Source organism: Betta splendens, chromosome 16, assembly GCF_900634795.4.
Source record: "Betta splendens chromosome 16, fBetSpl5.4, whole genome shotgun sequence".
NCBI lineage: Eukaryota > Metazoa > Chordata > Actinopteri > Anabantiformes > Osphronemidae > Betta > Betta splendens.
In genome coordinates, this window is record NC_040896.2 from 10,799,745 (window position 1) to 10,940,900 (window position 141,156).

The window sequence follows — 141,156 nt, forward strand, 5'->3', positions numbered from 1 at the left end:
AACTACATTAGCTTGTAAATATATGAAATCACAGGTTCCATCCAAGTTGAAGTACATTTCCTGTGTATTTAAGACGGTGCCTGTATCCCGACGAGTTGGCAGCTGGTGGTCTGATGGATGCCATCCCAGACCAGGCTCAGCGCATCACTGAGCTCCTGGACAGAACAGTGGGTGGTGACTTTGGCTGGTCATTAGGCAAAAGGAACATGAGGGTCAAGTCACTGGCATCAGTACCGTCATGCTCAATGTCACAGGCAGCATAATATTCACCACCGCGTCTCCAGACTCTGGTGCCAGTCACATGCTCAGTGTGAAGCCGTCACTGACGGCAGACCTGCTGATTCTGGTGTCGGAGCACCAGCTGAGCTGCGCCGTGCGAGGCTGACAGCAATGGTCGCTTTAGAGGATGTCCACCCTCACAGAGCCCGTTTGACACTGTTACTCCTCGCAGGAGCGAGATGCTTTTCTGCAGCACCGCTCTGTCTTCCGACGAGCTCATGGAACCTAGTCCATGCTCTTCAGACAGAGCTGGTGAAACAACCTGCATAATCAGGTTGAACCGTCTCATGCTGCCATTAGACACCAGCAAAACACTAAACTTGCATTAAAGCAGTTGAAACGACTCACAATCACTCAAAAGAAGTTGAATTGTTTTACTTGGATAGTTAAGTCACTATTTATGAGCAGTGTATTATTTACAACCTTATAAACACATTTAGCAGGTGCACGTCCAATCTGACTCACTGCGTTAGGTTGAGACAGGTGTAGTCGTGCTGTACAGTCAAACTGGGAACCTGGCAGCGGCTGTGAAATAATTAGCCTCGCCTCCATCAGACTGTGAGCAGCCTGGTGCCTGTCCTAATGGACTCTGGTAATGAGAACAGATTCTAAATATGATTTACAGACATTAGATTTACTCCTCTGGACACATGCCCTTGTCGAACCGGCCAACAAACACTTGTCCATTAACACAGGAGCCAAATAACGCGCACACCCAACCAAGGTGTCTAATAAAAACATTTTTTTATTATTTTGGCAAAAAGTGTATATGTACAGCATATTTAGAATTGTTATTTGACACCATTAAATGCATTAGAAGAGTTCTTCAGTGATGTGCTCTTAACCAGGTCGCTCTGAGTAGCCTGAAAGCTGTGCTGTTTTCTGTCATGCATACATAATCTCCTTTCTGCGAGTTCTCTCCTCGGGCCTGTAATTGAATGTCAATATACACAAGGATGAAGTATTGATACAGCGCGGAGGAATCCTGTCTGTCAGTCAAGTCATGGCAACTATAGCAGGAAACGGCAGACAAAATGGCAGACATGCCAAATATAACCAGTCACAATGAGGAATAACGATAAGTACTCTTAGTTCAAGTATTGTGTTTCACAGACTAATTACACTTCTGACTACACTTATAAGTTAAACACCACTGTCCCAACATCGTAAAGTCTCCTTTACAGTGAGACTGCCACTGGCGGAGGACCAGAAATAAATGTTCAGGATAGAGCTGCTCAGTTTATTACTGTCCTCTCCGTCATTTGTAGGAAGCTGGTGGTAAACTCCATTTCGATGGCAACAGTAATAGAACCATGAACGGCGACTATTTAATGTTAGGTCGACGAAGCACGACGCGGCCGCTGACGTTTTCAGGCTGTATTTACAGGTGAGTGTGTCTGGAGTATGCGGGTTTCAAAGCAGTCCTATAACGTGACATCACAAATAATCAGACTAAGACCAGGAACATTAAAGTGCTCCATGCAGGACAGACAAAATGCACAGTTGTGTCGCTGTTTTCACAGTTCATCTACAAGGCTCCGTGTCGGGGGAACGGAAGGACTCCGGGCTTCGTTCTGCTTCTTTTACGGGTCAAACCTTTGGGTTTTAAAAGCAGGCAAATAAAACAATCCAATTACTCGTCTGGGATTGTTCCAGTATTATGAAAATCGCCCGTGTCCTTGTGCTGTAATTGTTTCAGTACATTCACCAACGTCTACATACACAAACATATGAGCAGGCATGTTCTGCGCTCCAGAGAGAAGCTGTCGCATTGTGTGACTGACGACGGCGAGAGGGTTTCGGATCGGAACAACAATTAATAGAGTTCATCCGGACAGAAATAAACTAAAGCCTATTGTATGTATTTACACACGTACAGATCTGAATACACACAATAAGCGGTTACTGTAGCATCACATGGCGTACGTACTGGATCAGCGTTTTGAATGGGAGGTACGACACAAACATGCGTGTTACAAGTTCCTAGAAGTGCCCACAGTAAAGGTGACGTTTACATTTACACACCAGTACATCAATCCAGAGTAACCAGCTGCAACCAAGGCAGAGAATACAAACTATCACTCCACAAAGTCCACACGCAGCAAACCTCTGCGTTATAAAAACGAGTCCCATCCGTGTGTTCTTTTAGCTTTATACACGTATGGGGCGTCGCATGAGATTTGATGGTCACAGCTGTCACCACTGTGGATTATGAGAAAAGGAAAAGCCAACCCTCCTTTGACATGAAGTGATATAGAACGACAGCCTTCTCCAGTTTGAGCTATTTACAAAGTCTTCCAGGCACGCCATCGATGCCTCATGAATTTTTGAACAAAAGTATTTCAGGAATTTTGTTCATTTCCGCGCGGTGCACTGCTACGCACCATCACTCTATTGCTCTGGCTACATCCACTTTGTCATTTTCCTCCCCGTGTGCCTTTTACTGGTCAACATCAAATATTTATTGCTTCTTTATTCTTTAACAAGCTCAGCACTCCTGTCTCACAGCCATTTAGCCCTCACTTCTTCATTCAGGACGTTTCCATTAACAGGTGAAAAGGGACCGCTAGAGATATTACTTTTCTGATGATTTCCCTCTGTCCTTCCAAACCTCTTTAATCTGGCTCTTCCTTTACTTTGTATTATCGCCGTGTCCGCTTCCTCCACCTCTCCGCTCGCCCTCGTCCATCCCGTCTCTCTCTCTCTCCCTCTTATGCCTTGGTCCCGTACCCGGCTCCCCCTCCGCTCTGCATGCTGAAGTACTCTGTGAATGAGGGGAGCCGCGGCGGAGGAGGCGGCGAGCGCGCGGCTGGACGCGGGGGTATCGGAGGGGGAGGAGGGGGGAGGATGGAGGTCAGATCAGCGGCGGTGGTGATGATCTTCTGCTCGCTGTTCCTCGGCACCGCCGGGCCTTTGCGGGCCACCGTCTCCTCCACCGTCTTCACCTGGTCCTGGACAGAAGAGGATGTGTACACAATATATAGGTCATGCTGTGGCAGCGTAGTCGTAGTAGTAGTAGTCGTAGTAGTCGTAGTAGTAGTACTACACTCGATAAGCAGTCTATAGCAGAGCTTTTCTGCAGGTTTTTAATGGCAGCATTTCTATACAGTGTGTCAAATATCATAAGGCTGAAAGTGATGGCGTTCTTGACTATTCCATCATCTGTCTCATCTGCAGAACAGCAGATTTGTTTGCGCAAACAGTGTTGAACCTAAATGTCCATGCGCGGCATTCCAATGAGTCTGCTCCAGCGAGAGCGTCATTAATTGTGTTCCACCACTGTGCATGACGAACGCCTCATATTCCGCCTGTCTGTTGCTTTTACAGATTGCCTCGAATCCTTCTTATGAGTGGCTAAAAACACCATCTGATTTAATGCAGTGCGATTTGGCAGAAATGTGATATATAAATTTAATTAGCCTCTAGCTGTGTCTGTTCTGTGGCAACATCAATAAACACGTTCCACTACTTGACTCAACTCTTCACTGTATATTGTCATGATTCATTTCTAGGGTTTGTGTGCGTTTGCTTCATTTGCTTTGCATTTAACGTTCTGCAAACAATGGACGTCACCGCCTCATAGTGTTGAAAGCTACAGTAGTGACAAACCACATCAGCGCTTTGTTGCCGTAGCAACCTCAGACGCTTTGCTCGCGGTTCTGGCAGCCTTTCAGGTTGTTGCTCCTTTGTGGATGTTGTACCAGCATAAGCGCGGGCCCAGATCTCGTGTAGCTCATTTACACATGAAGTTCGTCCGAGCCGGACGGTTCGGCAGCAGACGCGCCGCCCTCCTTCTGCTCTTGTTAACTGTCTTCATTGTGCTGGAGTGTTTTCAGATCAGTGCGTACGCCGTGCTCACTGTCACTCACCCAACGCCCACAGGAAGACGTGGTGGATTCTGACAAGAAATAATCCCTACAAACGTATCCCCGTACAAACTGCTTTGTTGAACTGACGCCTCATGTTTTTCGGCATCTTTATTACATGAGACACCAGTTATTTTAGGATAGTTTGACACAGGGAGTCTTAGATGTATAATAGCATAAGCAGGCAAACAAAATGAATAAGAGAAGCTTCAAAAAAACATAAACAGAGGCGCTCAAGTTAGTTACTCACTGATTGGATGGAGAAGAGTTCAGTGAAATTAGGCTGGGAGTCTCCGAGGAAGGAGCTGTTTCCATAAGCGTGATGGGGGAAACTCTCGCCCCCCTCCCCTCCCTTTGGACTGGACAGCAGGATCCCAATCTGGGACGTCCGGACGTGATACGGGAAATTCTTATTGGCTGCTGAAGGTCGTGTGATAATCTGAAGAGACACGGGGACAGGATACGGCCTCAGATGATCCTTGCATTTAAACGTGGGAGGAAATGCAGCGCGCGGAAATATAAAAGCACAGCTATGCGCCGAGTACGGCCCATTAGTGAAGAACAACATGTCGAAGGTGAAGAAGAGGTAGATAATGATGTGTGGAGGGAACCATCAACACGAGGCAGTCATGACTCAAGCGCGGTGAATAATGTATGAGTGACAGCAGCAGTAATTCTGCTCTCGGAGAATGTCAACGATGCGGAGGTGCAGGCGTGCGCGTTTGTGTGCCACCAACGAGGAAGACGATGTGCGCGTAGAGGTGGATGCCGAGCTGAATGCCGTTGACGATTTTCTCTCGAGCCCAGCGAGGAATCCCGAAGTTGGCGATCAGAGCCATCACAGGCACCGCGAAAAACCTGAAAGAGACGAGCCAAAGATTGGGGATAATGATGTGCAGGAAACGCGGAGGAGAGCGCGGAGGCAGAGGTGGGGATGTGAGGAGAGGCGGAGATAATGAGGCGGGAGAGAGGGGCGACAGAGGGGGAGAGAGATATTATTAGTCTGTGTAACCTGCTCTTCATCTCAAGCTCATGCTATTACACAGAGAGGGAAGTGCAGAAAAGCCCAGCACCGTCTGTAGAAGGGTTCAAATCTGACTCCTCATTCCACAAACTTCACATTAGAGCAGAAGAAATCATGTCTAAAAATGTGATTACCTTTTATTTAATTATTTATTTTATTCTTGACATAATAAAACTGGGTGCATTTAATTTCACATACCACCACAGCTCAAGCCTCAGCTAATTTCTTTAATAAATTATGATTAATTTTTCAAACTGAGGAGACATCAAACATAGAAACCTGTGTTTTTCTGGCTCAGGTGCCGTGTGTTCTCTTTGCTCACCAAAGCGTGTAGGTGGTGAAGAACGGGACGTAGAAGGGCTGCTTCTCAGGGTAGTGCTTGAGAGACACCAGCACGGCGTAGCAGAACCACACGTAGGCCAGCAGCTGCAGGCCCATCAGCCCGTAGCCCGCGGGGCTGTCGTAGGCGTACAGCACCTCGCCCGGGTCGAAGAACTGCAACACACGCACGCACGCGCAAACAAACACGCACACGCACGCACGCACGCAAGCAAACAAACACGCACGCACGCACGCAAACGCGCACGCACGCAAGCAAACACGCACACACACACATGCACACACGCACACACGCACACACGCACACTAAACTCCAGCACGTGACAGTCTTGTTCTAATTATACAGGTGGACTGTAACGGTTCAGTGGACGAACTGACGACGAGCTCAGGTTGACGCTGGCGAGTCATCGACACCTTTTATCGCCAACTGGGTCGTCAGCACGTGCACCGTGGACGCGGACGTTCGATTCCATTTCACGGTCCAACGGCTCGACGGCGCTGGCCGCGCAGGGTTCCTCCTGCTGCATATTGCAACGGCCCTGGATCCACGCACCCCCAGCTGAGCGCCCGCTACCAGAACACCGGTCGAGCCTTCACTCCAGCTCAAGTTGTAACCCAGTTCGGCTTATTTTTAGACAAACTCTCTGGAGTTCCCAGCTCTTTAATAACAGGAACCATGTAAGAGGGCAGGCGGCAGATGAATTACACTGCCTCACATCCACGCTGCAGTGTGAGGAATGGCTATAGGCGCCAGCATTAAATCATTAAATATAGCACAGATACCTCCTCTGCACTTTTCCCACTGGGTCATTACCACGTTGTATTGAAAGAGTGTAATCCTCTGTCCCTAAATGTGCCATCATCGCTTCCTACCGCGCCGAGGCCTTTGCAGAGATGTAAATGCAACGCTCCTGAGTGTCTGATTAAATTTTAAACGCGCACGCTCAACGCAGGCGGCGAAGTCTGTCTTCACACGCAGAATGTGGAACATGTAATTAATAAGGGATCTCTCAGTATGTTGATCAGTCAGTCTTACTTTCCAGTCCCAGGGAGGCTCAGTAACACGCGCTGCTCTAACATTCATTATCCACCAACTGCTCGTCTCCTCTGTTTGTCTCCTGGCTGCTGCCGACAGGATCCATAGCTCGTCGCTCAGCGGGGAATTCATGAAGACTCCTCACAATCGTCTTGGTTTATGTTCCCATTAGCAGGATAAGTAAGTGTAATGAGTGACTTGCCAGAAAGCCACTACAGCCCACGCGGATACGTTGGCCCAGCTCATCACTTCACATTCACCAGGTTGCTTTAAAGCAACGCGGCTCGGATACTGGGCCACACAATCACAGGAATTCTAGGTATAATTCAAGCGCATTCAAAGAACATGAAGGTTTTTCCATGTTATGTGACAAAGAATAAAGCAAACTATAATGAACAGCCTTGAATAATACGCCAATCCACCTTATCAGGCCATAAACCTCTCCAGTACTATAACGCTGGTAATAGAGAGAGTAGCTAATTGCAGTGTTGTCGGTGAGCACCTCTGCCTCGTAGATGAAGAGGATGATGTAGGTGATGGTGTAGACCGTCATGTAGATGCTCAGCTTCACCGAGCCGCTGTGGCTGATCCTTGCCCTGACAATCAGAGGAAGCAGGAGTTAGGACCGAGGGCGCACACACGGACACACAAACATGCACGTGGAGCTCAGGAACGGTTAGAGACACGCGGACGTGCAGCTCTGTGAGGAGCCGCCCGCCTTCGTTTGTTTAACGGGACGCCTCCAGCAGCGTTTCAAGCGTCTGGCTCGGGCTAATTCATCACCACAAACACGGTCGCTGGGTGGTCGTCTCCAAACCGTCAGTCACCGCAGATGAGCAGCCGACGCAGTTTAACGTTGACTCACTGGGGTTTTAGGACGGTTTAATAAGTCCTACAGATCACAGGCACGACTGAACCCACGCACGGAGGACGTCAAAACGCCACCGCCATCCTTGTGTGCTCAGGTTTCACAGCAGGGAAACGCGGAATGAACAGAGTCGGAGCCAGGCTTCAGACGAACGCTTAACAAACAGCTTGAAAAAAAAAAAAGGCAAAATGACACTGACACCGGTTTAAGGCTGTGCCGCATTGAACCCACTCACAGCAACGTCATGACAAGAGGCTGACACTGGAAAACTAAACAGACGAGTGACGGCTGGGAGCGCGTGCAGGCAGGTGGACGCATGGTGACATTCAACTTAGAGACGGCGCTCGTACGGTCTCTCTGAAATGAAGCCTGTCCCAAAGAAGCGTCCACTAAACCTGGCCATGAAAGAGAGAGCAGCACAACAACAACAAGAAGCAGCAATCACACAACGTGCAAACACAGAGTGAAGGTCCCAGCAGAGCAGCATCCATCTGTCACCCACACACACACACACACACACACACACACACACACACATCAGGTGTTCATCTGCATAATAAACACATTAACAGGCTCTTTGACGGAAGCCTAACGCTGTCACGTCAGCTGATGGTGTTATGATTGTGACAGCCAGGCCCGACAGTGAGAGACAGCAACATAAACACGCTCACCAGATAAACCACATGCACAAACATTTAAAGAGGGTGACAGACAGAAATCCACACAAACGGAGGCAGCGAGAAAAAAAAAACCAAGGCGCAAACCCCACCTGGTGACAGTGAAACCTTTGCCCAACAATATGAGCATCAGGAGGAACACCAGGAAACTGACAGAGAACAGTAATTTCCCTGCAGACAGATGTTGAGAGAGAGAGAGAGAGGATAATTAGGTTGTGGCTTCCAAATCTGTAATATCAGAGGCAAGCGATACAATCAGGTCACCGCACACACAGTCACGAAACAACACACGAGCCCACATGCAGTCGCTCACTCTGCAGTGCAGAGCAGCGTCTGCGTGTCTGTCTGTCAGTCTGTCAGGCAGTGGAGCGGGAGAGCGACTCACCCAGTATTTTCAGGCTGCCATTGCCAACTCCATCTCTAGCGTACAGGCCCCAGTAGACACAATGGAACAACAGGCTGAGCACTGCCAAATGGGAAAGATGAGGGGAAATAAGAGGGGGGGGGGGTGACAAAAAGGCAGAGAAAGGTAGGAACGAGGCGGCGACGAGCAAAAAACACAAGGAAGGAGAAAAGGTGGAGGGGAGAGAAGCGAGACAGAAAATTAGAAACGGATAAAGGGAGATGAATAAAGCGGAGACGGCGCGAGAGGAGAGAATCAAGAAGGGATTTACAGAAGGGACAAGCAAGCAAGATAAGGGGGGGGGGGGGGGGGGGGGGGGGGGGGGGGGGGTGAGAGGAGCAAAAGGGGCGTTCGTCAGTAACAGCTCGCTCCATCAGCGGCTGTTTGCACCAGTCCCCATTCAAAGGCTAATAAGGCGATAATATCGGCGCTCTTCAAGGCGCGAGATGCTGCAGGAGACTCGTCGTGTGGAGCGAGCGGTGCGTGTGGGACAGATGCTCACCCTCCACACCTGCCGCCGTCATGAACATTTTGTAAGTTGTGTGAAGGAGCTGCCTTCCCTTCAGGTTGTCTGCAGATGAGAAAGAAAAAGAAGAGAAGCAGAACTGAGACTGAGGTAATCGAGGGCGCTGTGTGTGTGTGTGTGTGTGTGTGGGGACAGAGATAAAAAGCATGGAGATATGCTAACAGATGGCGAAATTGAATCAGAAACGTACAGAGAATGGAGAAGCAGAGACACACACACACGCACACACGCACACACGCACACACACACACACGCACACACGCACACACACAAGCAAATGGCCCAGATAAACTGGGGGTGGCTGCATTAGTATGCATCCATCTTTTGCAATTCCAGCCTCTAAATGAGGCCCCTTGCATTTTTTCTTTAATTCTCTCTCCTTTATCTGGGAGGGAATATTTTAAATCCGCTTTTAAGCAGGCAATTTTACAGCAAAAACACTTGTACAGCGGCAGAGGCCCGGAGGATTTACAGGGACAGGAGGCGTCGTAAAGGTTCCGACACTCACTCCGCTCTGCAGAACCCGAGGCTCGGCCACACACGCGCCTGTGGAGGAGACGCTGAAGGAACACGCCGATTCTGTCGCCTCCTTCCAATAACACTGTGCGCGCAGTGAGTCCAGGCTGCACAGATGCATTTGTAAAATAGATTTTCATGTCCTCCACTCGACAGGAAATCACCGCCATTCAAGACTCGAAAATATGTAAATGGGCCTCAGTCTCATTATTCTTTTGCAGTTTGGAAAAAAACATCTGACTACAAGCGGCGATTCCTCGCCACCAGAACCATTTCACCACAAGTGGGCACTTCCATCTCCCGTGGACGACTGCGAGACCTCGTTAAGAGCTGCCACCTGAAACCATCAGCCGCCGGCGCCGGCGTTCACACACCCCGGGCTGGGCGGAAAAGCTGTTTCACGCCACATATTTAAACTCCACTGACAAGAAAGACAAATGAGCTTCAGCGCCCAGATGTTTGAATATATGCAGCGTGCAGCATCTGCAGAGGCCGAGCGCGGCCGGCCTCACGCTGGGAGTGAGCTTTCATTTAATGCCAAGTCACTCCTTGAGGCTCTCAGGTTATTTGAGCCGTGGACCCGGTGCGACACACTCGCTTCGCTGCCTTCTCCATCCAAGCGTTCACCGCTACATGAAAACCGGGCCCTGCTCTCGCCGTCCTCCGGCTCCAGCGTCAGCGCTGCCCTTGAATAGGGGATAGGTACACGCTCCACCTTTACCTCTCTGTGGAGACACGAGAACGTACTCCCGCCCCATCAAGAAAACATGCCGATTTTATAATAGATATGAAGAACGGAGGAGAGAGGCCACGGAATGACAGCTGCAGCCTTGGATTCGAGCTGAAGAAGCTGGCGTGGGAAAAAAAAGGAGCACTTACAGGCGAAGTAGCAGGAGAGGAGGAAAACCGCGGAGAAGATGACCAGGAAGGTGATGTCTGTCTCCAAGATTCCTGTGAGGAGCCGAGACAAAAAGAATAATTAGGTGCACGGCGGAAACATTCGAAAACAGGGGGTGGAATCAAAAGCAGAAGTTAAAAAGGGCTGAGCGGGATTGTGGCGCTAACGCGGTGAGCAAGAAAAAGAAAGAGGAGACGAGGGAGGGATGGAAACGACAGAGAAGCAGGATATCGGATTAGGCAGGAAACAGAGTTAGTGAAGAAGCTGAGGAGGACAGAGAGAAAATGTGTGAGAATAATTCATTTAGAAACTACTTGGGTCTCTTCTTCATTTCATCCCTTCCTCTCACTTCATCTATCATCATTAATTCAGTCAGCCGTCCCTTCATTATTGTAATTTGTTCAGTTCGCTGTGCTTTATTGGCCGTGCTAAGTGGTGTAGGCCTGTGCCATCAGCGATTCCGTCCATAATCTCTCTTTTTTCCGTCTAATCACTCTTACCAAACTCGTCTGCGGAGAAATGCTGCGTCCAGAAGGACTGGCCGTTGGTCAGCTTCATCTCGTACTCCAGCTGCAGGCCATCGCCCTGCGAGAGAGGATCGGAGTTAGCCGTGAGCGCTCGGCTATCGCTGCCGCAGGCGGTGGGAGCTGCACAAAGCTGGTGAATCAGGTACAGTATTTTAAAGTGAAATCTAATTTAAAGGTGGTAACATTTAATATATGAAATAAAAACCTTTATAACACAAGGAGCAACAGCTATAAAAACAATCTTAAACCATCCAGACCCATTAATACTGTGGGAACAAGGACTGAAAAAAATGACTTGATTTATTTCACCATTTCTTTTCAGTGGAGGAAAACCCCAAATCCTCATGTGGAAGGTGCATCGTGTTGATTGCACCATTCAGCCAGTCAGTCAGCTCACTAACTGGCCTGGAAGCGCCTCAGGGTCCCCCAGGTGTGTGGAGATGGACGGCAGAGAAAGAGAAACAGATGCCGGCCGCTCTGCGCACGCAGCCGTTAAAGTAAATGACCCATATTAACAGAAAGGATGGATCATTTCCACGGCAACCGCTTCCTCTTATTGGAGGAAGAGCCCAGTCATTGTGTTCAGCGGTTGATGAGAAGTGTGACTCACTTATCAGTTACCTGTCAGGTTATTACTTTAAGGTTCTGACGCGCAGTCAGGTTTGGAAACAATCAATGCTGATGTAGGAAGGAAAGCGAAAATGTTAGATGGAGATTTTCAGCTTTAATTCATGGATCTGACAAACGTGTGCATAAAGCATTCAGGAGTTACAGCCCCACAGCCCGTTTTAATCAACAAGGCTCTCAGGACTGATGAGAGCAACATTAACCTGGGATGACGAGTGAGAATCTAACACTGCCTAAGAAACGCATATCCCTCACCGGCCGGATGCCAAGGACACGCGGAGAAAAAGCAGCGGCAGCCGTGCGTTATTTACGAACCTGGCACCACAAGTTCTGCATTTGAGCGTAATGGAGGACAGCGCAGAGAAATAAACATACCTGCGCCGCGAAGCCGCCGCAGGAGTGATGCTAATCTGTGACAGTCACACGAGCGATAAGTGTCAGAGTGAAGTGAATTTGGGAGGCGAGGGGGGGGGGCGGGTTCGGGAACAAAAGAGAGGGGACCAAGATGGGCTGACAATCAGAGCAGAGAGAGCTCATTTCACACACACCAGTTCAAAGCCAATGAAGTTCGCGCCTGTTGCGGTGGAACCGGGGAGAAGACTTTGATTCCATTTGGCAGGCTGAGACTTCATCTCACTCCCTCCATCAAAAAAGGGAGAGGAGCGCCGAGCGTGCGCTGCCACAAAATCAATACAGACACAAAGAAAGGAGGCCGAGATAAGGAGAGTGATAGATGTGTGTGCGTGGGGGGGGGGGGGGGGGGGGGGGGGGGGGGGTGCAGGTCAGGATGAGCAGAGGAGCAGAGATGGATGCGGAGGAGGCGGCAGCGACGGTGGAACACACGCGGCGGCGGCGCCACAGGGTTTGACAGCACTCGTTAGCGCCGACGCGTCGCCTAAAGCGGTGGACTGCGTCAGACGGAAGGCGCTGCTCAAGGGAACGTCGGCAGCCGTTCTGCTCCCCGCGGCGGCCTGTGCAGTCGTGTGATGGGAGCAGCTACGCACACCGTCCTGCAGCTTCCTGTCCGTCCGAGCTCAGACTCGGAGGCCGTCGGTGACTTGGACCCTTATTTCATTGCTTCACAGTGTGAGCAGCACAATCAGCTAATCCTAATGTGTTAATTTCCCATGCAGCATAATACGTTCAGGGAACGAGTCCCAGCATTGACGAATACTCGTGCTATCATTCTTATTATTTGTTCGTTTTTTATTTTTCTGGCTCCCCGTCTGGCGCATGATTAAGGCTCATCCTCTGTTCGAGCCACCGAGAGACAGAGAGTGTGTGTTTTGAAAGACAAAATACTGTTTGCGTGTGGGTGTTCCTCCCAAAGACGGGCTCTCGGCCAATTTTGGCCATTTTATTGGCCCATTAACGGCCCGTCTAATTTCAGCTCTCCCTTGGTTCTCTACAGAGGTAATTTTGTTTCATTACCGCACTTCTGCTCAGAATAATAAAGCAATAGTTGATTGCAGCCATTCAGATCTGTCCATTTCCCCACTTCAGTTTGAAAGACACCCCAAAAAAACCCTCAACACCGATTGCTGGGGTCAACGCTGCGAAGCCGTTTGACTAAGTTTTATTTCTAATTATCAGTTCGACGCAAACGAGCTTTTCACTGTGTGACGAACGCAGGACAAGCAAAAAAAGCACTAGCAAATGAATCACAGTGAAAAAAGTGAAAGCTTGATCATGTCTACAATTTATTCCTCTGGCTTCACTTATCAGAAAACCTTCCTTCTCGCTGCCAGAGGTCCCGCTGCTCCGTAATTCATGATGACCTGAATTTTATTTATAATGTCTGTCTGTCACTGATGAAATAATCATTATTTGCAGCCTTGAGGTTTTCTTCCGATAATTAATCAAGTCAAATGTGTGAAAGTGTTAAATAAAGAGTCTCACATTGCTCCACTTCAAGCAGGCAAGTATAGATCTGCAGACTGAACAGACTTCCTCTGGTTTTACAGACTTTCAAGATGATATAGATTTGGATCCACTTCAGCTCAAGTAAAGATTGAGATGGAAAGGACATGAAGGGAGAGACGGATAAGATGAAGAGAGAACAAAGATAGGGAAATATGAAGAAGCAGATAAAAGTGAAGGTGCTGAGGAGAAAAAAAAAATCAATCAGAGGAGCTAAAAGCAAAGAATGAATGTGACCTGAGAGACGACGAGAGGAAAAACAATTAGAGACGAGCTGACGGGAGAAGCAGGAGACGGCGAGGTAAATAGATATGAGACGGCGTGGAGACGTCACAGATTGATGACAGAGGGTCGAAAGGGAGCGCGACGCCGCCAGAGATTGAGAGTGACAGCGATAAGAACGACAGAGGTGTGAAAGCGAACGGGAAGCGAGAAGGCGAGCGGCAAGAGGTGGAAATTGGCCGCGGGGCGCCTCGCGGCGCGCGTACGTCCCCGCGAGCGGAGACGAGCGCTCACACGTCCCGCGACATCACGTCACGTCAGCGTCCGTCAGCGGACGCTGGCGTGACGGAATCCACACATCGCAGGAAGCGTCCACTCAGATCTCATCCCTCCTCAGCCAGAATGAACACACACACACACACACACACACACACACACACACACACACACACACACACACACACACACACACACACACACACACACACACACACACACACACACACACACACACACACACACACACACACACACACACACACAGCAGAAGGCATGTGGTGATACATATTCAGCGCATTCATCCTCATTCTCTCCAACCTCAAACACCAAACACTCGCGCACTCCGAGCAGTCGTCCTCGACGTATCATCGCAGAGCACAGCTATCATTACACAGCTCATGGCTCCTTCTGCGAGCGGCCCGGTCCAGATCGGCGCCGCTCCGCACACGCCTCTCTGACACAACGCGGTGCCGGTCGTCCCCGGAGCCGCCTCGTCGGCAGCAGAGACGTGTTGGGCTGTTTAGACCCACGGAAGAGGCCACAGCACATTCAGAGCCGCTGCGCTGCGATGCACCAATGGCGGTGGTTTGATAAACGGTTCATGGAGTCCAGCAGCATTTCAGCGACAAATGTGTGACCAGCACTTCATCCGCGACATCATATTACTGTATTTACTGCAGAACAGAGGTGTGATTAACTTCAGACTTGAACTCTCCTGCCTCTTCTTCTGCAGACTTTTCTGAAACTGCTCACATGGGAAAAATTAAAATACTGGGACAAAAATATCGCTGTAGTTGAATTGTTGAATAGAAATTTTGCCGTGAGCCGGCATAAAAAAAGCCTTAAAACATTCAGGTTTGATGAATCATTTCTCAGTGAGCGTTTGCTTTTTAATCATAACATCAGAAATCGGTTCAAAGCTCGACTACAAAATTCTTACTTAAAATCGAATTGTGTTCATCTTTATTCCAACACGTTGCTGTCATGTGTCACACACTGTGACTAATATAACTTCATTGCACCTCTAAAGACTGCTGTGTTGGTGTTTGAGCCCTACACGACTGTCCTTGTCATAACAATGGTCTGTTGCCACGGTAACCGCCTGCTTTTACGTGTGCGGCAGCAGGAAAACAAAGGCGCCGGGGTCGGAGGTCAGCGCTTACCCCACATTTGCTCAGAGCGATGTACCACCATCTCTCCCGCACCGAGCGAAAGCTGCGACCTCCCACGCAGCTCAGCACCTCGTCGCTGCCGTCTTCCTCCACCTGAGAGAGGAAACCAGAGGGGGGGTTGTTATCCACATCGCTAGCACCACCTAAGGCCACGCTGCATTGTCAGAGTACAACGCAAGTGACTGCCACATCGAGATATAAACATATTTCACACCCCAGTGTAACCTGGAGTGTGGCAACAACACCCGCCAACCGTCACAACAACACAATCACGCTGGCAATCACACTCTACGATGTGATCAAAAAAAAAAAAAAAAAAAAAAAACACGGCTTACAGCAAGACAGACGACGCAATACGACAAAAACAAGTGTTACAGCAGAGAAGCGTATTATGAATCTGCGGTTGGCTGCGAGGCATCAACAGAGGAAGTGTGTGCATCAGTAAGACGCTACAAAAACACATTACGGTCCATTAGCTCTCCTCCTCTGCCTGACTCTGCGTCTGGGCTCCCTCGTCTACACGCGCCCGAGAATATCTGCACAACAACAATACGAAGCCGGAAAGATGGAAATAGGTGACGATGAAAGGAATAATGTGACATCCTGCAATAAGCACATAGTCTGTCACAGCACACGGTTACACGCAGTTAATGCAGCCACGTGTGCACTGGATGCTGCTTTTAATGCTTTACGAAGCTGGAGCTCAGCGCGCGTGTGTGTGTGTGTGTGTGTGTGTGTGTGTGTGTGTGTGTGTGTGTGTGTGTGTGTGTGTGTGTGTGTGTGTGTGTGTGTGTGTGTGTGTGTGTGTGTTCTTACCACACAGCCGGACCACGTGTACTGCTTGGTGAGGTTGATGACCTGGTTGTTCTCGGGTCTCAGCACCGCCTCCTTTTGGTAGCAGTTCTGACCGAACAGAAGCCCAACATGCACCATGTGAAACCGACCGCACACACCTCAGCTTGTACATTTTAAGGCAACGCTCGAAGGGGCCCCGAACCCGAAGCAGTCGTGCGTTAGTCCGTTTATGTAAAAGGACAGTTTTCCGGCCAAAGAAATGAAAAGTGTGTTCAATACAAAACATCACAATTGAATTTGTGTCTGCTCGCCGCCTGGTCTATTGAAACAGCTGGAATTAAAATGGATGCTTTCTGCTGTGCGCACTGATGGATTTCTTTGTGCTCGACTGTTGAACGCTGAAGCCAAATGGCGAGCCGACATCGAAAATCACTATTTGCATCCAGGAAATTAACATCTGAATCTGTCAGACAAGAAACCGTCCACGGTTCGTAGCTGAGACGGTTTGTGCCACAAGTTATTAGCAAGAAAAACAGTGATATGAGCTACAGGAAAATACTTTACTGTGACCAAAATATAATAATACTTCACAATCTTAATAACCGTTCCAACCATTTTCCTGAAACACAGCAACTTGAACAGCACAGGCCAGGGTTGCATGAGAAGCTCTGCAGCTTCAAAAGGAGAAGAGTGAAGTGTGCTAATGCCTCTTTATAATAAGAGGTTGCATCGATACATTATTCATTAGCTGGGAAAGCAAATTAAGTGTTGCTTCATAATATATCTGACGGCACATGTTTCTCGCTCCATCGCTGAGGTCAAACGAAGCAACTAAAAGCCTGTTTTCAAAGACAAATACTCAAACAGATGTTAAATGTGCATCTACGCGCATTCTGCGCTTTTAGCGGGTGTGAAAAACACTTGTCTGCTGAAATTCCTCTCTTTGCTGTCGTTATGGATAATTGCATATAGCAACAGTAACACATCATCGCCTGTGAGTGGAGGAAGCTTTGTTATATCCTGAGCGCCGTGAACGTTTAGCTCAACAACGCTAACGTGCTAATTAGCAAACAGGGAGGTATTTACCTGTTTTAATGGTGCGGCCTAACGATACAAGAGCGATCATCTCACCTTCTCAGGCCTCTTGTACACAGCTGGCCACTGAGAACTGTCATCAAAGTAGAGCAATATGTTCTGACAGCAGCGAGACTGCACAGAGGAGGGAGGGAGAGGAGGGAGATTAGGAGAGAGGCAGGGCTGGGATGTGCACAGATCATAGAACAGCCTGAGATTTATACAACAAAGATGGTTTCCAAAGTCTAAAAATGCAAAGCGGGGTGCGGGCAGAGGAGGACAGGGCGGAGGAACAAAACGGAGCGAAGGCGAGAGGAGGGAGAAGTGGGACGAGAGGAGGAGGAGTGGACTGAGGAGCAACTGCATCATTTTGGGGAAGTATAAAGTCAGAGGATGGAAGGAAAGAATATGGGGAACAAATGAAGCATCCGCTGGCGTGACAGTGTGGGCAGACCGGGCCACTGTGGAGAAGAGGTATGCAAATTAGACATAAAAAACACACATAATGACTCATCCTACCTTCGGGTAGCGAAAGCGGAAATCCAGGTGCCCAAAGTCTGTGAGAAAGCAGAAGCGTGTGAGGAAAACCCAGTCCTGCAACGAAGAGGGGAAACATCTTAACGGGATTCAGCAAAAGAAAAAAAGACAGCCACTTACTGTCTTAGCTTTGCAGCCAATATGAGCTAATTAGAAACAAAACCTGGAGCGGAAATGAAGGAGAGCAATAACGAAGCGAAGGAAAGTTGGAGCTAAAAGGAGGAGAATTTTTTTTTTTTTAGATGAAATACATGTAGCGGGTGCCAAGAGGGTAAACAGAGGACATTAAGCGGCTGCTGAGTGCCTTAATGAGCAGGCAAGGTGGAGAGGAGCAAAACACAAAGTTCCCATTCCTAATATTATTCAGCCATACGCTTGGCAGCATGCGATCAGATAATAATGCTGATGGTGTGCTTCACGGCGCTTACATAAGGCACTGCAGCAGGGCACAGTCAGCGGTGGTCTCTATATATATTCTACACAGCTGTGGGCAGACGCTGTGCAGATATGGATCACAGCGCTAACACCACATCACTTAAACGTGGCTTAGAGACACTTATCGCTAACCGGACTGCACAGCGCGAGCAATTCAGATGCAGCGCGCGTCGCTTCCACTGGTGCAACTAGGACGGAGCCGATACCAAGTCGACCATCGCGGGAGAAGCGACCCAGAACCTCGACGTACGGGGAAACGCGTCTCAATGAGCTCACAGGCGGCACCGAGAAGCGGCTGGAAATTATGAAGGAGTGAACCTGGAATTGTTTTTCTGATAGTCTGAATGTGGTTTTATTCAGCGTCAGCTCTCAGTTTGTCTGTTGGAGCTCACTTTTAAACTGGGGCACAAGCAGAACACCTGCATCCGCGAGCCAAGACCACCATTAAATTCTCATTAGTTTAGTTGAAAGAGCAAATGTGGGCTGAAACGAAACTCTTAATGTAACAAAACACAATCAGCTTTAATGTTGAACTCACAAGCAGCCAAAAAAAAAAACACACACACAGAGCATAAATAAAAACAGCCCAAAATAGGCCTGATGTGATTTGGCTTGAAACCAGAGAGTTCCGAGCCAAATCAAACAGAGCACCTCCTGAGCTAAGCTGCTGTAGCTGCTGTGGGTGTAGGTGCTGGTTTCCTCCAACATCACACTGTTGCAGTGTGTCATTAAAGCCTTTCTGCAGAATGACCTGCACGCTGTTTATCAGACAAACCGGTGGAGGCCGATGGACGCTCACCTCATCGATCATCGTCATTAAAGCCTCATCGTCTCATAAAAGAGGAAAGAAACTATTGGCTCTGTTTCTACAGAAAACTGATAAAAAAGATGAAGACGACTCAGAATGTGATAACGTACTAACTAATCTCAATCTATGGCATTTAATCGTTTTATTTTATATGCATTGTTTTTAAAACGCCTGGAAGGTTCTACTGCAGCAGAGCTTTTTAAGATCAGGAACTAGTGTCAAGCTGCAGTTAATCTAAATAACAACGAGGAGGCGTCTCTTATGGCGATATGTTCTAAATGTCATTTACTTCCTGTAAAATATTTCCCACATTCACTACATTGTTCCTTGCGCAACCAAACACACACAGACGCACACTTCCAGCTCCTCCGGGGACGAGGCCGCAGTTTTTATTAAAGCCGGCCTTAAGGTTGCTTGGTTGAACCTCTGATCTGCAACCGCCCGGCAGAACTCCCCGCGCGCCATTATTCCGTAATTACCTCTGCCCTGTGTTCCCGCTACATAAACAAGCACAGTAATTTCTGTGCCGAGGAATAAAGTGCAACCGGAGCAGCGCAGCGCGGCCAGCGCCGCTGCCTCCATATATCACAGCAAACAACGCCGCTCCCATATTTCTGCCGCTGCCAGGGCCGTGATTCACGGCGAACCCCCGGGAGTCAGGAACGCGCTCCCACCTCGGCCCGTCGTCCCGGGCGACGCTTCGGGCCGTTACCATGACAACGCGGGCGGCCGAGCGGGAGCGCTGACCCGCGGAGGGATCCCGGGAGCGAGGAGGCAGAGGAGGTCCGGCCGCTCGCTGTGAAAGCGCCCCTTGTTCGCACGGCCACGGCCGCGGCGTGCCACGACCCCCCCCCCAACGTCAGCCCCCCCCCATCCCGTTTACTGCCATAGCAACGGCAGCATGCCTTGGTCCGCAGCTGCCGTGGAAACATCAAAAGGCCAAAACGCTCATTCACAACACTCACACCTATTGTTTGTCAGATTAGCTACTCAATAACACTCCATGCACATAATTAGACGTCTCTGCAGCGTGAGCGGCTCTCACACACTTACACAGCGTTAACTACTGACAGCTTAAGCAGCTATGAGTCAGATACTGAACCCGTTTCCTGTAAAAACAGCCAATGAGCTGCCATGAAGCCACAACAGCAACAGCTGTAAACAGCATCCTCTGATCCACAGGCTCTCCAGGAGCCGGATGCAGGATTTGCTGCCTTGCAGCCGCGGGGGCAGCGGTGAGGTCAGGCGCTGATGCCGGGCGATAAAGCCCGGATCACAGCCGGAGGTCCGGTTCATCCACAAGTGTTTGATGGGCTTACGGCGCGGGCTCCTTCCCACCGAGGCGCGTGTGCGTGGACACGCTCAAACAGGAGTAAAGGTCTTCCTCTGTGGAGCTGGGCGCACGTTTGCACCGGATCAATCGGACATTCTAGCGTTCGGAGGCCAAGGTGTGGCCGACGCGTCACCTGAGCTGCCCCCGCGTTAGCGCCGTTAGCGCAGCATCACTGATGCTGCTTCACAGACGTGGGCCTCAGTTAGTGTAGCTTTGTGTGTGTGTGTGTGTGTGTGTGTGTGTGTGTGTCAGGGCAGGTGATGAGGTGTCTACCTTAATCCCCTTTTAGTCTTCTTATTTCCCCACGGCCACTGCATTGTGATGCAGTCACTCAGCCACCCCACTAAGTGCGTGTGTGTATATATACACACCCCATTAATCAAGTGCTGCGCCTTGATGCAGTATACAATCACTTCAGTGCCTCAAAGTCTCTTTACTTCTCTTTCTTCCTCCCTCTCACTCTCCCTTCTTTCATCTCCATCAGTTTCCGTCTTTTCCCCCCCATTTTCTCTCCAGATCCCTGTTTGCCTGCTAAGCCTCATTAACAATTAATTACCAATCAGCTAGTCAAGTCACCCCTGGACCGCTGGGCTTCTCAATGATTCATTAGTCAGGGTTACACAACGCCGCCACTCGTAAACACACTCGCACCGAGCTGCCGTCCTCCACGGGCGACTCACGTGACACACAAGCACCGCGCACGCGTTACACACACACGAAATGTTCACATTAGACCGACGGGAATGCGAGCGCGAGGCCCCGGGCGCTCAGACGTCCCAGACCCTGAACGCCTCTTCAATGACTTTCAGACTTGAAGGATTCTCCGCCTTCGCACTCGAGGCTCAGAAATCCTTCAGTGAAGCAGCGCTGCTTCATCGAGCCCAGCATCCACCAGAGGTTTTCCTCAGGATGTACGAGGTGTGGGTTTTAGGATGGCGCCGTCAGACAGCGGCGGCATGCTGATGAACACGGGCGCCAGGCGTTTAAATTAGCCAACGAACGTTCAAGGGCGTCCGTTCGTTTTCATTCATTTTTAAAAGACAAAACTTTCGGGTCAAATTTTCGTGGGACCCAAAGGCAGCTTGAGCCGCGTGACGAGAGGCAGACAAGCAAAGGAAGCTACACATTAAAAGCAGCTGTTAGTCACTTGTATAGAGCTGCATTCATATGGAAACATGGTGTACAGAGCAGAGCAGAACCTGCAGCCTGGGTGTGATGTCAGAACATAATCGAGTCTGGGTTGAACCCAAGGTCAGACAAGAACTTGCTTCAGTAAATGCTCAACATCAGACCACCGCTGGGGACGCTGCCGGAGCACAGGCTGGATTTACTGCCTTGCTCGAGGGTCCGGCGCCGCTGGCCGTTGCAGCAGGCTCCATATTTTCCCAGCTGGACTAAAGGGCAACCTTCCCCTGACCTCAGAGCTGCTGGGGCGTTTTATCAGAGCCGCCACATACGCGACGAGGAGCCGCTCATGCACATGTGGACCAAGCCGCGTGCTGCAGCAAAGCTCGGACCGCTCCTGTTTTTCACATTAATCCTTCTCGGAGCCGCAAACTGCATTCGTCAGCAGCTCCTGCCTTCACCTTGTTCACAGACACGGCGACAGCCACAGCGTCAGACGTTATTGTGTGTTTGAAGAGGGACTTGGAGTGGAGTTAGTGGGTGACCTTGGGACAGGACACACACACACACACACACACACACACACACACACACACACACACACACACACACACACACACACACACACACACACACACACACACACACACACACACACACACACACACACATCAGTCTGATGCAGCCCGGAGCACCCAGTTGTGTCACACACGGCACAAGAGGAACAAACCATGCGTCGCAATTTTTGAAATTTTTATTTAGACCAATAAAACAATAACGCAGCAAATTCATCTACAAGTTGTTCGGACATTCAGGTGAAAACACGAACAGCCCAGAGAGCCGCACACTCTATAAACACCTCCTGATTCAGACGAGTCCCAAAACAAGCAGGTCGAGGATGACGTCTAAAATTATGATTGACACTTTCCATTGTTGCTTGTCATTTTACCGATCGCATGATTTATGGATTAATCAAGATCTAAAAACATTCTGCAGAGTAGCTGGTGCAGAAAATAATGACTTGATGCTGCTCTGCTCCGCACTGTTGTACGTAAAAGCCCAGATAACTCAACACTTTGACTTGCTCGCCTCTTATTTACTGCAGAGCACTAGAACAGTAGAAGCCATTCTCTCGCACGCGCTCACGTGCACAGGCTTGGAATTTGCCCAGTGCTCCCCTGCTGCTCCACTGGAGCAGGTGCCGATTCAGCGCCGTATTCAAGGGCATCTTAACAGGCGTGATGGATGGATGAGTGCCTCTTGTTCAATTTTTCCATTCAGAGCCCCATCGTGATCCCGGGGATTTAAACCGGTGACATCACACCCTCAGCTCGTGATGCAGTTTATAGTGAACTGTAACAAAAGTTGGGGAATGTGAGCCGATATGCAGAATTTATTTATTTATTTTATTTATTTATTTTGGAAGACAGGTAAGGTGAAACTCAGGAAAGGTAGCCAAGCTTTTCAACATCTGCTTCTGCCCAGCAGCATTTTGGCAAGACATGAAAATCCTCAGCCAAAAATAAATAAATAAATAACCTAAATTTGATGATTCCTGCTACTCAAATGTGACAGTATTCACCGTCTGTGTAATTTGAATTATCAGGCATACACACAAAGCACATCTGTGGATCATCTGTTTGCTGAAAAACTCTGTTCTGTTGCTCAGTTTGGACGACAATTACATTGATTGACCAAATTAGAGCTCTACATAATAACACCAGGCTGACGTGTAATAGAAGCTGCGCTGTCTGGATACATATATACACTGCCGTGACCTCTGTTGTTGAACCCGCAACAAAATGGAAGAGAGCCCTTCTGCTCCTCGAGTATCTCAAACTTGATCCACAAACTCGTGAGAACACGCAGCAGAGACGTGGAACAGCAGGTGGTGAATGCTGAATTACAAACACCCCGGAGCGCAGCCGCACGCTCACTGTGCGGCTTTATGTGGCGGAACCAGACTCCGAACCCTGACCGTCCGGACCGGACGATCGCACGACCACCGGCGCGCCGAGAGGCGTATGACGCACACCTGTAACGGCCCCCTCCGTTACGCAGACGCGCCGCTGCCCGTTCCCACGTCGGCGCAGCTGGATCGGCGGCGTTCACCGCAAAGACGGGGAAGAGAAGCCGCCGGGGCGCCGCTTACCGGGGCGGCGATGCTGCCAGGCACCGGGATAACGAGGGCGAGATATACGCCACGGCCGACACGCACGCAAATGGCGCGCAACTGCAAGACGGAGCAGCGGCGAGCGCGTGTCGCACGGCGGCGGCCAACGAGCGAGCGCAAGTTGACAGTGAACGGGACGGAGCCTCCGCGTCCACGGCGGAACGGTCCGGCGCGCCGTACGCAGCCGAGTCCGACCCAGACTCCCGTCAGTTGGTGCCGATGTCGTCAACAGTGGAAACTAATTAAAGGGGTAAACGGAGCAGCAGCGCTCACCTCTTTGGTGTTGACGACGCCTTTGACGTATTTCCCACGGACCGGATCCACGCACAGGACGCCGCACAGCACGGCCAGAGACAAGAGTCTCTCCCCGACCCTCACCTCCATCTTTCTCTCTCCCCCGCTGTCGCTCGTCTGCTCTCCGGGCTCCCCGAAGCCCTATCTCTGCGCGGCGGCGCGCGCGGAGGAACCGGGCTCAGGCGGAGGAAGGCGAGAGAGCGGCCGGGCGCGTGCACGCGAGCACCCCCACCCCCCCTTGCGATGCATGCGCCGGCGCGCCCGCGCGCTCGCCCTCCTCCAGCAGCCGATGCTGGATGGAGTGCGCGCGCCCAATTCCGCTCGTGCTTCGAGAATGCGACACGTCCGCGCATTAAAAATTCAACAGCTGATTGCAATCATGTTTTCATTAGAGGTCACACACCTCTAATGAAGGAGCGGCGAGACAGATGATGCCTGGCCTCCAGGCTCAAATGATTATCATCACTAATCAGCCGGATATGGATCAACACAAAGCTTACAGCCCGATGGATGTAAGCCGTTACTACTGAACTCACCCGGGGAAATACAGTTACACTGCAGCAGCGCTGCAATTACTTTTAAATCAGCTGTGGAAGATGCACTCAGGTGATTTCATTAGGTAAAAGAACTAGATTGTTGTATCCAAAGCGCTGCCTGTGTACAGAAGTGAGTAACACTAAATTCATTGAGGTCTACTTGATCGGTGACTGATGGGGCGTTAATGATAGGCACACGATACTGTACATTGTTAAAATGTTGGTATTAAGGGCGTTTTCATGAATGAAACCCTACTGTAAATCATAATTATATAAAAATCCAAAGACATTTAAATGCCAAGACTATTTTTTATAGATTAATTATTATCTGCGTCTCATTCGCATCGGCTTTTAGTTAACCTTTTGTTTTGATCAATGGAAACTAAAGGTTAATTCATAAGCTTCAAGACAACAGCTGATTTATGGGAGAATATATATTTATTCAGATAAAAATGAACAGGAAGAACCAGTTTATTTGCAGCATGTCAGAAAACGCTAGAGCTGAACCTGCAACGAAAATGCAGACACATCAATCTGCAATTTGATTGAACACCAAAATAAAAAAAAATATCTACATGGCTCATATAATGTTTAATATACAGTCTTTTATTCAGTTTGCACTTGTGGTGTTTTTAATAAAAGTGAAAACAAAAAACAACTTTGTTTCCAGTCTGTGAATTGGAGGAAACAAAAGGTTTTAAATCCTCTTCTACATGAGAACTGCATTTTAGAGTGGAGTCATTTGCATATCGATTGCAGACAGTCTGTAACACTGACTAGCACTTGCATATTAAACAATAGCAGGCAAAACAAGCAGGTCACCACATCGGTTAGTGCGGCTGCAGTCTTTGGGTGTGCTTGAAGTGGAAGTGATGCACAGCTGAATGAGTGCCTCTCATTAGGAAATACTGCAGAGGTGAGGTCAGTCTGAGGTAAATGCACGGATGCATTTGTAAAATACGACGCTTCTGTCTGCAACTCGGCGCATGTAACAAAAGCCGTTTCTGAAGCAGAAACAAATGGAGTGTGAATTATGGGATGCTGGTTGCTGTGGCGCTTCACTGTGAATGTCATCTTAATTGTCAAAGCAGATAGTTAATGTTTGCAGCTGGGCTGCGGATTGAAATACACTCCACCCGACTCTGCCTAAGGCAAAGAAAACGTCTAGTTAGGAGCTCGAACGTGCTGACGTCTGGTTTGCTCTCCAAACTGACTCCATTTGCACCGAGAGCTACAACTAGTTTGGACACACAAAAATAACTTATGATTATAAAGCTGCTCTGTGGACGGTTAAGAGTTTATGAAACGGAACGTGAAGCAAAGCAGATTGGAATATTACGACCTCTGGTTGCAGGCAGCTTCAGTGGAGCCAAAGGAACCGCTCACCTCGGTCAGTCGGACTCTTCAACTGAACACAGTCACAAACAAACAAAACAAAAACGTGTTTCCCGCTCCACGTCAACATGCACACACTGGAGCTACACAGGTAGGCAGCAACACAAGTGGCAAGTAGTTTAAAAAAAGTTAAAAAAAAAAGTGACTTGTATGTAAGCTCAATACATTTGCACGGATTGACAAAACAACTACTAAAAGTGCAGCGTGAGCATAAACAGCAGCTAGTCAGGCAACTGCAGCCTAGCATCCGGGAGGATGAGCGCATCACTGTCTTCCTCTTCAGGGCTCCGGTTCTCTCCAACAATCTGACTAAAAATATTGCGGTAAGTACTGGGAGCTGACAGAACGAAGCATAGCTTAATCCTATAGCATGACTTTGCTGCTGGAAATCCTGCTCGTCGACGGCAGGGAGGATTTTGCACTTGGAGCTTCAGCTAAATCCTATTCATCACACAGCATCCCTCTCTACAGACCTGGCAACCCCAGCCCTTTTACCAGGCAAGGGCAGGACAGTGCCAGCATTGTTGGCATCTATATTTAGACGGAGGAACTGACCCTCCAAAGGACACTTTTCACTCCTCTGTTTTGCTTTGGTAGCGTTAGGCTACGAAAGAAGTCTTCGTAGGTCAAAGGGAAACCAGTTCAGTCAGTGAATTTTAAAAGATCCAACTACTGGGCTTTCTGGTTTGCCCTTTATCTATTTCCAGTACAGAACGTCCCACAACTGCTTCCACATCGTTAATTTTGCCCCTTTCAGACATCTGAGCCAAGACTGCTCCTGAAAAATGGGGCCACGTTTCCAAGCAAGTAATAGTTATGAGACAATAAAGCATCTTAAAGCAAGTTCACATATTTCACTGCAGAAATCATAATGTTTGCATTAGTAATATCAACACTACTAAAAGCACCTGGCAGTATGTGTACAGGGCCCGTTGTCCCTGTGTAATGTTCTACATTTGCTCTCATATTAGGTTGCATTAGTGAAAGCAAAATTGAGTGTGATCAGAAATGGCAGGGATGTCAGAGCAGCTGTGGCTAAGGAACACGAAATAGATAAATATTCAGCTTAAAAATATACACCGCATTTGATTAAACAAGTGGGATAGTGTACAAATCAAACTAAAAGCACAATGATCCTGGGAGTAAAGAGCAGCCCAGGTATGAGGCAATATTACAGCTACACAGGCCTAAAGCTCAAGAAACAGGTGAATAAATTCATCCAGTCTCCAGCCGTTGCCTCCGCTGTGTTTTTGGTTGGTTATTGTATATTGGAGAATCAACAGAGTTATTACGCACAAAATGAGCTGTATAGACTGATGGAGAACACAATATGGAGTTATTAAGTGTGATTTAGAGTCGCTTCCAAAAGGACAAGTGGCCATTTTGATGGAGGTGACTCTATATGGAAGCATATAGTGAGCCTAGCACTATCTGATTAGTGTCCAAATGACTGCCTTTGCTGAGATGAATCACCCAATCAGGCTCTGTCTCAAGAATCGTGTTTGCTTAATGTCCAGTCCTCCACTGCCTAATGTGTGCTGCGTGTGTGGGTGAGTGCTGGTCTTTGATCTAGGTAGGCGCTAAATTATCATTTTGTTCATTAAATCGTACTGTTTTTTTTGTGGGTATGTTCATGGGACAAGTGGTTAAAACTGTAAAGTACAGGAAGCTATACTAATGAACATCTTCACGCCTTCTCTTCTTACCTGAGCCTTTCAGTCTTTAGGGCACATTCTCTCTCCCATTAAGGCATTAAACTGCCTAAACGTGTCTGACTTTCATGTACTCCCTCCCTTCACTCCTTGTGTACTCTCAAGTCCTTTTCTTCTTTAATCTAACCTTACTTAAGCCCCAATCCCACCAGCGTCCGTGTTATTTTGGGCTGCCACAGCAACTAAGCCCTCCCCATCAGCAATTTTTGGCATGCTCTCCACCGCAAGCTCTGATCCCTCCATAGGGTCGACGTAGAGAGACGGGCCTTCCCCAGAAGACACTCCCCTATCGGTTCGTTCCAGCTTGCGGTGCTTGCGTGGCTCCGGAGGCGTGTCTTCCTGGGTGAAGACGGCGCGAATGCGCTCCCCGCAGACGCCGGCGGCCTCCCTCGTCTCCTTTGAGAGCTGCGATAGGCTGAGGAAGCCATGGGGGAGGTCGTCCACGATGCACAGAGTGACGGGCTGGCCTATGTTCCTCAGACGCTTGGCAAACATCACAGAGTCATCCAGTATGGGGTCTAATGCACAAGCCTGAGTGGGGGAGAGGGGACAAGAGGCGAGAGGAAGGGAAGGGTAGGAGTGGTGAAAAGCAATTTAGGATTCCCTTCAGACATGTCAAGAATCTTAATTAAGGGATGAAGAAAAGGAAGCCAAGCATCCCAGCCTCTTTTGTCCTAGCTTTCTTTTACATTCTCGCTGACTCACTCTAGTCACTTTAAAATAAATTAACATAATTCTCACAAGAGAGGCCAGGCTTCTGCCACATCCATCTCCTCCACCACCTAATATCACTGATAAAACAATGTATGCTTTATGTGGGGCTGGATATTCAGCTCCTGCTAACATTTTGATGTTGTCTTTCTGCTCCTGTCCAACACTTATACTCGTCCCTTCTCAGCTAGACTATAAACCAACAATCCAATCAACAGCAGAGTTAATGCATTCGGTTTATGCGCCGTTGCTTCTTACCACTATGTGCACAGGTGGCAGCCCTTTCAGCATGCTATCAGGAGCCAGCAGTGGGGAGCAGAAAGGATCCTTGACCACAGGAGAGCTCTGCACCCTCATCTCCGCCAGCTGCTCTGAACGCAGTGGCTCAAACCCAAGAGGAAACTCCCTCCCTTTCACCACAGATCCCTCCTGGCCAACAGGGGGCGGTATAGCCACTGAAGACAGGTCAGTGGCAATAGAGGGATCAGTATCCCTGGACAGGAAAAAGCTCACATCTTCTGGCTACATTAAGGAAAAAAAATGGGAGTGTTATACAGCAAAGAAGAAGAAAAAACAAGAACAAAAGCATAAAATACTTGACACTTTAACTTGGCTTTATGCACACGCACAACTCCTTGTGAGAATCTAAAAACCTTGGCTCAGTGCTGGACATCCCCATTTTAGCCAGGAAAAGCATATTTAAAATCTTACGTCACCTCTGCTCTATTTTTCCCCCAAGCCAGCCACTAATCCAGCGCGCTTTTGTGAAAAATCATGGGAGGATAATCTGCAAAACCTTGCCAGTACTTACACAACCCTAAGGTTTTTGATATTCTGTCAGCATTTTAAATCCAAATCTGTTCATAACGGGTGAGATAATTTTTCAAGAATTTTAAAAATGCACACTGCAAGAACGCAGAAGACGAAGAATTTCTTACTTTTAGATTATAGAACAACTTCTAATTACAGGCTCAAATCCTAATTACAGACCATTATTGGTTTAATTTAGCTGTTGGAGGCTCTTAACATTTTCGGGTCAAGGGCACACGAATCTCATTGTAAACATGCTAACGTGTGACGTACTATGCCTTCAGAAGGTAGTGCTGTGCTGTCTGAAGTTGAACTGTTGTGGGATCCCAAGTCCTGGCAAGTCTGGCTCTTGACAGATAATTTCCTGGTGGAAAATTCTGAGGCATCCGAGGGTACAGGTGGGTCAGCATGGGGAGAGGAGATGGATGCCTCTGAAATGCTCTTTCTTACTGCATCTATGAGGAAGTTTAGAGTTTATTCAAGTTGTAGATTATCCATGTAAATTTTATGTACAAAGAATTAGGCTCTCCTGATTCACTCTGGACCAATACCAGGTGAAGGACACAATAAAAAAAGAATAAACCCATAATAGTACACAATTACTTTCACTTCTCATCATCATATGTCCTCTGGTTGACAGCCAACAGTTAAAAGCTAGGAATGCAAATTAGGATATATTAGGATGAAGACAGCAGTGGGTGGAGGAAATTCAAATAGTGCTGTCACGGGGAAATCTTGCTCCAGCCCCTAGTCGTCAAAACACAGCTGTGAGAGACACCGTGGCTGGTCTCGTCACAAAGCTCAACCAGGCTCTCATCTCTTTAATAATGAACCGTCTCAGCACCGTCTTGGCCTTTTAATAATGTACACCTAACAATGACATCTCATTAGGTTGGACTTGCTGCTGTGGGGGTGTCACCTACCTAAGGGGACGCCAGGGAAATCACGATTCACTACCAGATTTACGGTGGTCGCAATTAACAATTACTGTCAAAGCCCTGCTGCTTCAGGAAGGTGAATTGATATGAATGGGGCTACAGGATTGTTGCGCAACAGGGAGAGATAAAGCAATAATTGGTTAGTTGAATGCCAAATAAAAGCAATCCATGTCGGTTACCTCCCCCATATGGAATGTAAATGAACTTTGGGGGTTGATGTTGTTGTGCTCATAACACTTAGATAAATTGCCTTTATGAACAGCCTTATGTAGGAGGTGTGAGCCCGTAGACTTTCAGCACATAAGATTTATTACAGGCAGATTGCATCTATAGGTAACTTTGAACACAATAGCTTGCAAACAACCCATTTATTCCTCCCACAATGCGTACTGTTTCTCCATGACTACACACACACACACACACACACACACACACACACACACACACACACACACACACACACACACACACACACACACACACACACACACACACACACACACACACACACACACACACACACACACACACACACACACACACACACACACACACACACACACACACACACACACACACACACACACACACACACACACACACACACACAAATATGCCCATGCATACAGCCACAGAAGGTGGTTTACCAGTGGGTCCCGGTCCTGCCTCAGCAGATGTGCTGCTGGAGGATGAGGCTCTGCTGGGATCCAGCAGAGAGTGAATCCAGTTGGAGGCTCCCTGTCGGAAATCTCGCAGCATACTCAGCGTGCTCACTTTCTCCACCTGCTTCTCAGTCTGCGGCTCAGCGCCTTAAATGAGGAGTTTTGAGGGGAGGAGGAGATAAATGTAGCAAAGAGATGAAAGTGTTTTTGTTAATCCCAAATAAGCACAGAAAGAGCAACAACAGAAGAAACAGGGAATGCAATAAAAGGGGAAAGGTATAAACATAAAGCAAGCACTGACAGAGAGTGGGCGCAATACTGCCATCGTAAACTATATTACCAACAGGAATAGATAGTGAAGACAGAAGGAGTAAATAGGAAATGAACAAGTTTTACTTCTTTTACTGGGAGAAGCCAAAAGTACTGTAAATATCTGCAATGACTTTTTTCTATAGTTCTCCTTTGAGAATTACAAAATACTTGCGAAAGTTTCCTCTGCACTTATTGGGTATTAATAGCATGAAAACAGTCTATACTCTAGTTGAGACAAATAGGAAGGTACAGTACTCTAAAGCTTACTTAATTCAAACACAAACATTTACTGTATATGATTAAGGTTTTTTTGCTGTCCTGAAACAAAAACAAAAAAAAGCTTCATGGCTCAGATAAATCACTTCTAGTATTTTCCTTGTTACAGCCTCATATTTGCAAAAAGCTGTACTCCACCATTAGGTTCACTAAAAACGTAATGGCGATATTTCTAGACATCAATAACATCAGGCTAATTCTTTTTGCTACACAAACATCTGCCATTATCATTCAACAAACTCACAACTACAGCCCAGAGATCATGTATACTGTGAAGCAGCAGATGGGAAAGATGTGCAGAAGTGCTTGAACGGAGGAAAATTAAAATCGAATTAATTCGAAAATCCACAGTAAAGAAAAACACATTATCGCTTGTTTGACTTCACTGTTATACACACAGATGCACAAATATGTACCTGCGTAGGCGCTCAGACACCTGGAGAGCACGCTGAGTGGCAGCATGGGATCCATAAGCGTTAGCAGACGGGAGGGCGACGCATAGGCAGTCAGCAGGGTAGCTGGGTAGGCTGCCACGATGCCATCTGGCATCCGCACGCCAAACGCAGCAGCGCGCATCGACGTCGTCACACACAGGTTGCCTCCTGCACTGTCACCGGCCAGACACACCTTCTCTCCGGTCCAACCTGGAGGTGACAACAGGCACAAGGGTGAGGAAACAGAGGTGAAGAAAAAAGGAACATTAAGAACAGTATTAAAAAAAAAAAGGAAGACAGATAAATATCTACAGTTGGGAGAAATCAGTCAGATGCAACTAGTCTGAGACAATCTACAAATCTACAATCCCTAAACTGGACAGAAGTCCTTGGTTTTCTTACAGAATGTTGAGCAATCTGAGTAAGACTGCAGAACAACGGGTTCAGAGAAAGACACGGTGCTGCAGAATGATTTCTTTCAAAGTGATGAATGTGTGCTCTCAAGTCAGACAGTGGATTGATAAACACCAGTGAAGCTTCGCAGAAGCAGCCAACAAGACACCTTCTCTCTGAGTGAGTTGACTTTGACCTCATCCGTTATTGTCCTGAAGTAAGTGCAATTTCTCTTACACATACTTTCCAGTTGCTATAATAAATAAAGAGTGAACTGATGCGAGGCGTGTTGGTACCCAGTAGGTGGTGGTTCCTCAGAGCCCAGCAGTAAGCATAGAAACACTCCTCAAGCGCTCTTGGGAAGGGGGCCTCGGGGGCGAGAGAGTAGTCCACAGACAGGATGGGGACACCAAGCTCCTGAGACCATCCCTTCAGGTAGGGCTGCACACAACAAAAAGAGAATATCAGTTTCAGTAAACCGATGAGATTAAGAAACAGCGACCACAACATACAGACTCACTGAGAAAAAGCTAAATATTATGTGGGAGACACACATAGGAGTGAACGTTAAGAAGCAAGGATAAAAAGTTATGAACATAACGTGTCCCTGTGATGTCACCCGTCTGCTCTCTGGCTTACTGTCTAGACAAAGAGAATGAATAGTGGCCTCAGTCACCTCCCATTCCTTTCTTTCCACGCAGTATTAAGTAACGTGCCCACTCGTCATAGTTCGGAGAGAATGAAGGTAAACAACAAGACAAAGACAGGGATGTTGTGGATTTACAGGGATTTTCTACAAAACAAACTCACTCAGAATACTGAATGTTTCTTTTGTGTGCTACAGTCAGTTTAGGTTTCTTACACCAAACTAAGGCACACCTACAATGCAGTGACCTTGAATTGCAAAGAGGGCATCAAACTTTTCATCATGAAATATTCGTTTCCACAGCCGCTCTCCTTTTCCTGCTCTGTCTTTATCTTCTGCAAACACCTTCTGACAACTTATGAAAGGACTGGCAGTGAAAGCGATGGCTTGACAACACACAAATATATATATGTATATATATAATAAAAATGTAAGTGTTTGTGGCCTCAACCCTCAACAAGCACAAAGTAGATGCTCCACCAGCTGGCCGCGCCGTCCTAGAGCCCCACCTGTCGACTATGTTTCTAATATGTGCATGTGTGTACAACTGAGGTTGTTGCAAGTCCACAGTAAATGACATTTACCCAAGTTCATTGCCAGGTCAGTTTCACCTCTGTTTGCATAAAGTGGGTAAAGCCATCCAAATAGGAGGCGCATGAGCCCGTGTTTTTATTGGGCTTAGTTCATTTCAGGCCTCACACACACCTAAACAGCTTCCCCGGATCTCTTCTCTAAACAAGAATTAATTGGAGCTGCAGTTCCGCTCATTCTGACACAGGCAGAGCAGTTAATCTATAAGCTTCTACTTTCACTGTCTAAACACCCATGCTGCCTAATGCACAGATGCCAGCACAACCGTTTGTGTGATCTCGGCTTCACTGGGCATCGAGAAGTCCAAAGACTTGCTGAAAAAAAACCTTTCCATCTCGCTCTCAGAACAGGAGAAATATGATCAAGGAGAGAATACAGGGCTATAGGAGATAAGACGTACAGATACGATAAGGGACACTGAGCTCCACCTGCACAGACAATATCTAATTTCACGGTCTTCTTAGCCTTGATTAGGAGAAACCAGCGGAACATACCCAGTAAAAGTCAAAGGAAGGCAAATGCATGTTGCCAAAATATATATCCATTTTGTAAACAAAATGGATGTATTAGAAAATAATGAGAATACTGCAATGAAAAGGAAAAGTTCAGCAGAAGAGAACGAGAAGGACAGACTGACAACTCCTCCATTAGTGCCTGTGGTAATCCTCCTCCGTGGGGTTGTACAATTCTCGGTTAATTCAACATGACAGCCCTGCTCGCCCTCTTCTGTGATTGCTCGCTCACCGTTTGGTTGCTACGCAGCTGCAGATCAAGCAGCCCTATGTCCTTAGCTACAAGGGAAGCTGGTGCCACATTAGGATTGGACACAGGAGCGGATGACCACATCCGGGCGCAGCAGGACACCCAAACACATTAAAAATAATGCTTCTAGTGAGCTAATAAGGCTGAAGGCCTCTTCTGCTACTTAAAAGGAGACGCACGAGCAAACCGTCTGTTTGAGAGTGTCCTTTTCATCATGCTGGTTTAGAAACTATATATAGGACACGGGCTCCTCTTTTAGAAAGGAAAGGAGGCTGAGGTCAGTGAAGCAGGAAGCTACGGTTTACATCAAAGATGAAAGCCAGCTTAATATGTAGGGAGGGCAAAGTTTCAAGGATTAATCACAAAATAATTAGCTTAATGGCTCATTGAATGTCACACTATTGACATAGGAGGAGAGTCACAGTGGTTACCCTCTGCTCCTTGGCTGTCAACTAGTGTCTACCTCTTCAATGCGTTAATTAACTGGGCTCAGTTACAATTAGTTTCAGAAAACAGAGCCAGAAGTTCAAGTGTGGAAAGGATAAAAAAAGGAGGACTTGATGACTACCGTGGCAGTAGTGCGAGTCAGGTGTATAAATGCAGATGTAGAGCGTGTGTAGTGTCACTATTTGGATATGTAGTCATGTTAGAATCAATCATTCCATTATTAATATTAAAAACGGGTAAAATAAAGTCACATGCAGATATATATCAAAGTAGTTCTAACATCCTGGTGTTTACATAAAAACTGAGGAAAACTGAGTTTCATCTCACCTCATGAGACTTGGAGGTCTGGGCCACAAACCCTCCACCATGGAAGTGGACGAGCAGGCAGGGAGAAGAGGGGAGGCGCTTGGTCTTCAGGCCCAAAGACAGAGAAATGGGCCCTCCCTCAGAGCGGCAGAGAGACAATAGGGTCTCACTGTCCTGAGAGAGTGGAGCAAGTATTAGTGTATTTAAAATGAATAACATAATAAAAACAGTATCTGAATGCGAGGGCCAGCCTCAAGAGGATCTACTGCAAAAATGTTGTATTGTTAATAAAAGTCGGTGCTAGGGTTAGAAGCAGGCCCCCTCTCAGGTGAGGATTAAGCAGCCCCTTCTGTGCCAGCATTAACACACACCAATTCTCATTCATTAACAGCAACAAGGAGGGAGGTATGCTGTGGCAGGAACAGTGTGTTTCTGAGATGCCAGGTTGTTCTTTGTGACATTAAAAAGGACACTTGTGTTACACGGGTGCACGATCAATAAAGCGCCTGGTTAAGTGCCAGACTGCGAAGAAAGGAGTGAGAATGAGTTTGGATGTAGAGAGCAAATCTCCTGAGAGAATTAGGGTGTGAGGCGGAGTAGAAAAAGTGAGACTGATACCTATGACAGCGAGAGCGCGCGAGAGAGAGAGAGATAATGAAATGAATTAAATCCACAGGGATGACTCAAAGCTGTTGTTTACTCAGACAGCTCAAAGAAATCTTGTTTAATATTGCTGGAATATTTCACGAATTTGTAAAACTTGCATGTGCAAAGTGGTTTAAAAAGACCCACTGCAGTAACAGTCATAAATTAGGTCACATAGTACAGAACGGCTACTGGGAGCTAAAGTAGTGGTTTTAGCAAATAAACTACCGAAGGAATGATTTATGTCTAAAACCAACAATTATACACGGTTTAACTGTACTTCATTACCTGTCCTTCCCGTAAATCGTAGGAGATGAGCCTCATCTGGATAGGAGCAGGGCCGATGTGTGCTGATGGGGGAGCTATCGTTACAGATGCTCGGTGGTTGCTCGCTAGGGGAAGGTCAAAGGAGACGGGGGGCACAGAAAGGGCCCGGTTCACCTTAACCTGAGCAGATGTCATACTGGCGAGACTCTGCAGTGAGAGACAAATTATATACAGAGAGGGAAAGAGAAGAGTGCAGGTTACTCAAGAGTAAGTCAGGTCACTGCTGAGAAGGAGAAACCATATGAATAAATCATGAACCCCATTGAATAAATTGAATTCCACTCTATTATTATTATTAACGACCTGTAGGCCAAAATGCATAATGATGGAAAGGGACTTTTACCAAAGAAAAGTAAAATATACCAGGTGGAGCTTTAAAATTAAAAACAGGGCAGTGCACGTATCTGTGTGCACGGGTTGGGTGTTACAACATGTGTCGACTACAGATGTGTGTGAATGTGCAAAGAGAAGCATTTACAGTCCACTCACCGACAGGACCTCAGTCTCTGTGATGTTCCAGTAGGTCTTCCAGAAATGGACGTCAAGGTTCTGAGTGATACGTTCAAACTCTGCCCCTCTTAGTTCTGGGTCAATGGCGTACTTCCCCGAGGTGAAGAAAGAGCTGGCTGCTACACCTGTGGAAGGAAGGCCACATGAATTAATGTTACTGAGATACTGTGGGAGGCAGACATCAGAGACCAGGCAAGGCAGAAAACGAATAAAGTAAAAAAGGGAATGAAAGGTGACATACAAACGTTCAAAGAGAGCTCTGAGACAGAACCTTAAAGTTACACCAACTGGACCACAGCACGTAATGGGAAGAAACCACTCGAATAAGACAGCAAACAGTCCTTACAGTACAATCTTATTCACACACGGACGTTTCAGGGCTACTGTGCTAGCATCGTATTCACAAGTCGGGTTGTACTGTGTGCAAAACTACTAAACGACAGTCAAACAGTTAATCAGAGTCAACTGCAATGAGCAGGATTAGGCTTCGTTACACTCACCATATGGAGCTATGCGTCCTGCATCCACTGAGGTGCAGCATAGAGCACAAGACATGATAAACCTCTAAAGACTGCATTTCGAATGTTAAATATTTACGTTGGTGTATGGTGCAAATGTGTATGTTCACGTATGGCGCTCTCCCTCTACGCCTCTAAAACTACTTTGTGCATGTTCAAAACATGCTGAAATATAGAGGAGCACACCAGTTAGCCCTTGAGATTCCAGGGGATGAAAGAGCATCTACAATCCAAACACACAACATCAAAAAGGCGCGCAGTGAGCGGGCGAGGAGGAGCGAAGATGAGGGGAGAAGATGGATGAGCACGGTCTATGAATGAGAACAAAGTGGTTGGATGAAGGCAGAGCGCAGCTGTGCAGTAGATGATACTGACCTATTCCTGAGTGATGGCGTCTGTAGTTCTCTCCAAAGGACACAAGGCCGATAGCGATGGTCTGGAGACAGGGGCGAATGGCTGGGGTGAACTAAAGGGAAACAAAAACACAAAAATAGATGTTAGAACATAAACTGCAATCCAGTTAAATTAACATGTCTGAAACTGCCTCCTCTCCTCGCTAGCATGAAGGTAGGATTTACTAAAAGGGCTGTTAAATTACATCGTATTAGTTCTAGGTGCAGTCATTGAACTGTCAGACTGTGAAAAATAGATTATGGGATCTCAGAATACGTAATGAGTCAGTACACATTAGAAATTGAAGAAAGTTCTGGGGGGGGGGCATAATTTTGTTCTCCTTTGGTTTGATTTTGACCTCTGTTCAGAGGATTCAGCCACTCTAAGCTCCCCCAAGAACACAGGCCATGGCTGTAATGAGGAGCATCCCCACCAACCACCCAGTTCCCGCCACAGTTCCAGTTGGGAAACACAGAGAACTTTTACATTCCAATGTGGAAATTCCCCCAGTATTTTAGTAACATGCGACTGTACCTACTACCTACAGCAGCTAGGATCATAGTTTTAGGCATGCATGAGCTACTTTAATTTAAACTTTTCACAAACTTTTCACAAACTTGTGTGTCAGGCAGCTTATCTCACCTGAAAGCCCAAGCAGCGGCCATAAAAACACCCCTTGTGCATGGACGAGTACTCTCGGACAAAGGTCTCGCTGAGGCCACTTTCGTCCTGAAAAAACAGGTTGCCATGGCTGTTGTCATGTAGCAGGCGCTGCGCCAGGTAGAGCAGGGCGCGCAGCTGACGAAGGGCATTGCAATATGCCTCCATCTCCCCCGCGTTGTGAGCTGCTCGGAAAAAGATGCTGCGGCGATTGGCAGTGATGTAGCGCCCCTTGTGGATGATATGGAGAAGACAGCAGCGCAGCACCTAGACGAACACGCAGGAGGACTGTGTTGACTGACTAGTTTGGTGATCATTTACAGACAGAAAATGTGTCAAGAAGTTATGTAGAGACAAGCTGTTAAGGTAATTAATAATAAAAATGTATACATATATTCAACGATAAAACAAAGCAAAGCTGTTCTTTAATTATGTAATCATTAATGACATGTCTCCTGGGTCTGCTTGTTGTTCTTAAGATTAGGGTTGAAGCTCAAAGGGAGAAAAAAGACCCACGTGTGATAGCATGCCTGAGCAGGAGCATGTGAAAAGCTCGCTGCTTCAACAGGGTGTTACAGATTAGTTTGAGTGGTGCTGTGGGGATGAGAAGGATTAGAAATGTGGAAACCAAGAGTTTGAAAAACAGCTCGGCATTCATTCGCTGCTCTGCTAGACTCATTCCTCTGTAGTGGGCTGTAGCCACCGAAGGTCATGACGTTTTATCAATAACTGTAAAAGATAAAGTACAGCGGGTACAGTAGCAGTAGATATCCTGCTGCTGGAGGAATTTAACTAACCTGATTTGCAACATAAAATCAATCCGCAAAGCAAACGGACTGACCTTGAAACTAAATGATGACAGAGGAGTGCTGAAGAGTTTCTCCCAGGAGCAGATTTTGCTCAGAATGCATTTTAGTATGTGTCGCATTATTCTCAAATCCACATAAAGAAACTTTTAGAACTTACCTTGACCAGTGAGCGATATCCATTGGCGGGGATGTGTGGGTCAAAGTCAAAATGATGGTAGACTGCAGCAAAACCAGCTACAACAGGCTCCAGACTGCGAGCGTGCTCCTGGATGTGGTTCATGGACTCCACCAGTCGCCGCGCCGCATCACCCTGAGATCCCTTGGCTCCTCCTGAGAAGAAAGCGGCATTCTCCTCGCACACGCTGTACAAAGCCGCAAACACTGCCTTGGTGTCCATCACTATGAGAGAGAAGCAAGGGAAAGGATGAATAGAGAGGTTCGGTTATTTATTAGTTCCAGTTTTATTTGTGTGGGGAAAAACATCCCTTCTATTTACACTACACTGACGTCAGAGCTCTGCCGTGGACCTATATTAGTAAATCCATTATGTAATTACCATCTTTAATATGTTATCCATTCCTACACACACCAAAGAGAGCAGTCGGATCTTTATTCAGGGCTAAGCCCGAAGCTGTAAGCAGAATCAGGACACTGTACTGGGGGATTCATTAGATATGTTCTCTGACTCCTGGTAACAAATCTCCTAATGCTCCGCATATGAAAGCGCATTGATTGAAAAGTGTTAAACAAGTCCTGAAATTAAGTGATGCAAATCCAGGCTAAGCAGCCAGAATCCACTGAGCTCTAGGCAAGCACGCATGCAACAGGGGGAGAAGGCCGAGGCTTTTGCCAACGTCAGCCTATTGGAAACCAACGCCGATTAGTCACACAAACACAGTCACATAAGAGCCCCGAAGGGAGGTTACGCCACTGACACACAGCTGAGCATGTTTATCAGGCGTGTTCATATAGCTGCCATCATGCTGCATAACACGGATCAAGCCCTTTGTCCCTGTTGGAATCCCACTGTTGGGCTGAGTTTTTCCACAGAGTCACCCGATACATCTGTTTCCACAACACCTTACTCCAGAGGCTGGATACTTAGTGCATGCTGAGCAGAGTCAACGTACAGGAGACAGACAGCTGAGCCTTCTAACAGATGGGATCATCAGAGAACTATTGAATGTTTTCATGGATGGGCTACAATTTGGTTTCACGAGAAAGATCAAAAATTACCCTGGACACACTGCTTCTTTAGATCGTCTTTAATTAAATTATACATACTTAATGAACTCCGTTCACACAGACTAACATTTGTTCAAACAAGACACACTAACACTAACACCACAGCTGTGGCGTGAAGGCTGTCTATGAAAGCTAAAAGTTTAACAGTGAAGTGAAATATTGTTTGGAGCGTTAAAGAAATAATGGAGCCCTAATCGCACAATTATTCTACTATTGCCTGCCATTCAGGAAGAGTAATAGGCGAGGCAATTTCAGTTTGCTGGAAGGAATCACAACCCCCCTGACATCTGGGAAGAGACATTTATCACCCAGACGACTTCTAGCACACGCCGAGTGAAAAATATCTTCAGTCGTTGCCCGTTGTCTCATTTCCCTGAATTGCCTTTATCTCTCACATCACGTTCTCTTTTCTGTGCCCTTAAAGTAAAAAACGCAGACACACACGTTCTGATTCTAAATTGTCAATATTGATGTATATTGATATTGCAGCTTAATCGGTGACTTTCAACTGACTACAAGTAATATGAAAGTTTGCCTCAATGTGTTGGTCCTCTGACGGACTATCCAGTGACAACTACAGTAGGATTGGGTCCAGCACCAATGCAGCCCTTAACAGGAGGACAATGGCTCATTTATGGCCCAAAGCCAAAAGCAGCGGGCATCGCGATGAAGCCCCGTGGAGAATTTCCTCGTGAAGTTACAAGGCATTCCTTCAGCCCTAGGGCAAGAAAGTTAAATGAGCAGATTACACAGAGCAGCACTGTAGTAGCAAGAACTTCACTGCAATCCCGAGTTCCATCTATCCCAGCAAAACCTAATGAGGCTGCTTGGGGCCTAATTTCATAACGATTGAACCACATGAAAGAGATCGTCTATCTTACATAAGCGCATCCTATGACTCCACACCAAAACAAAAGTTACATCGGCTACTAACGATACCGGGTAGTGAGGGTATAATCTATATATGCAGGGGGGTGGTACGTTGAATTAGGTTAATTAAAAGCCACTGTTAATTAACATCACAGCTGTGGTCTCTGCATATTGACCGTTTAAAGTCTCATCAACTTGGCTGGAATTTGGACCCTTAAAAGTGTAAATGAGTAAATATTTTCACAGTTGGGGAAATTCTCAGCTGTTATTACATTTTACTTTACAATTTGTTTCTGCATAACATTACCAAGGTGAACAGGCTCATGAAAATAATGTACTGAGTTGATTATGAAGGGTGTTTTCAATTTAGTGTTTAATAGAATCCTGAGGTGTCTAACTAATGTTGGTGTACAACAGCCAATCTAAAACAGCATTAACTCTTCAGTAGAGACATACTGTATCAGTGCAGAGGATTGGCATCAAGCAGTCCTCAAATCATGGTGCAGGACCAGCAGCCTGATTTAATGACTTCATTAGAACAAGTACAGTTCTCATAGCTGGGCAAATAGGCTTTGTTTTGTCAGAGTAAACTACATCTGAAATTCATGAACCTGAGTTTAAGCTTTGACTGCACTAAATGCTCCTTGATGATAATAAAGCTAGCACCCATTAAATGCAGCAGAGAGTTTATTATATGTTAATATGATGCAAATAAAGGCAGTTATGTGAACGAAAAGGAGCAGCTCGCTTAACACAGTACTAGGAGGTCATCTTTGTCTGATACTGGAAACTCCCTCAGACAGAACCCGTAAAGCTGGCACTATGCTTAAACCTGGTAGAGCATGAGCAGTAAAACTGACAGGGATATGCAGTTAGGGAAGCACTGACCTACAGACTCACTGACCGAGTGGTGTAAACTGTAGATAATTTACTCAATTATAAGAGCCTGACTCGGATGCTCAACTTAAAGTCATGACTTTGAAGGGTGCCATATTAAACTTATCTTAACTCAAAAACCAGTAAGACTAACAGGAGTGTGCCTTTTAATCTAGGCATGTTTAAAATGTCTGTAGTTGGAAAAGCGAGAGAAGTAAACATTGCTCTGACATCACTCCATCACCTGTTTGCAACGCTTTCTGGTCACTACAAGCTCATTGCCAGTATTATGTTGCAGCTGGTCTCTTCACATTAAAGATGGATGCAAGCAGGCATCAATAAGTCATGTACCACAACCAACCCCAATGACATGACAGGCAATAATGACTCCTGCTGGGAGCACAGACAGTGTGAATTCAGTGAATTAAACTACCTGCAGGCTGCTTTTATAATTGATAAAAGAACAAACTATTGAAAAACTGAAACTGAATAAAAAAGTGAAAAGTCTTTACCAGCGTCAGAGTTTAAGGCTCTGTCCTTGTCCGTCGCCGCTCTTTCCACGATAACGAGAGCATGGAAGAAAGAGATAAAGGGAAGGTGGCAGAAAATAAAAAGATATGCTTTGTGGCTTGGTTTCGTTCTTCGTCCCGTCTCTGTTGCTACCTCGTCTTGACAATGTGGCTCTTCTCCTGAAAGCCCATGTATCGGCCTGTCATAAGCAATTCTACACATGTGCTGTGTCTCCTCTCCTCTTTGCTCCTTTTAAAAAAAGAGGAGGAGGGCTTTGAGCAACCCCTGGTCTAGTTCACTTTCTCCCTGTGACTATGGGCTTTTCTGCTATTGGCTGTGTCCCCTGCAACTCCCTGCAACCTTCAGCCTGACTGGCAAATCACAAATACAGACACAACCGTGAAAATATGAGGTGATGACAATATTCCTGTTGTAGTTTTTTTTCCATTTGTTGCATTATGTTTTCCATTAGTTTAAAGGTCACAAACCAAATATAAACAAGATGAAAAATATCAATTAGTCATTTACTTTCTGGCCTCCGAACAAAAAAATAATAATGTAATTGTTTAATTACGATAAATGCACAGATGAATATTTCCCTGGCCAATATTCAAAAAAAGACAAATAATCTGTTAAATAAATAACAGTGCCAAAACCAACAATTGGCTATTATTAAATTAACACAGTTACCGCAAAGTTTGAGTAAGCACTTAATGAATTTATGACTACTTATTTAATCACAGACTTGCATCCGTTACTGACTTGATATAAAGAAGCTGTTTTCAGTGTGATTAACTGCTTTTAAGTTGTATCTTTAAACATATATATGTGTCTTTGTAGCTCAAAACAGAGGGTTGTCATGTAGTTCACAGATGCAGAATAGGACCTTAGTTTAGACTTGTCTGGCATGCTCATATTTCATTCTGCACGACCCCTCACCCGTTCACAGAAGTCCACATAGAAAAACATACCCAGGAAAGCTGAGTCACAGAACCCAGTACGAAACTGAAGAAAAATGTTGTCTCCGTTGCTCCACCAACAGGGTTGTGTTTTTCTAGTCCCACTTGTTTATCGACTTATAAAAAGATTTTTCCATATCACATTGGGAAAAACAAAAGGTTGCTACTGCTAATAATAAATTGAAGTAATGACGGCTAAAGTACTGTATGTAGTTGTGCATGGCCACATGTCACAACACGTCATGGTTACAGGGACCCTTGAATGTAACAGAGCTCACATTAATCTTATAAGCATGACGTGTGCTGTACTTTTCAAGGGGTGGGCTGTTGCGATAAAAACCCATTAAAAGGCTGCACGAAAAAGATGAGTTTTTTTGCCGTTAAACTAGATATAAAAACGAGAGCTTAGCCGGGGCGCGCCTTTCCTGACGACTGCCTAGACTTTATCTGAAGCAATGGACTGGTTATGTTCAATACAGACTTTTTATAGTTCCTATTACTGTCTGCTGAGTAGTGAATTGAGTGAGCGAAACACAAGCAGACTTACCTTTTCACCACACATGCCGTAAAGCTTAACTTCTGTGGAAACAACATTAAGTGCCTGGAAGAACCTGCCCGTTTACACTTGTGGCTCATGTCGGACTGGTCTGTTCCACTGAGCAACTGCTTTGAGCCCATTATTGGACGTTTATGAAGACATCTAGCTACTGAACAACTGAATGTGCTGAATTTGTCTGGGTTTATAATACCAACACAGTGTTAAAAGGATAAATTAAAGCCTTGTACAAGACCCAACACCCAGTCATATGACACTCTTAGTCAATAGGCCGCAGACTTTAAAAATAGCACACTTTGAGCAAGGCACGGGCCCGAGGAAGTGGCTGCACAGCCTCCATAATGTCACGTTAAAGCAGCTCTGACCCGTCACTCACAGAAGCTGAACAACAGGAAAGCAGCAACAATGAAGCTCCACGCCCCCTCCACATAGCAGGCGTAAGGCTTCCCTTGTGTTCTGTGAGGGAGCACACTTGTCTGAAAGGAAAGGAACCTCCGATAAGCAGATCTAATTAAACTGATGGCGCTCAGTACGAACCTCACATGAGTGAGATTATGTAAAATCTTATCTAATCTCATTATACGGGCGTATCACAAAAGGCACCATTCACAAACAGGAAGCTAAATATATATCTTGCGTTTATGATCGGTTAACGTGATAAAAATACAATGGAGGCGAGTTTGTTTAGGCGCGCCTGAAGGGAGATGCTTTAAAGTCTGACACCTTTATTCAAAGGCTGTTTATTCGCTGTCGTGCGCTCTCACAGAGCGCTGAAACGCTCACGACAGCCTCGCGGGTCACATTAACAATCCGTTTGCTTGCTTCACGCACAAAAGGTGACAACCAACACCCAGCTGTTTTGTACACTGATCTCAGAACATTGAGTTCAACTTGCACCTGCCAAGAGGACGCATATCAGACACCGAGTGGACAGGGAGCTTTGAAGGTGATGCGTGAGAAGAAGGGGAGCGTGAAGGATCAGAGTGTGTGAAGGCTCGAGGGCAGGTAGGTGTCTCCAAACAGGAGGTCAGGGGTCACGGACACCCTGTGTTCATGGTTTGAGTCAGACGCACACAGGGACTGGAGGATCTGATCCGAGACACTGCTGTAGCACAAACAGCTGAAAGCGGCCATGCTCGGTGCGCTGTGCGTTTGTACCTGTTCGGCTGAGTCCCGTCAGTGTCACCGGATGAGACTGGAGAGAGAAACTAGTTACTGAACAGAAACATCATTAGCAGGTATAACGTGAGTGTTTACTAGCTACCGTCACTGCTCCTGCTACAGCTACAGCGGCCTAAGGAACGAACGTCACGCAGCCTACGACCACCAGGAAAAGGAAGCGGAGCGGCTCTATTTGCGGTCCACACACTGACGTCTCTAGATGTCACTCTGCGACCCGGCTCCCACGCAGCTGAGGCGGCAGGAGGCTTAAATCCCCTCCGCTCGCTTCAGCTAACGCGGGTGCTAGCGCGCTAACGGGATGTGACAGTTCAGGGGGAAAGCCGGGGCGTTATTAAAGGAGAGCGCCGCGCAGGGCTATGACGGCGGTACCGGCGCTGAAGACTCACCCACTGGACCCTCGCTGAGTTTGGACGAGCGTCTTACACTCACACCTTTCTCCATTCTGCTACTCCCCCCGCTCTTTTTGCTGAACGCCATCTTCGCCCACTCTGTTTACGCACCGCCTCTTTCATCGCCGCTACATACCTACCTGCCAGCACCGGGGGCCCGCCCACACCAAAGGTCTGAGCCAATAAGAGGTTGCGCCGGTTTCCAGTAGCCAATCACGAGCGTCGGAGATCAGCCAGCGCCCGACTCGTGGCTTTGATTTTGCTAGTGATCTTTTAGTGTGTTCAGCTCAGGTTGCAATAGATTTATTTGAGATTACTTAATTAAAAAAAATATAATAAAAAACACATCACTCACATGCAAAATGCACATACAAAACTGCAAATACATTGTGACATATAATAAGAGCATTGTAATCTGGCAGCAAATCAACCTGTCCACTTCAAAGCTGGTCTATACCTTTTGTTTACATTACACCAAAATATCAGCAAGTTCTGATTAATATTAAATTGGAGATGTCTAGATTCTGAGCTAAAATTTTGAATTTCTGCCTATTTCCATGACTACAAAGAAGATTATTTGTTGTGTTACGTCTTTAGGTCCTTAGCGCTTGTACATCGTGTTAGGGACTTGCAGGCCCGAAGGTTAGTTACATAAGGTGGGTCATTAAATGAAAGGTCATTAATTGTAAAAAGAAAAAGAAGCCAAGTTGGACCACAATTAACAACAATTAACAACTGTACTAATGGTTCATAAAATATTAGAACAATTAAATGTGTTAAACAAAAATAAAACAGTACACCTTATATTAGGCCTGGAACCACCTACAACCTTTTTCTAACTTCAAGCAATGAACAATGAATGAATCAAGCTGAATAAACGAGTGAGCAAGAAGGAAAAGAATTAATTGCAAGATGTAAAAGAACTCTAAATTCCAACATGAAATTCAGATGCCACACACTTTCTTCTCTCCCATTTGCTTTAAGGTTTTTCCAGCTGGATATCTTTCTCCTCCTCAGTAATGTTGCAGACATCCTGGTAAGGGCCCTGTGCCTGGGATCGTTCAATCTGATCATACGTACTGCAACAATCATCCAGATTTAGCCCCTAGAGATGAGGAAGAAATCAAGTAAACACAGAAAAGTCAATGACCCATATTTACGTTAAACTGATTAGCAGAAAAGATAATATGTTCTCTCTTATCTGTCTTCCTAGACGTACTTGCACTTATCATGTGCCTGCTATGACTTGTGTGTGACCAAGGGAGGATGTGACTCATTTAAATCATTACCTGATATATATTTTCTTCTTCCTTCATTGCTTTCTTTTTCTCCAGTGCCTTTACTCCCCTTGACTGCAGGGGAAACAGAAGTTGGTTGCAATGAACAAATAACACACAACACTATGAGAAACATACGGGTCAATGTGGTGTAAACAGTGACACCAGAGATGTCTCACACATTGCAATCACTTCAAATGTGTTGACTCCATCCACCGTTAGGCAACGCTGGAAAGTAACCCTCACTTTGACATCAGTGCTATGGGTCAAGGGTGGCTGACAAATCGATTTGCTGTGTGTGCAGTCAGTCATAATAATGTGACCTTTCTGACCTTCAGCAGGAGGGTGGCAGTCGGCAGCACCGCACAGAGCAGCAGTAGGATCCCTTCAGCTACCAGGATCTTGTTTTTGCTCATTTCACTGATGTTTATGGTCTTGTCCAGTGGTCCTGGAGGTCAGTGGTGAAACAAATAAAATAAGTTGTGTCTTTAGATACTCACACACAACTTGTATTTGTGGCATGTGCACGTGCACAGGTCCACATCTGCAGTATTTTGTAGCATTGTGATGTTCTGTAAAATAGAATTTGAGTGTGACAAACGTTGAAACACAAGAGCTCAATTAAAATTCAATCTATCTTTGGTGCTATTTAAAGTAAATATCTGGGCAGCCGACCATAATGAGACTACCCCAGTGATGCAAAGATGGCTAATGTGCAGTGTGCAAGGATGCTTCCTCTCACACAGCTCTAGACTAAAATTAAAAGGATTTATAGCTTACGAGGTGCAAGCACACATCTTAGCGTTTGCTCTTGACTTCATTTCACAATATAAAACGGACAAAGAGACATGCACTCACGATAAACCTGCAGGTAGGTTCCATGTGTGTAGAGTTTGGGCTCAATATCTTTCAATTCACACTGGTAGAATCCAGAATCATTCACCTTCACTGACTTTAAGGTTAGTTTGCCACATGTAAAACCAGAGGAAGTGCTTGGTTCAGTTTCAGTTTTTTCTAAAATAGTGTAATCTACGTAGTTGCTTTTGTTATAAAAATGTTTAATCCAGGTTGGTGTCAGCGCCTTTCCGTTTGACGTGAAGCAGCATGTCAATTCCACCTTCTCAGAAACCTGCGCCCCCACAAAGAGCTCATCTTCGGCTAAAAGCACCTCACTGTGACTGCTTCCCACTGTGGAAGATATTAATGGCCTTATTATCATAATTTAAGACAGTGCTGTGAAATTATTCACATATTCATTTGATATGATTTAAAATTTTAAATACAGACATACATGGATTTAATTACATGCAAAGTTGCTGAATATAACTTGTATAACAAATAAAATCAGCTGTTAAAATACAGCACAAATAATCAATAGAAACAGAGCAAAGCCATCTGCTCTGACAGGAAATGTGGTTCACTGAAGTGAAAAACAGCTAAATGAAGAAAACATATAAACCCAAATCAAATACACTTTATACTATATACTTTACCAGCATAAAACCAACTAAAAGTATAGTATCTATCAACCAAACCCAAAACAAATCTCATTGAATAAAAACACTTTGAACCAAAGATTTCAGATGTTTAAGTATGTTGGAGAACCCACCTGCAGAGACGCACAGAACAAAGATGGTGGATATCATCATGACTTCTGCAAATGTTGCCATTTTTCCAATGTTCCAACGTTTCCAACTCAACAAATGTTGAATCAAACAACTACTACTGATATACTTTAGACAAAACTGAACAATGATCACGTCTTAGCAGGTGTAAAGACAAACTGCTGTCTGTTTTTTTGCTTGACAGGATTTACACTTGAATGATTTTGAACCTTTCCACATTTGCATCTGTATGTGTTTCACTTTACAAATAAAATAAATGAAAGAAGAACAAAAATATGCAGAGTCCATGGGTCTTTATTTCAGGGAAACAATTGGCATATAACAAAAATATTTACTGTATTCACACTTTAATAGAGGGCTGTGCAAATAGGGTCAGTTGTTCAGCCACACAATAATTCAAATTAATATAACAAAATAATGGACAAATATGACAAACAAGTTTTTATTTCCCCAATTTATTTAAAAAATGAAGAATTAAAAAACAGAACGTACCACAATTTTCCTTAAGTATACATCATTAAAGAGCCTCTTACACAATAGAAATCAGAATCCAAATACACAGTATAGTTCTTGCATATTTATAGATTTTACTGTCAAGACACAAGTTGGCAACGGACTGTCTGAACGGTACCAGTCTATACAGGTCACATGGTGGAAAGTTCAAATCCTACTGTAATGGAGATGGATACAAACATGGTTCACTGGAGTTAAATCGACATTTACAGCTGATCCCAAATCTTCTGAATGCTGGTCATTGTCTCCAACATGTTTGACAGCCTAGACAAACAACAGTGATTGTGTTTGCAGTCTTAGGAGCCCTTTATGAAGCAAACGCTTGATCATCAGAACAAGGCACCACTCTATAAATACATTTTTTATACATCTAGGTATCTGTGGATAGAATACATGAGGAAGAGCATCTGGGTGAGGGAGATTTAGAAGTGCCTGTAACATTCATTTGCAGGTTTGCTCATGCATCGATGAATTGCAGACACGCCCTCTGTCTCTCTCTCGTCCATACAACAAAATGCATAGCACATAATTACAAAACCTTCTTTGAAAAACACGAGACAAAAAATATCCCAGAGCCCCTAAATCAAATGCAATGCACAACATAATAACGCAGGTAAAAGTGTGTGGAAGGTAAACGTGACTATGCAATCATAAGAGGGGAGCGTGTTATCGTGAGTCGCTAATGAGGATTGGATATTTCATACTATCGCTACACTTGACTCCTCCAAGATCATATTTATGTACAGCTTTGGGACAAGATTGGTCAAGCCTGTGGCCGTGAAGTGACTACCAGCACCAGCTGCATAGCTGAGTCCCAGTGGGGTGAAGGGCTGAAGGGGAATCCATGTCAGGAAGCTGGCTTGATTACACAACAGTCAGCCTGAGACTGGAATGAAACTGCAGCTTTCCTTCCTCTAAACCTTCAGCATTCATATGCTTCATATGCTCTTTTGGCTTCACCGTCTTGTTTTCCTGTCTTTCACTGCTGCTGAACTAAGTCTTGTGTGTTTAGCACCAGAGGTGTAGTCACACGGGCTTATAGTGATGGACCCACCAAGATAATGGCATTACCTTTATTAATGTCTAGTTGCTGATGTACAGTATGTAGAGAAGTCACACATCTGTAGATTCTATTCATGGCCTATTATGAGCTCACTTGTGTGTGAGGTTCTACTGATGCTTTATGTCTTTGGTCATCTTTATAGAGCCGCAGTAAAGACTCCAATCGAGAGGCGGCTTCATCTCTGAATCAAACAAAGAGTCTTTACATTTCTTGGAGGCGCAAACTCAAACTTCCTGATTTCTACACATCTTGTCTTACGGTTCACCACCACCGACTAGACCTCTAGACCCCCCCCCAGACCACGCCTTTCCTCTCCACTTGATCTTCGTCACACGTTCTATCTTCACCGCCCTACGTTTTTCTCTTTTCTCCATGTCTTTCTTCATCTCGCCCCGGCACGGTAACAGTTTCAGCGCAGTGAGGCAACTCGAACAGGATGCAGGTGAATAAATAAAAAGCGGAGCACACGAACACGGCTCCAACGCTATCTATTGTCCCGCTAGTTCCATGTTCAAAATGTGACCTGATTACAATAAGATGACCTTAATTAAAACTTTTTTAACACTCATATCTACACTTTCTCGCATGCATGTAATAATTACAGCCAACTACGTAAAGGCCGTTAAGAAACTACTCAATACTACACAATAGAGAGTAATCAATATATATTTTGGAAAAACTGTGGGTTCAACTTGTTTGGATATAAAAAGTGCATCTCTGAGATACTTTGGCATAGACTAAAAATGATAGTATGTATCAGCAATAATATTTAAATACATCTTCCAATGCTACATTGGCTTCTTTTAGCATGTGGTAAAGCTAATTGGGCAAGCAAACGCATTACTGTACATCTTCTATTGGCGATAATTAGAAACTATTATTTTCTACCGTTTGTGTCTGTGGTGTGCATACGTGTCTTACAGCAGATTGAAACCTCTACTTTATGTCAGGCAGCATCGCTCTCACAGCAAAATATTGCTTCTTTTTTTATGGCACCGCTGGGCAAATCCAGGCGACCCGCTCAAAAGTGGGACGCCTCATTTTTGTCTTTGTATACTTCTTTTAACAGTTGCACAGCAAATCGACACACACACATACACACACGCGCACGCACACATACACCTCCTATGTTCCGTCACTCAACCACTGCGCAGTGCACTGGCTCCGCTCTCCCCTCCGTCGCACAGAACGTTTTCTGCTTGGCTGCAAACTGTTGTGACGCAAACATCCAGAAGCAGCAGCAGCAGCAGCAGCAGCAGCAGCAGCGGTCCAGGTGTGACTAATGAAGGTTTAGGTACGTCAGGGAAGCTTCTGAAAGTCACTCTTGCACTCCAGACCAGCACCAGTAAAAATCTAGAGAAATGAAAAATAGTGTTGATAATGGGGCTGTAACGCAGTCATATCTGTGTCCATCCCACTTTAAAGGCAGGACTAGAAAAGAGCATATAGGCGACCACGATTTAATGTTGGATAAAAACACATTTTATTACTGAACTTCTAAACATAAAGCCATATATTAATATTATCATAGTTACCTAGTGGCCAGCAGGTGGCAGGATGCTGTCTTTTTGGAATTTGCGACTCTGCAGGGAGAACTGGGAAAGGGCCTCCTTCAGCCTCTCGTGCTCATCCTCTACAGCCTGCAGTGCACAAAATCAGTTCAACCTTGGGAACAGATATCTGCCGTGTACACACAAAGTCCAACTGCTTCCTCTTAACATCTCTCAACATCTCCCTCGGTGCTTCTCTGACATATTGCAGGCATCGGACATAATAGCCACAATTTCACCAAGCTATTTTCAACCATGCAATAGCAGCAGTGGCCAAATGCTCTTTTACTCTGGTTTCATTTTGTTCCACTTTGGCCCCATTTTCCCCACATATACTGCAGCTTATCCACAGTAAAATCCCAGATGCCCAACTTTAATTTTCCCCCACGCTTTGTCATCCTTTTCTTACTACCTGCACAGATTTTCTCTACCCGTCCATCCATCTCTCTCCTCACCTGTAATCTCTTTAGTTTTTCCTCCAGACTGGAGAGCCTCCTGGACACTTCCTCCAACCTCTCCTGAGACAACACCAGCGGTGCACTAAAGTTCCTCTCCTCCTCCCCCTTCACCTTCGCACTCTCGTTACCCGAAGTGTTCTCGTTCCCCTCCTCCTCCTCTCCTCCGTCCGCCGCCAGGTTTTCGTCTTTGAACAAGAAGAATCGATGAGTCAGCAGGGAGACATGTTTACAGCAAACGTTAGTGAAAGAAAAAATCCTGGATTTGGGATTTGAAGTTCACAGAGATGAGCAACACTCTTGCATGTTCTATCTTGAGTAAAGAGTGAAAATTAGACATCATGGGAACATGGTAAGACGGCTTATGAACCACAAGCTTTTCACAGTAACTACAAGACACAGGTATGAGTGGAATAGTTCACCTTTACTTAAGAATCACAGGCTCACCTGTTGACTGACTACTGCTATTCAAATCGGACTTCTCTCGTTGCTCCTCTCCATTTTCCTCATCAGGCTGCGAGTCTTCTGATAAACTGATGCTGCCGACTAACAGCCTTTTCAGCAACATGACTAACAGATGAGACAGATGAGGAGCTTTGGTTAGAAACAAAAACAAAACCGGGGCGACAAGAACATTAAAAAAGCATCTATGCTTAAGAAGGAAAAGCTCCATTCACCTTCTTCCAAAGCAGGTGAGGCCAACGGCTCGTCGTTTATCAAGTCAAAGCCTTTAACCGACAGGAGGTCCATTAGCATGGTCCTCTGGTCTGAAGGCTTGTCATCCATCAAACTTTCCTTATCTGGATCTAAAACAGACACTTACGTCTTAAATCTGGATTAGGCTTTCAGACCTGTGTAATGATATGAAAACACTATTTGTTAAGAGGTGAGTGTGGGGGTTATCAGCAGTCTCACCAATGATGCTCTTCAAGCTTCCATTCTCAGTTGGGCTCAAAGTAGGATTAAACCTGATGACATGAGAATGAAAAAGAAATCTGAGCTGTGAAGCTTGAGAGGAGATGATTAAACCTCGCATTCACCTACGTTGGACTGAGCGGAGCTCCACCTCCACTTGAAAGAGGCGGCGGCAATGGCAGCTTTGTGACGGGTGCGCCGCTCTTCTTCAGATCAATAACGGCAGACGTAATGGTTTCACTCCAGCTGAAACACAGACATACGAGAGTTTGACAATTTCCCTTCGCTTTCGTTTCAGAGACATTAATCAGTTTATTTCCCCTTGACACTCACTTCTTCTTCTCGCCAATGGACTGAGCCACCAGTTCGTAGATCTGAGCCCCGCTGTCCCAGGTAAATATCACATAGAAGGCCTTTTGATCTAACGGGCAGACACGAACACTGAAGTGACACAGCTTCGGGAACGTGACCTGGACAATTCCGACCGCGGCGTGTGACTGACCTGTGGCCACGTCGCGAAGGAAAACGGAGTCCAGCTTAATAATGGGGCTCAGCATCTGCTTGCCCTCCGGCACCGTGCTGTTGCTCTTGCTCTGGCACTTGAGGACCAACTTGTCGTCCTGCTTCTGTAGAAGCACCAGCAGGTCTGCGAGCAGCACACAGTGCACCTCTGAGAAACGACAGGGAGGAAGAGAAGAAGGAAGCAGATTAGAGGACAAGACACCTGAAATGTTTTACATATTACTTCAGATCTACAAATTGATTATATTAATAGGTTTACTGAGCTGGCAGTGATGTTGGGATGAAAAGGGTCTGAGGTCTATTTAAAAAAAAAAAAAAATTATACTTAAACAACAAACACATGTATTCACCAAGTGCTTTCTGATTTGTAAATCTCCAGATCAGGGGACCTTCCAAAATCATGATTTTCTGAGTCAGGTCAATGTTCTGCAGCAGACAAATGGAAAATAATGAAAAATCTCTTTCACCGAATTGGCAAACAAGTAAAATCTGCAAACAAACATGAACCATCGCACCTTATACTCAGTGTAAAGCTCATTGCATGGTTTTAGCCCTGATGTGTCCAGCCGGCGCTGGTAGTCTTTCAGGTTCTGGGAACAGACAGAGGTTAGAAGATCGGGCAGAGACGGACAGCAAAGCTCTGAAATAACAGCAGTCTAACAAGCGGAGGCCGTCGGGGGGTCTTAAAATGAATTTCCTCTCCTCCAGTTGGTGCTCAACCACCGCATAACGGCGCGTTGAGTGATCGATCATGCGTTTCTCACCAGCAGGTTCTCCATTCCTTTGACCGCCTCGTTGACGTGGTTGAGGATCTTTCTGCAGCAGTTGGCGCTCTGCTGGACCTTGTCCTTCTCCGTCGGGTCCTCTGCGAAATGAGAGATGAGGGAAAAATACAGCTCCTCGAGAGCGGTCCAAATAAAAGCCATGAATCCTGCTAACACACGAGGGCCGGACTTGGCTGGCGCGGATCAAATTATACCTGTGTTCTTGGCGATATTTTCCAGAAGCAGCGGGTACTTTGTGAGCCTCTGCATCTCTATAGGAATAATGTCTTTGAGCTGCAGCCTGCGGCACTGGGGTTTGCTCTCCGCCTCCTGGTGTGAAAACGCATGCAGACAATCAATGAGAGAACACATATGTGGCCGTTGATACAACCCTCTGCGTGTCCGCCTAAACCTCTAGGATTTCATGTTTGACTCCAGCTGCGTTGTGCGTGCCCGTCACCTGGATGAAGGCGTTAAAGCGTGGGTCTTTCTTTTGCTTGGTCTTGATCTGGTCCAAGGCCCATGACTGGTGACTGCAGAAGCGAGCGGTGAGCTTCTGGAACCACTCCCCCTCTGGACCTCCAAACTGGAACACAGACACATCGTACTCATACATCATATGTCAGTAAGACACTGGGAAGTGCTTACAGAGATCAACACGAGCCAGTAGGAGATCCACAACTCACCCTGTTGAGCACTGTGGTGCTGATTGATTTCACAATGAACTTGTCTTCTGAACGCAGCTTCTTCATGTTGTCATACAAGTTATCTGGATTAGGGGAAGTAAACTGGGTCAGTTCGCACAGCAAGCTTCCTGGCTGGAAGTCATGTCGGGGCACAGATTTCCATTCACTGCGAAGGAGCAGCGCTTACAGTGTATTTCAATGATGTCGTCCAGGTTCGGGAAAACGACAGAAATCTCATGGGTGGTGAGGAGCTCCTCTCTCTCCAGAGGTTTGCAGAAGACCGCCTGGAGGACGCTAAGCATTCGCACGTGGGCATGCTCCGTTGCGAACAGCTCTGCAAAGCCAAGACAAGGAGCGCTGTGAGCTCACACCCCCTCCTCACTTCATCTGCTCCGGCTCTCGTCTCCTCCTCACCATTGATGATCTCCTGCCTCTTCATCTCCTTCTTGCTGAGGCTGGACAGGGCGTCAGGGGGCGCCAGCTCCCGCCAGTTGGGTGGGTCCTGCTCAAATTCCAGGAGGCGCGGCTCCATCTCTTCTACCTGCGGGGACGGGCTGGTTGGGGAGTGGCCAGGCCCCTCAGGAAGCATGACTGGTCCCTCAGCGCTGGCACATTAGCAAGAGAAGCGTTTGTTTAGATTGTTTTACCGACAATTAAATCACTTATGAACCAGGTTCATATCAGGAGCTGAGACAAAAACATGGTGTTGTGTTAGAATTTACTTTGTAATCTCAGCCTAGCCAGACACTGATTATAGCATTAACAACTTACTTAAATGCACAAGTACAATATTAACTGCTTATGTTAGTGCATTGGTATAACACTCGTGTCATTCTTCCATGATGCTAGAAGATAAGTAGCGGCTGTACAAAGCTACTGGAATATGGGCTAAATGGGAGAATGGGCTAAACTGTGTCCTAGAGTCAATACTCAGTCAGTAAACCAGCCCGTGATTCATTTGCCTAACATTTCTGAGCTGAACCATCAATATTCATTATTGCAATTAGCTGTTTTCAGAATATTCCAGGCCTGCTGCACTGATCCTGTGATAGCTGTCAGTTGTTCTTTTAATCTGTCTGCCCCTGCTGTGCATCCCTCCATCCAGGCGTTACAGGGGGTCTGTCCATCTTACGGATGGAGATGCTGGGGGCTGAGTGGGGCAGGTGTCGTTGTCATGGCGGACGGCGGCTGGAGGTCCACGTCGCTACGGGAGCGCGACTGTTTTTTGGAGGAGCCGCGGCGGCGCGAGGGGTGCCGGTCCACGCGAGCACTCTCGCTACGTGCTACTTTCCTACTGTCAGGTGGGAGAGGATGGGGGAGGGATGAGAAAGGAGGAGGAAAGTAACGCAGGGAAGGAATTAAGGATCAGAAAAGAGAAGTACAGAAGGAAACACACCACAGCATAAAACAGAAGATGATATAGAATAAAAACAGACAAAGCGTAGAAAGGAAAATCAAAGTCATACACAAAAGATACAGAAATAAAGAGATTAAACATGCATAATAATTAGACACTGGGACAGAGTATGCCTAATTAATAGACATGGCTTTTTAATTAATAACTGGGAACCAATCTATATCTATCTGTTAACTAAGTAGCCATGCATTGCTTCTACATTCAGTATCTCTGCACCAAACATTTTCCTTTAGGTAACCTAGGTTTTCCAACAGCAACACATAATCCATCTGATCTCAGAAATCCACCTACATCTGATGCCTTCATACTTATCCAAGCGTTATGTGTCAGGAGCAACGTGCTATATGTGTGTGGATATGACATGTCCACGAGGCGCTGACACCCACCTTGACTTCCGTCTGCAAAAACACGGGACACCACATCGTTACACAACCTGCTTTCAACGTCTGCCACAGTAGCAACCACAACATGCAGATGCACACCCCACTTATGTTGTTCTACCCAAAGCCATAAAGCACTGTCTGAGTAGCATGCTCCATACGATGCCAAAGCCCCTGGAACAACACGGAACCACACACGCGGTGTGACAAGCGGGACAAAAGATGGGCTCTGGCCACAACAGATGCAGACATCTTGAAAAGCACACGGACGGTACATTATATAGAAGCACAGACAACTGGCCACAAGCTAATAAACTTCGCACAGTAAAACGAAATACACCAGACTTAAATACCAAACCTGGTTACTAAGAGCTAACTGGACTTGTAATCCATACTCTTAACGGTACTCATAATTCACTCTAGAAGAAAGCCACAATGTTCTGTCAACAACAACTGCACAAAAAACACCTTTATGCAACAAATACGGCAAAGAAGCTACGGATTAAATATTAACAGATGCAGACAGCGCCTTCGGAACAGGGGGTGTTAGGAGAGCACACATGCCACTGTGAAGAAACAAAAAGGGAGGAAGGAAAAAGGACAGGAAGGAGAGAGGAGGCAGAGGACTGGAAGGGGTCAGGGGTCACCTGGAGAGGCTCCTTCTCCAAACGGCAGCTCTGTCAGACAGCGAGCAACGGGCAGCACGGCAAAGCTAGCACACAGCAGGGACAGACCGCTGGGGGGGTCTCACCACGCCCCCCCAGCCCGAGAGCTCGACGCCCGCCTTGCCTCCCCCCGGTCCTCTCATCACTCAATCAATACAGTCTTTTACTCTGAACACCTCCCACACAAACAAAATATAATCTGATTACAATCTCTAATCCTTTAATTGCTTCTGCTGCCACTACACTGCAGTTTACTCCCCCCCCAGTTCACTCCCCACACTCCACTCTCTCTGTTACCGCCTCCATCCTCCTCACCTTTCCTTCTCCACAAGCTCCTCTATGGGGTTGTCGCTGGTGCAGATGGGCTCCCCGATGTTCAGCCCACCCGCCAGACCGATGGGGGACACATCACCCCCATCTGACTGAGGCAGAGGCTCTAAACGATTCTTTGAGGAACCTGCAGGATCAGCAGATGCAGTGCTGTTTCAGTACAAGGTCTCCAACATTAGAACCTTCAGAAATGACATGATGGAGTTTAGTGAGCGGACTTACCACCGTCACCATTTCCATCAGCATTATTGATGATGCTATAGTTGTTGCCTGAGCCATCTGTGATCTCCAGCCCAGGTACGTTGGGAGGGCCCGCACTGGGACCGTGCTTCTTGCTGGGGATGGAAGGAGCCGTGGGCTCAGACACGGAGCCTCTGCCCGGAGCTAGGGCCTTGCGATCTTGAGTCATTTTATCCAGCGCTGAAGAGGCACAAAGGTGCGGTGGTGAGTGAGAGCGACAAGCCGAACGAGGCTTATGGATGAAAACAAACCTAAAGCATGTCGGACGGGAAAACAAGGGAAGACTCTGACAGAAAGACAGGATGAGTGAGGTGTAATCAGGGCCACTGCAGGAGGTGCAAGGGTTAGTTTGGTGCAAGACAACATCCACAACCCTGAATAATTGAAGAAGTACGTGAACAGTGTGGGAAGTATTCTTATTAATACAAACAATAGAGTGCAACCACTCTGGAACACAGGTTTAACTAAGACCCAAGGCCCACATCCCCCTCAGTTTGATTTAGGACATGCACACATGCATATGGATGGATTAGTAGGGATGGGACCGTTCTAAAGTTAAAGAGATGGGTGAGAACTTTGGACAACTAGTACCTTCGGGGTCCAATTTAGGTTTGCCTTCTGCTGCTGTAACAGGAAACAAGGGCAGGACAACATGTTCTCATCTCCAGACCATAGACAGATTTTACAAAAGTTTAAACTAGAACACAATGGGGTTCATGGGTTTGAAGGCACTAAAGACAAGACGTACGGTTGCTTCCAATCCAGGGGATTCCAGGAAACACCCCTCTGGGCTTGGCCTTTGTGGATTCTTCCTTCTTGTTCTGAAAAGACGCCACAAGTACGTCACTCAGAATGTTCTAGTTAAAAACAGTTACTATTTTTTTAGTTACTATTTGGACTTTGAGAGAACACTGTGATTCCTCGACCACTCTGTGCTGAGTGGTGTCTACCTTTCCCAGCTGTCTCTTAAAGAAGCCTCCTCTGGACTTCTTGTTGTCGACTGCCCTGGGTTTCACCCCAAGATGCTTCATGTAGAAGACCACTGCCGAAAAGGTGGATTGCCTGGAGGACAAGGTAAAGATATGTGTAAATCAATTATGTCCACTAAAGTGAATATTTAAGTTGAATAAGTTGAATATTAAACACATTACTAATTCTAACAACAAGCAAACAGAATTTCAAAATCAACAAGGATGGAGGAATGTGGTGGAAGAGGGAGGTGCGGTGTTGAAGATGCCCAGAAAGGGAAAAGGAGGAGTCGAAAGGAAAAGAGGGAGGAAAGACAAAAGTATCACAAACAGAAAAGGAGGAGGGGTGTCACACAAAGCACAAGTCACCATCAGTTAGAACAGACTGAGGGAGCAACACAGACTCAACATGAAGAATGATATAAAGAATAAATAATAATAATAATAATAATAACAAATGTATCAGGATTTTACAGCATTCAGTCAGTGTAAATACTGTATGTGGCTTTGAAATTGCATTTTTGCAATTGTATACAGTTTCAGTTTTAGATGGGTTTAAAATTATAATGACTTATTAACATGCAGACGTTGTTTATACTGACCACAAAAAGCACAGAGGCATTACATCTACCATACACAAATAACTATTCAGCCAAAAATATATATATTTGTACAAAATGACCGAACTCACCATTTTTCCTCATCTGCGACTGTGGGTCTGAAAGAAAAGACAAATGTCAGAGATCTCGCTGCTGCAGAGGGACAAGCAGCGCTGCTGCTCTCGGCCTCTAACTCACCTCTTCCTTTTAAGTAGCATTTTTCCGTTCTCTTGCTCGACTGATTAACAAGTGTGTTTTGGGCCGGTGGAACCTAAAGCGGCTCAGCTTCTCCTGATCTAACTCAAACCTGAATGCAATTTTAGTGTGTTCAGAGCAGAAGCTATTGAACATATTCTACAATTAGCAAAAAAAAGAAGAATTTACTGAAAAAAAACTAACAAAAGAAAGTCAATGAAGTCAGAGATGCATAAAAACTTGCATCCCTTTTTAAAAATGCACTCCTCAAGATTTGCAAATAGTTTAAAGTTTTGCCCAAAAACTTTCCACTGAAGTTTTATGCCTTAAGGTTCGTCTTTCTCGTCAGCTGTCTGCAAAGCAACCCAGAGTCAAACACCAGCAAAGCGGAAAGGTCTATTTAACCGTGTTTTGTCTGATGCAACGTGCAGGCAAGACTTTGGAAATCGGACACTCATGTTTTGCTATGAACATAAAGGGTGGGAGGGTTTTCCCTGCACGGTCCAATCACGCAGACCGGTCGCCTCGTTCTCATGGACCGGGAGACCAATGAGGAACCGATGGGAACAGACTTGGCTGTGTTCTCGGGAGGAAGTGTGGGAGAACGTTGAAGTCGGGGCACAGAGAGATGATTGTCAGCGAGGATGAATGGAGTGAGAGGAGATGAATGGTTGGTGGCCATAGAGAATCAACTCTGTGATAGTAACGGACTGTGGCAAAAACTGAATTATAGAGTCTGTGATGCGCCCGGCTTCCTGGCCTCTTGTCTCCTCTCCACTGACAGCTCTGAGCATTGAGACGTCTCCTTTTATTTGTGTTGCTCACTTGTTTCTGCTCTGACAGGATGAAGTCCGACAGTCGAACGCGCTCTCCGGCCTCGCTTCATGTAGACGATAAGGCGTTGCTCTGGGCCACGGGGTCAAGGACACGTCAACTTTTCCCTACGTCTCCGTCCTCCAGTCCCGTGCTGATACCCCTCTGGCCTTTTCTTTCCCCTTCTCCACCCCCCGCCCTCCCCAGACGGGCACCACGCCAGGGGAGAACCTTCCTGCCAGCGTGGCACTGCTGACTCCATCTTTTCCTCCCGTCTCTTCATTTCCTTCATGCTCCATTGTGCCCCCGTCCAATCGCTTCTCCCGCGTCCATTTTTACAGTCCAGTGAGCTTGACTTTTCGTTCCACCTCCTTCTGTATTTGTCTGTATGCAGTCTAAATTGCATTGGTTATGTGCTTGACTGATGCTAAAAAAGACCTGCTGCAGAGGGAGTCAAGGATGACCGTTGGATTTGACACACTGCTCTTTTCAGTTTTTAACATGAAGCAGCAGCTTCTACAGACAAGCGTTTCCCACTGTTTTATCTACATGGGATCATCTTCACGGTCCATCAGACGCAGTGGAAGCGCTAACTGTTCACGGCCAGTTCAGCTTCTCTGGTTGCGTGATTTCTAGAACTGAACTGATTCTTCTTGCTGTTTGTATTTTCAACCTCAATCTAGCTTCAGTTCGTTATTTGCAGCGTTTTAAAAACCCACATCTTTTAATTACACAGATTCCTTTGAATCTAATCAAAGAGCCACTGTCTCTTCTAAAGCAGTTGTTTATTTTCTGTTCCTTCAAGCCTTAGAACTGCCAGTTAAAAGCATATATGCAGAAAATTCATTTCATTTGGGAACCCTGAACCTAGAATAACTCCTCTTTTATAATATTATTGTAAACGGGATCAGCAAACCAACTTTGTGGTGTGAGAAGCGGGGAGAAGAACTCACTGGGTCTCCGACATCTTGTCCAACAGGTTCTCGGCCACAGACTTCTCCTTCATTTCCATTGTGATACGGTCTGTGTGATGGTGGCTGTCCACGTCGTTGAGCTGAGCCTCGTTGGGGGTCATGCCCATCATCCTCTTCTGCCTGTCATATGTTAAAGCTACCATTAAAGGCTGGTACAGTAAACGCATAGTATTAATATCCCTACTCTATCATATAAAAAAAATAAGAAAATGTGATTTTGACACCTATTCAACTTACTTATCTCAGCAATTAACACTAGAAGCAGGTATTTCCCTCTATTGGCGCTGTGACCTGAGGCAAATACTACAGAAGTGAAAGGTTGATGGCACAAAAGAAAATCCCACCTGAAATCCTCCAGCTGCTTTGCAACTTCACCAGCCATCACGGACTGAATGTCCTTAGCATACTGCCTTATGTTCTCCTCTGACACACTGTCTAAACGGTTCCGGTCTGAAATGAGAAGAAAAGAAGTTAAGAGTCAAACACAGAGCGGGGCTGTTTACTGCAAAATGTGTAATGAATGCTAATAAAGAGACTCAGGAACATAACTCACCCAAAGATTGTACTGGATTTGGCACTCTGAGTACCTGAAAGCACAACATCAAAAACAGACGCCATCAGGGATATTATAGATGCAAGAAATAAACCAGATCTGTCGTAAAAACAACTGGTTTTGAGCTGATCCTGTCTCACAGAGGTGATGCATTAGCTACCTGTCACCACAAGGGGTCATATTAACACTAGAAATATAAAACAACGCAGAGGAAAAACAGTACACAGCCATTTCACTGACACGCAGTGAACCGCATGAGCTTAAGTCAGTGGGCTGGCAAAAAAAGTGAGCGAGCGAGCGAGCGAGAGAGAGAGAGAGACACTAAGAGAGGATGAACCCGCTGAAAGGCTTTCCCACGATCCTGACAGGAAGCTGAGGAGTCTGCCAAACAGACGAGCAGAAGGAGCAGAAGACAGACCAGAGGGGAACAGGACAGTGCGGTGCCAGAAGGAGACCAGCAAGGTGCTGCACAGACAGAGCGAGGTGACTGAACTGTACTCTAGCATCGCATGCAAGGCACGAACTTCACATTCAGACATTTCCTTCAAAAGCACAGCTAAATAGTTTTGCAGGTGAGATGACGACTCTCTTGCATCTAAAACTGCCCCAGATAAAAAGTCTCAGTGAGGAATGTTGTATTTGTGTTGAAATGTGGATCTACATATTCACTGAATACAAAGAAAACCCTAACACAGTCTTCACCTTGCTCCTTATTAGACAGTAACTGACGACTGGCCTTTTATGGCCCAAGCTTGTAGTTTTATTAGACTACAGCACAGAACGGCTGATCTCAGCCTCAGTGTGACACTTACTGCACCCTTCTCCAAGAAGGTGTTGTAGAACTCCACAAACTGCTTCTTGGTCTCTTTGGCGTTGAGGTTCCTCAGGAGGTCGGCGTGGAGGTAACAGAGCTGAGGGAGCAGACAGACAGACGGACGGACTCTGAGCCTCAGCCTGTAGCACTTACACACACACTGTCATTTCAGACATATTAACACACATTTATGTGAAAACCGTTAACACTATAGGATGAAGCTGCCTGAGAATCAAAGCCAACAATCACAGATGCTGTACTTCCTTTAACAGAATACAGAAGCACAGACTAAACACGGCACGCTGCTAGACGATGGAGGGAGGCTGCTGTGGCTCGTGAGGTGCAACCATACCTGGGTGCATCACTGCGTCTGCATGCGAAACAAAGGGGAAAGGACAGGCATGCTTTACATCAGCATGGACACAGACAGGCAAACGGGTCAAGTCTCTGTTTGTGTACTCGCGTTCGCTTTGGGGATGTTCTAATTACATTTTGGTCTCACAGCTGCAGGCAAACGTTTTATCACGGCGCAGAAAACCCGCAGAGCAAGGTGGAAACCTCCGAATGAGTGGTTCAGTGAACGTGGTTGAAGTGGGCCTCGTTTAAATAGCATCACGTGGCCCCCAGCACCTCACAGGAACAGAACCCAACCAGTTCAACCATGGCTGGACTGAACCGACTCAACTGATCCTAGATCCGTTGGCACGTTCTCCTGATTCTTGCTGGCTCTGGTGCAAGGCGTCTGCCAGATGACTAAACGTAAATAAACGTTAAACCAGTCCGACGGCCTGCGTCGCTTATCCTGAAGAACATGTCCCACCAAATCGCAGCGTCAATTCAACATTTCCTTTGTTTCAGAAGCTCGTCCAATACGCATTCCGAGTCATCCGTCCATTTGCCGCATTGTTGGATCCTCTAGCGGTTAAGACGGGTAGGAGGACACCTCCACACACTAAACACACAGTTCTCACCAGGGGAGCGGGGTCAAACTGTAGAACGACATGCTGCATGAAGACCAGCAGGTGGGTCGGCCGGTCCTTCACGGTCTCTATATTGCAAAAGTGTTTACACTGGTCATCTGCCACCTGAGGGAAACAGAGAAGGAGATGACACAGGGGGTGAGAGATATTAATAGCAGTAAAAAGGAAATTAGATGCACACGGCAGCAATTTATTTACTCACGTCATTCAGATCATTCTCAAAATCCTCATCCTCAGCCCCGATGATGCTCATGGCTGGGTTAGAGCGGCGAGCCTCTGACACTCCCTGCTATGGAAACAGAGGGCGAGAGGGGGAGACAATTAGCAAACATCATGTGCTCCACTTTGAACTGGCAGGCCATGCCTTTGACGTCGGGAGCCCCCGCTGAGCAGAGCCAGGCATAAAACCAGATCAGGGCTTGGACGCCGTGAACTTTCCCACTGAAAAATAACATCAGGCGGAAAAGGGGGAATTGTCCCAGCGTCTAAACCCGCCTCCCGGAGAGAGAGACAGCTGTGTCACAGCGCCTGTGACCCTCAGACCGTGTAGGAAGCCAAAAGGAGAAGCAGGGAAATATAAAGCGTCAGCCACAGGTGGAGCGAATACAGAGGAAACCTGTTTTAACGTTTAAATGAAGGATTAGAGGACCTTTAAAATGAGAAACAGCGGAGAGAGCGTTAGCTTAATAAAGCTTCTGCTTTTGTGGAATTAATAGTGAGGAAGCGAACACTGACAACTAATGGGCTCCTGACTGAGTAATCAGCTGTGTAATGCTGATGTCTCCTTCCCTCAGGTCACGCTGATCAGTGGCTGCAATGCAAGTGTTCAAAGTTTACTACTGGAAAAAGCATTTGGTCCAGTCAAACGCTAGATGACAAAGTCAACCTGCACCTCTGACACCTGAAATTAGACTTTTATTCATTCTTGACTTCAAACTCTATGAATGGGGGAAAGAAAGGAAAAAAAAACCTAAGCACTGGAAAGGATGACCAGCTCACCACCAGCACCCTGCACACAAGTTCCCCCACAAACCCAGCACACAAACAACACACAGGCCTTGTATTCAGACCTCTGAAGGCCACAGACCTGCAGCCGCCGCAGGGAGACGGCCGAGCATTTATCGTTGTTGGAGAACAGGGTGTTTAAGGTGGAGGTTTTATATGCAAATAACTAACTAATACAAATAAACTCAGTAAAAACACATGACACATGTCTCAGTGGCAACCGAAAAACCCCTAGTGGTTAGAGTTTGTACCAATGTGTCACTGTGCACACAGGCATTATTTGATCTGTAGACTGCGCACAGTATCCGTGGACAGTGGCAGGCAGGGGCTGAACAAGGCTTTAAGGTCAAGGTGGTTCCTCACAGAAACTCAGCGGAACGAAAGAGGGAGAGAGAATGCGTTCATTCATGGCCATTTCCAGTGGGTGTGGGTTGAGAAAGGCCAGCGTTGAAGCAACATGCGTAGGAGGGGTTAGCTAAACAGAGAGACTCAGGCCTGTCAGGGCCATGTACGCACATCTGCACGTTAACGTGAACACACACACCCCCATGGACCTGCAGCAAACACACACACACACACACACACACGCACACGCATGGACCTGCAGCAAACACACACACACACACACACACAAACACACACACACACACACGCACACGCATGGACCTGCAGCAAACGCACACACGCACACGCACACACGCACACACACACACACACACACACACACACACACACACACACACGCAACCCTGTGACTAGTCTGTGTGCATGTGTGAGAGCGAGAGCGAAACCAAAGCCACCTTACCGAGACAAAGGCAAAGCTGTTATTTCACCATGACAACAACAGCTACAAGTGACTAATCCTGCAAAAGCAAATCTTGCGATTTCCTGGTTGAAAGATTACATTTTGTTCAGCTCAAATAACTACGTTCCTGCACAAATAATGAGGCCAAGACACAGACGTGCTGGGTCCAAGGTGCCAAAAAGACACGGTTTACTTGTAAATATTTCATTTCCACATTTTTCAACATAAATGTATAAATTAGTAAGACTTATTTTTACAAATAAAATGCTCCGTGTGTTTAGAAGACGCCTGTAAATCAAAACAGTGCTGCTACAACGTTGCACTAGTCATCACAACATTTCAGCCTCCTCATTATCGGCGATGCTGAGGCCAGTCCCTTGTTATTGTTATGTCTCTGTTGATATTGGAGCAGCAGTAATGCAAGTTCATAGTGGGACAGATAGATTGGAGCAGTCAGGCAGAGGCTAACTGCGGTTCCTCTGAGGCGGTCGACTCTGCTCTGAATGTAAAGAGCGCAGGATTAGAGCGGCGGGAGCCTCCTCTGCCCAAAGGAGCCCAGCGCTGCATTCCAGCATATGGCACAGTTCAGACAACAGATGGAGACAGTCTGAGAGTCCCAACAATAACCAGAGCCTTATCCCCTCATCTCACCTCAATTAGCATGCAATAGCGGGCATAAGCTCCATGTTGTGAGGGGTCTTTCATGGCTGACGGCGTAGAAAAAGCCAGGAAAGTGTGTAACATTTGAACGCAGCGTCCCAGAAGCAGAGCGATCAGCTGGTGCTGCAGAGTCGGCAGCTGCCCCATCGTCTGCTCCCTCCCGTCACATTCCAGCACTAAATAAGTGTCAGGTGGCATCAATCTAAGGATAGCCATCAAGCGTGTGTGCCTTTGTGTGTGTGTGTGTGTGTGAGTGGGTCGTCCTTAGGTTCGAGGGGGGGGGGGCGTTTGTGACAACTGGTCTTTACAGCAGCGTTTCCCTCCCTCCGTGCAGAGGTCTAACACCGCGCACGGACCTTTAAAAAAAACACAGCCCCGCTCTCACGACGATGACAAAGCAGCGACACAGCTCGGCCTTTTACGCTCCCACCAGGTCGCTGAGTGCTCGCACGCTTCAGCCTAATAATAACCGAGTCCTCGTTACATCAGCTCTTATGCAAACTCCGCGTCTGTTGTGAAACTGTTAAGACAAGAAGCTGTTGAGAGCAGCTCTGCTGATTGAGAGGACGCGAGACGTCACACCGTGATGCGGACGTCCTCTCCATCTGCGCCACACGAACACAGGGGTCGATGAGCAGTAACGATGTCAGAACCACCAGACGTCGGCAAAGCTGGACCACTGGTAACGCAGCAGGTGTCATTATGCAGGATATTCATAAAAACACCTCTAAGCACCAACTGAACTCAGGCCATAAAGTTCAGCATTAACAGTGAATGTTCTTCAAGCGTCACATAACTAAGCGCTCGAAGCGTGTAGTCGTGACTGGCAGCACTGCTGGAGGGAGGATTAGTGCTCCTCACGCAGTCACATGGTCTGAGCTGGACTGAGTGCCTTCATCCTGCACCCAGCAGGCTGCAGACGCAGGTGCAAAGCAGCACCCGAACCTGCTGCTGAAGGAACCCTGAAGAACAGTAGGGCGCCACAACACTAAAATTAGTGCTCCGCTCTAAATGCACCTGGTCACAGGATCCATTGTAAGAGCATGCATCATAGTTCTGTTCAAAGGCTGACTCACAATAGGCCGTGTCCTGTGTTCTCCATGCTGTGAGCTCACCGTCCACAAATAGTGCAGCAGCTAATGGCTATAGCTGGTTGTGTTTGTGCTGCCGTTTATCTGGCGCTCCCATCAGGCCGCAGCCTCATTAGCAGCGACCGGGGGATTCCTAGCAGCGCCGCGGCTCCTCCAGCCCTCCACGAGTTCCTCCCTCAGGTGCCAGAGCAAAGAGGCCGGACCAAGTGGCAAATGGGGAGCCACGCAGACAGGAAGTGGGTGTAATTTCCTCAGGAAGCTATCAAAGCCATTTCCTGCGTGCGCTATCAGATGAGAAAAAAGAGAGAGAGAAAGAGAAAGAGAAAGAGAGAGAGAGAGAGAGAGAGAGAGAGAGAGAGACGACGAAGGTGAGGCTGAGAGAAGGGAAGAAAGAAACGCAGACAGCGAGAAAAGGTGAAAAGGAAGAGTTTCTGAAACCTAACAAAAACAAAACACAACAAGCTGCTATAAACCAAACCCAACATTAGGGAACAAAGAAACAGGTTGTAAAAGCAGTCAGAACAAGAACGTGTGGCAGAGCAGAAGGGTCAGGACCATTAGACTGTTCGGTCTGGGTTCAACCATACGTCTGCTTGTTCAATAAAAACTGATCAAATTGTTTCAGCTTCTGTAATTATTTGCGAATGGGTCCAACTGAGCTTGGATGCGAATGGTGACAGCTCCTGGTAACGTTCCAGAGGCTCCACAGTGGGCGAGAGGACACCACACCAAACACTGTGGGAACTATTCACCAGTGGACAATGTCTGTGTGTGTCACGCTGAGCACCTGCTCACTGGCGACCCCTCAGGTAATGAACCCACCTGATGCTCAGCAACTGTCTGGGCTTCACATGTGGAGGAGGACCATAAACTGCCAGGGTTTCTTTATGACCGGTAAACGCCTATATGAACCCATGTACAGACTAAACAGAGGGAAACACCTAACGAGGGGCCTGGTGGGAACGAAGGAGGAGGAGGAGTGTGGAGGACAAATTAAAAGAGTGGAACAGGAAATGAAGAACAAGCAGCAGCAGCAGAAAGGAGTAAAACTAGAAGAAACTCTAACAAGCACGTATGAAAACAAGAAATATGAACCTATAAAAATGTGTGTGTGACGTTTACAACCTTCCAGAAATTATCTTGACTGCAGCTCAGAGCCAAAACATCAGCGAAAACCAACCCAACGTGCTGATCCACATATTGAACAGAGAGGGTGACACAAACTCACGCGTGTGTGCGTGTGCGTGTGTGTGTGTGTGTGTGTGTAATGAGCGGGGGGGCGGCAGCTGTGTTTAGCTGGACCTGAGGTGTGAAATGCTGGAAAGTGAGCTCAGAGCAATAAAGGCTAAGGGCTTTCACAGCGAAGGAACAGAAACCTGAGATTTACATTCACATAGGAGCTAAAGGGAAGGTTACAGGAACCTGAACGCAGCACACGTTCGTCCTCCGCTTCAACTCGGTTACTGCGGAGGGACATTCTGCACCGGAGCTGAATGAAGCTCACCTTGTGTTTATTGTACATGATTTCCCCCACAGCTGCCGCTCGCAGACTGTGTACACAGCTGATCTGGAGGAGCTTCGGTGTTTATAACTGTCTGTAAGAATCACAGCTCCGCCGCTCTGAGGCGACCGCGTGCTTCTGCCTGATCCGGGTCCCGCTCCGTGTCTCCGGATCTAAAACCAGCGAGTCCGATATCGATCGGACTTCAACTTCCAGTCCAGATTGGAAGATTTCATCTAAATCGTTGTGAATATAAAAAGAACAGACTTTGACACTGTTTCAGCTGCAGAGGCCTGTGGAAGCCGTCACTAATGCAGGTTTAACAGGTCTACGTCCACACACCAGTCAAACCGGACACGTCTGCAGGCAAAACAAGCTGCAAACATATGGAGGCTCCAAAGACAAACTGTGCTAATATGTGTGCGTTATATTATATTTATGTCATTAGGCCAATAATTGTGTCTTTGTTCCCCTTTTGCTCGTTGCTTTATTAGATTCTGGTTCCTCTTGGTCACATATCGAGGACAAAACCACATAGTAGCGTCATTGTCAGCTGCCAACAACAATCTCTCCATTGACATCATCACAGCAGTTAAAAAAGAAATATATCAGACACTTCTAGTGATTATGAGCAAACTGTGTGATCTGGTTACGTGGGTAGCACATCTGTTCCTTGTGGAGCAGCCTATCCATTAGTGGAGCCAGGAAAGTGTGTAAGGAGACAGGGGAGACGTGTGAAGCGTGGCCCCGTGGCTCAGCAGAGAGGCTGCGGCGCCGCCTTCGGGGTCAAGCGAGGCGTAATGAACAATGAAGCAAGGCATTCGGGTCGTACCCTGTGAAAACAGCTGTAGAACGGAACGGGGAGGCGGCTTCCACGGAGCAGGTAAAAACATAATGACGTTCTGGGGTTTATGCTGGATCTGGCTTGGACTGTTAGGGGCAGACTGATAGTCTGCATCCGAGCTTAGGATGGAATCAAGAGAAAGACGGGGAAATTAAGCAAACTTTGAAATTGTATTTTGGGAAACGTAGGATCCAGAATCTCGTAAATTTTAACAATATTTATTTCTCGTCCGGCGATTTGTTGAACTTCCAACACTACAACCGCCGGATTATCCCTTTAAAAGGAAACTTGCGAAGCCAACACTCACATCTGGACCCATTAGTCAAACAGCAGCTAGATGAAAGGCCTGCACTGACAGAGCGCAAACAGCTGAGGAGAGGGTGCACGGCGAGATGCTGGAGCAGCAGCGGCATCAGAGCGGAGGGAAGTGATGTCTGTGTGCAAGAGGCCGGGGGCAGCTCACGGCGAGAGCTCCTCTTCCTCACCACCACATCCTCTTCCTCACCACCACATCCGGCGTCCCCTCCCGCTTCTCCTTCACCTTGAGCCCAACATGAAGCGGCCTCCTGTAGCATCGCCCCAGGACAGCGGGTGCATTCATAGCCGGCTCACAGGGGTCAATTATGCAACGTAACGATCATTACGTAGCGGCTAAAATGAGATTACGGCCAACAACACCAGAGGAACACAGACGGAGCCTTTCACGGCTTTACGCGAGTCTGCCTTACATGTTGTCCAAGGGAAGGACTGTGCTGCTCTCTCTTCTACGACCACAGTCAAATCTCTCCAGAGGCTTTCACTGCGATGACCTTTTCCAGAAACTTATTTTCACTGGAAATAAGAACAGCAGAGGAGCTTCTCTCTATGCATGAATCTCAGATGCTTTTAATGACATTCACCCCCAACGCAGCCTCTACTGAGGTTTTAAAGAGGATGCTCTCGTATCTGCAGTAACAAGCTGCTGCTGGACGTCCTCCCTCCTCCACCCGTGAACAGTGCGTCCACTGCTCCGACAAACTCCAACCCCCACCCCCACGCAGCCCCTTCATCCATGTCCCAGCATAGAGGTCACTGGCTTTGTGGAACATTTGATAGGCCGGGACCAATCGACTGGCATGGATTGGTTCACAGTGAGCCTCTAGTTTGGCCTAACTGTTTCCATGTGTGTGTGTTCAGTGGTAATTACTAAGGCCAAGCGCAGAAACCTCTGATTAGCATTGGGGACGAGAACCGTTCATCATTCATCCGCGAGTACGACCGCGCATTAGTGTGTCCAGACTCCGTCTGCAGCTAAATTTAAGATCATACCAAAAGAAACAACGCAATCCAAGGCTCATGCTAAATATTTCAGGAAGGAATTTATCCTGCCCAGAATCAAAGATCCAGAGGAGAGCGCGGCCAAAACGTTCCTGTTCTTGCACAAACGCAAAAGCAAACAGCAAGGACTGACCTATAAAGAGACGTGTTTGTACTGATACAGTAGTAATCTGTGTTCAGCTGAGTCAAATTCACAGCCATATCGAGCCCAGCCAAGAATACAGCTGCTGACCTTCTGCTACGACTGCACAGTGTTGGGTCCACGTCAGGCCATTCACTAACTCACTCGTTCTGTGGTCTGACACACGGGTCAGACGCGCAGTAGACGAGAAGGAAGGGGAGCAACCAGTTTGTCAGTGTGTCCTCCCAGTGAAAAGCATTCATTCTACTTCCTCTCTGCTTCAGTTTCTGCCCGCACGGTGTGATCCTCACTGCATCGCAGCGTTCAGCACAACAGTCGACCACCGCTTTACAACACAAATACGCAGCAGCTCCACTCTGCCAATGATAAGTTATTGTTGGTGGGACCATTGTGTTTGACTGACTGTTGTTATCAGGCTCAGAGGGCACTTGCATTCAACCACACCAGCAAACGATGTTAGTCTGCATTTAAATAGACAAACTGTGAAAATCATTTTTAAAAAGCCTGTCTCACGCCACACTCGTTCACAGAATTCACAGCTCTCAGCATTAGTTGAGAAAAGATCTGATAAACGGCTGGAACAGAGGCCCACTTTATCCTCGTGCAGTAATTAGTTAAGCTCAACAACTAACAACTAATCCGATCGCTCGCACCAAACAGGTCACCTGCCAACTCAACACGCTGACTCGGCTGAAAAGCCGCAGACTCAGACGGGGGTCCGTCCAGTACCGCTCCGTGCGAACACTAAGCCAACAGATGTTCAGTAACGGCCCGGCGCTGGCGGCCAGCCAACGCCGGTCACGGCGCCGAGTCCGTTCAACGGCAGCGAAGCAGCCAACACCTTGTGATGGGCTGTTTGGAAAGATGCAGCCGCGATACAGCAACGTCAGGAATCTGGAAAAACACCAGCTTCACATGTGTCACGCTTGCAGTTTGGAGTGTGGCCTCAAGCTGAGACGAAACCCAAGTGATTACAATTAGGACCATTTATCAGATTACAAGCAGCTCCAACTAGAACCCCAAAGGACCCTTACATGTGTGCGTCTGATGGTTAGCAATCGTAATATCTCTGAATAATATACTGGAAGTAGCTAATCAGACCATAATAAATTACAGTGGAAGCTAGTGCACGTGCACGCTCTCCAGTAGGTAGAGACTGGATTCAAGGGACAGGCAGCCATTCAAAGACCTTGCAGCAGCAAGTGTGTGTCTGACTGCACCTCGCATGTTTACCATAATTAACTTCCTCTTGATGCTGAGGGAGGATTTCTGCAGAAACCACGCAGAAATATTTTCTTAATTAAAGGTCAAACAATGGAAGGAGTTATGTGTTGTACAATAACAGTCCAGATGAGTGATGTGGGGCTAAAAAAATAATAAATAATAAAGCACTTTGTGCTCATCTTTGTCTGCAAGTGAGTCAATTATTATTAAACACTTAAGCTGAAACACTTTATACATGAATTAATTAGTAATAATTATGAAGGTACTGTATATAGTCCAGTCCACTCCTTTATTGTAAATTATAGAGCTTAGTTGGTGAAAGCCCCCCCCCCACACACACACACACACACACTCACACCCCCCACGTCTCACTCACACACAAGAGTAAACATCATCTGTAGAGTCCAGTCTTGCTTTTTCCACCCTGCCTCTCAAATGAAAGAGCTCATTCTCTGCCCCCCCACCCACTCTCACACAGCATCGACTCGCCGGCCGTCCCTCTGACTCACACTTGGACAGATGGATGTAACTCTTTCCATTTTCTGCCCTTATTCAGAGCGGGTGGAACAAGCTGCTGCAGGTTGAACAAACCCCTGTTATCGCTGAGTGTGTGAGCACAAACACTCTCACACACACACTGGCTGCGTTTGTCCTGGGCCCTGGAGGGGTCATTCAGTTGGAGGGGTGGGGGCGCGCGCGCGCGCGCACACACACACACACACACACACACACACACACACACACACACACACACACACACACACACACACACACACACACACACACACACACACACACACACCTAGTTGTTGTGGTTGAAACAGGCCTGATTGGCAGCGGGCCGATGACGCGGGTCGGCAGCAAACTCTTTGTGCCGAGATAAAATACCTGCAAGGATTCACCTCAAAGCCGCGGTGGCGTGAGGGATCTGATAACATACAGCCTCTCAGCAGATACGGAGGATAAATGACACATGAACACGTAAACAATGGCTTCTCTCCATTGAAATGCCCCGTCAGCTGTGTGTGTGTGAGCTGCCGTGTTGTGGGATTCTGTTACAGGAACATCGTTGCGTTCTGTCTTTGGGGGTTTGGTGCGAGATGCTGCCCCAATGCATTCTGGGACCTGTAGGAAGCGCCACATTCTGAGTCCAAAGCCTCAAACTACATGTGACTCCAGAGTAAACTACTGAGTCTCTGTCATGAGGCGCTGAGTTATTGTAGAGACAGTCTTTAACTCGTGGCAGTTTGATGGTGATTGTGCAGCAGGACTCCATAAAACTGAAGCAATTAAAAGGAATTCTGATCTGGGCTTTTCCTCCAGTCACACGTCAAACTCTTATCTCGTGTCTGCTGCAAAACGGGGTCTCTGGCCTCAGTGTCACGTACAATATGATTGCAAAACTATCTTTTTTTCAGCCTGACTCTTAATAAATTAGCACAGGCTGCTGCCACGCTGTTTGTCGCGTTAGGCCAGAGGCCGGAGACAATGTGCCATTTCCGGGTTTACGTGTGGCTTCGGCCGTAGCCACCTCACCTCACCTCACCCGCTGAGCTCATTCAGGAGGAATCAGTGGGTTTGAGTGCGGGGAGAGGAGGAGCAGCCCGGACCCTCTGTCTCTCATTATCTGCTGCCTGCGCGTCAATCCCACAGCAGCCAGAGAAGAATACCTGTGTTCCCTTTGAAGTCCAGGCCTGACTACAGTAAATTATTAGTTTGCCTTCAACCCGGCTCCAGGCCCTCAGGACAGCCCCTGGCTGTTGCACCGCGGGTGCCATTACCTGTCATTCCAGTTCCTGGGTATCTCTCGCAGCGGCTAACACCAAACTGTTACACTGGCTGTAGCACCATCGCATCAAGACTTCGTCTTCCTTCCCACGGCGCATGTGGGCGAGATCGCGAGGGCCTGTGTGCGCGACGGCGAGGGGGAGAGCGGCCCAGCGACTTAAATGAAAAAGCCAGCGTTCCTTTAAAAAGGAAGGGAAGGCCGCCCCCGGGCCGCAGACAAGCCTGCGCTTGTAAAACGCGCCGGGAGAAGGAGACGACGAGCAGCGCGGCGCTGCTCCGGCGCGGCAGAGCGTAACAGGAAGTGGCAGGGCCCGCTCCACACGGGGCCTCTGGGGTGCGGAGGCTCGCTGAGAGCGCCGCGGCTCCGGCGGCCGCCAGCTGCGATGCCTCGAAGGCGCACGGCACCGGTGAAAAAATAAAAAAAACTAAAGAATCAGCAAACCCGAGCGCGTTGGGCTTTGACGCAGCTCGAGTACAGCTGCGGTGGATCACACAGACAGGATGAGAGTCATCGGGGCGAGACTCTTACTTACTCACACTTGCTCACAGCTTCCTACCGTAGCTCGAGTTCACAAGTGCGGCGAGATAATGGTGCGGGGCTGGATGTACAGTAAGTGCAGCTCCCTGCGGGCGCTGAAGCCTCCCAGCTACTCTGTGCAGGCCGCTGTCCTCTATTACACAAGGCAGACTCGTCAGAGGTAATCAATTACATGCAGACGCTAATTAATGAACACTGTCTGTGCTGAAAGCCCAGTCTGTGTTGTCTGGGTGGTGAGTGAGTGCTAGAGACAGAGAGAGGGGGGGGGGGGGGGGGGGGGGCTCTGTCATTGTGCAGCACGAGCGTCGCCTCCTTTCATGTGCAGAACAATGCTGATAAACAAATATGAGGAAAGCAAAAGGCTGGATTACCTAAGTGTGGAACCACGCAGCCCAGAGGCCTTGAAGAACCGGGTCTGAGGTCAAGATAGACGTTGAGAACAGAACAGCGACGTGCAGTTTGGGGGGGAAAAACTCCTGGATGACTTTAGGCACGATCCAACTTTACCTGAAGTTGTCATAACCGCATAACTACAACCCCCACGCTTGTGACACGCGCCTGAAGTTGCCCAAAAGCGTCACATTTCGCCCTAGCGCTACGCATTCGGCCACATTCGCTGGGTCGCAGCGTTTGTGAGCCCGGTTTTTCACCCCCTGCGACGACGAAGAGAGAAGCCGAGCACAGCGCTCTTCTACGCGGGCGCCGCCGTCTGCAGCTCGGGCTGCGAGCAGGAGGAGGGGGGCGCGCTTCTCTCCGCAAAATAAACCCCCGCGGCCACTTTTAAAAGGTCTCACGCGGAGCTGCGCGGGTTTACGCGTTTTGTGGAGCGCATTAAAGGCATGTACTCACCCGTGAAATCAGAGAAAACGACAGTCGACGCGTCGGAAAGGTTTCCTGTTCGAAAGTTGCCGAGTGTCAGTGGGAAAAACAGTGCACGCGGAAGTACGCGTAAAAAAAAAACGCTCGGAGATCAGCGGACGGCGGCGAACAAGTTCTCGACAAGCACGGATGAGCGTCACGCGAACGTTGAGCAGATGCAGCCTGCAAATACTTAAATGTGGGCACCGTTCCACTTGTCGCGTCTGTTCCCCCGGTCACATATTTATACAAAGTAGCCTTTTGCTGCTGCGAACGGCTCGTTTCCGCACTGTGTTACACTGTAACGCGTCCCCGTCCGCCGCTCTCTCCGGACACGCGCAGTATTTTTAAATATATTTACGTTCTGTGTGATTGATGCCACGCACGCACAGCTCAGCCTTCGGAGAACAGTTCGTTCTAGTGTTCCGTGTGCTTCTTGCCCCTTAAGGGACTTAATTTAAATGCTCTGACCTTTATTAGCCCGGCAGCGTTCTGAAACTAACAGCAAACAGAATGTAGGTTGCTTCCCTAAAGCAGCGTCCTATTCACGCATGACACAACACAAATGTAAAAACACACCGGATTCGGCATGTATGTTTTCTGTGGCAGCTGTTCTGCTAACATCTGCATCCCCAGCGTTTCTGGAGACGTGACAGCTGTTTGCACACTGAATTGTTCAAACTTCGCTGCCTACTTCACTTCTGTGGTGAGATCACTGCGCCGCCTTGTGGACAACGCGAGCATCGACCTGGGTTCGCTCCGTGTGAAAGTGGAAGCGACAGACTGCTCTGTAATTTGTAATAGGTGGCTTGTGATTTTGTTAGATCATTATTCTTTTAAAACAGCGTCAGGTCTAATGGTCAGAATTAGATTTCATTAACTCAGTGTCGCCATAAAAGCTGCTGTGAACCTCCTAATCGTGTTACAATGATCCTTATTGTAAAATTACATTTATTAGAAGAGATTCAAGAACTTTTTGCTCTCGTTTAATTATATGTTGTTCACCTTATTTTGTATGTTTTCAATTTTAAATTATGGGATTAACATAGTTTCACACATATTTGCATCCAGGTATTTAGTACAAATGGAGTCAAACCTAAACACTTGTATACATGAATGCACCATGTGTCACATTATTAAAAATCTACAGCACCATCCTCAGAGGAATCTATGTTTTATTTTTATCAGTTAACGTTTCTCAGATTTTTAATGAATGCTTTCATTAATCAGATTCAACAAAATGTGACTGAAAATCCTACTAATTTACTTGGATCAAATTGAAATTTAGCTTGAATTTTTAGTTTTGTTAGGTATTTCTCGAAATGGTCCATGTGTTTTATTATTTCAGGTCTACAGTTTGACACTTGTAGGAATTCTGGTATTATGTGCAGTGAAGTTGTTTCTTACTTATTATTATGCTTCTGTTCTCAACAACAATGCTGTGTCACAATGAATCAGTTCAACAAACACAGTCCACAACAGTCCACTATCCAGAATAATGTTTATTGCTTTTGGGGATATTAATATTTTTCTTCTTTTTTGTACTTTCCATTTTTCCTCTTTACAGTAAAACAAAGAGCAATGACAGGTAAAACCACTGCACTGTCATTTTTGGATGTGTACACACACATACACACACAAAGGAAACAGTATTTACAGCCGTTAGTGGGTGTACTTCACATGGACGTGACTGGAGGCCTTTCCTGTAGCAACTCAACAAACATAGAGCTTTACATTAACTTTACAATAGAGCTTTCACAACTAATCATTATACCGCCACTGTTTGACAAACCATAAAGACTATGAAGCTGTACAGTATGGTTGTGTGTTCACTCTGTGCTGAGAAACTGGCACAGATAAAGGAAGTTGGTCATTGGATCTGGGTAAAGCAAAGACTGTTTTATTTATTCATTTTTTCCAGTGTTTAATGTCCTCAAGCAAACAGAATTGCCCTGCTGCTGGCATGGACAAAATGCATTGATTGAAAAATAATCAAAACACATTTTGGGGGTAGGATTTAAAAAAGAAAATGCAAAGACCGATATTATTCACATTTGACTAATTACAGAACAGTTACACAGGGTGAATGCTAACTATAAAAATAGTCTACCAGCATATTTTCCAACCCAAAGGGTTTGTACGTTGGGTATCTGGCAAAAAAAATGACCAAAGGGCACAATTAACTGGGGCTGAGAAAATCAGAGATAATTCCCAGTGTGAACTCTGTCCTCATCATAGAAAAACATCTTCAGAGTGCAGATCTTCTGCCATTAATAATTTAAACTTTGATACACCTAAGCGTATAATTTTTCCAACATGTTTAAATACAGAATTAAATCACAACAATACAGCTAAATCTTATCATAGTGAATAATAATTAAACGTAATGTACACCATATTAAAATATATACACAGAAATGATCATACAAATTTCTAGATTGCTTCATTCGCTCTCTTTATCTGTCCTTTAAAAATGTGAAGGAAATACTTGAACCACAGGACTAAATACAGGAAATATTGTAATAAATATGGATTTTATAATTTAAAGGAAACCACAAGAAAAAATAATCTACAGAACTAAGTGCAAAATAACCTTAGAGACAACAATTTCAGGCGCAGGATGACGGAGACGGTTCATTAGAGACAGAGTCAACCGGCCTCTAGGTGGCAGTATTTGACCACCCAAGAGTCACAGCGACAGTCTGCAGTTCAACTCTCCCAAGACTTACAGGGCAAATCTGTAAAATTGGACCAATCTAAGCATTACTTGTTGTTCTGTCCTGTTAGTGCGTGGATGTTGTTTGTTAATGTTGGTCGAGGCAGTTGTGTTGCTGTGCTGTAATTTACCACCTCGCTGCCTTCTATCATAGCGGAGGTGGACAGCAGGTTGTGGAGTGCTGCCGGCAGCGCGCAAAGCAAATCCACAAAGCACGTGGCGATTCGCTGTGAGAGACCAAAACAGAAGGGATGGGGTGGTGGGACCCGCAGCCTGAAACTGTACGCGCCATAGGGTCGGGGGTGGACAAGGCGGTGGGCAACTGTACCCAGTTAAAGACGTACACAGCAAACAGGGAAACAAAACTCTACAGTAAAGAACAGAACTGCTTTTCCTGGGAAAAAAAAGTATCTTTCAAGAGCGACTGAAGAAGAAAAGAGTCTCTGAAAGGAGAGAAGAAGAGAGCTGTCAGAGCATAGACTGGCAAAATGGTGGTCGCAGGAGAGAATGTATTAGCTGTGTATCATTTTGAGAGTCTCTGTCTCCCTGTGTCTTTCATGCAGAGCCATGGAGGGGGAGAGTGAAGGAGGCAGGGAGGGGGGAGGAGGAGTGATGGGCATCAGGGTCTTCAGAGGATGCGGGGACGCGGGCGGCGGCAGAGAGGAGATGGGCGGCAGCGCGCCGCCCTTCTTCCCGTCCAGGACAACCTGCGACCGGCTCGCCAGGCGGGACTCCTTCCCGATGCTGAACTCGTGCTCGTTTTCGTTCTCCGAGCTGCAGTCGCTCAGATCCGTGATCTCCAGGTCCGAGTCGGACTCGGGGTCCTGCTTCACCCCTCCCCTCCGCTCCGTGGGGCTCTGCTGGCCTGTCCCAGTCACGGCTCCCAGGCCCACAGGTCCCAGCCCCAGCCCCAGCCCCGAGCCCGGAGGGTTGACCTCCACCCTCTCCCTCTCCCCCAGCGCCGCCCCGTTGCCAATGTCCGTGCGACCCATGGACAGACTCCCTGGGTAGGAGGGCAGACAGAGTCTAGGCTGGCCACCCGCCGTGCCGTTTGTCCCTGCAGTTTGCCCGGCCGCACCCCTCTCACCACCCGCGTCCCCTGGGGGGATCAGAGAGGAGAAGGGGTGAGGCAGCTGAGAAAGGCTGCTCTGCAGAGGGTTCGGGTAGAACTGGGAGGGGTAGAGCGAGCCAGGGGGCAGTTTGGGGCAGTTATTGAGAGAGAAGGCCCCTGGGAGGTAGGGGTTGAAGCCCCAGGGGTAGTCAAAGGGCGGGTTGCGAGGGTACGGGCCCAGCAGGGACGGAGGTTTGGAGTAGCACGGGGCGCCTAGGACAGAGAAAGCACAAACGCGCCGGTTAGCGCTCAGAAGGGCAAAAGGTTCCTTGACATACAACATCCAAGAATGTTGGCTAATTATGCTCAGCAGCATTAGCAATTCTAATCAGGAGCCACGGGGGCCGGCGCTGGTGCGGCCGCTTCCAACAAAAGCATGATGGTTCATTTATGCATGCCGTTACTGAGGTGGAGCCACTGCAGCAAAACCAAACACACACACACACACACACAGCCATCGCACGTCTCTGCTCCCATCGCCGTGGCGACCGCCACCTTTTGGGAAAACCCGCTGGAGACGTAGCGGAGAATGCGACAGCGGAGGAGCACAGGCTCCTCCACAGGTTAAGTGAGTGGCAGGGAGGAAACCTGTCGACCCCCCCCCCCCCCCCCCGCCCCCCGACGTGCGACATGTCATCGAATCGCTTAAAATTAGGCGAAACCCTTGGCAGCGAATCAGACGCTGCGGCGCGCTTGGGTTCGGCTCCGCGGAGACGACGGAGAAAGGCAGCAGATCCGAGGTGATGGTGGAATTCAAATTTAATGAACAAACAAAAGCGTTGCCTCTCGACCTACTGTACTTCCTTCCAGCTGACAACCAACTCAAAGAGTCTCTTTCGCTGCTGCACCCTCCTCCTCTCCCTCCTCCTCCTCCTCCCTCTCTCTGTATCACTCTGTTATTTACTATGCAGGGCTAATTTGACAGTGGTGAAGTCTCAGCGTGCTGGGCCAGGAGTAGCTAGCAGACACATGAATATTGAATCAGTCAGGCAGGCCTCACTTGCTTATGAAAACACAGTAATGGGTGCCCACAGGCCACAAACTGAAGCCTGCACCCTCAATTAGGGCCTTCCTGCCTGGGAAGGGATTAGGACAGCGGGGACACATGGGAGGGAGAGGAGGGTGAGAAGGGAAGAAGGGGGGAATAGGACCTGAGGACAAACAGAGAAGGGAGGGAGCTTGTATGATGAGGCGCATGTGTGTGTGTGTGTGTGTGTGTGTGTGTGTGTGTGCGTGCACCAAACTCCACCTCGCCACAATCGCACACCTTGCGATGCACACGCAGCGCGTGAAGGAGCGCAAACAAAGGCGGCACCGGCGCACGAGCGCGCGCGGGTCCACCGCGGCAGCGCTGACAGACGATGCTGAGAGTGCGGATGATTTCTCCGGTGCTGGACGCGTTCCTGGGCGTCTCACCGCCGCTGTGCATTATTCACACGCCAACCTGAACTCTCTCACCCGGAGCACAGCCTCACTGTGGGCTGCGATGGGACGGCCATCGCTCTCGTTTCCTTTAACAATAAATGTCTGCCTTCCCCTGCTGCCTTTGTTTAGGAAGGTCTGCCTCCTCACCGCCCGCACACCTCATTCACATTTATGTACGAGCTGTCTTCTCACGTCTGAAGGCACTTTGTCCGTGGGATGGTCTAAGACTCCTCCTTTTGCTCCAGCACTTAGTTCCTCACAAACTTTTCTCCTCCTGTAAGCTCACCTGAACCGAGGAAAGGAAATGTGTCCAGCCTCAGCTTGTCTCCTTCGGGCCCCGCCGCAGTGGTCCCTCGATCAAACAGGGAAGCTCCTCGGCCAGAGTCAGGCAAGCGGGGAAACAGGGACTGTATGGCCTGAGTGGGAGAGCAGAGACGAGATTAAAAAGTAGTTTAAGACAGAAAAGATCCTGCAAATCTGCCCTCATTGCGCTGCTGTGTTGTGTGGGGTTAAAGCATATGGCGAAGGCAGCCCCCCTGCGGAGCGGGACGCGACCGGGGACGCAGTCACAGCAAGGACAGGATGAAAAGCAGCGCCGTGGGACGCGGCGTGAAAAGGGAGGTAGGACGGAGGAGGCTCCGAATCTCAAAGGCAGGAAGAGCTCAGAGTCAAATGGAGACCAGCGATTAAGATGTTGGGCACAGAGGACGAATGAAAAGCGGAGCGAGGGATCGTGGGCCGGCGTGTGCGAAAGGACGCGGGACGAGCAGGTCTGAGATCTGAGGGACTGACATCCACTCTGGATAGAGGCATGTCTGTGCAGAATATGTGGGGGAGAAGGAGCCGAGGTAAAAATAAATGAAACAGTTGAACCTCAGGAATCAAGGGGACAAAGGGGGGATTTTATTCCCTGCCACGACTGGGAATCGATAGTATCTGTCACCTCGCAGCCCCAAGTTTGAAAGGCGAGACTGTACTCCCAAGCTGCGAGATCTGTGTTGCTTAACAACCCGCATTAATGACCCGCCATTGATCTGATTCGACGCGACCCCTTTGCTTTCCATTGCTTTCATTTTCAGTCGATGGCAGACGGATATGCCATCGGAGACGAGGATGAGAGGAGGAGGGGATAACGTCTTCTTTTGTCTTAAGGACAAGTTAAAACCGTCCCCGTGCACGGTCTCCTTCAGAGCCTGTCGCTTGATCCCGTCTGAGGGACGGCACAGACGAACGAGGAATGATTTTACTTTGCTGTAAAACTCGGCTGGGCTTTAAATGAAATTAAATTATCTGCACAATGGTGCAGGTTTCCGTGAGTGCAGCCATATTTACATGTAGTTTGTAAAAAATACATTTGACTATATTACTGAACGTTTATTATTTTAATTGAACTAAAGGTAATTGCGAGTTTGTCTCCTGATACAAAATAATAAAGTTTATAAGCTCTTAAAATGAGAAAATAAGACGTGAATGATAGTCAACAGTAGAGATAAAGCAAAATTATTGGTTATGTACCTTGAAAAACATAACATCTAAAACACATCATACCATCATGTAGGTCTAAGTTAACCTGAAACAATCACACTGATTCCAAACTTTATGGAAACCCAAACCCCTCAAGGCCTCCATCCAAACATTCATACCTCCGGGCTGCAGTCCGGTGCGGTTGAGCCCCCATTGAAGTGATTCTGGGCCAGGAAGAAGGGAGAGTTGGCCATGTCCAGGATGGGGTAGTTCACCAGCACCACCTTACTGAAGTTAAACTTGTAGGTGAAGCGCTTCCCTTTGGTTTTGTGTAAAATGCGCTTGTTGTAATAATACCTGCAGAGGAGGAGGAGAGGATGGAGAGAGGGGATGGAGGATAAAGGAAAAAGGAAGAGGAAAAGGAAAAGAGGAGGGAAGGATTAATATAATGCTCGCATCAAGGTTTCGCCTTTCACCGCCAACAGAAAAGAATGAGTAAACAACTTTGGTGCTGTGGGGCGAGAGCCATGCTGATTTCCCACTGTTTTTATTCATCTCCTCCTTTCCTCAAATCAATTCACGTCTGACTGCCTGGATTCAATACAATATGGTTCTTTAAAGGGAAATTTTATTCAGCTCAAAAAAATCAAAACGCTGAATCTCCTTAAGCCTCAAGACCTTTAACATGCGATGGAAGTTGTAGTGGAAATAAAACAACAAATAGCAGCATCTGGTGTTAATATTACGCTTGTCCCTCACAGGACTAGAGATACGTGTGATTATCAAGACGACGCAGTCCCAGAACATGCAGCATTAAAGCACTGTGAGATGCTTGACTTCACAGAGCAGAACGCAGGTGGGACAGGGACGTCGCCGTGGTAACGACCTCGGGCGTCTCCCGCTGGGCATGTCGGGCTGTCGCCACGTCAGTTTCCCGTGCCACCCACGCAGGCCGATCAGCGCGCGGAGCCTTCAGGCTCAGGTGAGGGCAAAAAAAAACCCAAACTCAGACGCGTTACGGTGGCGAGAAGGTCTGAATCCCGAGCAGCTACACTTATTTATTTTAGCGTAACAGTAAATGCAGCAAATGCAAAATTCATTAGACAACCTCAGCATTAAATATTGGTGAGGGGAGCTCCATTATGCAGATGCACCGCAGCAAACAGCAGCGTGTAGGTATCAGCCTGGGTCCACGGTGGCTGCGCCCGCTGCACTCGTGTGTGTGGGTTTTGCTTTGCGTGGCAATTGTGCCGTGGCCCTTAATTGAGCAATTAAGTGAGGCTAATTAAGAAGGCTAATTGTGGCCCCAGCCAATTCATAACAATTAGACTTTGACGACAGCCCCCATTAACAAAGGGCCGAAGGAAAGCAGAGAGGGGGGGTGGGGGACGAACAAGGGGGTACTTTATATTTGCATAAGAAAACTGTGCGTGCAGACGAGGGAGCGTGAGCGGAACAGCTTTGAGTTGGTGCCGAGCAGCTTCCATGTTCTGAGGAGGAGGCCCATGCAATTTCTCACCGAGGCTTAATTTTGAAATCCCTATTGAATTTTTTATTTGGCAGCTCAATGGTGAACTTTCCATCAGGATGTCCACAGATAAGGAGAAATTGAGGATATCGACGTTCCCGAGGAGAAGTCCCGCCTTTATCTTTCCATTTTTACCAACGTGGAGAGGAGAAACGTGAGGATTCAATCAAACAAGACCACAGCAATTCACGTAAACGGCGGCGTGTTTATCTGACAACAACTGTGTTTTTGCTTGACATTCAGCGCATCCTGAGCGTGGTGTGTTTTGCTGTGATACCTCAGCGCCCTGCTCAGCTTGTCATAGTTCATGTGAGGCTTGCACTTCCTGATCCCCCACAGCCGGGCCACCTCGTCCGGGTCCTTGATGACGAACTCGCCGTAGTCGCCCTGCCAGGCGATCACCCCCTGGTACTCCTCCTTCTGCAGCAGCTCCAGGATGAAGTGCCACAGCTGGATCTGTCTGGACCCGGGGCTCGACTCCGGTTTGTAGGCCCAGTCGGGGAAGGCGAACCCTGGGCAGAGGGAGGGGGGGGAGGGAGAGGAGGATGAGGGCGAGGCCCGTCGTTTGTTCCGCTGCCTGACCGGGGGGGAGGGAGGCGCCGCTGTCAGAATGACCGATGAGTGATGGAGGTGAGGGATGATGTGTTTAATATCACAGCACGTGCCTTGAGCAATGTTGGTCTGTGCTAATGCCCTCTAGCCTCAACAGACTGGTCAGTGGGATGATGACAGCTCACTGGGAGAGATCTGATTGATGCCGCTCGGGCCTGAATTCTAAAAGCGGCCCGTATGCACGTTACTTATGCAGTTAAGCAGCTGTTTGACCAACTCCAAAGAGAATCTGGCGCTAACTAGCCCCGTGAAAACATTAGCTATACAACCAATTACCCCCAGAGACTAATCAATGTGCATGCGTGTGGTTAATGTTTTTAAATAGCTGAATATCTGAGGTGTGTTTTAACGTGCGATGCTTCTGAACTTTTAATAGGACCGTTTTGTTTGTTTTTGCCATTGGACGTCTGCACATGTGGAAGCGTCAATCAAACCGCCCGTAGGTCTCAGGAGGAGGACGAGGGACTGACCTGGCGTCCAGAGCGCGGGCACCGGGGGCAGCAGCAGATCGCTGACGCAGTTACAGTCCATGCCTCCACAACACCTGAGACACAGGGGAGAGAGAGTCACCGACCCGCGAGAGAATCCAGCAGAAGCCAGCCAAAGTCAGGCTTATTTCACTGGGCCGAGGTCGAATTCCGTGAGAGTAAACTTTGTTGAAAATACAGGTATTGCATAAGGGTCTAAGGACGAAATATGAGTTCAAACATACATTAAATCAATGTGAAATATAGCAAGGTTATGTTTCATATGTCTTTGGCAGAGATCAGGTGTTTGATGGATGTGATCTTGTGTGGCCACCTGAGGCTGTGCCTGATGCAACAGGGTGGACATCCCTATCGTGCATTTATGAACAGGAGGAATTAAATAGACTTTTGAAAAGCGAGCCGAGGCCGAGCCACATTAGCCAATAAAACAGGCTTATTAATACAGAATATGGCCGTGCTATTCCTCAGTGGATTCTGAATCAGAAGATAGGATCGCTTGGGCTTCACAGCCTCTGCTCTTGGCTTCACCTGTTGATTGGTGGGAGAATGAACGTAGCGTCTGTAATAACAGAGTTTTCTTATATCAGTGATAATAAAACAACGTCCAATAATTTGTTTTAATCATACATGTAAATATGAGCGTCACATCAAATAAAAAGGTTTGTGTTTAAAAACATTAATTATGCTGAAAAATGCCTCCTGTAAGTCTTACATTTTTTACTATCACTGCTGATTAATTAATGTGTTTTTATTGTTGTTCAAGGAGAGGCCAAATCTAATTACTTCATATATTGTTGTGTATTTCATTTTGCACCTCATGAAGAACAAGTCAAATACAGTGGCGAATGTTTGGACTGTTCCTTTTATTTCCACGGTCATAACTCTGACTAATGTGCTAACAGGTGACCTGCGTGTACCTGTCGGCGTGTGAGCGAGGGCCCGCGTTTATTAAGCGACAGCTAATAACGATAACGTCTGCGGCCTCAACGCGCCGCAGACGTCTGCTGACAGCGGCGCGTTTCCACGGGGAGCGATGCTCTGGATATCACAGCCTCATCAGGGTTGTTTTACAAAGCTCAGATGGAAGAGATGCCCTGTGCTACACGGGTATCTTTAATGCTAGCGCTCTATCTCTGCCTTCACTCTCTGCCTCTATTTAATTATGCTCTGTGAATTTTGGATTTTCCCTCCAGCATTGAAATGGAACGTGAATTATTGAGGTGTGTTTGTATAAATTATTATTGCTAACTCCGGGCATTTCTCTCTCTCTCTCTCTCTCGCCCGACTCGCTCGCCCTATCTGCCTCTCGCTTGCGCTCGCCCTGCTTCCAGCCTTTGGATTGTGGCCCCTCTTGCTCTCCGCTCTCTCCTCCCTTTCTTCGTCTTTCTTGTTTTCAAGCCGCTGCATCTGTCTTCAAACACAGAGCTGGCGTCGGTGCGTTTTTGTCCCATCGTTCACGCTCTCGACCCTCGCCCGTCGCCGTTTTCTCTCTGCCTCCACTCCGTTTCCCATAATGAGCCAAAGTTACCCGAACAGTTCCAGTAATGGCTCCAACGCATAGCGGCTCGGTTTCTCCCGGGACCTTTCGCCCGCGATGTGTGGTGGTTTGGAGCACCCGCGACATCCAGCACCGTTAGAAACCGCTCCATCATGTATGTTAAAGAACGGGCCCATTCAGAGCAGCGTGAGCCGATAAAAACAACACATTGTTTGTGTACATGGTAGTAATCTATAAGCATCCTGCTTCCCTGTGGGCTGCAGGTCATCAATACTGCATCATCTCTTTCATTTGCCATATTCTCGTGGTTCACAGCACGTATAAGCTCGTCTCCTCCGAGGATTTTATATATGTGAGCCTCTGTCTGTCGGGGTCTCTCCAGCTCCTCTCACCACCTACGCAGCGCCTCACATCTATACCCATCCTACCTTTTCCTAACCAAGCGGCCCGTCTATACAGGTGAACCCGCCTTTCCTCTTCCCCACCTCCTTTCCACCCGCACCTCCCCGCTGTTCTCCCATCCTCCCTGCCTCTCGCCCCACCCATCTGCCTTTTCTCTCCCTCTCTCCTGCTCTGTGTGTTTTGCTTCGGCGCAGTAATTTTCCGTTTGATTTCGGAGGTAATGCATTTTTTACAAATCAAAGAGGAAGCCAGGCTGCACCCCCCCCCCCCCTCATCTGCCTCCCTCCTCCTCCTCCTGTTTCCCTCCCTCCCTCTCTTTCTCCCCAGCCTCTCGTTCTCGCCCCCCACGGCCCCCCAGGCCAGAGAGGAGATAAAGGAGCCCCCATCATTTCCTTGTTAGTTTTGATTTGGGCAGCACAGGGCTTTCAAGTTCCCCCCATCACCCCCAGAAACATTATAACTAGCAGCCCAGGGAATACTGCTCCTCGTACACACACTCTTACACACACATGCATGCACAGACTGTCAGAGACAGACATTCACAGATTGTAATAGGTTGTACATGCACAGTAAACACACCGTCTTAAGATATGCCACGGATACACAGGTATTCAGGTGGCTCACACACACATGCACACGCACGCACACATGCACACATGCACACGCACGCACACACGATTCACACAAAATAAGACACAAGTCCATAGATATTGACCAAATCAATATCGACACACTAACACACCTCATTGTGCTTAACGAGAGATTGCACTTTGTTTACTAAAGATGCCGAGGTGCTGATAGCACAGAGACGCGTGGAAGGAAAAAACACAAATGTGTTGTATCATTGCGGACAAACAGCCCCAACAAAAGACCTTTCTCACAAAAGGCCACCAACAAAACCCAGCGTGGGTGATGGATCACGCAGTAAGTGATAACAATAGGAAGCATACAATAGGGCTGCAGAGTTACTACACCAAGTCACACCTGCAACACAACACCCTCAACTCAAAGGAACCCTCGGCAGCTCCTAGTTTTAGCAAACAGGCCATTACCGCTCGGCTGCGAAGCCTCTGGTGTGTTGATGACTCAGAGGCGTTTGATAATTCAGTCAGCTGCTAAGAGCGAGCGCTGGGTTTTGGGGACGGACTTCTCCGTGTGTTTCAGACGACTGGTGCACTTGCGTGGGGTCAAGGCTGAAGGTGACGGAGCCGTCGCTGTTCAACAAAGTCCCCGAAAGACGTGAAAACGGAGCACGTGCCCGGAAAAAACGCCTTTAAACCGGCAAGAACTTCCGTAAGCACTCTGGAGAAATGGAAAGCGGCTAGAAATACAACAGTGACATCACCACTGGGTTCACCGAGCCAAAGTCTTGCTCGTTTAGACAACATGAAGACGTGGCGCAACATTATCGCACATTCGTGTTTCAGCAAGTCGAGCCGAAAGACGTGCACAAATGCAAATGTGCATCTGGACAACAGCATCTTCCCTGCGAACACGACTGACGGCTGCACCGTGACACAGGTTTGCATCACAGCTGGGACAAGGCCGCCGGCGGAGCCGGCGGGGCCAAGGTTGGTGCCACTGACGGGAGCGAGATGGAAACGGAGGGAGCAGCGCGCCGCGCTATCGAGCAGGTTTTGAAATTCCGCAGAGTGACTGGGGCAGAGGCAGGAAGGGGCTAGGCTGACGTTCAGGCAACGTTATGTCTCCAGTGCTGTCTAAAGAAGGAAAGAGTGATGGGTCACGATATAAAAAGATAGAAAACATGAGCAGCATGAGGAGTCTGGCCTCTCCCGCTTTCTTTTTCCACTAGATGAAACGGACTCTGTACATCTGTCTCATCTTCCTTTTTTTGGTTGCCCCTGAAGAAGACCCAACCGAACCCTCTCTCTCTCTCTCTCTCTCTCTCGTTGCCTTTCTTGCCGCTATCTCCGTCTCCCCCTCTGTTCCTCTCCCTGGTTAGCTCTGACACACTGGTCAGCCTCAGGGTGGAAGAACAGAGGGACTCTGCTATGGGTTTGTTAGAGGAGATGGAGAGAAGGAGAGCGAGGGGAGAAACGAGGAGGGAGGAGAGAGAGAGAGAGAGAGAGAGAGAGAGAGAGAGAGAGAGAGAGAGAGAGAGAGAGAGGCGGGTAGAAAGGGGGGCTCGGCCAGGAAGAGGGAAGGGAACCTGAGGACCACGTGAACGAGCAAAGTCAAAAAAAACAAGAAAAGTCCACCATGAGTCAAAATGTTTGGAAAATTATTCCTCTAGGTTTGTTGAGCTTTGTTACAAGCGTTTAAAACATATTCTTTGTACATCTATCAACAAATTACACTAATTACATCCGCACTAGATTAAAACAATTAACTAGAATAAATCACTTGCATCCATCTTTGCTGTTTTACGACCCACACAGCCACACTGACACTCGCTGCAACTTTTAGAGCAGCTAAATTTCCACAAGTTCATTTCTTTGTACCTTGAACTACCCATCACGCTGTCATATGAAAGAGCAGTCAGAGCCGTGTCAGTAATGGGAACAGGCAGCGGCGCGGTTCTGTCAGTGGATTCCTCCAACGTGCATCCGCGCCGCGCCGCGCCGCGGTGACGCTGTTTGTTCTCCCGCAGAGCAGCTCGTGCTCCACACCGCGGGGGTAAAGCCAATACCGAGCCCTTCACACACCTGGCACCGGCGCCGGGCCGCGAAATCCGTCAGCGAAATTCATTCTGAAAAATACACCGCGCACGTTCTGCGGGTAGAGCGACTGCGAAGCCGCGTTGTTACGAATGAGGGATCAAGTGCAGCAGCTCACGCGCCTGAAGACGCCCGCAACTCACAAATGATTCGATTTATGAGGTAAAATATTGTCCAGGAGAAGCTGGGATTCACAAATTAGGCTTTGGCTGCATACAGCAGTTGTATCTGCCGAGGATCCATTTTTTAAAATGGGTAACAAATATGCGGTTCTATTTTTAAAAGGACGATAATTATTTAAAAGCAGCTGCTTCCAGAAGCGCAGGCTGGAGAAGTTGGGGACGATTCCAGCAGACACCACGACTGTTTAAACTGCAGAGTTCGTCTTTGTCTGTGAAGGTCAGTGTTGACGTGAAGAAGTTTGGGGGCTTTTTAGTGATTCTCGCGGCAGTGAGGTGGAGTTCAGACCCCTGCTGAGGTCGCGTCGGCATCTGCTGCCTCTGATAAATAGGTTTAGAAGGAGGCGAGTGGAGATGAGGATGTGAGCGTATGAAAATGGTATTAGTACGGTATGGAACGGCGGTTTTAAGAAAATAAGGGAAAAAAGGGGGAAAGGATGAAGAAAAAAGTATCAATCGATAGGGTTAAATTATTCATCGTCATTAATTATCGATCGCTCTCCGCTGCCGGCTCGTCCGCCTCGCGCCAGAGTTGAAAGGAGGGAAAGCGCGCTTTATTAAAACCGGCTCGAGCCTCATTGTTTCATGTCCCGCGGCAAAGAAAAAGCTCGAGTTCGGCTCTGCCCGCGCCGGTAGAAAAATACACACGCACGCACACACACATTGCTCCACCTCCCTCCTTCGCTTGTTCCCTAGCGCGCGCGCTCTCTCTCTCTCTCTACATCGACGCACGGGAGAAGCTTTGGGGAGCCTCGCGCGGTGTTCACGGGGCGGCTGTGTCTCGCGTGGATCGATGAGGGATCAATGGCTCGCGCTGACTAATAGCCAGAGAGCGCCTTTGATCTCGCGGCTGAGAGATCAAAACCTGCGCGAGAGGGAAGAGAAATAGGAAAAGAAACTGCGCCGGCGAGCTGACCTTCACACACACACACACACACACACACACACACACACACACACACACACACACACACACACACACACACACACACACACACACACACGCAAAAAACACGCGCAGCACACGCACGCGCACCGTTTTTAGGAATTTGACTGCAGGATATCCTACCAGCAATCAAATTATGAGAAATTCATCGGTGAGGCAGCTGCAGGCGAATATGCATTGGACACATTTAGTGTGAAAAAAATAGCGAACTATAAGCTACGACCAAAATCCCCCATGCGTGCGAGTGCGTGCGTGCGCACACGTCGTCCTGCCGCCTCGTCCAAGCTGTTGCTCCTGATTTTGACTTCCTCAGACAAGGTGATACGGTGAGAACAAGGGAACCATCTGTTGTTTCCAGCGAGCAGACGAGTGTCCTACAGGCTCAACTTCACGCCTATACACAAGGAAGCTGTGTGTGTGTGTGTGTGTGTGTGTGTGTGTGTGTGTGTGTGTGTGTGTGTGTGTGTGTGTGTGTGTGTGTGTGTGTGTGTGTGTGTCTCCAGGGTCTGACTTCCACTAAATAAATGTAAAATGAAATTACCTTTCCACTATAAACTCTCTGTATAATGTTATATAATTAGCACATTTAGGTGTTGAGTGGAAATTACAGTATTATACTTTACATATGAGGTTTTAAGTCAGACAAAAAAGCAGCTGAATGTGAACCCAAAATGAAAATCTAAGCTAATTTAGAGCACAATCCAGGGGTTAATAGGACCTTTATTAGTCCGGAGAACCACAGCGTCATTCCTCGTTTTCCACACTTTTACCTGGGGAAATGCTCCCCTCTCTCTCTCTCTCTCTCTCTCTCTCTCTCTCTCTCTCTCTCACTACTCATCCTTATCATGCTCTATCTCTCTCTTCACCCCAATCACTCTCCCTCCCCTCTCTGGTCAGTGAGTTACTCTCTCTATCGCTCTCACTTCCCAAATTAACCACTCAAGAAGTCACCACCGACTCAATCAATAGCTCATACATAAACCCTGCTATAATCGCTCCCCCAGCCTGTCTGTCTGCCTCCCTCCCTCCCTCTCCTCACCCCCTTCTCACCACCAGCTTCTAACTGACACTCCTCTTCCTCTCCTCCTGTGTCTCACTGTTCGTCTTTTTTATGTCTTCATTCTACCATCTCTAATTATTTGAGACACTCTTTCCTCTCATATAAAACCATCGAACGGCTGTCATAAACACAGTGGGAGGGAATCAAAAGAAGAGTCCTCAAACCCCTGGTCGTGCACCCTGTGCAACTTCTCAAAAGCCTGAGCTCATGCAATTTTGATCTGTTTAACACGAAATGTCTCTTTTTTTGAATGGCCAAACTGAACTGAATGCAGGATAAGTGGACGCCCCACTGCAAATGGCTCTAGACGTGCCCAGAAGAGGGTGCCCCCATTCTGTAAAAGACAAAACTGTGACAAAATAGTTTTTGTCCCATGTGTTTCTATAACACGTTTAGTGTGAAACAACTGAAGTGATGAAACATAAAATGCATTTCCAAAACTCATTAAAAAGTACTTTATAAACTGAAAGCCTCACAAAAGCATGATGACTTGATCTGACAAAAAAAAAGCATCCACCTACAGAAAACAGGAGGAAAATGTGTCTTGCGTCTTCTTGCATAAAGAAGCAGCTCACACTAACACCACACTTTGATGTGACCTTGCTGTGGACACTTTGTCTGAAAGGTGACCTGATGCTATTTTGGGAGTAAAACTCCACGGTCCCACTAACTCTCCCAAATTCCTTTAGGGACTTGATGTTTGTGTAGCATCCCTCTAAAATTTATTACAGGATCACAGTAATTCTTTTAAGTGCAAGGGCACTATCGGTCCATGTTAGTATGTCCAGCCAGAATGGGTCCAGTATTGCGTTATAGCAAAGACAAGGAGACATCAATATTGCATTATCTCATGTTTAACTGTGAGACGCACATAGTTGTTTTGGGGGCCTTAAAGATATTGTATTACCAAAGGAGATACAGGCAGACATCCACACTCACACACAAGCAGAAAAAAGAGAGTAACACACAGAGAATTTTAAAATTATAAGGCCTCCACACACCATGCGCTCCTCTCTCTACATCTCTTTCTCTCTCTGTGTCCTCCCTCGCTTTTCTCTGCCTCTCTCTCTCCTCTCTCCAAAGTCTTTGATTCGTCCGCGCGGTTTGATCTGTGAGAGAGCGAGTTTTGTAAACACATTTTTCACGATCATATAGCCACGGGCAAGGGGAGCGTGAGGCGCGGAGGAAGAACAAGAAGGAGAGGGAGACACTCAGAGAGAGAGAGGCAGAGGGAGAGAGAGAGAGAGGATGTGTGAGTGTGTGTGTTTGAGGGACGTTTAATGAGCATTCAAGATGGAAAGACAGACTGACAGAAAATGCAAGGATGAAGTCTCAAATATGGCTCAGCGCGATGCTGCACAGAGACAAAGACGCACACGCACGCGCACACTGGGGAGCGCAGACTGATGGTTTTGGCACAAGTAAAGCATCACAGGGGTTGACGAAATGTGAAGCAACAAGGAGAAGAAGCAAGTTTTCAGTTTTCCTCATCATGCAGAGGGGGGGTGACACTCCAACACTGCGTTTCCCGATATGACACTTCCTGACTGGTGAACCCATGTAGAGTCCGGGAGAGAAAGTGATGCATCTCGTTTGGGATGATGAACGCGGGGAACAGAGAGAAAGAGCGTCTGAAAAACAGATTATGGGTCGAGCCAATAAAACGCAGAGCGCAGACGGTAAACACGCCGCGGTGTAAAGCTGAACTAATAAAAGTGCGAGGCTCGCGTTCTCTACGTTTCTTTTTTCACTTGGTTGGAACACTTTCTTCTATCATCTAGCAGCTGCTAATCCACTTAGGTTCGACTGGCTCCGGTAATGGCGCTAAACCGTCGCCTCAATACCGACTCCTCCTCACAGGGGCGACTCCTGCGCGGCGTGAGCGTCAGACTGACACCGGGCGGTAACGACGGATGCAGGAGAGACAGAAAACAGAAGGCGACGCTATAGAAAAAATAGGGACAGGGTGGAAAAGTCAAAATTTCCCACTAGATATTTAAACTTTTCTACTTGCTATTTTATGGCACATATATAAAATGATGATCTATTAGTTTAAAAAAGTATATGCAAACATGAAGATGAAATTAGAAACCAAGCCAAAATAATTTCAATAATAATAATAATAATAATAATAATAATAATAATAATATACGTTTTAATTATGTAGAGCTATATAGGCGTTCTGATTAATTGCTTCTCTGGATTCTTGACAAAGCTCGTGCTGGGGTGATACGCAGGCCATCACATTTAAAGTGCTTTTCCACTTCGAGATTTGTTTGTTTTCCTAAAAGACGGGGAAACACTCCTCAACAATTCTGCACAAATCCCTGGCGTCAGTCGTTAAAAAATGATTTTCTTTTCATTTTTCCTTTCCCTGCATTCTCTCTTTTTTTAAACTTAGCCTATGCTTTTTACAAAGAATAGCTGCGAGCAGTAGCGCCAGTTGTCAGAATATGTGCCTATGTGCGCGTGCGTGCGTGCGTGCGTGCGTACGCGCACAGCACAGCGTAGTGTAGCGTTTCCTCTTCCTCTCTCTTTCTTCTCTCAGTCTTTTCTGTCCGGGGAATTGTTCTCAACGTCCACAAACACATTGCAAATACCCGCCGGGCCAGAAGCATCGATTTCTAATTAGACGCCAGGATAATCGTTGGAGAGAGATGAAAAAAGGAGAGAGTGATAGCGAGACCGAGTAAATAAATATATAAACGAATTAGAGCCCAGATTAATTGAATGAATATGAGCATTAAAAAGAAACAAAGGTGATCTTGGCGGATAAAACGTTGCGTGGACTGAACGGGAAATGAGGATTTTATACACAGAGGAGGAACAGGACGAGAATAGGAAGTTTCTATAAGCAATTATGGCTTGGAAATCAGCGCCTATGATTTTTGTGCATTAAATAACGAAAATCATGCCTTCGGGAACCGGATTTTCAAATGTCGACGTTTTTGTACATTTTGGACGTGAAGTCATTCGTAGAAAGATCTCAGAAAAAAACTTCAAACGTCCAACAGTGAAGTCCACCCGAAAGGACGGAAAAGTTTACACAGATGCTGAGGACAATAACACCAGAATCAAAACATATGCGCGTGCAGCCTGGAATAAAGAACACTGACATTTGCGCCTGTGCGTGTGTGCACACGCGCGACAGCGGCAGCGATCAACCTTGAGCCGCAGCCACATCTGGATTATCCAACTTCTCCCCGTGTTCAGTCAAATTTCCCCCGTCCCCCCTCCCCTCTCCCCCGCGTTCTGTCTCCTGACACAGTGTGACAGGGGGTTAGCCGGGGAGCTCAGGTAGCTCGTTTACTTTAATTAACGTTTCATCATCCTGGAGCGGGACCGCGCACCGCATATACTCTTTCATGCTGCTCCGTCTCTCATCCCTGTTCTCCATCCATTCATCATCCGCTCTCCCCCCTCCCTCCCTTTATCTCCCCCTTCCTATCTCTCTCGCGCGCGCTCTCTCTCTCTTCTGTCTCTACCTTCGGGCTCTCCTCTCATCTTTTCTTCAGCAGCTCGCCATATCGCCCCTTGCTCTCTGTCTCATGTCCACTCAAGCATATACAGGATAATAATTCAAACACTTTCCTTCCTTCGCTCCTTCTCTACTTCCCTCCTCGTTCCTATCGCCTCTTCCTCTCTTCCGCATCTCTCCTCCATTTTAAATCTCCACTATTTTAAATTTGAGCATAGTATTGCTAATAAACAAACAAACAAAGCGGAATCATCTTTAATGCGTTGTTACAGAATCGGCGTATGTGAATATTACGAAGGCTTTAATGTAAATGTTATAATCCAAAACATTATCTGACATAACAGTTCCCAGAGGGAATATTACAATAATTAATGTGATGCGCTATGATAAGGCCTAGTGGCTGTGCGGTATGGACGTATTAAGCCACTGAGGAGCAGCTATTGACTGTATTGAGCGACCCTGATCATATAATGGAAAATAAACCTCTAGTCAGCGACGATCATCAAACAAGCAGCCGCGATGAATAAAACCAATTTAACCCCAATACAATAAACTCAAGTATCAATTAGCGAGATGAGATGAACGCCTTTACAGTTTTATAGGTTTGTGTTTACAGTACATTAAATTAAAGGTCACTGATAAACTGTTACTGGCTGTTTGGCCTTCTGTGAAGGAAGCGAGTGAGATCCAAGAAGGAAATGAGGTCAGTACGTGATGGAGAGACGCAGACCCAGATCGGGATGCGGTAAAAAAGACACGGTGGCAGTTAAACAGCGACCTATAACCAGCGTTCTTTCACAAGGTAGCAGCCAATGCACGCTGTTGAACGGCAACAATTGAACATGACTCTTGAGTTTGACGTCGGCGTTTCCGTGTCAATAGGACGCAATAATTCACAGTGAAGCTGAATAATACAAAACAAAACAACAAACACCTGCAAGTTTTCCTCAGATGAAAACTGACAGAAGGTTTTAATGAGTCGAGGCCAAGTTACAACTTTGTTTGAGAAAATCTTTTGGAAGATGAGAGCTTTTAAAGTGACAGGAGGTAAAACAAAACGTGTTTATTCACAATAATGTTGTGACCTGTTTTTAGGTTAAAAAGCTGAAGCTGAAGTGACCACTTATAGGAAGATTGAATACATGTATTCTTTCTCTCTGCAGTAATTGGACTGTTCTTCATGTGAACTTCGTACCACTATAAGACAATGAGACAGTGATTCGTTTCCACTTGGAGACAATTTTAAGCTTTAGAATTAAGGTTGATCTTAAATTTGGACCATCACATCAATTCTAACCATTAATGACAACGGACATAAAGCCCATGACATGGACCTTTAGGTGTATTCAAATTAACAGATGAATGAGATTCAATCTTACAACAAGTTATATCAGACTCTATTGTAAAAATCCAAAGACAAAAAGTTGAAGGACAGTCAAATCACATTAAAGCTTTATATTTTCCTAACTTGCTCTTAATGGAAAGAGAAATGATGAAAATGAATCAATAAAACTAAAGATAAACCGTGAGACCATCACAAACTAATAGTACCGAATCCCCTCGGAGTCGGCTTGGAGCCGCAGTCTGATAAACCGGTGGAAATGGCAGGTGTTATATGAAGCAAAAACAAAATAAGAAGAGAAAGTAAAGTAAATGCAGTTAGGCTCATATGATTCTGTGTGGTCTGGGTGTGATTTGAACACACCCTGGGACGCAGCACGGAGCATTCTGATGCTTTAAACAGTTTAAAACGCTTACAGTGGTAACCGGATTTGGAGCCTTGTGGGGTTAAGAACTTGATAAAATCCACGTGCCCACTGGGACGACAGAGGTGAGCGCTCACATACAAATTGCCACTGATAAAGAGAGAAGGGGAAGCTTCACCATCACAAACTCTAAGCCCGTCTCTCTCACTAGTTCAGAGGAAAGAGGGAAAAAAAACTCTCCTACCCAGAGTGCATTGCAGCGGGACCCCAGGGACGGGGCCCTGCCAGCACCGCATGAAAAATGCTTTTTCTTTGCAACTGTCCTCAAGTGAGGTAGAACTAAGTTCACCTGAACACAGAGAGCAGGCGAACAAAATGAATGCAGTCGATGCCGTTTGATGTGGGAACAGTCCAGTTTTGCTGAAGCTGAAACCTGCGAAGTGATGACCTGTGAGAGTGGAGCGCAGTCGCTGAGGACTTACTCCTGACACACGCAGTCGGTTCCAGCTTCACCTTATGGAGGCACCGACTTAAGAATTAGAACAATTAACATCTGAGACTCTGAGCAAACAGAGTGGGATGCTGTTTAACTAGAGACAATGAAGCAGGCAAGGACATTCAGCTGTTGAGTGTTGACTGGGTTTTATGTCAGGTCAACAAGAAACTCACAATCAACCGTCTCTATTGTGTGTCTAGTCTGTCTGTGGATTCTCTTCCCAGTGCTCAGCTGCCTTTCTGCTAAAGTCATATCAGCCCACACACACACACACACACACACACACACACACACACACACACACACCAGAATTCAATCTCTACATCTCTTCTGCGTTTCCTTTTTCCACACTCTTCTATGGACTCACTCAAACACACACACACACACACACACACACACACACACACACACACACACACCCCGCCTGTCCCGCCCGTGTGCGCGTGTCAAATCGAATCTCCACCTCAGCGCGCACTACACCTGCTGTGCCGGCGTATAATGCGCTGCATACAGTGAGTGTGCGATGACGGATTACTGAATTAGACCAATAATGACAAGTGACACTTCTGTTACCGCTCCCTGAGCCACTGCAGAGCGCGGGGGAGAGGTGTAAATAAAGAACAGACACAGGAACGGAGAGAGAGAGAGAGAGAGAGAGCGGAAGAGGGCGAGCGGCGAGGAGACGGAGGAAGTCACGGGGACGGATTGGAAATGTTCAGCTTGTTCTGCAGAAATAAATAAGTTGCGGCGCCGTCAGGTGCAGCTTCTCTGTCCTGATCCGCTTCTCTCTTCTCCTTCTCCACGGTGACACGCACCCATGATGACTCATGATGGCCGCTCACAGCTAATCCATATCACAATCTGAGCCGCAGCCGAGCAACGTTTCCCTGTCTCTCCGAATGAGTTCACAGGCAGCGGTGAACAAACATGACTTGTTTTTGCTTTTCAAGTCGTTTCCAGTCGAACCCACAACTCAAAGCCTGGGCAGCAGCCTCATGTTCGGCGAGACAGAGCTGTTCCTGCTTGCTTGCTTAATGAATATACATGAAATGCAGAGCGGGCTAATTTGTAAGTGTCCACCAGTTGTAGACGGGGCCAGAGTATCTGCAGGAAGTCTCGCCCCCCGTGGACTCAGGTCTCCACAGACCTGTGCTCAGGATACTAAACCCGGCCAAATGAGAAAGAGGAGGTGCAGCGCTCCCTGGGAACGCATGAATAAATCAGGCTACCACCCGGTGCTTCTAGGAACACACATACGAAAAGACACGCACGAGCACGTGCAGAAAGACATTGGTGGATGCGATGGATGCGAAGCCCCGGCGGCCGGCTCCGGGGCCCAGGGCCTTTATAACATGAACATCAATGGCAGGAATGCGTGTTGGCACTCTGTCAATGATGTCAATTTGACCGCGAGGCTCGTCGTCCCGCCTGCATTGTCTCGTGATGGGGGATCATTGGCGGATGTGAGCCTGCCAGGTCCCGGAGTCGCCCCGGCGACGCGGGAGCCCGGGCTCAAAGGCTCGAGGCGCGTCGCGGGCGCGCGCGAGGACGCGGCGGAGGCGCGACTGGAGTTTGGAGACGAGCGCACGGGAGCACGAGGGGGAGGACGGGGGGAGGACGGGGGGAGGAAGACAGAAAGAAATATTGACAAAGCCTAGATATACACATAAGTCACCCGACGCGAGCCGCCTGCCGCCTGTATTTTATAGAGCCGCTCTGCGCCGGCGGAACAGCGTGACAGGCCAGTTCCTTCAACGCAAAATATGGCCCCTCTCCCCCCTCCCCCCTCCCGCCTCCCCCCCTCCCGCGCCGCTATCACTCCTGTTTTCTGTCTATCCCGCCTGATATCATTCTGTCACCTCTGGGCCGGGCTCTTTTTTCCCATCATGCTCCTATTTCTTCCTTCCCCGTCGCCGGCCCCCGTTTTATTGGCGCCCTCCATTCCACCCGTCGTGTTTCACTCCTCCGTTTCCATCCATCCTGGTGTCGCTCTCTTAATCCCCCCTCGTTTGCTCTGCTCGCCCCCCCCGTTTCTCCTCCCGTGCGCCCTCGCATGCCGCGTGTTGTCCCATTTCCACTTCCCTCATTCTTCCTGATCCGTTTCCTCTCCGCTATCTCTTCCATTCATCCCTCGTGCCGGCTTCTACCTCCATCTTCCATCTTTCCAACTGCACCTTCCCTGACCTCCCTGGGTTTTACTTCATCTATCAATTCCAACCGTCCGCGTGGGATGTTCACTTTCCCTCCACTTTGTTCTCCCCTCGCTGAAATAAACATGCATTCATCCCCATTTCCACCATTCTGCTGTTTCCACCGTTGCTGCCTCACCTCCCGGTCCTCTCGCCCTCTCTCCGCCCTGCTCCCCTTCTCCTCCGCTCGTTCTTTTCCCACCTCTCCCTCTGCATTCCAGCCAGCCCTCCCTCTCTCATCCGCAGCCCGAGCACAGAGCCCCATGTGTCGGAATCAATTAGGGCTGAGAGCCGTCGCGGCCGCTCTTTCACGGAGGTAAATATTAAACTGCACCAAGCACCCGGGAGAAAGAGAGGGAGAGAGAGGAGGGGAGAGAGAGAGCCCTCCGTCCCTAATCCACCGCATCGATCAGGCGGGGATGAGGGTAATATATTATTTTGACAAGATACGATCCTCCGACGCGCACCACTATCCCCGGCGATCGATTTCTTTTTTCTCTCCTCTTTTCTTTCCTTTTCTCCCCCTCAGCGAGTGGGACAGAGTTCGTGTGTTCCTGCGTGTGCGCCTGACACGGGGTGCGTGCGCGCGTGCGCGCGTGCGCTGTTGTCGGGGCGTCTTGGAGTGTGCATGTGCACCGGAGTGTGGATAGGTGACAATAGGAACAGCATTAGGAAACGTGGGGAAGAGATGAGGACGGTGCCACGAGTGGGTCTGCGCTTTTACAAACAAGCTCCTGTCGAAACAGCTGAATCGCACGCTCGTCCGAAGACGGATCGCCGAAGACGCTCCGCCGCGGTTCTTCTCGTGTTTGTTTCCGGGGACGCGTGCACGAAGCGGCACACGCGGCACGGCGTCAGGGTTACAGTTGGCCACATGGGCAAAGCTGACCCATTGTAAAGTTAAGTGTCCTCCCCCTCTGCCTCCTCTCTATATCCCTTTATAAACTGTGTCTAAATGCTAAATTCCCAGATCAATTTTTTTATTCAACCTCTCCACCCCATCAACGCGCTCTCTGCCCCCGCGTCTGTCCTCCTCACGGCTCCACGTCTCGCTGTGCTCCGCTGATGAAGGGCGCCCTATGAGCCTCATGTATGTGCGGCCGATTGTCAGCATGTCTGTGTTCCTATTATCCATCTAGGTCATGTGAAAATAGACGCGGCATACGTTGCGGCTCCACGCTACGGACGCGGCGGTTCCCGCCGTGCTAAATTGGTCGTTTCGTCAGAAAACGACAACGTCGTCGTGATGAAAAAGTTTGATATACGAGTTTATTTAAGGGACTGTGCGGTTTCAAACCCACCGAGAGTCGACAGACAACGCAGCCAACGGTACATTAAACAGACGTCATGCTTGGTTCTGAAACTCACTGGTACCAACTACGACCAGAAATCCTTAAGGATAAAAACACCTGCGAGCGTTAAGTCACATATATTAAAAGTTCTCAATTAAAATCAAATTAAAAAGTCAAATTGAGGATACATCTGTAAACACTGGTGCAATATTAGAACATTAAGCAGGCCTACGTTTGACCACCTCCATCCCCATTAACACTAATATCATCGTGTGGACCATGTGTTTGGTGCCATCGGCTTCCACTGCCTCCGTTCTACGACTCCGGTCCCAGCACCCAGCCTTCGCAGGGAGGCTGGATCCAAGGGACCCGCCGGTGTCTCCCCCGGCTCGCCCCGCGCACCCTCACCCCGCGTCCGCCGCCGCCGCCTCCGTTTCTGCCTGCCGCGACTTACTTTTCCTCCTTCCCTCTGCTCGCCCTTGCTTTTATTGTGCCATTTTCTGCCACTTTGGTCCAAGAAAGGGAGGCCGTAATGCAATCTCTCCCCTTCTCCGTCCCCTGCTGTGAGGGAGAGTAGCTTGGCCCGTGTGCCGGGCTGGGAGAAGGGGGGAGAGACGGGGTCAAGGTGAGCTCTAATACACTATTGATCCGCCCCAATTGAAAACCTGATGGAAATTTTACCCCCCACCCCCCCTTTCCTCCTCATCCTTCCCCTGCACCCCTCTCTCTCTGCCCCCCTTCCTATCGCCCATTCTCCCCTTCCCTTATGTCTTTTTTCCTTTTCTGCGCGTATCCTCCCTTGTGTCCAGAGCCTTCCTCTTTTTCAGCGTCTTTCCTTGTTCACTCCAATCTGTTTTCTCTCCCCGCTGAACGTCTTTTTCAACCACTGACCACTTTCTCTCCTTTGCTATCTATCTCCGCTCTGGGCAGCTCTGCGCCTCTGTCTCTTTTAAACCATGCCTCTAATCATTTCCTCTCCTCTCTAGTCCTTCTTTTGGTCTCGCCAGCGCCTCTTTTTCAAGCCCGTTCCTCTCTTTTTCCTTGAAATCCCCTGTTACCCCACCCCTCCCTGCTGCGTTTACCTCATCCCCCTCTCTGAGTGTGCATCAGATGGTCCATTTCTCTCTAACCCAGTGCATATTGATCCCTATGGCAGTAGCATGCAGGGTGAGCGCTACGAGGACCACTGCTACAGTGTAATAAATGCCACAAACGCTTTGGACGCGGGGCCGCGGACACGCCTCCCCGGCAGGGCTCTGTCGATAGCTGCTCCCTCCTGTCAACAGCAGCCAAATGGCCTCTCAATCTGGCGCTTCTGATGGGCTGCAGATTGGTGCGCAGCAATAGATGCACCACGGAATATAAAGAGAGGCTTGATGGGAGAGAAATAGCAAATAAAGACACGCGTGGAAGCTAATTCTGGCTGTGACGGTGAGGGGCTCTAGTTAAGTCAACAAAGTCATGTAAAAATCCTTTCCATTCAGAGGGCGAAGATGTCGAACAACACAATCCATGGAATTCCATTTGGCGCATTCGTCGTGATCACGCGCCGTTGTCCTGCCGTCGTGCGCACCGGCAATCACGGACGCGCTCGGGGCCCGCTGTTTAAAAACGCCAAACAAAAGAGGCCGCGGCGCTGCAAAGGCCCCAACAATGGCGGCGGCGGCGGCGGCGGCGGGAGCGAACCTCTCACGGCTCCGTGTTGCCTCTCCCACTTAACGAGACGGAGCGCAACCCCGCGCTCGCTCGCAGCCTCAGCGGCGCCGGCTGCTATCGCCGCGCTGCTTGAGTGGGAGATAAATGGAGCGGGCGCGCGGACGCGTGCGCTTGATTTATGTACTGTTGTGTACGTGTCAGACGGCCCCCGCTATCGGGACCACCATCTCCCAGTAGACACAGAAACGCTACAGCGGTGGAGGGACCCCTCTGTCGACCCCGAGACCCCCGATACACATCTGGAACAACTGGGCAGACCGAGCAGGGACTGGAGGAGGAGGAGGCGGCGGCAGAGGAGGAAGAGGGGAGCGCTTCTTTTTCCCGTTTCCATTGAACGGAGCCTTATGTGTGTCTTTCCTCTGCCCTGCTCTGTCTCCTGTGGACAAAAAGGGAAGCGGCCACTGTAGTTTCACCTTAGAGGCAACTTTCTAATTCTCCAGGGCCTCGGGGGAACGCTCTCGCGGACGGGGGGTCCTGCTTGGTTGCATTCACGTTAGGCCTCTGTCAGCGGCGTCAGGGGGTGGTTCTGTAGGAACCGGAGCTCATGGGAAATCCGCGGTGTGTTCACAGAGCGATGTCTGTTAGTCAAAGGACGGCGGCGCGGAGCCCGGCTCGCCTCTCGCGTCGACCTCCTCCACGAGGGACGAGCTCATTTCAAGTCTGATTTCATGCATTTCACCGGCTGGAACCATTTCGCCTTGTTTCCCTGTTGTACCTGTGTGAGAAGTGCCCCTGCGTTGCCCGCTAACTGGTGTCCAGAGGTTAGACACCTGTTTTATTTTCCCACTTTTCTCTTTCAATCACTCTTTTCTCGTCCGCTTCGCTGTCTCCTCTTTTCCTCCCCCCTCTCTTCGCCCTCTCCATCTATTTCTCTCTCTCTAGGAAGGAATCAGTCTCACCTTAATTGCTCTTAAATCGGATTAATGACTGACCGGGGACAACTTGACTTAATCTCTCTTCTACTAAATCTCTTCCTCTCCCCTCTTCTCGTACATCACTCTTATACATTTTATCCCTTCTTGGCCTCCTTCCCTCACTACCTTTATCTCCTGTCTCCTCTTTTATTCCTGCCTCCAGCTGTTTCTTCCTGCTCATCCCAGCTCTGTCGCAGCATTTCTTGCCTCTTTTCGCTCCGTTCTCCATTTCGCCTCCCTCCCTCCCTCCCTCCTCCACCCTCTCCCCGTGCGTCAGTCATTCTTTACTGCTTTTGGATGCACTTTGTCATGCTGCGACGCTGCTCGTCATCCGGGTCCCTTCGTCACCCCTCCCCTGCTCTTTTCACACTCTTTCGACAACTTTCTATCATCCCGCGGCTTCATCATCATGAGATTTTGCCTAAATCTCTTTGACTCGGCTGTCACTTCATCGCCCCCTTTCTTCCACGTTGTCTCTCCATGTGTGTTTATAGACTCTCTACAAGGTTGGCCGGTTGCAGCGTGTTAGTGTTAGAAGTCGATGTGGTCTTGTCATTGCTTCCTAAGTGCTTTGGCAATACTAGGTATCAGCTGTCATGCCAGTGCAACTAATCTAAATTGAATTACATTGAACCTGTATTGAGATGGAGATAAGGGACATCAGTGTGTGTCTGTGTGGTTGCCCATGCAGTTCCCTCACACACGTGCGTAAATAACACACGAACAGCACATTTCCCCTATTGGAGTTAATGCCAAAAACACCTACAGTAAAAAGTGAAAAGCTGCGTTACAGTTCAACGAGTCCTGCTGAGCTAAGCCTTGTTAAGGGTAAAAGGGCACAACGTTGTGCCACCTTCCAACCCTCATACGTCTCCAGAACCGAAGGGAAGCGAGGCCACCCTTGTGGACCAAAGCTCATTTTCCTCTTGGTTGCACTCTGCTGCAGGCGGCCTCACGTGCCACAGGAGGATCCAGCCACTCGTACACCTTCGTTTTCCTCAGGTTTTCCTCGGGTTTCAACACCACGGCAGAGACGCGAGCGCGAGCGAACCGGGGTTCCTGCGTCGGCCCAGGAGGCACGTGCTCGGCCTGTTCCGCCTGAGGCACCGCCTGTGATCTGGACGCCACAAAGTCACCGGGTCTTCTGATCGCGAGAGCGAAAAGATGTATCTGTCACTTTCAAACGTGGGGACATTCGTTCACCTCACAGTTTTGCTTTCATCCACTTCCATATCTTCTTTTTTCTAGTATTTCTGCCTTCTCTCCAGCTGACCCCCCCCCCCCCCACACACACACACACACACACTCCACCTCGCAACCTCTCCGCAGGACCATCTGCTTCACAGCACAGCGTGTCCTCTCTCGGTCTTTCTCTAACTCACAGTGTAGTCGGGATTAAGCATTTATCTCGGTGGTCCTTCTTTCGGCCCTAAATGCCCGTGAGGATGATAAGAGTCGCTGGGATTTGTCAAATTGTGCGCTATTGATTAACTGACCTTTCACGCCTGCAAGTCTCTCAGCCACTCCACTAACTGCCGACAGGCTAGATAGAGAGATAGATGGATACATCTACAAGTTTGTAGTTACCAGGTGTGGTAGCGAGAGACGACAGGGGTGTGAGGGCCACTGGGGGGGGGGGGGGGGGGGGGGGGGGCACTGAAGCTTAGAGATGGTGGGGAAGATATAGTGGAGTCCTTCACTTGCCCTATAGGCTCACAGTGTAACAGGTAGAAGCGTGTCTGCTATCAAACGTAGTGGATGCTGAATAATGAATCACACATCCTGCATATGAGGCAGGATGAATTAAGAGCTGACATATTTAAGGAGGATTTGCATGAGGGCAGTAAGAGCAGGGGCTACAGCTGCGACAGACACCTCCCATGACAGAAGGTTCACAGCTGACACATTTTCAGCACCAAAGAAAATGTGTTTCCCAAATAAAAACACCAAAGCCTTGAAGCTAATTAAACAACAGATCAGAGTGTTTTCTAGGTAATAAATCCAAATGTTATTAATACACATATAAATAAAAAAATATAAATGTACATTTACAACCGGATGCAAACAAAACTAAGGGGAATCATAAAGTTCACATTTCACAATATTAACGTGCAATCTTAACATAATAGGCTCATAAAAATTAAAACGTGCACCCCTCTAAAAACCTATGACATATAGATCTGCATGTTTCACAATTACTGTCCTGAATATACATTATTGACTCAACTCAGTGTAGTGTAAAAATGTGCTGCATTTCTCCAATTAATGCGCAACTTCAATGTGAAAGAAAGGAAGAGGAAGTTCGCCCACCTGGACCTCCGCGTCGCCCCGCCTCAGAGATGCACCTGAGGCCGAAGCCCGATCACGTCTCTCGGACGGGATTTGGAGTCCGTCACGCTCGTTCCGACCCGAGAAGGAGGCGGCGAGGGGGAAGTGCTGACGTGGCACTGGAAAAAGGCGTCACTAAAACACACAATAACACGTTTATGACTGTTGGAATTGCACATTTCTCTTCCCCTGTTAGGTTCACCTTAATCTTTTCATGCAAATCATATATAAAACTTTTTATAAGTCACGAAAAAATAAATCTGGGGACAGGTGATGTTTTGGGACGAGTGGAGCCGATCTCGGGGCTTGCTTCGTGCTGTTTTCCCGCAGGACCACTGCTGCCTCATAGCCACAGATCAATCACCTTATTTACTCTTTACTGTCAAACTGTAACGGAGGCAGAGAAGAGAGGCGAGATGCCAGCATGAGAAAATCACTATAATGTTCCTGTAATGACTTAAACTGTGCGCCTTTGGCACTTATTTATGAATGACATTGTCGCTCTTGATATTTTCTCTTCCCGGGCTGGTGTCTTTGCAATATTCCAACTAAATCCCTAGAGTGTCTTATAATTGTGCTTTATTTATATCTAATCCTACTAAAATGTATATACGAGGTTAGAGCTCTTTTTACGCACGGGATGTATCTCGGTTTATCGGCACACAGAGCGAGAGAGGCCCTGAATGCAGCTCGGCGAGAGGCTCCGCTTCTGCTGTCTTGTTATCGATATATGCGAAGCTTGCTGGAAAGGATATTGACCGCACTAACTAGCCGCACTTTGATCATACGAAATTGCTTTCCAGATGACAACACATTAAGGATGAGAGCATTTTTAAAAAATCAAACCCGCCTCTCGCACCTGTCAGAAGTTTCTTTTCCGAATGAGATGGAGATGAGGAGAGGTGAGAGCCCCCATAGGTCGACCGCATTGATGAATAACAGAAAGCCAATAGTCTATTTCCAAAAAGAAGAAGGGAGAACAAAAAACTAAGTAGAGAGAAAAATAGAAAAGAAGGTTACATCAAACTTTTAATTCATCTTTTCAGAAAAAAAGGAAAGTTGACTGGGCATTCAATGGACAGAACTTCTCTAAAATTATAGTAATTAATCAAACAACAATAACTAAAACAATATAAAAAAATTAGGATTAAATTAAGGGCAGCTCAAAATAAACAGATTAAAGCTACTCAATCTCATTTTCTTTCGAAGCAACTCTGAGTTTACATATTACGGACTTCAGTCTTATTTATGTTGTAATATTTAAACCTAATTCTATATATCTTATATATATATATATTTATTCAATTTAGGCAATTCAATTTCATAAGTTGACAGGCTAAAATATGTATCTTGAGGTAAAAACGTAAAATTTCGAATTAATAAAAAGATACGCTTTAAAGAAATAAACTTCCGTCCGTGCCGTAATAATAATAATAATAATAATAATAATAATAATAATAATAATAATAATAATAATAATAATAATAATAATGATTTGAAACGAAAATAATTATAAATTTTCAATTTCTATATTTCTATAATAAACTGCAGAAATGCTTTTAATATTTAGGACATGTATAATTTCTGCCAGCACAGTCTAGATAAACAGCGACAGCGCTAAAGCGCTGATACTATGACAAATGTAATTGGACGGGTTAACGAGTTCAGAGCAAGCGGTGCAGAGGTGAAGGGTGAAGGAGGGGAGGGTGAGTGACGTGAGGAAAAATTTCCCCAAATGCCATTTAATGTCGGAAATATTTCCGACAAAGTATTGACAGCAGAGAGACGGATGAGGCGGCCGGCGAGAGGCGGCACGAACCCAGAGAAATAATCCAATTAAACAGCCTTAGCACAACAGACGGGAGGAAAGATTCAACACGTTGGTCTAAAACTTACAGAAACACGGGCACAGAAAATAAAGACTGACGGTTCACTGCTTGTAGAGTTTAAAGAAAAAAAACTGAAAGGAAGCAATAATGAAAACCATATTTAATACTGTAATAACTAATAATAATAACATATTATTATTATTATTATTATTATTATTATTATTATTATTATTATTATTATTATTATTATTATTAATATTATATTTGTTATTTGGTTAATTAGCTTGTTGTCAACAGCAAATCCAATTAGCTTCGTGCTTCCTCGCTTCCTCACTTCTCCAGGCACGACTGGCCCACACTCACTCACGCAAACACAAACACTTTTAAAGTTTGTTGAGGCACGCTGGCGTCGTGTAAAGTTAGATGTGAATAACTGACATCAGAAAAACAACATTGGTCGGGGTTAGAGTGGATCTATTGATCGATCTCTTAATCTGCAATAGTTACATGCATGTATTGATTTACAAACACTGTTTATCTGGAAATATACTGGCACAAATAATTGATGGAGTACACCCACAGCGCACATAAATATGCATCAAAGTTGGAGGGGGTAAACACCTAAAAAGAGAAAAAATCTGAGGGAGAGAGCAGCGAATACACATAAAGATTATTCCAAATATTTTTTCAAGTTGTCTCTGCACTGTATCGATGTGCCCACTGAAATAAACTCTCAAGCGAGACTGAACACACACACACACACGGAAAAACCATGAGCTTCACTCCTGTCGGCGTAAACTTCACCTTTTCTCCCTGGGTGAACACACTGACAGTCGGTCACAGACACTCCCAGAGTTTGTAGCCGCTTGGAACATTACGACGGGCGGCAAATGTGTTTTGGTGTAGAAGTGGGAGTCTATGGTGGAAAAATTATAGGATGAGAGAGAAGAAAACCACACACGACAAAGCAGCGGAGCGAAGGTGCAATGAAACAACTTCCATCACATTTTTAAAACGCATCATTGACACCAGAGAACAGGCTACAGACAACAAGACGCACAATACAAATAAACTAGGGTTCAGCCTTTGCAGATGCCAACGATGGTTGGGATGAACTCTCACAAACGCTCACACACACACACACACACACGGGCCAGAGAGACAGAAAGAGACGCGCCGGCTGAGGTCCCGCGCGTCGCCGTGTGTGAGTAACTGTTTAATTGACTGATGGATGCGGCGGCGTGGAGGTGAGGGCTGGCCGCTTTAACAAATAGACACTTAGAGGCTAATGCGGGCCAACGCCGACGGACGTCAGAGCGCTTTGGTGCCGCCGAGGATTTCAAACACCTGGCGCCACAATCTGCGTAATTATTTTCTATCTCCTCTGTATTTGCAAATGATGCGAGTGTAATATTTGGCATTCACAACAAGGGGAGATGTGATAAACTAAAGCACGTCGGAGCCGCTAAATAAGCAATTTACGCACGGTGCAACTTTTGTGGAATCCAACCCTCAACCCCGAGCGCGACGAACTCAACTGTTCAAAACACTGCAAACTCCTCACAGCACTGATCAACAATGTCACCGGATGAAACCTATCGCCACGTTTCCGAGAGATCACACAATCACAACTTTTCCCGTCTAGAAAAAACAATTCACAATTTAAGGGGGGAAAAACGACAAATATGTAAAGACGTATAAAAATGAACGGAACGTAAGACCTCATACCTCCAGTTTTATTTTCAGGTTCTGGCGTCAAAGCGCTCGCCGGCTGATGAGCGACCAGTCTATCCACACGCATTCACTCGGGCGGCGCAGCGAGCCAGCGACCGGAGAGGCAGCAGAACTGGCAACCTGAACCCGGAGCGGAGCGCAGAGGGAGGGAGGGGAAGGGGAGGAGGGAGCAGAGGAGGTGTGCATCGCGCCCTCTCTCTCCTCTCTCTCTCTCTCTCTCTCTCCCTGTGTGTGTGCGTGCGTGTGTAAGTAGTTAATTAGTAAATCCCCATTCGCTGTGCCTCGGGTCGGTTTGTTTTCCCCGGTCGACAAGCCGAGAGGAAAGAGAATTTGAAGTAGGATTCGACCCGTTTCCGCTCCTGTGTCTCATATATGAGGTGTGTGTGTGTGTGTGTGGGAGAGAGAGAGTGCAGTGTAATACGGCGTGTGTCTTGCCGTGTTTTCGCTTTCAGGACTTTTTTCAGGACACAATGGGAGCACGTCCACCCCCCGGTCTCACCTCTATCTATGGACTCACTGTTCGCCGTCGCGTTGACCCCCGAAGTTGCTCAACATGAAGCATGTACCAAAACTGAAACTGAAGCGGCCACTCCGGTGAACCGTTGTGCGTAACGTGTTTTCACACAGCAAAGTCCGCAAGAAAATGGTTTCAACGTTATCCAACCATCCGCACAAGTAGAATCAGGCTCACACCTGCAACAATACGGGTGAACTGAGCAGGGGGTGCCCCGGCCCGTGTGCCAGCGAATCGACTCTGCCCTTAACAAACTTTAATTATTTAATTGATCTCCAATCAGCAACTTAATAATCAATTAGATAAACCGCTGGAACCTCCAGGGGATCAGGACAGAAGAAGAAGAGACCCGTGGAGGAAAACGGAGACTAAACCCGGAAGGAAGATGTTCTGGTGCGTGTGGGAGAGAAGAGTAGAACAGATCCAGATTCTGGTTCTGCCAACATTATACGCAGCGACAGTTAAAAAACGTAATGTGTTAGCTGAAGACGTCAACGCTGGCTCTGTTACATTAGTATGTCTCACCTTTCAAAGACCAAGCGACTAACTGAGAAAACAACCAGCAGATTAATTAATGTAGGAATATTAATATTTAGCGGAACCTCAGTTGCGCCTCTCAGTTTTAAATAACAAACTAATTCTACTAGAATAACAAGAGCTATAAGAGTTGAAGGAGCGTGGGTGTGAAGTGGCCGTGCACGCGCGGGGCATCACCACACCCAGACACGGCCCAGTCACCTCTTCATCGCCCTCTAGTGTCAGCGGCTCAGCTGACTCTCCCATCACAGCGTGTTAACCCCTGCAGCTGACACCTTCCCATCACCTAGTCCTGGTCTGGGGTGGGTTAGCACCTGCACAGAGCTACACCCACTGTGTTTTCTTCTGTGTTGAGCGTGTGTGTGTGTGTGTGTCAATAGCAGCGAATATCGCACACTCTCACACACTTAACAGATGAAAGCTTTGCCAATACTCCAAGTCCCCTGAAGGTCATGGCAATATTGATGTGTGTGTGTGTGTGTGTGTGTGTGTGTGTGTGTGTGTGTGTGTGTGTGTGTGTTCAGTGTAGTAGAGAAGTGTAAGTAAATATACATTTACCAGCTCTCAACTCGAGGGCTGATCACAGACCAGCTCACATCACCATCCGCTGTCGGGTGTGTGCGTTTTTCCCCCAGTGATCTCTGCTCAGCAGCTGGAGCGTTTGAGCCCCTGACACCTGTGAGGTATATGTGACAGAGTGGGGAGGCGCTGGAAGAGGATGAATAACTGACCTATCACATCCCCATTGACTGAGTTAATTAATATAAGTAGAGCAGGGGATTCTTAGCTCACTTTTCACTGTATGGATTTGCTGTCTCCTCACATTTGGTATGTTTTATGTCTATTCAATGCAAATCCAATGTGTTCCGTCCCGCTGCCTGATCATGACAGCTAATTTTGGTATGTGAGCCGTTTTGATAGGGAGGATTTTAATTGTGGCACAACACAGGACCTCACTGTGACTGATTGATATAAAATGTCCCGTGAGTGGACGTCAAATGGAACTAGAGTGAAGTGTTAAAACCATACTGTGCATTATATTTCAAAAACAGCTTTAGACTTGTTGGTTTCTGGGCGTAAAAAAAAAATATGAATTTATTGTTCACAAACGGGATGAGAGATTAAGAAGTTCTTGTCGGCGCAGAATAAGAGATAGGAAACGAAGAGCGAGCGAGAGAAAGGACAGGAAGGAAGGAGGAAATTCTCATAGACGCCTTGACTCACTTATACATGCAAACACTCTTCTTTGTGGGTTTGAGAGAGACACAAGAGAGCATCAACCGTGAGGGGTGTGTGTGTGTGTGTGGGGGGGGGGGGGGGGGGGGGGGGGGGGCTGTTGGGGGGTGACACAAACAGGACAGACAGGAAGACAGGCAGAAGAAGGTGGGAAATGGAGAGAAAAGGAGGGGAAAGAGAGCAAGAAAGAGCTCCACTGCCTAGTCTTAATCTGAGCTGTTCTGATCAATAACCCATTTCCCATTGTTGCCAGAGCTGTTCGATCGCTACACCACGGAATTAACACACCCACTTTAATCTAGGGGGAGAGGAGTGAGGGGAGGGGAGGGGGGGAGGGGAGAGGGGGGGAAAGGGGGAGAAGAGGGTTAAGGGGGTGAGTGGGGAGCAGCTGTGGAGGCATTCTCAAATGAAATCAAATCTAATTGTTATCACTGTAGCTGCTGCACTTATTACTACCTCTGTTACAATTATCCACCCACCATATAGCGCATAGCGCCGCCTCCTCCCCCTCACGCCTCGCGCCACGCGCTGTAAACTGGACGTAAATAATACGAATTAGTGTTTATTTGTTTCGTTTTGCCGTCTGCAGATTGGATTGGGTGGGGAGGTGGGGGGTGGGGGTGCGGGTGACGGTGGGGAAGGCTGAGCTTTGTGGTCAGGTGTGCGACGCTGGATGCACCGACATCTGGGCTGCTGTCGCGCAACAATGCCGCCGTGTTACGACAACGTTACGCACCTTCATTGAATGTTTGTTTGTTCCTATGGCGTCTGTCAGTCGTGTTTCTGTCATATAGGTCATAATTTGAAAAGCTACAACTTAAAAGGTCCTGTTTGACCAAATGACAAATATATACATTTTACCCTCAGGTCTTATTTTTGTAGCCTTGTAGGGTTTTGGGTTTAAATGACCAGAGATGGAGACATCTGGTTTTTGTCCCTGTCGAGTGAAGCTAAAGGCAATGAAGAAAAGTTCTAGAAGTAATATAATACTATATTTATACACACACTATAATACATAATTACGAGACAAAGAACAAGCTCTTCATACTCATGATAATCCAGACCTTGCTGTGAACAAGTGAAGCACTTTCATCCCATTCATAGATCAACAAGTGTAGATCTTTTCAGCTGCAGACGTTTTGACCGGCAGTGGTAGTAAATACACATGTTGCACTGAATGATGTGTTAATGCTACTAATGAAGCCTCATGACATTTGGAGATCCCACGTCTTTTGACCTGAGTTCGAGTTGTTCTATTGAAGGCTGAGCTTCCATTTGCCCAGTTCTTGGGGGGCTCCTGGTCAGCAGTGTGATTTGCAGCAGCTCCACGCTGCAAGTTAATGGACTTGTGCCAGATACTATACTATAGGTCACATTCACAGTGGCCACTAGAGCCTCTCCACAGACAACAGCATCGTCTCAAACAACAAAGTTTCTCTTGTCCATTACTAGAGTGACTGTGTGTGCTTTACTGTAGCAACACTGTGGTTCAGTGCAGTCTACAGCTTCAGGTGATGCCTGTGGAGCCTTTGCTCACTGCCTTCCACTGAGACAGCTGGAGGGGGAAAACACAGCAGAAAAGCTCTTCCCAGCCACCTAAGGCTACCACCCAACTTTCCCTCCAATCCATTCTACTTACGCTAGTCCTTTTGAAGTCATTTCATAACAGAGCAATTTTCTCGTTAGCGCTTGGCTTTAATTGTGGGTAATTAAGCGTGCTCCAGCGGTATAGAGAGCGTTGTTCAAAGGACTGGGGGGAAATTAGCCGTAGTTCAGCTGTGAAATATGGGGTTAAGTGAAAGACCGGGTTGGGAGAGGAGAGAGCCGAGGGGGGTCAGTGACTCCAAAACAGGGGTGCACTGTCAGAAAAGAAAGCACGGGGTGTAGAAAGTAAAAAAATACTAAGCAGGGCATGAAAACAATGACTTTAAATTCTCGTCACACTGTAAACAACTATATTGAGGCTGGTTGAATAACTCTGTTTTCAAACTTTGGCATCACTTGTTATCGTGCTGTACATTTTACTAGTATTTATGAATATAATGAGCATAGATGCACATGACAAGAGAAAAGGTGTTTCATTACAAATGTTACTCAGATGTCAAGGAAACAAGCATTGTATGCTTCGAATTTAGATTGAGGATAAAGTTTTATTGAAGGTTGTGCTGAATAAAGGTTGAAACAGTTGTTTGTCTTCAGATGTCAGTGAATAAAATTATGTTTTTTAACAACTTCCTTGTGTGAATAGACAAATAAACCCAGTGGATTATGGACTTCACCCAGACCGACCCGACTGCCGCTGCCCTTTGCGTCCATTAATGCTTTGATTTTAACCCAATAACAGTAAAACGTCGGTGCGGCCATAAAGTGGATGAGGAATGAATGGAGCCGGCGTCTACGCTCAGCGGATGAGGACTAACTCTAGATGGAGCCTTTTATTAGTCTTTATCCCCTGGTGGAACGGTTCCCACTGACAATTACGAACCTGTTAAAGTCTCTATAAATATTGGCTCCATGCTTAGTGATTGTTTAAACGCCACCCAACTACAGCACCATTTGCAAGCAAGGAGCTGGGCGTTGGAGGTGGCGCCGCTAATCAATGGAGGGACGCTCCCTTGCATTGGGCCCTCACAAAGCCTTGGATCATACAGAGGGTGCGGATATAATGCCGTTTAGAATAAGCACAAACAGTATTGATTTAGAAATTATCAGTGTCAATAGGAACATTTCTTCTTCAGGGATACGGAGGTGCCAAAACAGGAGGAAATAAGGCAGCAGTGGGAGCCAAATATCCTCCTGTCAGCTCCAGTGAGGAACTCGGACTTAAAAAGCCAAGGTCAATCTCCCCACGTTGGGTGTCAGTGTTACAGATTACTCCACTCGCTGCTTCTTCAGGCCCAGGAAATCCAAATGTTCCCCAGCCAACAAAAGGATGAATCCCTCCATGATGAATGGCGATATATAGTTTGACAAAGCCTTAAACAAAGCTACTCTGCTTCATTTCAATCCCTTCAAGAAGAACAGCAGGATATCGATGTGGAGCGGTGTCGTTAGCAATTTAGGGTTTATATGAACTATCAGTTGACTGCGCTACAATAGAACAAGGTGCTGGAGAGGACTGTGTACAATAACGAAGCCATCGACTAATAAAAATGATGTTTCTCTGCATGTGAATTGAAACATGCAAGAAGCTATTTATCGTTAGCTCCTGATTGGAAAAGACAAATCTCTGTCTGTGGAAAGAATAAAATGTAGTGGGAAAAGTAAGACTCGCTAAATTAAACTGAATCCGAACGACGACACACCTTTTATTTGACTCAAATTGTTACAATCCATTTACTTTGCTATAGGATGTGAATGAGAACCCAGCTTATGCAAGCTGATTTTATTTTTAATAGCACTGATGCTCTGCAAATCAAAGCTGCGGCGGCATCGCAGCCGAGCGCGCGCTGTGTAACGACTGCAGCAGTGTTGCACTGTCGCCGGCTGACATTTTTCATTTTGCATGGCCAACGCAGGCGCGGGTGTCATTCCTCATTTCCTGGCACATTAATGATAGCATAAATTCACGCTGCACATTGGATTTTGATCTTTAAATGAAGAAAAACAGCTCGAGCCGCCTCAGTTTTACAAGTGATGTTTTTGACCTTGTGTGACACGAACTTGAAATCAATGAAAAGGTCACGGTGACAGTCTCCATCGGCTCAGTGGGGAGAGGATTCATGAGCGGGGGGAGAGTGGGAGAGGCAATTTTAGACCTTTAACCATATTCACTGAGCATCAGTCCAGTATTTAATTTGTGTTTCCAGATCAATACCTCAGAATGTTGGTTTCCGTGATAAAAAAAAGTAGAAGCGTCAACCTACATTCAAAGACAATATGTGGAAGTGATCTTGGAAAATCACCACAATGAAACTGCAATTGTGAGAGTTGTACCACGGCTTAAAATCCTCAGACGTCCGACACTGACCTGAAATTAACAAACCCCAAAGCTTGCAAACATATATAACGGCAGCCAAACACGGCACGGGTTCACAACAGCGCTCTCCCATTCCAAATCAAAGCAGCAGCTCTGGAGCCAGTATCAGCTGGACATCAAAGATTAGCCTCAGCTCTCTGCTCTCTGGGAAGGAGTACTTCATAATCACACAAACAGAGCGGACCACCCCAGGCCACAAGAATATGAAGAAATTCCCTTTAATCACGCCCTCCACCAGTTACACTCGACCGGTCTATGGAGCAAAGGATGAATGCAGGTGATGGATAATAAACAAAGTACAACCAACGTGCGACTCACTGATGGTACTTTTAAAGCTGTGGCTACTGGTTATAATTAGGACATTTACATGAGAATGGGGAACTTTTGCTCACCTTTAGGCACACGGTGAATCCGCGTCCCGTCACAACGCACCAGTCAGTGAGGTCACGCGTGTAGTTTGGACTTGGACAAGTTTAGGAAGTGAAAACAAGCTGCTCCACAGTTCCTGTCCCACTCTCCCGAACGCGCTCAGGCTTCTGGTTTCACATTCGCCGGGCACCAACTTCCCGCCTCATCGTCGCTCCCGGAGCCGCGGCAGGTCGCGGGCTACGAGCGCAACGCGCCGGCACGTTTTCACTTTAGAGCAGAAGCCTTTTAGGGACTGTTGCCGATCTATTCGCGAGGAGACGTGCTGCTGGGCGCGCGCTGTTCGACAACTCTCCGGCGCGAGCACGCTCAGCCTACATCAATCAATGTCCGCGGGAGAGGCGCACGTTTCCCGCGCACCGAAGTACATTATGTTTCTCATGAGAATCTTATTCTGACATACGCGTTTCTCAATTATTAATGCCACTTATGTGCAACAGAACAGGGAAGTGGGCTGCTTACCTTCACCGAGGCGCCTTCATTGACTTGACCAGCAGCTCCCTCCCGGAGTGTTGGGAATCCTGTCGACGCGCGCGAGGCACTGATCGTAATCAGGGCGATTTAACTGAGCGGACGGCGCATCCTTCCTTCTGCGTTTAAGTGCATTGGTGCATTGTTACGATAGCGTCACCTGTCAGCGGCGGTGCGAGGGAATGCCGCCCGGAAGGGGTGAGAAAAAAATTTAGATGAGAAAGATAGTGGAAACGGCGCGCGCGGCAACAGCGAGAGAAAAGTTGTCCGCGGAGCAACACAAAAAAGTTGTCAGGAAAATAAGGGGATTCCAGTGCCACGGTCCGAAACCGGTACTGAGTGGTTTACACGAGCGGGGACACCAAAGCCTAAAAAGAGAAACGGGCAGGTGTGCGCGTGGTGAGCGCGAGGGGGAGAGATCCAGGAGCAGGGAGGGATGAGAGCGCAGGGAGAGGGGGGAGGAAAAGAGACGGCGCTGAGCCCGAGCCTCCACCTCACATCAGCCGCACCGCATTTAAGTTGGAATCAGCTGCAGGCTGCGTTCTGCACGTGTTCCTGTGGATTTGAGACAGAAAATTGACCTGCACTGGGAAGAGACCGCACAAGGAAAATATATGTAGACGGGTGGTGGCCAGAAAGCGGATCGATCAGGTTATAATTTTGTCCAAAGTCGGGGGAAAATAAAGTTCATGGAGGAATGAAATTTGAAAACAGATGGCGAATCCCGTCGACCCTAAATAAGATTCGATCTTCGGGAATGGAGTGTAGATAATATTTGGTTGGACGCTTGATGAAAATGACGGATTTTTCATTTTGGACAGGTGGGGGTAGATGGAGCGAGCAGAGCGGGGGTTGGGGGCGGAGGGGGGAGGGCGGCGCGGGGGTGACAGAGGGTGGATGTGATGCGTCTACAGCCAGAAACTAAACTTGGAACGAGAAGGACGCGGCGCTTTTCCCCCTTTCAGATTTCACCCAAAGATCTCATCCCCTTTCTCCATTTGCCCCCGGTGCGCACACCAGACGCCCCCCTCCCTCGCGCGAGCCCCTTTGCCTCACATCACCCGCCTCCAGCTCGCGGGCGGCGGTCGGAGGGAGGAAAGGGAGAGAAAACAAGAATACCAAATAAATGAGAAATTTTCGTACAGGCCCCGCTTCCGTGCGTTCCATGCTAGCAATAACAATTAAATATCGACCGCTTTCCCGGCCGGAGAGAACCTGAGATACCCAGAGACTGCCAAGTACCGAGACCCCCCCTCCCCTCCAATTCTCCCCATCTTCCACATATGCACTCACTCAGTCTCTCACTCTCCTCCTCTCGTCATCCTCTCTCTATATACCTCTTTTCCTTCTAATCCAAGTCCATCAGGCCAATCTCTTCTAATTTGGTGTATCTCATTTCTCTTGATTCCGTCCCACAACCCATTTCAGCCCCACTTTTATCATTGCTGATTTGGGGGTGGCCTCTCGGACACACTCTCATTTTCTCTCAATGCAAGAGGACTTCCTCACACCATGCATGTTAGTTTATCAAAATCAATTATGGGATTGAGATTCACATGGCTTTGCCCGGGATTTTAGAGCACACGCTTGGTACCACAGCCCACTCTGCTCCGGCTTCACTCTCACAATGCGGGTGTGTCATTTTCAGCACATCTGTGCTTCTGGTTGCAAGACACTTAATGAGCCAGCAGCGTACATGTTGTGCTTAAAAGACGGATGAAAATGGAAACGTCAAAAAGAGGTGATCTCCAACCCAAATAAAGATAATTAGCATAACAACCACATGTTTACAAATGGTTGAGCACATTCCTCTATGAAAGCTGGACTTCCTTGGGCTCCGAGCTGCTGGTGTGACCTTCTGAAGGTCCAGTGAGTCTTTGGAAATCCTTCATTGAATGACTTTATTCCGTTCTGCGCTTGAAACTTTATTTTTTTCTTTTACAATCTTGAAGCCTCGTCGTACAACGTGCTGAGCTATAATTTACTTGTCTGTCCCACAGACGGAGGACAAAATGAAACGTAAACACAGAGACAAAATTCCAATTAGTTGCTTTATGACGGCTGGAGGGGTAAGTGCTGAAGAGCCACTGGCTCCGGGTTCCTTGACAACCTCTTACCAGACGGGACCTCATCCCTTATTTTCTTGCTAGAATCCATGTTTGTTACGGAATTATCAACCAGCACTTTGGTTAATAACTGCAGTCTGTTGTGAGGAGGCAAATGCTCCAGATGACAGTTGCAACCTTCCAAACTGCAGCCAATGTGCAGAAAGAAATGACAGTGTTGAGGACCTCCTGCCTCCTTCTGGACTGTCCAGGTCTCTGCCACACTATTTTAAAATTGATGAAATTTATTTTTGCCGTTTGTGACACTTCGCATGGCGGCAGACAGAGGGTTTTTTTTTCATGTGAGGAAAGCAAAAGCACCTTCTTGACATTTATTTCGAAGCCTGTGTGAATCCTCGAGCAATATGATGACCTATAATCTGGAGTTCTATATCCAACACGGAACACTGGCGTCTGGGGGTTTCAGACTTTAGACCAAAAGACAAACAGGTAGACTCCATTCCTTTCCACCAACCTCCTTTTGTTGATTGACGGGGCCCGTGGATTTGTGGAACTCGTGACAAGACTGCCAGAGGAGCGGCATTATGTTGGACTTATAAGTCCTGAGCACGTCAACTTTCCAAACGAATTGCACAACTATCAAAAGTTTCTCCATCATTGTCGTTGTGTCTTCTCTCAGTCCTCTTTATATTTTTTTCCGCCTCAGAACTTCTCTCTGCTTGCACCCAAGCCATTCAATTTCTATTTATTTCACCCCCCACCCCACCTCCTCCACTCCTTGAGCTCTTCCACGCGCCACCCCGCCCCCTTCACCCCCCTCATCTCTCCCCTTTTCACACCTCTTCGCATCTTTTCGCTCGCTATTAAAACCCTTTCTTCCCCCGTCGTCGGCCTAATTCTCCTCCCTCCTTCCCGCCGTCTTCTCCCTTTTCCGTAGACTTCCCTCCACCTCGTTATCTCCCCGTTTGACTTTAATTAGTTAATGCATTAATTATCTACGCCCCAATACCTGCGCATTAACATAGCCTCCCGTCCCCGTGGCTCCCTCTCCGCGTCACCCCGAGGCCTGGGCTGGAGACGCCGTATGGACAAACATGTATAGGTGCGCACACGCGCAGACACGCGCAGCGGCGCGCTCTCTCTCTCTCGCTCGCTCTCTCTCTCTCTCGCTCTCTCTCTCGCTCGCCGTTTTCCACCTTCTTTACCCCATGCCTCTTTTTCACTCTATTTCTCGCTCTTCCACTCCTTGCCCCCTACCTATTTCCCCCCGAGTCATCTCTCTCCCCCCGTCTATCTTTCTTCTGCCCCCCATACTCTCCTCTCTTTCTCTCTGTGCCTCGCAGTCGCCTCTGCCGACTGGTCTCTCTCCCCGGCGACGGAATTATGAAAAATGCGCCCATCGACAGAGCGCCTCAGCTTCGATTAGCCGAGATGGGACATGACAGGCCGCGATCAATACTTATACCGTCCTATAACGTGTCAACTAATGAATCAATCTCGGCTAAATTTTCCATTTTTCAAAAGCCGACGCGAGAGACTGGAATATCCTCTTTTGTAAAGATATTATTATCGATTTCGTCGGCAATTTGACATCGGGGGTAGTTAATTCCACTCTAGAATAAAATTGAAAACACTTGAGATTGAAGTGAGAGAGGGAGTGAGAGAGGGAGGGGAGAGGAGAGGAGGGATGCAGGGCAGGCGGGAGGGGAGGGGGAGACGGCTGTTGACTTGATAAAAGAGAATGGGAAGATGGAAGGAAGGGAAAGGGGAGTAGGAAGAAGAGATAGTGGCTGTGTTGCAGAGACAGCAGCAGTCATCTACCTACCTATCTCTGAGTAATGGACAAAATAACATATATACCTGTAGAATGCTATCTAACTGTAGTTTGCAATAAAAGCCAGCACACTTGCGAAGGTTCACTGCTCCCAGCAGGTGAACCAAGTCGCCGGTGTTTCCTTCTCAATGTAAAAACACGCTGTTGCCGTCAACTCAAACCTTTGTCCGCTTGATTTAGAACTCTCAAAGCAGAGGAAATCGTAGCTTGAGGCGACTTCACGCGCGGCTTTGAAGAAATGCGTTTTCTGTCAATGAGTGGATGTTAGTTATGGTGCATGTACATGCATGAAGGTGTGTGTGTGTGTGTGTGTATCAGTAGAAACAGGCAGAGAGTCAGCATGTGTGTCAGAGTGAAATATAGATGGAGGCGGCCGGTGTGTGCGAGGGTCAGCGAGGTGCAGTGTAACTGTCGACAATCACAGCCTTATTTACCTGTCAAAAACACTATCATCCCACACAGCCCCAGCCAAGCAATTTCTCCTGTCTCTTCCTCCCTCCTCTCCCTCGCTCTCTTTCTCTCCCTCTCTCCCTCCCTCCAATTACAACCTAGAGGGCTATTTCTCTCCAGGACAAAAACACTCCCCACAAGCCCTCCCTCTTCTTTCCGATAGCCCCTTCTCTCCACCTTTCTCTCTCCTTTTTTCGCTCCACTCTCACCCGTTCTTTTCCTCTGCTGAGAGTTGGAGAGTGGAAATGAACAAGCTGTAAACACACACCACTTATCGCCGTGTATGCTGTTGTGTGTTTGCCGGCGACGGCTGCTGGGGTGAAGGCGGCGGTACGCGAGGCCAGAGGTGCGGCTGCCTTTCCAGACAGACAGACGTGAAATAAAGACGCGCCGCGGGTTGAGAGACGCTTTGATCAATGCACCGCTGGTGACTCGGCACACTCGTCTGCTCCTGAGTCTCAACTGCTGAAATGTGCATAAAGTTACAGAGTAGAATGTTTACACACAGTGGAAAAACTTAAAACAATGAACTGATCCTGCAACACAAGCGACTCGGAGCCAAAACCCGAAGTTTTGGATCTTTATGAGTGAAGTGAATACAAAACAATTTTATGTTAAATAAAACTAATTTAAAACAAGCAGCCTCCTGCAATTTTAGTTTTACACTTTTTAACCAATATTGTGCCTTTATACAGAGGACTATTATCTATTCTCACCACTGAGGTGATTTCTATGCATTTGTAAAATTGGTCACTTTGACTCAAATATTGGTTTTAACGTTCTGCATATTAATGAAAGTGAATAAATATTTGATCAAAAAGTTCGAGATGTACAAGATAATAAGAAATCAAAGAGGTGGCTCTTTTGAGCAGTCCACCATCTCTGGATGTGGTTTCTTACCATGTTTGTTGAGCAGTCACAGCGTAATCATAATCCTCTTCAGTATGTGGTACGAGCTGATGTGGATGTTGGTGATGGCGTCAGTCTAAAGAGAAAACATGCATAAAAACAACACGGATATGCATCTGTGCACGTCTCCGTTTGATAAATCATTGGTGAACTTCAGATGCGACTTTAAGCCGTTCTCTTTTTCTAAAATGACGGGTCGGCGTGACGACAGGCCGGATGACTGACAGGAAGTGACTGAGCAACAGCTCGGAGGAATTTTGCTGATACATGACTCTGGTGGATCCTTGGGTGGCCTTTTATTTCCTGAACTGACTCCTGATGCCTGTGACTGAAACGGACACACACACACACACACACACACGCGGTCCCGGTCTGTCTTTGTGACCAGCTCTTGAAAAGGCCATCTGACAAAGCCATTAACAGGGCGGTGTAATACCTGTGTCTGTAGTGAGCTGTGTGACACAAAGAGACATTTATGGGCACTGCCATGGCAGGAGCAACACTGGAACATCTGAGCTTGACAGATAAAGGCAGACAGAGACGTCCAGGAGAGAGACAGTGATGGAGACGAGAGACGGGACGCGAGGGAGGATTCACGCGTTTTACAAAAGGCTGGACGTCGACACGCGGGAACATGTCGGCGTAATTTCACTCAAAGTATTGACCCTTCAGCGTCAAAGTTTTTGAAAGACATCAAAACAGGCCGGGATTTTACACCACTGGGTTCCAGTTTAAGCACATAAGGGTCGCAGTTAATGGATCGCTGAGGGTTGTATCTTCAAATTCCACCAAAAAAATGAATTTTGATTATCAGTAAGTGTAGCACTCTGCCGTAAATTATGGGGAATTGAGATGTCATTTTAGGATTCGGCGCCCGAGAGAAGCCTCGCGAGGGAGTTGCAGGCGATACGACAAAGAGAAAGTCAGCGGAGAAATGTAAAGTGGGAGACAGAGACAAAGCGTGAGGCCACGGGAGAAAGAGAAAGAGAAAGAAAAGAATTATGTTGAATTGAGAGTGTGTGTATTATGGTGTGTGCAGCCAGGGCAGCAGCAGAGGCAGCTGAGCAGAACCAGCCAGCCCTCACAAACCAATCAGGCCTTCATTAGGCCGGGCGGGAGGGATCGATGGCCAGCCCGCATCAATTAAACAGCACCGGCACCACACTATATGTATACACACACCTATTCTACGCACTCTGTGATAGCAAGACTAATCACAAATATATGCAAAAAGTGGCAGACGCGCACATCAGTCCTATTAAAAAAGTCAAGAGTGAATTATCTGTTGACGTTTCTGTGCTTCATGACGTCGTGTCATCATTGCATCCACCAATTTGCTCCACTTTCACGGCAAACAGCAATTTTCTGAGCGTTTAAGTCTTTTATTATTTACTAATGTCACAGTCTCAACAAATGTCCACAAAGCGGCTCTTCGGGTTCTCCAGCACTCCTGGTATTGAGTCGCCTAAAATGACAAGGGCTTCAAAATGATTTAACGAGTCTTCAAGACATAAAAAGCTGAAAAAGAACATACTTTTAAAATGTACTTTCAAACTGCAATCACACTGTAACCTGCCCGTTCGCGCTTTCACCCCCGGCACACACTCTCAACATCGATAACACCCAATTACACACAAGCTTACACACGGAGGGTCCTGAAAACACAATTACACACGCTCCGGACACACTTCTTATTAACACTCAATTACACATGTGCATAAATCACTGACAGGAGTGTAACCTGAGCCTGTTGGTTGGAGGCACGGGTCATTTTCTTTTGACAAAGGGTCAAAATATATTTTATGTAGTTTTAACAACAGAGCAAGGTGAGCGCTAACGCAGAAACCCCCTAATATGAAATAAAAAAAATCTTCTTCTACTTATTCACATTTTTATGGGAACGACTGAGAATGAGAGTGAAATTTTCATATTTGGCATTTCAAACTTTAAAATAATCATGAATTTAAGTTACACAAGCTGGAGGTCACCACCACCCTGTCACCCCCTGGACAGAAGAATTATAGAGGACGACAGGACTACAACAAACACCAGAGCCATGTATTTCCACTGGACCCTCGTGGTGCATGCAGTTTAGGTACACAACAAACTCACACAAAGACCTTATCTCCCATAATATTGTCTAACGTACTTCTTCTTCTGCGTACGTATCTTTGTCTACATTCTTATTTTAGTTCATATTGTTTTCTTGATGCTGCTGTTTTTGTATTATAACAAAACTAAAGCCAAGCATATTATGTCCTTACAAAAACACTACTTAGAACAGTTAATCTAAGATTTGCTGTAGCTAATAAACAATCACACGACTGGATTTAAACAGTTTAACTTTACAATCGAATCAAAAAACACGTTTATAATAAATCACCCCTAAACACTCACTGTGTTGCAGCAAAATCACTGCAGTCAAAATATTCCACTCTAAAATAAATGTGTCTGTATTAGGCGATTACCGGGCCACGGTTCCCCAAAAGCCCCCCCACCCCCCAACCCCCTCCCACCCCCGCGTCACCTGCTCAACGTGGCATTGACACGTCAGTCTCCCACGGCTAACGCAATGTGACAGTGTTGAGATTATAATATCTGGCCCGCATTACCGGGCATTAACGGCATTACTGCGCCCCGCCCGCACAGGTGGGCCACGCCGGCACCGAGACAGGGGGACCGGGAAATTGAGAGGCGGCACAGTGGGAAAGAAGGGAGGAGGACGGGGAGATAGATGAATGCATTTGAGAAAATGGGAGAAACAGTTTAGCGCCAGTAAAAGGCCGTACAGCTGTACTGAGAATGTATAAACATTTGCCAATGAGACGGGAGAGACGGGGCACCGCTGTCTGATTTTATGGCATTTCAGGAGGATGCGTTCAAGGAGGAACTGTGCTTATTGTGATCCTGCCTGTAGTGAACCATTTACTGAATAATGATGATGAAATCTGTTAGTGTGTGTGTGTGTGTGTGTGTGTGTGTGTGTGTGTGTGTGTGTGTGTGTGTGTGTGTGTGTGTGTGTGTGTGTGTGTGTGTGTGTGTGTGTGTGTGTGATGCTGGTGCCAGAAGAGGAGCTGCCGTGTGATATAATAACAAAGAAAAGGGGTGAGAGGGGGCAGCGCAATTGGATAAAGCTATTTTAATAATGAACAGCTGAACAAGCGCCATCACTTCACATGATTTAATGTTTACACCCTGCCACGCCTGGTTTCATACAGCTTTTCCAGGGCCTTCATTTGTATCACAAAAAGAAAACACTTCTATTCCACTGCCTTGTTGTTTTAATTAGGGAAATTAATAAATAAGAATAAATTAATGTGGCCTCCTCGCCTCCTCCTGTACCCCCCAGAACTGTGGCAGCCACTATCGCTTCCCTGCTAGCTCGCCAGCGTTGGATGTATTTGGGCGCCATAATTAACGCTTAATAAGTAAGTGATTCATTATGATTAGCGTGCGGATTCGCTGTAATGGCCCCTCTCTGTGCTAGCAATCAACCTCACTCTGTTTATCCACACATAAGCCCCCTGATCCATCTCTGTCTGCACCCCCTCCCCAATATACATATCCGCCAGTGGAGGCCATTCCTCTGGTCCTGATGCTGGGCCATTTGCTGGGATGCTGGTGGAGTCCCCTATCAATCTGGGTGTCATTAGGCTGAGGAGGAGGAAGGGGTGTCATTGCCTTCAAAAGCAGGGAACTAAACACTAGGCCACTAAACAGTAAAGGCTCACTTGTGTTATCAGTGGGTTAGAGATGTGTTGTATTTTAGGTATAAAATAAGGCTTCGTGTCACCTGCCATCACACCATAAAGAATGCTGATAGTGGCTCACCATAAAACCCAAGGTGGTGGAGAATAATTCATTAGTGTTTTAATTTGTGAGGAGGGGTCTGGTGGGGGAAGCGCTACAGTACTGTGGCTCGTGTAATGTGATAGAGAGTCATTTAGTTTATTCTCTTGGGGCCAGTTTGCTATTGTTTTACCATCACTTATGCCCCATGAGGGTGGCGTTTAACATGCCAGCGGTGCAGTAATCCGCAGGGTTATGACACCAAACACTTATGGCGCAGAACTAATGCAGGAATCACCTGTTAGCGATGTTCTGTACGTGCATCACAACGTCTTTACAGCTGCGGACCACATGGTTTGATTTGTCACGTGCATACATGCAAACGTGTATGTGCGCGCGCACGCACACACACACACACACACACACACACACACACACACACACACACACACACACACACACACACACACACACACACACACACACACACACACACACACACACACACACAGCGACCCCTGAGCCGGCTCCGTCGCCATCTGCAGAGCCACACAATGAGCTTTTTCACCAACAGCTCCACTTGACAGCAGCTTGCTTGAGCCATTTTGTACCCTTAGAGAAAGGTTTGCACTTTCTTTCAGCCCCCCCCCCCCCATGCCTCCTAGAATGTTCATTGCCCAGAAAATAATTTCTGTAGTCATTTCTGCACCTTTGTGAGCGGCAATCAATTTCTCTTCTCTTCATGATGGCCCCGCGTGTGGGCACAGAAGTTTGACCTTCTCTAAAAGATCTATCAATTTATCCGTCCATCCTGCAACCTATCCATTAATGTTTTCATCTTCCCCTGTTGTTTTTTTCCCTTCTCTCTGGCTTCTGACTGTTAGGTGGTAAAGTGGCTTTAAGCTCATGTGCTCATCAAGACCCAGCGGGTGCCTGTTTGTGCAATTATGCTTCAGTCTTAGACCTGGACCAAAATCAGCCGGGGGAGAAAATGATTGTCATTTTGACTGAAGAGAATATGCACTTGAGACGGGAAGCCCATTTGGAGCCCAGTGACGGTGGTGAACCCGAGAAGGGGACGGGGTCGGGCTAAGGCTAAGCGACATATCACATTACCAGCTCGGGGTCACCCAATTTCTCCCAATCTGCTAGCAACGTATCTGTGGTAACAGCTCTGTTAAAAGCTAACCTATCGTTTATCTGCCTCTGTCTAATGGTGTCCTGCTCTCTTTGTGTTCATACACTCAGCTGTTGTGCAGTAGGGATTAAAATTAGATCAGACTTTTTGATGCAGTACATGGTATAAAATAAGCCCATGGCATTTGCTTTATTATCAGATGTCTTTTCCTGACTGACTGAGAACAGGCTAATGCTGTAGAATTCTAATGAATTTATATGTAGATGCACATGATGTGAGCACACGATGAACTCCTGAATATTATGTGTCAGTCTCACTGGGAGTAAGACAACAACATGGAGGTTCCAAGACCCTAGAAATCAAAATGACTTTATTAAAAAAAATAATGAAAGAGTTTAGATCCGCTTAAAAGACACGTTTTTTTTTGTAGTTACTCATTATGAGTCAAAAGGAAACTGTTAATTGTGTAAGTGCTTCTGTCTTTAAAGGAGTGAGATAATCTCTTTAAACTGATGTGGTTTAATCTTTGTTTTGTCAGCGAAGGAGAACTTTGGCTCGGCGCAGCCTCTCTCCACGGACCCATTCTGCTGCATCCTCTCCATCTCGCTGAACCCCTTCCTCCTCGCCTCCCCTCCACCTCTCCATTCTCATTTCTCTCGCTCAGTCGTTTTCTCTTCCCCTCATTCACACTCCTCTCTGTCCTTTCCAATCTCTCCTCCTCTCGCTCCGCCTCTCTCTAGCTCTCAGGACAGTATTATATATTCCAGTCTCATGCTTTGCATGATTTGGGCAATAGATGAAGCCATATCCCTCTCTCCTCTTCGGGCTCCCCCCCCTCTCTCTCTCGCCTTGTTGTTTAATGTTTCAATTTGGAGGAAGCAAACATTCAATCAGACAGATTAACTGTTTAATGCATGTCATCAGTCAAACTGTCTACGAGAGGGGGGCCCCTCGGCCTGGTGCTGCCTCCACCCCCCCAACTGCCGCTACGTCCTTCTCACTCCCCTGCTCTCTACGCGCACACTGTCTACTCTCATATAGACGGGCCCATTCAGGCTGCAGCCCGGATGCAGCGGCGTCTGCGCTCACACCCACACATACAACAACACATATATTTACTCATGCACAAACACACATCCAGAAACAAAGATGTATGCACATAACGTGAACTGGCAGCCACACGTGCACGCATGGCCACACAGCCATACGCATAATCATATACTTAGACAAGTATATATGTATGCATGGAAAACCTCATGCTGATATCCAAATAAATGTAGCTCAAACAAAGCGGGGAATGCATGAGGACACCTGCAACCAAAACACAAATAATGCCTCTAAGATGCATGAATCGCACGAGACACTCAATGTAATTCCAATGCCACATAAACTGATGTGCTAAAGGACACATTCACTGATTCACTTACAATTGTGAAACCGCTTTACACAATTAAGTCATGCTCTCTTAACAGACGACACACATACACACTCCTTTCTCCTTGGCAAACACGCGCGCGCACACACAACTCACTGGCCAGTGGATAGGGAAATCAAAGTGACACCGAGGCAGAGCAGGAGGGAGTGAGAGATTAGAGGAAATGAAAAGAGTAAAGAGGAAAGAGGGAAAGAGGGAGTGTGAGGCCGTGCGTGGTGCATATGGGTTAGACTGTAAAATAGGGAGCGACGCTCGCTCAGTTCATCAGTGATACTGTATGAATTCTGGATGAGGACGTGGAAGATGACATTTAGGACCACAACTATCATGATAACATGATTAGACACCCCAACATCACTCTTCTGGCTTAAGTATGCCAACCTCACGTCATTCTCACACTATGTTGTAGATTTACTCTTAAGCAAAGACATTTTTCCAGAAATAATTGAAAATGTGTTAAAGAAAAAGAAAGAAATAATGAATTGTTATTAAGAGCCTTGGTTCATTACTTGACAGTATTTAGAGCATCAAATGATCTTGGGTAGGTCAATACAAGCTCTCAGGGGTCACCACAAAATTGAAGCTGCAGCTTAATCACTAACTGCAGGATCTAAATATGACAATAGTGATTACCAGTATTGCTAACAGAGTTAAATTTGCTTTGTTTGGCTGGTGAGACTGTGGATCTGTGTGCAGAAGATGCCCCTCTGCTAAACATGTTTAATAAGGCAACAACACAACATTTACATAATAAAAGTGGTGAAACCTGCAGCAATGAGCATCTCCCCTCTCAAAGTTTTTTTTTATGTACCAGTGTTGAGCTTGTGGAGCTTTCAACAATACGAGACAAAACGGCGTGCGCCTCAATCTACTGTCCCAAACTAACCTTTGGCCTTCAGAGATCTGGTTCCTCAGTTGCCTTGACTGAAGTCGACGCGTCGTCCTTCCGACAATGTGGCGAGGGTTTCTACTCAGTGCTTGGTGCTTTGGCTGCATGTTCAGCTCTAAGAAGAGAGTTGCAAAATGATTCCAAGTCACAATTATTGAGTCCACTGTGCTTCAGGGCGTGAGCGACTTAGAAACACACTGTTCCATCCTTCCAACATTTACACGAGACATATACTTTAAAACGTGTGGTCCTTGTTGGATTCTGACTGCAGGCCGATGGACAAAGGTTTAATTTACAGCAGGACACAGTCTGCAGAAAGAGGAGGTCCGAATACTCCCCGGAGTTACTGCAGATGAACTGCTGTTGACACAGCAAATATCACCACCTCCTCTGTGAGTTGATGCAGGCTTGTGAAAAGCCAACAACCAACCTAGCGCTTCATATTTACTCACGTATATAAAGATGTTGGAGGATTGCCTTGAAAACATGAGCAATAGCTTAAGGTGTAAATAGCAGTTTTACTTTCTAATCATTTCATGTAAAGATGAAAGAACTTCTCAAACAGAGAATTCCACGTGTGGCAGGTCACAGGCTCGTCCACTGTAAAGCTTCATGTGCCAAGAAGTGAGAGGCTCTACCAAACTGTAACAACCTCATAAGGCTGCTGACCAGCTGTTTCGCACACTGCCTCCCTCAATCATTTTCTCCTCCATCCCTCTTTGTTTTACTCTCCCTCTCATTCATTTTTATTTTATCTCCCGGTGCTGTGGAGCATCTCGTGTATCTCCCTTACTCCCCCACTCTCTGACCACAGCGCAGAGGGTGGCCAAACCTGGTAAGTATTGACAGGGAGCTCCAGTGACACGGAGAAAGCCAGTCAATGCCCAGACACCCAGGGCAGGGGTCAATGACAAAATGGTAGGCCGCCTGGAAAGAGGGAGCGAGAGGAGAAGGGAGGCGACTGAAAGATAGGGAGACACTAGAGATGTGGAGCAAGATAGTTTAACTATGAAGCAGGAGAAAGAAAAGGTACAAAGGGAACAAAGGCAGATTTGTTTGTAGACAATTACTTCAGATTTAAGAGCCATGTGACATTATTCAAAGATGATGGAATAGATGGAAGTAGTTTAGAGTCAGAATAACACTGTACAAACTCATGAACACAAGCACACACTGTGTTTGTGTATTGACAGAGAGTGTGTCAGTATGTATTGAACAGTGGGCAGTAAGTGAGTCCTTCTCCCGCGCCCATCCCCTCCTCCATCGCTCCTTCTCTATCGGATATCAGACCCTTCTCCTCTAATCATTTCCTTCCTTTTGGCTTTCTCTTCCTTCTAATGCAGTTATCTTTAAGCCTTTCCTAGTTCCTTCCCATTCCAAGCCTCTGTTTTTACTTTTTCCATTGAGGTTTTTACGTTTCTTTATGTGTCCAGTCATGTTCTGCCTAATGATACTGTGTCTAACATTGTCAGTTGTACTTCTTGTTCACTGGTTTTTGCACTTACTCTTGCCTTTGTTTTGGTATTTAATGATCAGTCTTGCGTAGACTCGCCATGTGACAAAAAGGCACTCATTAATCAATATCACTCCCCAATTGTGATAACATTCTTTTCCTTGTCTCTGCAATATGGCAAAAAACACATGTGATGCATGTGAACAAATACCAGGGTTAGAAAAAATGCATCATCCGCAGCTTCATTTCGCCTTGTCATTAGTGATATTTGTCAAATTGGTATTAATTAGATATATTTAATTTCATTTTTTTAATTTAACATACCATTCTAATTTGCAGTTGCATATTGTCTAGATTTCTAAGACTTTACTGCAATCAAATACCATCGTAATTGTTTTCTGTTATAATACTAACATTTTTTCACAAATAACTAAGTCTGAGTTGCCTCATGTTACTTTGAAAACTCACAGATGAAAGTGCTAATTGCCAGACCTGTTTCACATCTGATTTCTGCTAATTGGCATTGTACCTAGCATGATACACCTTTACAGCAGTGTTTGTAATTGTTGTGATTTCGCTATTTAAAGATATATGACATTGTCTAGAAATTAGCTACTATAAAAAGTGCTTTTATACTTTAATTGTGGCTGTGAAAAAGATTTATCTCTTCTTCTGCTTTCAGATAGTCTTTTTTACAAGACATTTTAAAAATGTTTTGTGTTTACAATGCCAAGCAAATATGGGGGTTTTGTGCTCTTTACAAACACACTTATCAGGGGTTGTCAGCAAAGACCATTTATTACACTGGGGGCTTTTAATCAAGAAAAGCAGAAAATGCAGTGGGGAGAGATCATGTCCTGTGTGTACAATACAGACGTTTTTTCTGGCCTGAGGCTATGATTCTGTTAACACTTTCCACTCCCTGTGAAATGTCTAGGCTCAGATGATGCATCCGCAAGCCTTAACATCTCACCTTTGTAGGAGAAAGCACACAGAAGTGGAAGCAAGTGGAAATTTGATCATTTTTTTGGATCCTCCCCAAATCTACCAGTTGTTAAATCCTGCTAATGACCGTGTCCTGCTTGAAACAAAAGGATTGTTGTGTTGTTCTAGGTCAGTTAGTTAGCTAGTAAAACTTAAATTAGACAAGTAAAAACAGTTTAATAAACTTGTCCATCAAATTCATTAGGTTTAAAATCAAACTAAGAAGTGGTCGCTAGGAGAAATGTATCTGACTTAACTACCGTGAATTAAAATGAAAGGTGTTGAGATTAGATCTTCACCTCAGTCTGGTGTTACAGTCTTTGCTGCAAATGCTCAGGGCAATTCTCAGAGGTGGAGATTGATTTGTCTCTTTGCCAGTTTACCTTGACACCCCCCCTCCTCCACACACACACACACACACACACACACACACACACACACACACACACACACACACACACACACACACACACACACACACACACACACACACACACACACACACACACACACACACACACACAGTAGCCCTATAGTGAACTGTACAGCAATTACCGGTATATAAATGTACACTCACTTACGTATAGACAGTCTGTTCTGCAACAATTTATTTCTCGTTAGGTGCACGACACAAAAGACAAGAATTCAAGCGGAGAGGGGAGGGCGATATATCACAGCACGCGCATTGGCAGACAACCACCTTTCCTCGCAAATTTGAGAGCCTCGCTTCCTGCATGCCCCGCGCCCGGCGCTCTGCCGGAAACAGATGGTTCCCGGAATGTCCTGAAGCGGAGTTCTGAGGAGCTGCTAGTAGCCCGAGAGGCGCGTGAAGGAGGGAGGGGCGCGACAAACTTAACTTCATCTGTCTGTCTCTCCAGCTCCCCGGCTGTCTGCTCCATTACAACATTTAATATCAGCATAATGCAGACAACGGGGCTCTGCAGCGGCAGCCCGCTTCTCCTCCTTCATTTCACCAGTAGAATGTAGAATATAGAGTGAGAAGCTGACGACATTTTATAGACTTGATAAGACGCTAACGCGAAGAGACTTCCTGGTCAGTGTGTTTTCAGCACCGCGGACAGCGAACACGCGTCCACAGTGGACGAGCCATGTTTAGCACCGCGGACAGCAAGCAAACAATGAAGTGGCCACACTCAAGGTTATAAGTGCGCGTGTGCCTTGGACATTTTCTTCTATATACATTATATAGCCGAAGTTAATTGAGTTTTTAAATCTAACACGGCGATTTTACAATATAAAACAATTCGAGGCAATAAAATGCACTTGTACACATTATTCAACATTTGCAATTGTGCTTAGATTTTGCAACGTTTTTTCTCGACTCCATAGTAAAACGTTGAATGTATAACAATGTTTATACGTTCCTGTGGTACATTTTTTATTTAGGTAAAAAGCCTCATCACTTCTTTAATTACTGCATATAAATTAGCAAACATATTTTGTGGTCATGACTGACATCAAAATCTTGGCTTGAAGCGAAGGAACAGCAGTAACTAAAGCCCCGGCCAATATCTGCGCATCCATTAATGGACTGAAAGCATCCTTTCCAATTAGTCCGTTGTAATCCGCTGCTCATCCCTGTCTAACGCCCCACTTGCCCTACAACCGATACTTTGATCCGGACTTGGCGGAACTTGACGATCCGGCCCTTTGTTACAGAGCACGCCGGGGCTAATCTCACTGACCCGGCGCAACCTTGACCACCCACTCCTCCGGCCTTGGGCTTGGGCACCCGGCGCTCCCCAGGGGAGAAAGCACAGATCCCCTCTGATCGCCAGAGCACGTGCGCGTGCGCTGCCGTCCTCCCACTCGTCCCAGCAGCGGGGATAAAGGGGAAGTCGATGCAACCGCGCCGACAAAGCAAGTGATCCGTATCCAACAGGCAGACGGGCAACGAGGGACTTTACGTAAACTTTGTATTAACGCCAAGGAAACGTACAAAACGTAAAAAGAACGGATATGGCGTCGCTTTTGCCAATAGGGTGATTAGTGTCACTGGTGCCTCGTGTGCGTATAAAGACAAAAACTGCACACAGAAAAATAGGCATCGAGTTTCAGAGCACATGCTTTTACACTGACTCCGAAGCAGCGGGGCAATAAAACACACACATACAAACTCAAACTGAGAAGGAGGGAGGGAGAGGCACCTTTCACCGCCCCCACCCCCTCTATCTCTCGTTTTCGCTCCCCACTCCTCCAGAACCCCCTTCTCTCTCTTTCTCTCTGAAAAAACGGCAAGGAGGCGCGACTCGCAGGGCCGCACATAGCTGATCAATATTCGATTTAGTTGCTAATTTAGGGCCTTTCTATAGCTGTCATCCCGTGATGTATGAGTCCTAACCCGAGGTCGCCGCGGAAAAGAAGAAGAAGAAGAAAAAAAATAAGAAAAAAATCAAACACCAGTCAACTTTTCACTTAACAATAGAACGACTTGAATATTATTTATGGGCGAAAGACCCACTTTATGGGTGAATTGCTCCTATCGCTGGTGGGATGATGAAGCGCCTTGTAAGTACATGCCAAACAGGCTCTGACACCGGCGTAAACAGACACGCAGGCAGGGGAGAAACATGTAAACACACGGGGAAGCGCGCGGCTTTCCAAGCACACGCAAAACAATGCAAAGGGGGGAAATATTCATATCAACAGACGTCAATATGCCGGTCCCGTGGAGTTCACAAAGCAATCTGAAGACGCACATCTGATTAATGGCGTTTGTGTGATAAAGAGAGCCCCCCCTCCTCCTCCTCCTCCGCCCCCAGGCTTCCTCGCGTGCACACGGACACTCACGCGTGCACACGGGCAAGTTTGCAACGACACAATACATCCTGTTTGTCATGCGAACTAATATTATGTATTATGGACGTAATTGTTTTTGCACATTGCTTTGCGCGCACACACGGGCACCCATCAAATCTGAACGCGGCTGCTTTATTTTGCCACTTAATGTCTTCCCGATCGATCACTGTTCTAAGGATGTTATCAATAATTTGAAAGCTTGATTAACTTCAATGTTTCTATAACAATCCCACCGCGTTTATCCTCACTTGAATTTTTAATTAACGCTTGCTTAATTAGTTCAAGATCATTTGGGAGTGAGATACTTTATTTTATGGGGAGGGGGAGGAAATTAACATAAAAATCTCTTCTGATAAATTGATATATTATCAGGAAAGAAATGTTGTAGGAATTTCTAGGCGGAACGAGTCATAAACAGACATCCATCAAAACAAGACAGCTTGAGACGATGTATAATTCTTTGGCAGTATTATTTAATTATTTGATGGCTATGCTATTCTAATTTCTTCAAATAATGAGGTGTACCTAGTCTCTGCCTCAATCATTCATACAGAAAGAGACCGATTTATAACGTGCAGCAGAAACAGGAAACCAATTTCCTCAGGTGACAAAGTATTTTAAGGAACAGTAAGCCTGGTAGCTGCATATGATATTCACTGCAGGCCTTGAACTTGCTTGAAACAGAACAACCCAGATTAATTATACGAGTATACGAAAAGGTCCAAATGGGCGGGTTTAACCAAAAATGGTGAGCAATGTGTTAAAATGTTGACAGAAATTCCAGTATATTTGTGTGATCCTTAAATGCAAGCAGTAGGCTGCCATGTAAACCCCTGAATGAATAAAAGGCATTTTAATTAGAGTGATTAGTTAAGAAATCAATGAGCTGGCACTAGCAGAGCTCACAGGGAGACCTAAGAACAGTTAATGGAGCAGTGCAAGTCTAAAGTAAGCTTTTACACCCCTGCTTTGCCTAGAAGCTCCTTTTGTTATTGGCCGCTTCCTGTTAGCGTAACTTTCCGATTCTGGAAGTTATAGTAAAAAGTAATTTAAGTGTCTAACAAAGCTATCAATAAATTATGTCAATAAACTGTGCACTTAAAAAAATCCTCTCTCATGTTTGACTAACAGATCATGAGGCTGTTTAGGGTACGTGCGATTCTCAGTGAATTCTGAATTTTTATGCGGGCCATACATCACAGATCCAATATGTTTAGAAGTCTCTTTGCATATAAACTAGGATATGAAGCGCGGGAGTGTGTGTATGGGCTGCAGCTGCCATGAAGGCAGCCTCCAGGTTGTTTGGCGAAAGTGAGAGTGTGATTTCCCCAGACCCTACTCTCCAGGGACGCCTGGCTCCCCCTGCCATCTCTCCAGAACCCCACAAGTTAAACGGACAGGTCATTGACACACACACACACACACACACACACACACACACACACACACACACACACACACACACACACACACACACACACACACACACACACACACACACACACACACACACACACACACACACACACACACACCCTTTCAATCTCCCCTCCTTAGATGGGCCCCCACTCCCACATAAAGGCCACATTTCCCTGGTCATTACCGGCAAGTCACAGAGAATCTCTCACCTCACTGTATACGTCATAATCAGATAAAACCTGGAATCACCATCATTAGAATTATTGCAGGAGGCAAATCATAAGGAAACAGCCTCATGAATAATAGCCTACACCACCAATGAGAGTTGTAATTGTAAATCTGATTCTATCCCTCAACCACATGCTCTAATGAGCACCCGGCATTGTTTAAATAACTCAAATGAAATTGATGCTGATTCCCCAAGCATGAATGGCAGCTCATATGAAGACGTGTGCTGGGAATGAGATATGATAGAGGTCTGCGAGTGTGTGCGCCTAGTGTGTGTGTGTGTGTGTGTGTGTCTGTCTGCATGTATGGTGGATGGTGGTGACCCACTCGATTGGGGTGTTTAACAGTGGTATTAATAATCTCCATGATCTATGAGCTCGTCTGGTGTCACTCAGCCATTAGAGAGGCGGTCCCTCGATGTTCTCCACACCTCGTTTCCTCCCCCTCGCCTGTGTCATCCCCCCCAAAATAATTGTGTGTTAATGGGTGAGGAGGAGGGGTTGGAGGAGGATTAGAGGCCGGGGAAGAAGGTTAGAAGGATTATCTGGGAGATAGGTCACTGCGAACAGAGGAGATGATTAGGTGTGATGACAGACCGTTCCTGGTCACAGTAAGAGTGCAAGAGATTTGTGCAATAATTGGGGGACGAACCCTAAACAGAAAAAAGACCTACATAAAATAAACAAAAGGTGGCAGGTGCAGGGAGGCAGCGGAGGACAAGGCAGCTCTGAATGCCTAATGATAAAGAGTAAAAAGGTAAGAGTTTGCCAGAATTCCTAGACGTGGAGAAAAGCCAGGTGAGGTACCCTAAAGCCATTTACAGGTCCTAATCTGGGTGGAATGAGCCGTGAGAGGAAGAAGGAACTAAAGTACACTGACTAACAGGTCTCCCTTGACCCCTCTGCAACTCCCACTCTCCCACCACTACTTTTCCTCTTCCTCATTTCCTCTCTCCTTCCCACCCTGCTTTCCACCACTTCCATCTACAAAACAAAGTTGGCTGGCATTGACGGCACCCTAGAGGCTGTGAGCGAGGAGGGGTGGGAGTCACCCCCGGCCCAGGGAAAGAGGTAGGAAAGCGAATGCGAGAGAGGGAGAGGGGAAAGAGAGAGGGGGAGTGAGGAGACTGAAGCGTTTCTAATTTAAATAAACCCTTCGGCAGACTGAAACTGGCAGTGTGCTTCCCCTTTGCTCGCAAGGAAAAGTAGGGAGAAGAAAGTGAACGCGGGGAAAGAGGGAAGGCAAAGGGGAAGAGGATGAGGATAGATGGATATAGAGATGTCTCTGTGTGCGTTGGGATATCCACATGGGATAGTTAGAAGCCAGATGACGGTGAATAGAGGGAGTTTAAAGACTGAAGAGGAAGATATAGAACCAGATAGGAAAGTAGAGGGGACACAAATAATGGGGAAAACACTAACAAGATACCAGGTTAAGGTCGGGGAAAGAGCTTTGAAAGTTAGGTAATAGAAAGCTGTGTGTGTCAATAAGAAGAGGCACCATCCATCTGTGGGCAAGAGTTCATCCATCCTCCCGCTCATGAAGAAAACAAAGAGAGAGGGTGAAAAACAAAGTGAAACAGGGTCTCTCTGCAGTGGGTCCAATCAGTTTAATCTCATCAAAACTTGGCTGAAGTTTTTTGGATGGATCCCAGCAGCAATCTAGTGAGCCACCGCACTCTTCTCCGTCACACTGTCTCCCCCTGTCTGTCCCTTTGGCTCGTCACAGCAGTGGCCCACTCACTGGGCTATACGCTCCTAATAGGCTGCCATGGGGAGAGGAGCTGCAGCAATATGGGCCGCAATCTAAAGTCCCAGTGCCCGACGCCGGAGGATGCCCGCTTTGTTTGTCTGCTGTTTGTTATGTTAGATAGATAAGAGGTGACAACAGGCAGGCCATGAAGGTGGAGGATTTGGACAGAAGGAGGAGAGGGAGAAAGTTATTTAGGAAGCGCTGGGAAAGTAAAAAAAAAAAAAAAAAAACATCACAGGACAAACACGGGGTCACGTGTGCAGGGTCATCTGGAGATGAGCTGATAAAATCTACATAAACAAATATTTTAAAGGCCAATTCTGACTTTTTGTTGTGGTTGGTCATCAGAGGTTGATGTTTAATTTCCCACTTCACATAGGCTAATGTTTGGCTAATAAGTGCCTCGGTCTTGTGCCTGATGCAAATATATTATTAGCGCTGAAAAAGGTATCAGGTCTTGAAAGCCTGTTGACAAAAATGACAAGATGCGATTACACAGTCTCTGCATTAAAGATGCGTGTGTGCGACACGCATGTAGTGTTAAGGCCCACAGGTAGGGGCAAAGTCTATATGGATGGAAGGGGGGGAGAGAGAGAGAGAGAGAGGAGCAGAGAGAGACTCCCGACCCCCTCCTTCAAACATACACACCGAGAACTGGCTCCGGCTCCGGCTTCGCTGGAGTGGAGAACCATAAATCTTCATATAGCGGCTGTTTTGATTAATGCAGCCGAGTCGAGCTAGGGGGCTGGACCTATCCCATTACGGCCTAATGGAAGATGGAGCGGCGCTGTCTCCACCACTAGGCCCCTGTCATTTGTTCCACTTTGCAGTCCATTTGGCCGAGAGACTACAAGCCACTCCATCAAAAATATTTTCAGAGTTAATTTCCGCCCGCTTAATTCGCCTTGATTCGGATTGCGTATCGAATGGCAGGATCGATTTTCGCCTGGCGTCTAAATTAAATAAAAGAGAGGGGGTATACTTTAAGTCTGCGTTTTCTTTCTTTTCTCCTTTCCATTCCTTTCTGCCACCTCTTTTCCAGCCATCCCTTACCGCCGGCCCGCTCATTCCTTTTTTGTTAGTACGATGCATCTCATTTCCTCCTTCCTCGCAGATTTTAATAGACCCGTGTTTGCGGAGCGGCGGCAGCGGCAGCAGCAGGAGGCGGCGCGGATCCTACTGTAGTTAAAGATGAAGGGAAGACTATTGATAAACGAGCTCAGTGGATGGATTTATGGATTTGTCATTCATTACAAACACACACATAAGAGCCGGCTGTAAGGGGAACATCTGTTATGACAGGTAGCTTATGAAGTAAAAGAAGGTAAACAAGGGGCCATGCGCTCACATGACAACGCCAGGATGTCTCCACAACGCCGGGATTTGGAAATTGTGGCGTGAAGAAGAATTGGACAGGCCTGCGAGAGAAAAGTGGGGTAAATTAGGGGCATCGGGGTATTGAGGGGGTGAAAAATAATAGGGGGGAAAGTACCTAAAAAGAAATGAAAAGAGGCAAAAAGCACAGTGACAAATTGGTCGAGTGTGTCGCGAATTCCCTTTTAGATTTAAAGCCGCGTGTAGCCTATCGTCATATCTTTCCAGAGTAATTTATTTTCTCATTTCTCTCTCTCGCTCCCCTCACTACCTTTTCCCTCTCTCTGTGTGAATTTATCTGGTAGTCACGTGGAAAGAGGAGGGGGGGAAAGTCAATAAAAGTCTCTGGCGACAACTGTTTCCCCCATCGGTCTCTTGTCTCCTTCTTACATTATCTCTCCTGCTTTGCTTCTATTTGTTTATTCGCCGGAGCTGCTTGGCTCCTCCCCATTTCCTCCTGCTTTGGCTGCGTTTCCTGTTTGTGGATCGTCTCTCATATCATAAGACTATACAATCCTATATCTGCTCCTCTCCACAGAGGCCTATTGATTTTATTCTCCCACCAACAGAAAGCATACGCTTTGAAATTACAAAATCGGGAAGCTGTAGGATCCATCTCTTGTATCCACCTCAGAAGTGTTTCGATAAGGATCAGAAAGTTCTCAGAGGCTTACAAGTTTTAGGATGAAGGCCGAGGAGCTTTGGCCCAGAGTTCTGATATCAGTTAAAGATTACTTTTGAGTGAATTTGATTTTTATCCCACTACAACACACCTACTAGTCTGTCTACTGCTCCAACATGTGAATGAAGAAATGAAGGCAAGCATGAACAGTCAAGAACATCTCACTAAGGTATAAATACTACACTCAGACTCCAGAGTCTGTGCAATTTTAAGTTTAATCTCCAACCCCAATACACAGGATAAAACCTGACAACAATGGATTACCTAATACAGGAAACATGGCAATATTTGGATATTTGATAATATTGATTCAGTCCAATTGCTCGCAGTGGTAGAGGTATTCAGAAACAGACAAAGCCTAATCATTTCACTGGTCTATTTTCATAGAGCTCAAATTGTGAAGATCCGCTGAGTTTAGTTTAATTATTATTAGTTTAAAATGGAGAGCATTCAGAGCCAGGTTAGTTTCCAGTTACTGCTAAATGGTTCTACATTGTTGGATGTCACTGATAGAATAAATTAATTATCATAGCAATAACATTAATTAGATCTTTTCATTTATTAGTCAATATATCGGTAGCTGGTTTATGCATATGTAATCACTGATGCATGATTACAGTTTTTTTAAATATTGGGGAAGTGAAGCTGAAGTTAATGAGATGTGATCTTAGAACTGCATAAATAAGCCATTATTATTTTGTTGTAGATCTGCATGTGCCTTTCTGTCAACTCACAATAAACTGTGTTGAAGTTAAATATCTAGGATGATACTGTTTCAAAATCCCACTCAACATCTTGGTTACACTAAAATAATAAGACAACAATAATGTTAAGAGATGCTTTTGTATCATTTCGTGACCCAGAGACATTAAACATGAGTATCAACATAGTAGACAGATTATTTCTGCTTAATCATTATTAAAACATCCTAATTTTTTAAAAGCTAATTTAAATGAATCTGAGCAAAGCAGAGCAGCTAGATCAAGGGATATTTGGTGACTGATGTTGAGCCTCACGCTGGTGCTTTGAATTTTGTACCGTTTTGCTAAGTAAATTACCCTAAATTCACCTACGATAGGCTCATACACACAACAATACAATGCTATGTGCTGAGCTTACAGCTCCTACAAGTGTTGAGCTGAAGGGGCTAATAAAATAAAAGGGTCTTACTCTGGGTATCCTTGAGGGGTTTGCACTTCCACAGCAAACAGGACTGATGGCCGACCCACAATGCAATATGACTTGTTCAGTCAGCCCCTCCAAAATCAGTGTCTCTATTTCAGTCGCCACATCTGTTATTGTCTGATTCTTAAGAAAAAAGTGGCTGAGCAGAGGATAATGAAATCAAAGCCCAACACACGCAGTCAACAAGCCCCTGGTAAGAAACACACTGTGTCAATATTAATCTCCCAGACAGAAAGTCGAAATATGGCATCTGTCACACATCATCTTCCCTCTCTGCTGTCTTTCTGCGGAGCGTAAAAAGATGGAGAGGAGGTGGCTTTGGTGGGAGTGAGAGGGGGAAGTTGTTGGAAATTGAGAACATGGACCAGAAAGGGCAAAGGACTTGGACTATCAAGAAATATTTACTTGTGTTCTTCTTGTCCCCGTGGAACGTTAAACCTTTAGCAAAATAAAGTCAAATTGAAGGACATTAGTAGATGTAAAGAGGTGGACAGACACCAAATAAAAGTGTATTAGAGCTCAAACAATTTAGGTTTAGTCCTTAACTAAACCTTCAGCTTTTTTGAGGGTTGTACAAATAATCACTGGAATTC

General features: G+C 47.0%; 5 protein-coding genes across 21 annotated transcripts; all 5 read right to left on the minus strand.

Annotated features, from left to right (window-relative positions):
- Window positions 1–1,006: 1,006 nt before the first annotated feature.
- Window positions 1,007–23,981, minus strand: tmem145 (transmembrane protein 145). The gene is made up of 15 exons (XM_029128453.3): window positions 23,733–23,981; window positions 17,568–17,642; window positions 17,106–17,183; window positions 15,996–16,082; window positions 15,171–15,272; window positions 10,933–11,017; window positions 10,414–10,485; window positions 8,995–9,063; window positions 8,475–8,555; window positions 8,182–8,260; window positions 7,047–7,140; window positions 5,492–5,664; window positions 4,883–5,003; window positions 4,396–4,584; window positions 1,007–3,230 (listed from the first exon to the last, which is right to left on the minus strand). Exons 1-15 carry the CDS (start codon window positions 23,841–23,843, stop codon window positions 2,991–2,993), a joined length of 1,656 nt encoding a protein of 551 aa, XP_028984286.1. The 5' UTR covers window positions 23,844–23,981; the 3' UTR covers window positions 1,007–2,990.
- Window positions 23,982–24,708: 727 nt separating this feature from the next.
- lipeb (lipase, hormone-sensitive b) lies at window positions 24,709–45,285 on the minus strand. 8 transcript variants are annotated; one of them, XM_029128445.3, is made up of 14 exons: window positions 45,131–45,241; window positions 42,050–42,090; window positions 38,704–38,945; window positions 37,720–38,004; window positions 37,060–37,150; window positions 36,146–36,291; window positions 35,618–35,803; window positions 34,706–34,858; window positions 32,229–32,373; window positions 31,522–31,749; window positions 30,503–30,664; window positions 29,191–29,372; window positions 28,366–28,629; window positions 24,709–27,927 (listed from the first exon to the last, which is right to left on the minus strand). In XM_029128445.3, exons 3-14 carry the CDS (start codon window positions 38,941–38,943, stop codon window positions 27,529–27,531), a joined length of 2,481 nt encoding a protein of 826 aa, XP_028984278.1. In that variant the 5' UTR covers window positions 38,944–38,945; window positions 42,050–42,090; window positions 45,131–45,241; the 3' UTR covers window positions 24,709–27,528. The 8 variants fall into 8 exon arrangements, with proteins under 8 accessions (XP_028984278.1, XP_055359327.1, XP_055359328.1 ...); XM_055503352.1 differs by lacking the exon at window positions 42,050–42,090 and adding an exon at window positions 44,721–44,757 and having other exon boundaries at window positions 45,131–45,227; XM_055503353.1 differs by lacking the exons at window positions 42,050–42,090; window positions 45,131–45,241 and adding exons at window positions 44,721–44,757; window positions 44,827–45,112.
- Window positions 45,286–45,733: 448 nt separating this feature from the next.
- On the minus strand, window positions 45,734–48,215 carry cd79a (CD79a molecule, immunoglobulin-associated alpha). The gene is made up of 5 exons (XM_029128458.3): window positions 48,020–48,215; window positions 47,269–47,598; window positions 46,743–46,858; window positions 46,423–46,485; window positions 45,734–46,238 (listed from the first exon to the last, which is right to left on the minus strand). Exons 1-5 carry the CDS (start codon window positions 48,078–48,080, stop codon window positions 46,113–46,115), a joined length of 696 nt encoding a protein of 231 aa, XP_028984291.1. The 5' UTR covers window positions 48,081–48,215; the 3' UTR covers window positions 45,734–46,112.
- Window positions 48,216–48,313: 98 nt separating this feature from the next.
- On the minus strand, window positions 48,314–75,503 carry arhgef1b (Rho guanine nucleotide exchange factor (GEF) 1b). 7 transcript variants are annotated; one of them, XM_029128431.3, is made up of 32 exons: window positions 75,196–75,503; window positions 63,634–63,717; window positions 63,423–63,536; window positions 62,450–62,548; window positions 61,638–61,671; window positions 61,429–61,534; window positions 61,064–61,204; window positions 59,195–59,221; window positions 58,486–58,597; window positions 58,284–58,356; window positions 58,127–58,159; window positions 57,518–57,715; window positions 57,281–57,422; window positions 56,307–56,318; window positions 55,636–55,797; window positions 54,918–55,108; window positions 54,691–54,837; window positions 54,504–54,586; window positions 54,278–54,403; window positions 54,033–54,147; window positions 53,818–53,918; window positions 53,569–53,643; window positions 53,404–53,479; window positions 53,034–53,201; window positions 52,865–52,952; window positions 52,661–52,777; window positions 52,532–52,584; window positions 52,294–52,422; window positions 52,064–52,186; window positions 51,617–51,804; window positions 51,147–51,251; window positions 48,314–50,964 (listed from the first exon to the last, which is right to left on the minus strand). In XM_029128431.3, exons 2-31 carry the CDS (start codon window positions 63,682–63,684, stop codon window positions 51,147–51,149), a joined length of 3,189 nt encoding a protein of 1,062 aa, XP_028984264.1. In that variant the 5' UTR covers window positions 63,685–63,717; window positions 75,196–75,503; the 3' UTR covers window positions 48,314–50,964. The 7 variants fall into 7 exon arrangements, with proteins under 7 accessions (XP_028984264.1, XP_028984266.1, XP_028984263.1 ...); XM_029128433.3 differs by having other exon boundaries at window positions 55,636–55,794; window positions 63,634–63,720; XM_029128430.3 differs by having other exon boundaries at window positions 63,634–63,720.
- A 1,169-nt stretch (window positions 75,504–76,672) lies between these two features.
- On the minus strand, window positions 76,673–116,900 carry erfl1 (Ets2 repressor factor like 1). Of its 4 annotated transcripts, XM_029130119.3 has the most exons (8): window positions 108,988–109,186; window positions 106,290–106,384; window positions 105,413–105,565; window positions 84,531–84,604; window positions 83,726–83,960; window positions 82,100–82,277; window positions 80,743–80,872; window positions 76,673–79,244 (listed from the first exon to the last, which is right to left on the minus strand). In XM_029130119.3, exons 4-8 carry the CDS (start codon window positions 84,589–84,591, stop codon window positions 78,433–78,435), a joined length of 1,416 nt encoding a protein of 471 aa, XP_028985952.1. In that variant the 5' UTR covers window positions 84,592–84,604; window positions 105,413–105,565; window positions 106,290–106,384; window positions 108,988–109,186; the 3' UTR covers window positions 76,673–78,432. The 4 variants fall into 4 exon arrangements, with proteins under 4 accessions (XP_028985952.1, XP_028985953.1, XP_055359319.1 ...); XM_029130120.3 differs by lacking the exons at window positions 106,290–106,384; window positions 108,988–109,186 and adding an exon at window positions 116,148–116,900; XM_055503344.1 differs by lacking the exons at window positions 106,290–106,384; window positions 108,988–109,186 and adding an exon at window positions 115,652–115,785.
- Window positions 116,901–141,156: the final 24,256 nt, after the last annotated feature.

Excerpts from the sequence above, each read along its gene's own strand:
- tmem145 (XM_029128453.3), bottom strand. The coding sequence starts at position 23,843 with ATGGAGGTGAGGGTCGGGGAGAGACTCTTGTCTCTGGCCGTGCTGTGC. Across the intron at positions 17,643-23,732 it reads GCGTCGTCAACACCAAAGAG|GACTGGGTTTTCCTCACACG; the intron begins GTGAGCGCTGCT and ends TCTTCGTTGCAG. Across the intron at positions 15,273-15,995 it reads ACACGTGGTCCGGCTGTGTG|GTGGAGGAAGACGGCAGCGA; the intron begins GTAAGAACACAC and ends TTCCTCTCTCAG.
- lipeb (XM_029128439.3), bottom strand. The coding sequence starts at position 42,269 with ATGTGTAGAATTGCTTATGACAGGCCGATACATGGGCTTTCAGGAGAA. Across the intron at positions 32,374-34,705 it reads AGACCTCCAAGTCTCATGAG|CCCTACCTGAAGGGATGGTC; the intron begins GTGAGATGAAAC and ends TGTTGTGTGCAG. Across the intron at positions 29,373-30,502 it reads GGCAGGACCGGGACCCACTG|ATGCAGTAAGAAAGAGCATT; the intron begins GTAAACCACCTT and ends ACTTCCTCATAG.
- cd79a (XM_029128458.3), bottom strand. The coding sequence starts at position 48,080 with ATGGCAACATTTGCAGAAGTCATGATGATATCCACCATCTTTGTTCTG. Across the intron at positions 46,859-47,268 it reads AACCTACCTGCAGGTTTATC|GACCACTGGACAAGACCATA; the intron begins GTGAGTGCATGT and ends ACTGACCTCCAG. Across the intron at positions 46,486-46,742 it reads CTGCCACCCTCCTGCTGAAG|TCAAGGGGAGTAAAGGCACT; the intron begins GTCAGAAAGGTC and ends TTTCCCCTGCAG.
- arhgef1b (XM_029128431.3), bottom strand. The coding sequence starts at position 63,684 with ATGAGCATCATCGGGGCTGAGGATGAGGATTTTGAGAATGATCTGAAT. Across the intron at positions 58,357-58,485 it reads TTAAGAGACAGCTGGGAAAG|AACAAGAAGGAAGAATCCAC; the intron begins GTAGACACCACT and ends GCGTCTTTTCAG. Across the intron at positions 53,644-53,817 it reads AAGGAATGGAGAACCTGCTG|AACCTGAAAGACTACCAGCG; the intron begins GTGAGAAACGCA and ends GTCTGTTCCCAG.
- erfl1 (XM_029130120.3), bottom strand. The coding sequence starts at position 84,591 with ATGGACTGTAACTGCGTCAGCGATCTGCTGCTGCCCCCGGTGCCCGCG. Across the intron at positions 80,873-82,099 it reads CACCGGACTGCAGCCCGGAG|GCCATACAGTCCCTGTTTCC; the intron begins GTATGAATGTTT and ends TCTCCCACTCAG. Across the intron at positions 79,245-80,742 it reads ATTTCCTTTCCTCGGTTCAG|GCGCCCCGTGCTACTCCAAA; the intron begins GTGAGCTTACAG and ends TCTCTGTCCTAG.